Below are 111534 nucleotides of genomic sequence, written 5' to 3'. Positions count from 1 at the left end.
AAGGCTGCAGTCTGTGCCATTTAATTGTATTGTGTTGTACAGACATTTTGGTTTCTAATATTTTGTCCATAACGATCATGAAGCTGAATTAATGCCTGGCAAAATGTCATGATACCTTATTATATATGCTGATGAATTTTAAGTATTTATTTGCAGCCTTTCAGTGATGTAGTTGGTAAAGAGGTGGTTGAATTTATACAATCTTTGAACAATTTTAAACTATAACAATTTGTCATATTTTATGAGAATATACTTGTGTAAATAGTTTTACCCTGTTAAGTAACAATCAGCCCATAGCTGTCAAACAAGTCCAGTAGAGTATAAAGCACAATATTGCATGTCAAATCTAGTGATGTGCATACATAAAATTGTACTAACATACTGTTGTTGAGCTGATGGGTTTTGTATATTTTCTAATAGTATAAACCATTAGAGTTGGCCGTTGATTTTATCAGCTGATAGTGGCCTGTCACAGATGCCCCGGGGGGGAATTAGAAGTGGTTCTATATGTTTGTTTAAGTTATTTATAATTACTTAATTTCCCAGTGAAGTTTACCATTAAAGTGCAGTGATGTCAGCATGGACAGTAAACTATAAATTATCCTGCCTCCATTTCAATGCTTTGTGACAAGTATCAATATGAAGAGAATATCGGATGATATATCAATGTCAGAATTTTTTTACTCCATAATAATAATAACACTTTTGGCATCAGCCCCAGAAATCCAGTACTGGTCGGGCTATAGTGTTTTAGTTTATTTATTTAAAAAATTGGTTAGAAACTCTGAGCTGACATAGCAACTATAAGCAACTAAAGAGAAGAAATCCTGGTGCCGCCCATGTTTTAGAAATGATTTTAGCCTCAGTCCTGAGGTGTAAGGTCAAAAACCAGGTCACTTACAAAGCAATGCCCCTATGGCTGCTCATTCAGCAACTTGCTCGTGACATTTTGGGTGAATTGACTTTAACGTGAGTTCCCTTGGACCTCAGTCTAACCTGGAGCCAGCATTGCCTCATCTTCACGTTTGTTTGCCATGTTTGTATGAAATTCTCTCTTTTAGAGGTTATGTCGTGTCTTTTGAATGTATTAGTCATTCAACTTCAGTCACTGTGCCAAATTTCTGTCATTTGTCATATTCTCCTCTACATGCATCCGTGAGTCATGACAGCAAGCTGGAACGAACCCCACTACATAAGTTATTTGATGTCCATTAAGAAGGAACATCCAGGCTAAAGCTTCTCTGCTATACCACACAGACGTCATCTTAGAGGAAGAAGAACCCATTCACCTGTCTTGACTGAATAGAGCTTAGTACTACCTAAGTGCGTCAGTAATTAGATTAGAGGATAAGAATCTCTTCAATACCAATGTGTCAGCCAGCCTTTCTATCTGCATTGTGGGTGTGAGTGAGTGTGTATGTGCATGTGTGTCTTTGTGTGCATGTGAAGATGTTTGTGAAATCCTGAAATCAAACACAGGAATATTTAGTCATGGCCTTTAAAGCACGCTGGTCATTGTGTTGGAAATCAGTGATAACAACCACAGCCAGGGGTCCAGTCAACACAGATTAGGTTTATCAACACAAAGTCATCTCTTCATAACAGCTCTTGTGCGGGTATTATTACCACAACACGTTGGCCTGTGGGGATGACATTCCTGACAAGGTGAAAGAAGTTATTGCTGGATGATGGTCAAGAAAACGAATGGCTGGTTGCCAAGGATGGACACCTGCATCATATTTCACATCTATATGTTTTTTTTTTTTTTTTTTGTAGCTGTTCCTGGACTTATGAGGAGGGGCTCCCCTGCAGACATGAAAGGGTAAATATATAAATCCATTAATGGCTTGAATTGATAAAGTCCCAAAGTGAAAAACCCGATATCAGCACAACTTTGTTATTCTCAAGGCACCGTTCAGTGCTCATTGTAGGTTTTGTGTTAGTAGAAGCGTTTTCTTTTTAACATTCCCTAGACAGTATGGAAAGGTGAATGAAGATCTCTTTGGCACGCAGTCAGTCCGTCTCCTCAACACAGTGTCTGGCGCCTCCGATACAGACCATTATAGCTGATGGAGTCCAGCCAACCAATCTTATTAGTTTCTCTATGAGGTGTTTTTAGGGAGTGCCTCGGGAACTAAAAAAACCCCGGACGTAACAAAAATTTGATAGCTGTAGTGATATTGCCATATGGCATATTGCATCTACACAATGTCTAAAATATCGATGCAATACAGTAAATACTACTTTTGTGAAGATTGTAGTGTTACAATTCTGTTGAGAGTCTGTCAGAAAGGTGTGGATCAAACTCTGGTAATTTCTGAAGACGTAGTTTGTGATGTCTTATTGAGTTGCTATATTTTAAATGTACATTGTATTTTGTCTCTGCCTTTTATTGCAGTAAACAAAATACCATGAACAGTTATAACATATTTTCAAATAACCACATCAACAAAATAAATATTTTTTCCACTGAAGAAAGCAGAACTCAGAAAACATAAATGTAAACAAATGTACTTCATATTTAAGTGGTTATATCACAATTTCCACATCACACCACTGTAAAATAAATATAACAGCAGTTTCATCCTGCAGGTTGCCCTCTACTAATCTCCATATGTCATTCCCAGCTTCTCTTCTGCAGCAGTACTGGTGACAAATTGCAACTCCTCGATAGTGAGTTTTGTCTTGTGAGCCAGTAAAAAAGATAAATGATGTGCATAGTGAATATTTTAGCCCTGCAGATATATTTTATATCTGTCTTGTTATTATTAAATATTGATTTGAGTACCAAAAAAAAACTGTGTGTTGACTTCATTTAATTCCAGGACAAAGAACACAGCCTTCAGTTTGCTGAGTCATCTTGTAGACTCTGGCGCCCCCTCATTCTACAGAGATTTGTGCAGTGAGGCTGCATAAATGTGTTCTGACAAGGACGCTATGAATATTTTAGGTATCTGGGCCCAGCAGTAACACGTGGCTGATGCTGCTGTGTGGATGAGGTTGGATACAAAGCAGGAGGTTCAAGTCTTGTCAAGAAATTAGAGAGACACGGCAATAAAAACTTGGAAAATCTTCCACACACTAATTCATTTTGAAAGAAGCAATTTTGTGCCAGTTATGGTCTCAGCACCTATTTACATATTTCTAATTTAGTAAAATAGGACAGCATGAGCTTTGTTCTTTTTTGACCACATGAATTTAATGTAGCGAAAACCGTTTCCTTTTGCAGTCTATTGATATTTCTTTACATCTTATCACTTCTTTTGCACTTCAGTCTGATTCTTATGTCAGTGTGGTTAATTATAGTCGGAGCATCAAAACTGTATGTGCCTTTTAGAGTCAATAAGGTGTAGAGTTCAGTGGCTACCACCATGTTCCAACCCCTCACCCTTGGGGTACCGGAGAACAGTGCCACGTGAGTGTGGCGTTACATAGTCCTCTGATAAGATGCTGATAAACTGAAACTCATTGAGTAACCTTATGATGACATACCAGTAACACTGACAAACAAAAAGCAGTGGGCTTTCAGTGGGGTCAGCTCAAAGGTTAGTTTTTGTAGTGTGCATGTTGTGCCCTACTTGATGGCCTGTGTGTAGCTACACGTTCAGAGTAACCACACTTCGGAGAATGTGAATTATTTCTAAGTGTCCAGTAATGTTTTGTTAACAGATCTGTGCATCTCCTTTTTAATCCTGTCTCTGAAAGGAGAATATAAAGAATGTAAATGCAATGACATTAATTCAGATATAATATTTGTGTGCTTCATGACAGTTCAATCAACACCTTACTGGATGAGTATTTTGTGCAGAGCTAACACCTGATCTTGTGATGTCATTTGTAGACATTGTCTTGGATACAGGCTTTGCTTTATTGCCACAAAGATGCTTCACCTGTCATTGGTTTTAATGTTGTGGCTGACCAGTGTATGTGAGTAACCATGACTTTAACTGGATTTGGGAGGAACAAATTAAATGAAAAACTCTCACACAATGCCACAGTAGCTAGAAAGAGACACTTTTTTTCCAGCTAAATGTGGCAAAATTGATGTGTGAATTGGAGCATGCCATCACACTTTTAAAAGCTATGTCTGTCTGGTTGTAATTTGTCATTTTAAAATGTTTTTTCAGAGGTGCATTCAACTAAATGTAGTTCAAAGTAGCTGGATCTTAATTTAAATGTTGCACATATTCATAATATGCATCCTATTAAACTATTCTGCACAATCAGGTGACAATGTGGGCTATCAGATGCTATGTTACAGCTAACACCTTCTGCTGACAAAGTACCAGTGTTGTCAGATATCCTCTCTGTTCTTTCCCACAGAACTGTGCCAGGCTTTCCCTTAGTCTCCACAGGAGGAAGAGTCACAAGAGAGTCACAAGAGTCTAGCGCTCTGTCCCATGGAAGGATACAAAATCAGTCTCAGTGTGCTACTAAAAAGTGTCACATTTCAAGCCCTCCACCCTCCCCTGGTCTGTGTCCTGCACTGAGAAAGTGGGTCAGTCTAGTGGGAATAGGACACACACACACACACACACACACACACACACACACACACACACACACACACACACACACACACACACACACACACACACACACACACACACACACACACACACACACACACACACACACACACACACACACACATCTACAAGCTGGATTTTGATGGAATAAAATACTTGATTAGCCGCACACCCAGCTGCTATCTTTATTAAGTGCTGCATTGATCTCATCAGTGTGCACACTGGCTTTCGGTAAATGTACCAAGTTTTCCAATTAACAACAGTCTGCGGGTTTAACTTAAACCACTGCATTAGCTTCACTGTCTCTTTTTTTTTCCAAATTATCTTCTTTAATAGTGATTCCAAAACCAGAGGTACGTGTACCACTTTTCTTTTGCAGGATTTGAATGCAAAAGTATCATCGCTCTTCTTTTTCTGTCCATGTGGGGAAATAAATATTATTAAATAAATATTTGTATTTTAAATCTTTTGCTTTGTTTTATCTCACTATCTGCTCTATATTTTGTTTTACCAATCTTCCTTGATGTCTCTACTCTAGATAAAAAATTCATTCAAAATGTAAATACTGACAAAAACTAAGATTAGAATTCATTCTTTAACGCCCTCCACGCTGGAGGTTGCTCAACTTGGACCAGGCTGAATCTGTCATAAAAACAGCAACCAGTGCTAGTTATTGAAGGCTGCCAGATGTGGCACAATCCCTGAATAGATCAACTAGAACCACTATTGACTAAAATAGATGTAGTTGTTGTTGTGCTTCATTTGTGTTGCTGCAAATTTGGTAGAGATGCAGTTGAGAAAACAGGTTCAAAAACATCAGTGACCCTTTATTGGGCTGTTATTTACTGTCTAATTCAGTGATCCTCAAACTGTGAGGCTCCACCTGGTGGTATGAAAGTTTTCTGCTGTAAGGACTTATAATTGTAGTCTAACTGGGCCAACTCCAAAAAAAAGTAATTTCATTTTATTACAGACAACAGCAATCACAAATATAGGCTATATCACTTACCAATGGTGTAATGATGGAGCCTGATCAACAATGATTCGTTGTTAATTCAAATATTTTAGAAATATTGCCTGTTCTTTGCCACTTGTCCAATGAATCACTCCCACGGCTGAATACATTTATTTTTAAATTTTGAAACTGTAGCCCCATGCTGTTGTTTTTTAGCCCCTCTGATCCTCTGATGCTGAATTTTTGTTGGAATCTAGTGTGAGAAGTAGTTCTTGGGAAATCTGGTTCTGTACATAGCTCTATATGGTCTGAATAGTTCGGGAACCTCTGTTCTATAAACTGGAATTACAGTATGTCCAATTCTACCTAATACACCAAAATCAGTAATTTTACACACTGAATGAGCTGTGAAAGTCCTAAATGATGTTCAAAAAGTTATATTTGTTTACACACTCTTTTAAAACAACATGCCAGAAGACACTACACAGCACGTCTTTGGGCTCACTCGTCACTGCTTGTATTACAGTGGTCATAATCTTTGAACCTGACTTGCATCATGTTTTGCATTCTGACCTCTCAAGCAGTGACAGAGCATTGTTTCCACATCTGGTTGAGTTACTTCCATAAATGTAATATTAAAGCCACTTACAATAATAAGTAGAAACCCCAACAGCTTCCTCAGCCTTAACTAATGTGTTTTTGTTTGGATTCTTCAAGTTGGGACAATTTTAACAACACACATCAAGGATGACTACAACAACGCAAAATAGACATAATCAGAAAAAGTAACTTATAAGAAGTCACATGGTTCTTTAGTTTTTCTGGAAAGGTCAAGAAGTCAATCAATAAAACTTCAGTCAAGACCAAAGAATCAATAGCTGGGTTACTTCAAACTATAAGTGACTAAACAATATAACATGAAGATCTAATGATTGCTTGATAAAACTGTGGTATGAATCTGTGTGCGATGTAAGTGGGTATATTTGTATATGTGCAAATGATTGGATGTTACGTAAATGACAAAGACAACACATGATCTCCCATAATGCTCCTGTGACCGTACAAGGCACTAGTTAAAAAAAAAAATTTTTTAAATATGCAAATCTGTCGACTTACATGTGACAGTGTGTTTGAGATAATTCCAATCACTGGCTACTCTTATTTGTTCTTTCCCTATTTCTTTTTATTATTCTTTTGATTCTTCACCTCTCGGATAAGACTGATGCCTGAAATATCGGGTGCTCATTTCTTTATATCACATAAATAACATCAGTCATCCTTTTTACTTTTTATATTGCCAGCCAGTATTTTAATCTGTAGCTGTCTGTCACTGAGCTCTCTTCTTTTTTCCTCATGATTATTAAAACAGGATTATCTCAGCTGAACTCATAAAACCTCATACATATTACACAGAGCCAGAAGCAAGTGGTGCTGCGATCCAGGGAAACAAGAAATAACATTGATTTTTTTTTTTTTTTCTAAACGATCAACTAATCAAATGCTATAAAATGCTACAAAACATTTTGACAACAATAAAATCTGAGTGTATAAATTATTTATAATGAAACATAAACAAGAAGCCTCGAGTTCAGTCGGTTAATTATGTGATCATCTAAACAGGAATGGTTTGTCTTAAAATCTTCAAGAAGGATTACGAGCACAGCACAGAAACAGCACTGGTGAAAATGACCAAGGATCTTCTAATCGCTTCAGAAAATGGACCCTTGTCAATACTTGTCCTGTAAGATCTCAGTGCTGCATTTGAGACCATTGATCACAACATTTTATTATCGAGGCTGGTTTAAATCAGATAGATTTCAATTTCTTCCCGTCCCAAGCCTTTCATGCACATAAAAGTTCGTCATGGAGTTCCACAAGGCTCGGTCATAGGTCCGATACTTTTCACTTTATACATTCAAGATGACATTGCCTTGGACTCTAGCACTACTGTGAGGCATCTGTGAGTCATATTTGACGAGCAAGTGTCTGGAACTGCTATTTTTTATTCACCCAACATGAATAAAATGAGGAACATCCTGCCTGCGCAAGATGCAAAAAAGTTGCATTTGCTACTTAAAGGCTAGGCTACTGTTATTCGTGGTTGTCCCAATAACTCTTTAAAATGCCTACAGATGATCCAAAATGCTGCTGTGAGAGTACTGATGGGGTTTAGCGAAAGAGATCATCTCTTATATTAGCTTCTTTATTGGCTCCCCATAAAATCAATAATTGAATCCCAAATTTTGTGTAGTTCTGTTGAAAGTTTCTTCCTGTCAAAAAGGAGTTTTCCCTCCACCTTTCAGTCATGTGGGAACTGATAAATTGTTGTAAAATTCTCTGATATGACTTGTGTTGTGATTTGATGATATATAAATTGAATTGAATTAAAGGTTCTCAGTATTCCCACATGCAGATCAGATTAATTTGGGTTCTGGGTTTAGTAGGACAAATAGAGCGGAAAAAGGACATACAAAACAAACTTGAGAGACGGCTCCCTTCTGCATGGAGCATGAATGGAAACAACACTGTAGCTTTATTACAACTCGAGGGCTCTCAACCTCTTTGCTTAGACAATTTTTACAGTTATGTTAGCCTCACCACTTTAGTAAAAATATACCCATATAATCCTGTTCTCTAAAAGGTTCCACTCTACAAAATATCACATCACTTTAATTAATCTGGGTTTTTGATGTCACAAGCTATGAACGTCGCTGTGATGTGTATTACTCCAAGGCCCAGCCACCCTGTGTTGTTTAATTCCTCTGTGCTTTTGTTAACGCAAATTTAATATCTCGCAACTCTCCTCTTAACACACTTCACCCATGGTGACAGTGGGGTGCTGAGGAAAGCTGCCAGCAGTACCTAATTAGTTGCGTACCAATGGCCAGCTAAACCACACTCTGCTTTCCATAATGAGCTAGTTAACAGCATATCCCCTCTGAGGAATACTACAATGATACACATAAGTACACTGCTGGCAGTGATGGACTGTTTGACTGCCATGGTGAATGGAGAGCATTATCAAAACCAGTCAGCTGTTTGAACATACCTTTAAATTGTAGCTCTTCCTGTGATCAGCACTGATTATTATTAGCTTTTTTAAGTCTTACTAATCTTTCATTTCGAATCCTGTGCAGACATATCAGCCGCCTGAGCAGACAGGGATATGTCTAATTCCTGCACTAGAAAAATTACTTGAATAACTGATGATGGAGTAAACATGCTGCAAGAGAATCTGGGCTGCACCGAGTACACAGTTAATCATTATTCTGGTCACACTTGTGCAAAGGGAATTTTCCACTGTTTAAGTGAGTAGGTTAAACTCTAACAACTGGGGCTTAAAGCAGAGCTACTGATACTGACACTGTGTTAAAAAGGGGTTAACCCCATAACAGGTAGACATAAAATGTGAGCTAGATAACATCATAGGTCAAACTTCAATAGGTTGTCGTGTGGGCAAATACATGAAAATAGTGACGGCTTGGCTGTCAGTAACATTCTCTTAAAGCAGTTTAACTTTTAACCCTGAGTGCTTCCAGAGAGGAGGTCTTATCATTTTGACCCTGTTTACACGTATCCTGTTATAGCGTTATATCCTGAGTTTTTGGCAACTCATGCCACCAGTATCACAAAAGCAGCAGTGCTTTATTAATTCCAGGAAGGCAATTACTTAACAAAGAAAACATCACGAGTAGAACCGTAAAAACTCAAGCTTTGTTAATTGGATTACATTTGACAATTTAATTACATTGATAAATGTGTTGTTGAGTTTTACCCTTGTCTGTGTGAGTTGAGCTTAAGTATGAATTTATCAGGGGAACCACAATAAACTGGGACATTTTAGACTCTCTGCTGATTAAATGTTCAGCTACCATCGAAGTTAAATGTTGAGAAGTAACTTAGTACTGATTTATAGAATAAGCAGGTCTGCACATTTGCATCAATGTCCTTGTGAGGCCATTTGACCTGGTTTGTCTTTACTTTCTTGTCTTCAAGCGTAACTTGGGCTGCTGATTTAAATGAGTTTCTCAACCTTGATTCTAAAGGGGAAAGGAGTTTGGAGAAGATTATATGGAAGTATAGTCACATGGAAATTGAAACGTAAACAGTTTGCAGATTCAGTCAGGAGTGCACATGGCAAAGTGAAGTCAGAATGAAAAGATACTTCCAGTGTTATTCAAGCAGCTTCTCATTTATCTTTGTTGTATGTGATGTGTTTTGTTATGGCACCAACAGAAAATGTGAGCTGGAGTATTGTGCTGTGGCAAACCATAATATTTATATTGTATAATAACAAAACCATGGCTGTGTTGCTCTATATAGCATTGAATATCAAAATACATAAATGAACTTGGCATAAATATGCAACGATGCATTGAGGAAAATCACATATTTATGAATAATTATATAACACTCTGCAGATAGAATGAAAAATTCTTTATAAGTACATATATACTTGTGTAAACAATATGTGAACATGCATGTGATTGTCATTACAAAATTACTGACTGCTTACATTACCAGCAAATACAAATCAAAACATAAAAGAGTCACTTTTACTATTGTGACCTATTAAAAGATCAAGTGATATGATAAGAGCGACAACAAACTAAAGAGAAGACTATGTTCTTTATATATATACAAAGAAGGAAACAGTTGATAAACCACAGTGCAGTTGCAATAATAATGCAGCTGCTTCAGACAGTGGTTCAATTCCTTGTTAATTTTTCTCAATGTCACATTCCAGCAGTGAGGAGCAGTGTTGATATTTTGACCACGATCCCGTGTTTTGGCCGAAAACACAGACACTTTTTTTTAGAATCCTTTTGATGGACTTCCAAAAGGTCTCATCAGGTTGTTTTCATGTTAAATACAATAGCCAAACACTGTGAGGTTGAGGACAGGAAGCAGGTTTTGATCTGAGGTCATTCCCTTTTTTGTTTTGGTGAAAATGGTAAATATAAATTTGGTCACAGATCACACGTCAGTTATTGTAAACTGTAAAGCATGTTAAGGTTTTCTAGAGAAACAGGAAGAACCATTTGAAACCAACTGTTGGTGGCAGAGCAGCTGATAAAAACTGTCATCAAGGATGACATACATGCAAGTTCAGAAGCTTAATTCCTGCCCGTAAAGAGTAACAGATGAATTCAAGTTGGTGTGTACTTGGATAGCTGTCTTTGTGAGGCCCACTTTGCATTTTAGCCCATGTGATTCAGGACCGTTTGGACCGACCTCACTTTCTGACACACCTTCAAAAGTCTTTTAAGGCTAAGGTTAAAATTAAGTTCAGGCTAGGGGAAGAATAAGGGTTGGGATTTGGCATTTTGCTGTAATGGTTACGTTTAGGCCAAGGAGTCAAGGAAATGCATCATGTCAATTAATGTCCTGATCAAAAGCAGTGTCATTGAGGAGAAGGATATTGAGGAGAAACCTAAAATATAAACCAACATAATTTTCTTTTATTACATTTCTGTAGTCTTGTCACGTGCCCTGCAGTTGAGGACACAACACACACATTCATTGGTTTCAGAAATAAATCCTCCACTGATGACCAAGGTCACATACAGAGACTGATCCACATTACAGCCTCTGTATTGTTGCAGCGCAGTTCGCTTGCATTGTTTGCTTTTTGTACTACCTTCATTTACATCAGAATATCTTCATTTAGAAAAGCAACAACAAAACAAGACATCATAGGTCACCTACTTCACCGATATGTCAACCGTCCCATCTGTCCAAGAAACCTGCATGCACACACACAGTAAACATACACACTGGCACATGCACATGCACACTCACTCACGTACAACGGCACCCAGTCTGATTAGGAAAACCTGCAGTGACCTTGTCGATACGCCTCTCCCCACATAAATCTGCTCACAAGCCTTCATCGCTGTGTCACCATGGTGAATTATATTAGTTATCTGAAGCCCGTACATGTGAGTTTCACTGGTGTCACTGATGTAGATAGAGTTAAGATATACGTAAATGTGTCTTCAAATACAGTATGTTGTTTTAAATCTAGTGTTTTGTTAAAAATATTAATGGTTTTTTTTTGTGTGTGTGTGTCTGTATGACTTTGAGAATGATTGTGTTGAGCTTCTTGTTTATGCTTTTTCTAGAAACTGATTAAATTTCTCAGGAATCGATAGGCGAGTGATAGGACAGATTTGGAGCAAATATAAGAGAATCATCATTTACAGAATATCTGGCATTAAATAACACTCAAAGAAAGTAAATTCATTTAGCCATTATTCTTCAAAAGCACAATTCTCAAGATCCAGGTTCTGCCTTCCTGCGCAGGAATTTTATTTATGCAGCACAATTTTGACTAATGATTGTGTTACAAATTTTAGATTTTTTTTTTCTCTATCTAAGCCATGATGGTGGCAACTTGTCTAATATCAGAAAGCAGCCTTAATGACCCTCAGCCATCATTAATTGAATTGTTTACACCTGTGCTTTTCTTACTGTAATATGTTAAATGTCAAAAAGTTGACATTAAGAGCTCGAACTGTGTTAATGTCAGACTGCTAATGTTTTCATGTTTTCTTTTTTTTGTTTTTTTTGTAGATTATAAGGCCCCAAACCAGTTTCCTATTAACTTTGATGTATTTTCTGACACACGTGTCAAAGCAGGCCAGAAAAAAATATCTTTCACTAGCGCCAGGGTTAATGGTTTCCTCGGAAATTGCGAGCAGATAAGTTCATTTGAAAAAAAACTAATTCAATTGTGTGAAGCAGCTCACGTTTGTCTGAACCAGTTCAGGTGTCAACAGGAACCGTTTTGTTACCGAAAGCTGTCAGAGGTGCAGCCAGGTGAAATATTTGGCCTGTAAAGACTCTATAAAATACAATTAGACTAAGTAGAGCTAGTTTGCTCAACAGTGAAATTGCTGTTGTTGATGTTAATATTTTGTGAGTTTGAACGAATTCCTTTGGATAAAAACAAAAAAACAAATGATAGACTATCATTTTGGTTTACGTATTAGCTAAACTAAGTGGCTTCAGCTGGCATACTGACAGGTTGACCTGGTTGGCTTGATTTGCTAAATATCTCAGCCTGTGATTTTTACCTTTTTGTAGTTAATTTGGTCACGAACTCCACTCACCTCTCATTAATAATTTGGTTTTCAGCAGCTTGTTATCATCGCACTGTTTTTCAATTTGTCTAACACATTATAAATGATCAATTTAATGTTTGTTTGTCAGTAGCTGCTAAAACTCATTATGCTTTTTACTGAGCAGCTCTTTAACTGAGAAGCTGTGGGGAAAATATGTGGTGGGAACTTACATGTTTGAATTAATGGCTGTCATAGCTTCCTACAAAACTTTGGTTTCAAGGGTAGATGTTCCATGCTGGAGGTTGTTTATAGTTTAAAAAGCAAGCGTTTCAAACATGCAGACTTGGCATTTTCTTCCACGGTCTTATGTAATATAAACATCCACTAGTCAGCTTCCTCAAGGCCATGGGAAGTGAGACTTAACTTACGAAACTTGTCTATTTTTTGAGTGGTACATCTTTGTTTCAAGACATAATGTCCCTCTTCACACAAAGCACAGGATGCCTAACATATAGATTTATGCCTTCTTTCACGACATAGGTGGGTTGTGAAAAACTTTATTGTCAGGCAAGCTACTCTGGCCAAAGTAGTTCCTTCAGAAGGGTAAGGTCAGGGAAATGTTTTGAGAAAAGGGCTGTAATGGAAGAGATAAAATCTTCTTTCTCATAATATTCTGCTGCACTTGTGTGATTGTCTTATTCTTGTTTTACGTCTTGTTTGTGTGAACGAGTGGAAGCTGCTTGAATGCAGCTGCCTGGGTTCACATAAAAAGCAGAGGAAAAGACCATCTGATAGTCACCCAGGCTGAGAACGACACTGTTTCATTGCATAACACACCCATCTGCCTCTCCACCCTCCTTCGCCCCTTTTCTCTAAGCTATTACTCCTGAACTTCCATCCCTTCTCACTCTCCATCATCTCTCCATCCATCCCACTGCATTATTCATGGCACATCCCTCCACTGTTGCGCCACTGTTCTTTTGTTGCTTGACTTTCAACGAAACTCTCAATTGCACATTTATGCTCAGATGGACAAAAGGCAGGCGCGGAAGAGAGGTGCTCGTGACAGAAAGGTGAAGTGGCATCAGGGAATGGAAAAAAAAATTCAAACATGGATGTAACAAAATAAACAAAATATCTTCACTTCTCTTCTCGTCCTGCTTCTGTCCATTATGCACTGCAGACGGATTGGCAGACAGGCAATAGTAAGTTGCCACAGCTCGATTGTTGCATTTATCAGAGTAGTAAAGTGAGGAAGCTGTAATTTCCCAGAAGTCATATAACTGACCCAAAATTCCCCAACATAGACCTAAATGTTACATTAGCATTTAACACGAACTGTTTCATATCGGGGGCACAGTGCTGCGTTTGTGAAACCACATATCAAATTTTTTAAATATTTTTTTACCAAAACGATGATTTACACAAACATTTGTACGTTAGTCAAGTGGGTTAAGCCTTTGGAGAAGACCTTACATCGGTTACAAAAACACAATAGTGTGGCAAACCTCACAATTCAGAAACTGGGCAGTAAATGTTTGCATTTTTGCTTGAGCATAGAAGTGTTTATCAAAAAAGCTGCAGATTCATTTTTTTATGTGAATCAGAACTCTGATAATCAACTGGTTCAGTTTAGTTGCAGTGGCATTGATATGCACACAAAAAACCAGTATACCGCATAAAGTTGTGTCGTTTTTTTTATTAGGTTATATTCCTCTGCTCATAAACCCACTTGTCAAATATTTGGCGGGATTCACTTAAAACAATCTTGACACTAAACCATACTTAACTTACTTTGCCTGTTTGCAGTAGTCACATAATTGTGGCCATGACAACACAATAAATTGGGACAAACAGGTGCATTCTCACATGTAACTGAACCATCAGAAGTCTCTGTGGGTCACGAGCCTCGTCCTTGCCTGTTCTGCCTCTCACGTTACTCTCACCCTTGTTTTCTATACCGTTCCTTCACTTTCTGACACTCTCATACACTCACGTGCACACGTACACGTACGCGCACTGTTCTCGCAGAGTCTGTGCTCCTGCTCTGTGACAAGCCAAGCCTGAATGAGCACTTAATTATGCCATCAGCAATAACTGGTTTTTGAAGGGAGGAATGTGCCGACCAAATAGCACCAGAGGCCGGAAGAGTGTCAGGGAGGGATGGAGAGAAGTGCAAGGAGCCAAGAAATGAGAGAGCTGGGCACTAGTTCAACTAGATCCAGCTAGATCTGACTCTGACAGACAGGATCTTTCCTCATTTGTTTCTTCCTTTATTACCTGATTTCACCAGGAGAAGAATGACACACTGCAGTGCAGACTTCTCACATTTTCATGAGGTCAGATGTCCCGAGTCATCATTTGTGAGGTCTGCCGTTTTTCCTGCTTTAAAGTACTCTTAGGAGTGCAGCATTTCGGCTAAATTGAATTGTCACTTTCTTTATACTTGATGTACATGTCATCTCTCCTCTGTTGTTTTACCTTTTTCAAATTCCAGATAAAAATAGAAGAAAGAAAGAAAGACTGATGTGAGTCGGAGAGAGAGAAAGCGGGGGAATGAAGACAATTGTTTGTGCACATAAATGCTGGTATTCGCGTGGTTACCCACATCTATACTGTATAGTTTATGTTTATGAAAAGGAGAGACCCAGAGTGGGAGAAAGAGATAAAAAAAAAAGAATGGAGCGGGAATACAAAGGGTATGTTGGTGTGTATGTGCAAAACCAGTGAGCCTCATTGGCCAGATGAGTTGTGTTCACTACAAAGGAGGGTCTTTACTGAGATGAGAGGCAGTAAACCCGGGGATTAGGTCTGTTGGGCAACAGAGCACTAGGCCCCAGGGCGGGCTTTCTGGTTGGCTTACTGGAAGGATGGAGCGCATGTGTCATGTGGATCTTGTTTGGGGGACAGAGGGGCTGGTGATTGTGTGCTACAATCATGCTTGTCCTGAGAGCCTAAACTCAACAGTCAGTAATTTGAAAACTATAGAAAACTCTAACATAGGCAGAAATGAAACGCATGAACCAAAAAGAAACCCCCTTCAACTGGGTTGTAAAAATGGCATCTGCAAAAGGATTAACTCAAAAATGATCACAAACAAATGCAAAGCCACTGACGTGTGCATTAAAGCACACTCACCGACTCCAGCACCTTCTAGTCAGTTACCCATTTGAGAACATTCGAGAGAGAGTGAGGAAGGAAGAAAGATACCACTGACTGCTAGAGGCAGTGCAAGAAGGAGAAAATGATAAGTGTGAAACTGTTTTGTGTCTCAACTCTTATTGTTTGCTTCATGTCAACACTTTCCTGACAACGCATTTATTTGTCAAAATATGATTTCCACAACTTTCTCATTGGTCTCGCTTCACATCTCCTCCTCTCCGTGATAGATTCCTCTCGTTTCCGTACTAGGTATCGTATGTACCATCCACCTACCTTCATATGTTCAAATCTGTGTCATACCGTGTCATATTGTTATGCATTGAAGAAATCTCTTTCACTTTATTTCTAAAACTTGGAAGGCAGGATTTTCTAAATATTTCATTTCACAACAACACAGCAATGGTGCAGCAAGTATATGAAAACAGCAGGGCTACAACTGTGACCATTTCTTGCTGCCTTTTGTCACCTTCTCACTGCATTATCTGAAAAATACTGGAAGAGTGAAGTCTAATGCCAGTTTGTAAAAGTTAAGTCTAGATTTGTTGAGAAATTATGAAGTAAGTTACGTAATGTTAATGTTGAGTCCTTTTGAATTATTTGGTTTATGTCGGGTTCTCCAAACCTTTGGAGCAACTGCCTCAGGCTGGTGTATTCCTGCCAAGCCACCAAAACCTTTGCCAGAACCTGAAACAGACAAACTGGTTGCCAAAACTAGACCTGTAGCATTTTGGCTTTTGGTGCTAAATAGTGAAAAAAGACGGTGATGCAGTGTTTTCCATCAGGACATGCATTAACAGACAAGGGAGGGATTGTTTCTGTATAAGAAGCAATTTTGAGATCTTAAAACCCAAGCAGAAGTAGCAAGACAAGAAGGTATTACAGAAATATACACAGGACTATACTGTAGACTTCTGAATGAAAGACAAATCGGATCCAACCAGACTGTGATTTGTGATGTCACTGTGGGGAAAGATGTGGTCCCATGACAACACAAGATTCATGCCTGTTAGTTAGCAAAGTAAATCATTGATCCATTGTTTTAAGATTAGAGCTATTTAGGCTTGGTGGTTGACTTGGGACAGTCAATGTTCAAATATCCTGTTTGTATTGGCCTGTTCCACTTCTCCTGTGGTAAATCTCTTATTTATGGCCATTTCTAATTTTAAATAGAACAGTAAATTAAATGAGATAGAATCAAATGCTGTATTCAATTTGGGTATGATATTAATGAGTAAACTGAATAACTCACTATGATAATAAATCATTAATTGTCCTATCTCTTTAATCATTTACACTTTAGTTTTAATCACAAGGTCACAAAGGTTTATAAATGTTCACCTGCTAAACTGGGTTATGACGTGAAAATAAATGTTCCAGCTTTAACTGAACTCGAACAATGTTCAACTCTGTGTCCACACCTGATAGTGAATCTTTTCATTTAACAATTTAATCTGATGCTCACCTTAAAAACAAGTTGTAGCACGTGAGTGAATATGCATCTGACACAATTCTCAGATGTGTTTGACCGTGTTCTCTCTCTGTCTCAGACACATGTACCACTGCACCTTACTTCCTGTAAATTCACTGTGCCAATATATCTACTTCTGCAGATTGCTTTGAGATGACTCAATCATATTGCTGACTTGCCCGCACAGAAAAGATGTGAGATTAGTATGTGAGCATGTAAGTGTGTTCACAATCCCTTTACTATATTTTTTTTCGTGTGAGCTTGTTTGAAACAGGATGTGCCTCTGACTGCTGCTGTTTCAGCTGGGAAAAGATGTGATTTATTTATGTTGAGAAACATGTTGTGTAATCACTGCCTAGCTAGATTTGCCATGGTGCATTTTCAAAGAGCTCTTGCCTCACTATTTGTTTGCCATGCAAATTCGTTATCCACAGACGCTCTCTTCCTACATCTTTTGAACAAATCCTGGTAAATGAGGTCTGCATACTTATTTGAATGTTTCCATCTAACTTTCCATCCACGTCCGCCAGTAAAGACCTGAAATAACCCTTGAAAAAAGACAGCTCATGAATTTACGCAACTCTCTTATACACAGCCATGTATTTTGATAAATGCGTAGACAATATGCTTTCTCATATTTTTTTTTAGATCCTCTATAACTCCTCTTTACTTTCTAAATTGCACTGATCTCATTTGTTCTTTGTGTTGTGGTTGAACAAAAGCAGTTTGAAATATTGGTGGCAGACTAGCTCCCTCTAGTGCCAAAACCTGTGAATTGTTTGCTGCAGTTTACAATGATGAGAGACCAGAAGAACAAAGTGTTTGCAGAAAAACACATGCACGTGATGTACCTCATATTTCAGACAGTTATTAACTTCGATGGGTAAAATGACTCGAGATAATTCTGTTTGATTTTTGTGGCCTATTGCACATACAAACTAGAAACTACAATTAAAAAAAACTCATATGAGCATGTACTGATGACCTGCTGATGAAACTGACAAATGTAAACCTATTTAATCTTTGTCAGGATTCCCAGAAATCTTTATAATCAGATAATCATGTTGATTCCAAACAAAATGATTGGTGTGACTTGAGTTTTTGTTCTTGGCACAAAGCCAACACCATCTGAAAATCTTTAGAACATTTAGCTGTGGCAAACAAACAACATTTTATTAATGAATTAATTATTTTCACTGTGTATGCGCAGAACACCTCTTAGACCTCTCTCAATCTTTCATATGCAGAAGAACCCTGCACGCTGACATTGTATTAACATTCATCATACAGTCCGGTATCACACCAAAACGTGAAATACACTTGCTGTAGAGGATATCGTGCCACTGTCACGTTTTGCCTCACCCTGGCAAAAAAAAAAGCACACACATGACTACTGAAGAAGGAGGTCATGTGACGTATTTTAAATATTTTATCATTACAAACTTACATAATATTACATGAAATTATTATAACCAAAACCATGATCTTTTCCTAACACTAACCACGTGGTTTTGGTGCGTAAATCTAAGGCATCTTACTTTCCACAAGGCATGTGACACTGACATGGTGTTGACCATTGGACTGATGGGTGCATTGCACACTTTAGAGTGATACCGCCTCCCAGCATAACCTGCAACGTTTGACACGTCAAAACACAGGTGTAACTAATAAAATAAGTTATTGGTAAATTCTATTCAGCTGTTTTCTGTTTCGGGGTCCTGGTATGCCATGTCATCATGACAATGACATCATCATGATAATGATGTCATGGCTTACTGGGGATCTTAAATAGAACAAAGCATTTTTAAAGATTCAAAACATCTGGGCTTCCCTATTGTGGCCACTTAGGATGTGATGCGTATTACAAAATTGGAGGATGTGCCCCAGCTCTAAAACTGGGTTGGAGGTTGTAGTTTTCCCCTCTGGTTATTGTCTGTGAGTCTGCTCTCCTTCAAGAATCCTCTCCACTTAATGGCTTAAAGGCCTTTACATTGTGGAATGTCAGAACGGTGGTCAAGATTAGGTGGAGGCCAGGATTACTGAAAAGTCAACAGGAAATTACATTTGAGTCGTTTAGCCTGACAGACTGGATAATTTAAGCAGTTAAGAGTTGAAATCGTCAGTGAAAATCATCTTCAAAAATATTGTTGCCTGCATGTAATACTGCTTAGGTGTGTTGTATCCGTATCATTGCATGTCCAACTACATCCATTGCAGTTTTTAACAGTCAAAGATAAGGTGCTAAGATAAAGTACCAATATATGAAAGTAATGGTATTGCTGAACAGTATTGCATGGTATTTTATTATTACAACCAAATAAATGTCTACTATCAATACCTTTTAAAAGCAGAGCAGATCTATATTCCTGTTAAATCACTTAGTACATATCTGCACTGGACCATTTAAATTTGTGCAACTTTGGTAAGCAGTTAAGTGTGAGGTCAGGTTACAACCTCTAGATGGCACTACAGGGATCAAAATCACCGAAGAGCTGTTTTTTTTTGTTTGCCTGCCCTTTTCATATTTCAGCTTCTCTCACTAACATTTTATACTTTCATAATAGAACATTAAATTCCCTTCTAACAATTTGCATCTAATCGGTTCAGGTTCCAAATTTTTTTATTTGTGAGGCCTTTACAACTACACCAAGGGAATTATCCGTCAAACCCACTGATTTACAATCGTAGTTATTTCATAGTCTGACACTTAAAAGCGCTGCGGTTCTTTGTGTAACGTGACTGAAGTAAAGCAAATTACGCACACGGTCCCTCGAAGTCACCCTAAAACATCTCGTCCAATCACAGCCCTGTTATTGTGCATGGGACGTAGTTTGCGCCTTGGAGACGTTGTGACCAGCTGAGAGATGGTCTTTGTATGACAGAGCTGAACAATAGCTCCTGACTCTGCAGATCTGAGGGAACGGGCACTTCCACAGCTGCTGGGATCAGACGTGTAGCTCACAGAGAGGTGAGAGGCTGCAGCAAACAGCAGAAGAAGCCGCAGAGGCGCACGAAACCAGGAGCAGCATCGAGGGATTCCTCCATTCCGCTTCATTTGGCTGATGCGGTGCACTTTATAAATTGTTCTAAATAACTTTCATTCCATTTTTGAGAGTCCAATGTCTCTAGCTTCATCTCGAGACTCACCCTAAAGTTCCTACCGGCAAAAAAAAACCAACCCCAAAAACTTCCAAGAACTCTGCCAGAGAAGACTCTTGGATCTGAAATGGGCAACAGCTTGTTGTGGCTGTCGCTGGTGCTGTCAGCGGCGTTGTCCGCCGGGCAAGACGCGGGCACGGGGGCCACCATGGAGAACATCCCGGAGGGGGCATCCACCCTGGCATTCGTCTTTGATGTGACCGGCTCCATGTACGACGACTTGGTCCAGGTCATCGAGGGTGCGTCCAAGATTTTGGAAACATCCCTGAACAGACCGAAGCAAACTTTGTATAACTTTGCCCTGGTGCCCTTTCATGACCCAGGTAATGCAATGAACACACAAGCAGTGAAAGTACTTCTGTGGTGGTCAGTTTGATTCATGTCCTCACTTCGCATGTCTTTTCTCTGCTTTTTGGTCAAACGTGTTCGTGTTTCGTGATTATTTTTCAAGTTTGCACTTTGCAGTCGAAACAAAAGCAGACAGAAAAGTGAGAAATGTGATAGTTTGCTCACAATCCGCCCTTTGAATGCCTAATGTCCCTCACACCTCCAGAGGAGGGACTCTGGGGGATTTCGTCTCTGCACACAGATGTTCAGCCTGGCGGTCACTATCATTAGCATTCCGCCACGGTTAGTGTGTGTGGCTTTAGGTTTGCAATGCAGCTTGATGATTATCATCACCCTTGGGTGCTCTTTCATTCTGAACAGTAATGCTTAGACAATATATCATTGGGTTATTTAACAGTATGGCTTGTAGGTCAGAGGTTCAGACATGTACTGTAAGAGGGAACATTCCCACACAATCAGTGTTAAATTATCAGGACTGGCATATTAGTAAGAAGGATGCCCCCATGGCCAGTGGTAAGGGAATCTGGCAATAAAAAAAAAAAAAGCTACTGGATAACACATCAATACTTACAGTCACATTACTTTCAGAATAAATCTTTTTTGCAGTCACAACCACAGATAACTATTGATAACTCAAGTTATCATTGGACGTTTGAAAGTTTTGGTGATAGAGACTTTGTGTGAGGAAGGCTGTTTTAGTCTTTCACTGCTTGCAAAAAACACAGTCCCAGATTGCTTAGTTCATGACATGTGATGGGGGTTTGTGTGCTGATTTGGAGGTGAGAAGTGGAAGGTGTCAACTTGTGTAAATGCTCGTTCAACAACTTAAACAAGAGGACCTGTAGCAAATAGCTCATTGTGTGTGTGAACTTCAGAAACTTACCTGAAACAGCACAGTAGATCTTATACAGATCAACAGAAACAAGTAGACAGGAACTAGACAACAGGGAATCTGAGTTTTTGTTGTAGTCAGTCGCTGCCTTTAAGAATTAGCTTGTATTTCTTCAACGATTTTTCGCCACACTTTTGTATACTTTCTGTTGTATACTGCCAGAGACAGTGCTTCGAAGTTATTAATGTGGGCCTCCTCTTCACTACTTTATGATCTATATGTTTAAAATCTACTTAGTTTAATCTAAAAAAAAAAAAAAAAAAATACACTCAGCAGTTGCAGAGACAAACTGATCCAGGAGATGTAAGGGAGAAGAGGGGAGACGATCTGTGTGGTGAAGACAGAGATTCCTATTCCAGATGTTTTTACTCTGCTAAATTTTAGCATGTCACAAATTCTTATGATTTCCTTAATCATTGATTCAATCTGCCAGCACTGTGCCTAGAATAATAATTATATTTAAGGAGGAAATATGCTCAGCATACACACGTGGAACAAATGATGAATTAATTATAGTGTGCCTCTTGGGGAAAAGTACAACTATGATCATTAGTGGATGATAAAAGAGCTACCATGCACTGTATCTTGGACAAAGCAAAGGTAGTGAAAAAGCACTATGATTATAACCTGCATCTAACGTCAGGATTTAATTTCTAGGAAATGTTGTTTCACTATGAAGTAATTATAAGATTTCCGTCTTACAGTGAACTGCAACAGCTTGATTCAGAGCTTCAGTGTCGACTTCTCTTTAAAAAAAACCAAAAAAAACCTCACATCTTTGTGTTTGTCCCTCACCAGCAAGTGACATTTGTTTGCTTCTTAAAATGTTTACGAGGATGTCAGAATGTGTTCTCCGAACCCCCTCAGGGAAAAGAGGAATGATTAGCACAGCACACTGCAAGCAGGGGTAGCTGGACATTTTGCCAATTGTTGTTCTGACCCTGTCTTTCTGACTCACTTTTTGTTCTTCTCCAACAATATCCCAGACCCTTGGAGGGAATCAGTTTTGTTTTCACAGGGACTTTTATTAAGCGTTTGTTTCATTCTGACGCGGCTCCATTTTCTCCGCTTTTCATCCGACCCAGTGCGATAACGCAGTCCCTCCTGTTTGATTTGGCTACCTTTACATCAGAGCTTCCCTTTTTATTTACATTGCAATCTCGCACAGTAAACATTTAAGTGTGTGTTTGTAATCTGCGTTTCTGTCGGTGTCTGTGTGTGCTCGCCTGTTTGTGTGAAGCAAGAGTGTCAGGAGGATGCCTGGATATTGGGGTCAGGCCTGTGTGGGAAGATCAGTCAGGAAGCCCCCCCCCCTTTTCCTCCATCCTGCAGGGAGACAAAGAAAGAAAGAACATACTTCACAAGTCATTTTACTGAGGTACAGGGGTTATGTATTTAGCTCCACAGTCTGAGAACACTCCAATGAAACAGTCTTATGGCTGAACTTCAGATACCCTGTAGTGTTTTTATTTCAGACCCTGCTTACTTCTGTAAAGGGTGTTCACTTAATGAGAGAATTAGCTGCACAGTAGAGTCCTGGGCTGTACATGTAAGAACTGAATCTCACTCTTCTGTAGCTACAGTCATTTAAAGAATCCAGTTTTAGACAGAGAAGTCAAAGGTGTATTGCAAACGGACTCGTTGGACTCATGGAGCATTTATTTGAGAGTCTACAGCCAAATAAACTTTATTTCACAACACTTCTACCGTTCCCAAGCCAGGAAATATGGCCCCTGTCTCAGGACTAATGTCGGCTTGTCCAGTTTTCCCGTTAACAATCAGTAAAGATAATATAAGAAGAGCGCCTTGGGCCCGTGGGTGGGCCTAACACGCTCGCCATAGCCGCAAACATTCAGTGCAGGCATAAAATATTAACGCAATGATGTTATTTGGTTTCTGTTGGCTGTGAAATGAAGCGGCGAGTTTGAGGTTTAATCTCTGACTAACTGTTTTAATTTGAGGGTGTTTGCATCCACATCAGATGGAATGTGTCAGAACATTGGCCTTTTGAAATAGTATTGAGCAGTGTCCTCCAATTTTAAACTCCCTCTCCTGGAATTTATTAAACCTTTAAAACTTCGTTTGCAAATAGAATCATAGACTGACTGATCTCCACCTAACACAAACTTGCTCACATCAAGATGAGACTAGAAGATTGTGACATTTCAAAATGAAATCCTTCAACAACATCTTGCTTTGGGTTTTGCTTTGTTTTTATTGGTATCTATCGGTTGTTTCAACCATTTGCTGTGGAGATTGGTTCCACTAAGTTGACGGCCTGCCCTGCTAAACCTTTTCCTGACAGATATCTTTAGTTAGAAGGAGATGGACCAAAGCCCTGGATGTGGAGTGATGAGAGGACATGAGGGCATAGCTTCTACCTTCTCTGCAAGATCAAAGGAGCTCATGTCAGACTTCTCTTTGTTGGTGTTCAGCGTCCTTTCCTACCATCCCCTTTTCCCTTTGTTTCCTTGTTTCAAGAGCAGCAGTATTTTGTCTGAACCACCCCGCCCGTGTGAGATTACAAAGAGCCTGCATTCAGCTGGACCGAGTCAATAATGATGCTATTAGGCAGGAATGCCAAAGGAGAGAGGTGGAGGTTTTGGAGAATTAGTGGAGGAGAGAGGAGTGTGGCAGACAACAATGTGTGTCTTTGTGTTATATCTACTAATAACTCTACCCTGGAATATTAAAATGGCATTCATTTTTAGGGCTGTGCGTGCCTCTTCTGACTTGGCCCTGGGTACTCTTTGTGTTACAGTTTCAACTTCATTTAGCTTTGTAATTATTGCTCAAGCTTATCTGTCATCTTGGAAGGTAGCGCATACCTGAAGACTGCTACAAAAACACTTCAAACACATAGACATGGTCTCTTCTGCTCCAGTTTTCTAGTTAATGAGAATAAGATGTTTAGATAGGGACCATGTTGAGGACGTGAATATTTTAGGAATGACTTACCCATTCAAAAGCCATTTGCCAAATACTTTTTACTCTCCATCATGTTCGATTTGTTTTCCTTCCGGCTTCGTTCTTGCTTCTCAACCTCTGTTGAATTCCGAGCCTCGTCCTGAGGCCCTGAGGCCCTTAGGCTTCATGTACTCTGGTCGTGACCCTTCAGGTCTCTTTGACATCACTGTCTGGGCCCTCGACGATATCCTTTTGACCATTTGCGGCTGGGTATTGTTTGTGTCTTCTGGGTAACTGTTTGAGCATGGAGACATGAACCTAGGACAGACAGCAGTGGTTAAAAAAACAACCCAGAGAAACAGATTGGGAACTTTACATGAGATATTTGCCACATCTGGGAAGGTGCTGTGTTCGCCAGTCAAATATGTGCAAGCTTACAAGCTGGTTAATTACGTTTTTATGTTGATTGTTTACCTTGTTATTGTTATTATAAATCCAGCGAAGTGTAACACCCAGTGTCAAAGTGTGTAATACATCTGTCAGTCCACATGAGGATATGGTGTCAGTGTAGCGTTTGGTTCCGAACCCTAAATAAACAGTCTTTTCCAAAACCTAACCACATGTTTTTTTTTTGTGGCTAAAAATATTGCACCTTACTTTTCACGCCTTGGGGAGGAAAAATGTGACCCCGACATGGTATCCTGTAGTGGACTGATGGGTGTAAACGCATATGTGATACCAACAGGGTTATAGTAAGACGTCTTTAAACTCCCTATGTGGTGTAGTGTTCAACTTTGAACTATAAATTGTTAGATATCTGCATCAAAAGAGTTGTATCAGCGTTGAACTTGCTACGACAGGTTCAACTTTGTTTTTCAGACAGTTCACTTCACGGAGGAATCTGAGCATCACCTTCTGTATGTTTCTGGAATTTGTGTTGTGTGTCAGAGACAAATTTTTTGCTGCACATCAAAGATGGGTTTTTCCTGTTCTGTGGGAGACGTGTTTCCCTGACCCATCCTTAACTATTACCATGTGTCCTCAGCGTAGTCAGCAAGTTACTCCAAGTCCATTTACTTCGGGGAGCTGAGCACCCGAGACAACTCAGGTGATTTTGATAAGTGGCTGCATTTTGTTGGTAGGAAGCGGCTGTTAAATGCTCTTCTTGCAGTTTTGTGTGTTCATTGCTGTAATTATGTTGTGACTGCAGAAGTCCTGAGCTACATTACACATTCAGAATTTTCAAATATAATCATGAAGAACATACAGACTTTTTTTTTTTCACTCTGCAACAAAAGTTTGGCTCTTTCAAATTCACTGCCCTAAAATCCAAGTGGATAGTTTCCAGCTGTTTCTTACCAGCTATGCCAGCTGCTGACATATGTGCACTATGTTTTATATTAATATTTACCACTCAGCATTTGACTGCTTTACTACCCATAATACTTAGCAGTAACCTCAGCACTTTTACAGTTGCCCCTTTCAATAAGGGCTTCCCTCAAAGCATTTTCAGATTGAAGTCTAGACATCAATATTGAGGAAACATTTTTCCTTAAGGACTTTTTTTTTCTAGCACAGATTAGTTTGATTTCATTGTTTGACATCATACTTTTAGCATCTGGAGGACTCATTTGGAACACAGATTTATGTCCAGATAGACCCGATGCCAAATTTGAAAATTCTCATGGTTTTGTATGGCATGACCTCATTTTGGCTGTAATTTCGAAGTCTGCGTGTTTTTACTGTGCTTTACTGTGTAAGCTGTTCGTGTACAATTGAATTGAAACGTATGCAGGGCTTCAACAGCATGGCCGGTGTGGGCAAAGTGACATATTCCCAGAGTGATGAGCATCTTCTCACAGACATAGATAGATGCAGGCATTTACTACTACCACTACTAGCACTAAATAGTACAAAGACCAAGTTGGCAGCCAGCTGGTGTGGAAATGGAGCATTTAGCCGATAAAGTCTCCCTTAGCAGCTCGTGGAGACCCAAACAGGTCAAAGGAGGTGAAAACCTGTCTTACATAGGTTATTTGGCCCGAGATTGATGATTCCAAATGAATGATAACGTTGTTCTGCATCTGCGGATTGTGTAAACAGGAAATTATTCGCTAACACCTTCACTTAAACAGCTTTATAAGGTGATAATATGTCAGTGTTATGTTTACGGCCCATTACTATACCTCAGAGCAGCCAAAAACGAATTATTGCAGTTTTAGTTCAATTCTGTCTACTTCGCCAGCTTTAGTTCTCTGAAAAAGACCAAGTAAGGCATTACATCCTTGTAAAAGACATTATTACAACAGGATCGCAGGTTTACAGCTATACCTGAGCAAGTTTTCAATGACCGTACTCTGACAGGAGAATGCCTGCATTGTTTATAAAAACAATGAAGCTCATGGGCCACAGTGGAAGAAGGAGCTTCTTAATTTTAACAGTTCTGTAGGAAAGAGACGTAATTTAATTCAGACCATTGGTCGGTGGTACTGTTGGCAGGGAGCCAAATTTCAGCAATTTGTTCTGTAATTATAATCAAAATTGTTGTCTCGGTCTGGGAGATAACACTTCACCTGTGTGCAGTGCGTTCTGCTTTGCTGCACCAGCACTGCCTTTTGCATGTACATTTTTTTTTTTTTTTTGATACATCAGCCTGTGTGGGTTTTAACTGTGGCAAATGTTTCTGAACCAGACAAGTGTTTAGGGAATCTGAATTACAAGCCGCAAGGCTGAAGGTCAGACTTTCAGTGCCCTCTGCCCCCTGCCTCGACCAAGTATGTGTTGGGGGAAGTCATGTATCATGGAGACCACCTTAGACCAACATTTGCTATGCTATACCACAATTTTTTTATATTTTATATATATATATATATATATATATAAACATACATAAACACATACATATTAAAATGTCTTTATTCCATACAAATGTGGGATAATTCAGTGTGAAACCTGAGCTTGATTTGATAAACCTGGTGTCCTGTGTCAAACTGATGAGGAGCACATGTCATGCTGAGCTCATGGTCAACTGTCTAAAATCATGACAGACATAAATAATCTCCTGTCACATACTTCTAAGTTTAAGAATTACATTTACCCGGCACACCTGGTAAAACCTGATGACACTTTTGTCTGTTATGGCACACTGTTTTAAAATCACTGCCTCAGACATGTGAGAAGGCATCTGTGTGTGGTCGACAGTGCTGATCTGTTGCATCTGAGGTTTCTCTGTCTGCATGCACAATTAGAATTTCCTCAGTAAAACAAAAGAGGCACACTGAACAGAAAACACCACCCAGTCTCCTCTGAGCAGACTTTGATTACACCATCAGTCATAAAAGACTCAGGCAGCAGCTATGCAGTCTTGTGGTTGTTATAGTGAGGTTGTTGCCATTTATTTCAAAGCCTTCTATTTCACTTTTAAAGAAAATGTATGCAATTACTGCAATTAAAAGGCCACATTTATTTCAAAAACTAAATTATAGAATCCGGCCAAAACAAGTCTCAGAGTTTTGGCCTTTATTTCTACAAGCAACATGACAGACAGCTGACTTTTCAATGTGTTCATTGCCTGCGCAGATGTTCACCCTTTCGGCCCTACTTGAACCCTCTCTAAGCCACGGCTTTGTCTTTTTCATCCTTTTACTTCTTCTCAATATGTTGTCAAGGCAATTCTGTGATGCATTGTGGGTAGGGTACGCAGTTTTGTAAGCAGTGGGATTTTGTAAGATGCTGTTATGACTATGCAAAGGTGTCACCAAGGCTTATGACCATGATTTGTTCTTTTTTTTATTTTTTTTTACACTTTTCACAGCTAAGGTTAACAGAAGGAAGAGTCATGACAGCTTGACCCAGAGGCCCCACGATCAATCACTATTGATAGAAACAGAAAAAACATTTCAGTCACGAGGTTTAGAGAGCTGGGCGCCTGAATGTACAAAGTGTGGGGCGCAGAGCCGAGAATTGATAACTGTGACACCATTTGATCATAAATCAGACCGGCGCGCCTCCAGGATACATCGACACAGAGTTCCCCTCAGACGCATTCATTTGAATTTTACGTGTCAATATTTGTGTGTATACCATTTGCCTCGACATGTAGATCAATGTTACTTCCAAAAGTTCAAGTTTGAAATCCGAACCAGATTCTGACATGTTGTTTCTATAGACGTGACAATTCAAATTCTAACTTATCTACAGCAAGCACCCTTTTGATTGCTTACATTCTGTAAATGTGCATGCAAATATAACCTGGCATGAGTTTTAAAGCGCTGTAAACATGAAAAATCAAAAAGTTGTGCTTCGATGACGCTTTTATAGTCAGAAAATCAGCAGACTGTAGAGAAGCGGTAAAGTTATTTGTTGAATTGGGGAAGTCTATTATGTGAAACATATGCTTTCAGAAAGTGCTGTGTCATACTTGGCTCAAAATTGAAAACCCTCCGTGTGGTGTTTTATATCATACAGTGTGCTACAACTGAAACTAAACTTTAAATGAATACGATAGAAGAAAAAAAAAAGTCAGGAACAATTAAACTTAAACCAAAAAGAAATTCTTAAAATAGTGTTGAAAGGTAAACTAATGCGCTCCAAATGGATTTATCTGTTGTTTACACTGTCCAGACCTTTTCCAGATCACAGAGTTCAAGAGCACAGTTGTTGAACTGTAAAGGTCAAAAGTCAGTCTAAGAAAATTATAACTCATTCCTGTCTGTGTCCATTTTTCTTTTAATCAGGTATGGGAGCACATTCATCTCATCTTTAGCCAAGTCACCCAAGTTAAAAGTTGATTCATGTAACCTTTATTCATGTAACCTGGACAGAATCGTTCTTTTGTTGCGTGCAAATAAAATGTATCTGAATACTGTCTTCATGAAGGCAATGAAAAGGAGATGATGCTCATACTTCTTGCCACATCGTACGATCTTTTTTTGAACACTAAATTATGTATTCACTTTTTTCTTCTTCCTCCTTTTATATTCTTCTGCACTCTTCTCTTGTGACTGTCACACAACCACAGAGACAGATCCCATTTAACTCTTTTTTTCTGTTTTTCTTTGTACAAAGTCATTAATCCACGTCACATTCAGTCACATTTCAATTGTGGTAAAAATGAAACTAAGGGATCCGACTGCACACGTGACAATGTTTATATAGATCCTTAATAAAAAAAAAAGACATTCTGCAGAGTTCAACTCTGATCATTTCTGACCTCCATTTTTACCAGACCAGATAGTAGCGGTGCATCAAGTATGCAGCGACAAGTTGAATTATGCATTTATAACTTTTAGATGTTTATGAAGAGCGCTATGTGATAATAGGCCGCAGATGGCTCATAAATATTTTGCATCTTTCTTAAATCTTTGGTCAACCACATACAGTTATATCCTAACATAATTTCAGCACGTTAGAGCTCGTAAAGATACCGGATTTTACATGTACAGGCCAAAAGCTTTACAGTTGACAGTAAAATATTCTTCAACAAAGTAATAAAATGTTAGTTTCAATATAAAAGTGGAGCTCATTAGAACATATGAAATGAATAACATGATGTTGAATTTATTTAAAAATCTGAAACAGTGATAGCAACAGAGCCGGAGAAACTGGGACTACATTTGTTATTGTTGATAGCTACAGCAGCATTTTTTACTTCCAACATGTCTACAGATACATAAACACACGTAATATCTCCATTTACTTGAACAGGCTTCTTTCACTGCATGAATGGCCACACCACAGAACCACACATCCCCATAAATGACAATCATAAAATTGACATACACACTCTTAATTAAGACTCCCCCTCAGGTTGCTTCGTCCTCTGTGTTGCGTCTCCGGCACCAGTTATCCAGTCCGACGAAGGACTGGCGGAGGGTTCAGACCTGTCCTCTGTCGCTGTATCATGCTCCACATCAGGCTGTGCATCTGGGAGGGATTACATACCCATGTGTGCTGTGTGCATCAGTGGGGTCTTCTGCCTAATTATTTGCCACGAGTGCCATGAATAGAGATCTGTGGTTTTGTGGCTCATTGTCCCAAGACACATCCAATTGCATGGAGTGAAGTGAAATAGGAGAGGTAGAGTTTAAACTGCCTGGTGGTCCCTCTCTCTCTCTCTGTTAGTTGTGGTGAGAACTTTCCATCACAAGTTCGTTTTGTGGTGGTTTGAAATCAAGCCTGTTGACAGCTGCTCCGGGCTAAACCTCAGTCATTAGATGGCAGCTTGTGAAGTCATGCAGGGTAAAAAGATGCAGTTTAATAGAGCAAGGGTAAGAAGGAAGAAAAGAGGGGAAAGAAAAGAAAAGAAGGAGACTCATAGGAAGGTTCTCTACAAAGGAACAGAAAGAACATATTGTGAAGAAACGGAACAGAAAAAGCAGAGGGAGTCCGCATTTTACAGCATGCTGATGTCCCTTTAATCTAGAAGTCGGTGTAAAAAGAAATATGATTAAAACTGCAAGCAGTGATATGTGGCTCCCCGACGTGCAGCACGCCATGGTCCGCATATTCCCACTTGCAGTTTTAATTTTTTTCTCGATCTCCTTCCTTATTCTTCTTCTTCTTCAAAAAAAAAACAACAAAAAAAAAAAACCTTTTTTTTGGCGGCTTTAACATCTTCAAAAACTCATGAAAGTTGGTGCCTGATGCAAGTTTAATGAGGTTTGGAGCATTGTTTGACCTCAAACATCAACTTCCTGTGTCACGGCAAAACATCAAATTTAGCCTCATCGCCCTGGCTATACTATATATTCTATATAGTCTCTTTTGGACTTTTTTTTGGTTTGAGTTTTGTTGTTGACCTTTGGTATGGCTTTTTGGCCGCCACGCCACGGGCACATCAATCGACGAAAACAAATTATTTTGATAACTTTTAATTCCAAAAATGTTATGAGTGCAAAGAGTTAGAGTTATAGGTTGCAGTGAGCCAAAGATTTGTCATAATACAGGCCAACACCTGGGAAGACTGATAGGGCAGTGGTTAGCACTGTTGCTTCTCAGCTAGAAGGTCTGGGGTTTGATTTCCCCCTTTGTTATGACTTAAAAAAAAAAAAAAAAGTCATACTACAGTAAAAAGTGACCTAAAATTCATTTTTGGGTCACGTTTTGGACGACGTGTTATAGTATGACTTTTGGGTCACTTTTTGGCCGCCACGCCACGGGCACACCGATTGACGAAAACAAATTCTATGATAACTTTTAATTCCAAACATGTTAAAAGGGCACAGACTAAATTTCAAGTCGGTCCGACAAAATCTGAAGGAGGAGTTTGTTAAAGTACAACGTGTGAATTGCCAAAAATGGCGACTAAATTCAAAATGGTGGACTTCCTGTTAAGTTCACGTAATGGTGCGTTGGAACTTTTTTGTACATCTCGGTGTAATACACATGTCCACCGAATTTCGTGCATGTAGGTAAATGTAGCCGCCGGGGCATCTGTTTAGGGGGCGCTAGCGAGCCATTTGGCCACGCCCACTTGCTACTCCAATAAAATAAGACATTTTATTTAAAATACGTCAGGAGAGACGGGTGTACCAACTTTCATGAGTTTTTGAATATGATAAAGCCTCCAAAAATGCAGTTGTTTACAGAGAATCATAATAATTGCTTGGATAACAATAGGGCTTTCGCACCATTGGTGCTCGGGCCCTAAATATAGACAGTTTACATCAACCGAATATATGATCCTGCTGGTCCTTGATGCTTTAATGAGAATGTACCAGAGAGTGGGCCTGATAAAATATAGAAATATGTAGTTTTCTCTCCTCAAATGACTTTTCTGCTGTTACATTTGAAAGCTTTATTTGGTAAATTATTCTTGAACTACGTAATTCCCCATGAAGAGTATACATGCATGAATAAACCCTAATTTATAATGCAATAAAATAGACTATGTGGTATAATTTGATGCCATGACAAAAATCTCATCAAGTCACACACTTTTGTGGTTTAGTTTGTTGGAAGAACACATTTCTAAGTATGCTGCAAGTGTGGCTATTGCTCTGCAGCAGGGAGGACATGCTTGTATCACAGTCAACACCAGAGATAATGAGACTTTGTATGAAATATATGGAGATTATTATCCCATCAGAGGGGCTAACCACTTCCTCTCCACAATGCTTTCCTTATTTAAATGAGTCAGCACATATGAGCTGAGGAAAAAGCAGGAATTAATCTTTCACGAGGCTGCAATTTCCTGTTTTGGACAATCTTTTAGGCTAATTTCACCACTGGTGTCTCAGAAAAGCTGGCCAGTTTTAGCAGATGTAACTAGGGGTTTCAATCTGTATAAAAAAGGCAAGAAAAAAAAAAAGAAACAAAAAGAGGAAACAAAAATAATATCAAATGGTTAAAATAAAAAGTTATCATTGAATAATTAAGTAAAATATAGCATATTGTTTTTGGATGTACTCAGCCCTATATTTTTGTTAGTTTTGTTGCTTATTCCCAATTGAGACCAAACGTGCATGCATTATGTGTTAGTTGTGATTGCTGCACAAACTGGGGTAATTAGAGGCCACAATGTTGTTGCCCTTTAATCCACACTATGTTTGCTTGTGCACTTGCATGCCGTACCTCAGATCTGCGAACATGTTTGCTCCTATGTTCTGTGTTGTACGTTTATTACTGGACACTTTCCTCACTGATGCACAGTAATTGCCTAAATGTGCTTTTTCATGTGTTTTCTCAGCGGGGCTGATTAAGTGAATTATGCCCCATAGCTGACTGTCACTCTTGTTCTGGCAGAGTTTAGCCTGAGTCAGCAGAAGGACAGAAAGCAGTGTTTGTTTACAGCCTCTGGTGTTGTTAAGTGCTGTAACAGCTACATGTTGTGTAACCTGTTGGATTTAGTTAGATAGGGAAAGCCATAAAAACTCCTTTATCTGACCATTATTCGAGTAGATAACTGATACTGTAGCATACAGGAGCTCATTGAATCGATTTGAAAAATCTTTTTTGGAAAATTTTGTTCATGATAATGTTAAAACAATTTATCAACTAGTGACTGTAAATAGGAAAGAGAACATATCCCTTTGTGACTACGCTGCTGCTGCTGGTATTGATGAACAGAAGATACAGTTCAAGGGACTCTTCAAGTCAGCATCGTGCTTCTGGAGCTCTGTGATTAGCCTCTTATAAACCAGAATAATTGGGAGGTAACAGCGATGTCTTGCCTTCAGGGATGAAAACATGAAACAAATGTTGACTGTAAATGTGATCGCTGCCACTGCTGTGTAAACTCTCCCCACTGCGGCTGAAGTGAGCAGAAAGCATATAAGGAGCATAAAATATCCCTCAGACACTCATTACATCATGGTCACAACTGTGTAGAAATGTACAGTTATGTTTTTTTTTTTGTCAATTTCCTGTCATGTAGCAGCTTGTGAGACTCTTAATTTATTGCTGGCAAAATGTAGAATTTATTTGGTCAGAGGACACTAAAGGGTGTGAACTTTCCATGCATTGGTCTTGGAATTCCTCACTGCTAATGTTGTCAGAAAAGAAAAGCTCACTGCACAGTAAATGTTTAAATGATTCCCAGAAAATTACTTCAAGCCAGAATGTCAGAGGAGGTGAAACGGAGTTTGCCTTTGGACAATTGCCCATCCCATTAGATATTCTGTTAGTGTTTAAGCTAGCAAGTGATTTATAGATGCATGCTGTACAGCAGGCTTTACAGATAAATGCTTTAAAATGCCAAAATAAACACTGGAGTCATTAATTTTAATTATTTACTTCTAGCTCTCTTTACCTCTGGTTTTTGAGTCAACAACCACATTATATAAACAGGATGTAATATGATCCTAATTTTTTTTTTTTTTTTATTTGTGGTGGTAATTTTTTCAATTTTGTTCTTTGAGTTAATTCAGTTGATTATATTCACAGTTTATAACCTACATAAGGAAGCATTCCGGGTTACGTTGCTTGATCAACATCAGCACCTGAGTTATGTTGTGACACCTGGTTGGCAACATCAGTGTTTTTTCTAATGCATCTAAAACTTGAGCAGAAAGCGCCCATCAAAGTTTGTGTCAAATTTTTGGGGAACAGAAAGAAGTCACAGGGAGCCATATCTGGCTTTCCCGTTTCCAAAACGCTGTGATTGGGCATGTTGCCAATATTTTTCCTGAGAGGCCTCAGAACATCACAGTCGAACTCTGTGTTGACAGTCTCACTGTGGGGGATGAATTCACGACGCAAAACCTACCTGGATGCTCCTGACCTTTTTCACCTTTTTTGGTCTTGGACAGTGATGTTCTGCCCCTCTTAAAAAAAAAAAAATGTCCCTCAAAATCCCTCACCAAGCTCATTGCTTCATTACTGTAGATTTTTTTGAAACAATTTAAAGGATCGCTGAATTCTCAAGTTTGACAAAAATAAATGGGAGGTGTGCCCTCTGCTCATGTCCATGGAGAAATCCCCAATGTGTTGGACCAGTGGTCACAAAAACGTGTGTAACCCCAGTGCTGATGTTGCTCAAGAGACGTAACTTGGTACACTTACTCATGAAGCTTATAGTTTCCCCCTGCACACCGTTCACGTACAACAGTGGCATTAATAAGGTGCCCTTGGGCAAGACACTTAAACCCCCCCCTCCCTCCCCTCTAATGTTTAGTGGACCTTTGGCTGCTTGCTGAATGTTTGTATCTATTTGGCTGGTGTGATGTTATTGGAAAAGCGCACACATTCTCTTGGACTTCAAATTCTAGATAAACACACATGTAAAGAGAGAAGTAATGACAAACAGCAGTGCTCGCTTTATCTTATTATGTCAAAGTCAGAGATCATTACACCAGAGGAGTTTGTAAATGTATTTAATTTCATCTTGTTCATAAGTATTAGCTCCACTTTTCCACACTGCATGTGCAAAGAGGGTAGGTTTGGTCAGGGGCACCACATCCAAAACAGTTGAAAGAATACTTACAACAGCCATGGGAACTTCTCCCATAAGGAAAGAGATGTCAACTTTTCCATCTCTGAAAAGTTTTGGCTTGTGGTCCATGCTCCGTTCAGAGCAGCCAGACACATTTCCATGTTAGTTTTAAAGAGCGTCTCTGATCGGCACAAATGTTCCTTCGCTCCACCTTGAGGATTTACACTGATGCCAAAATCTGGGTCATTTGGAAAAAGACGTCTTGCTTCTTTGTAAATGCTATTATAGAAATTGAAAGTTACTGTGGAGTGCTTTTCAAGAAGAAACACAAAGTGTTGACAGCTGCAGATAGAAAGTAGGTAATAATTCTGCATGTCATGCGGTGTTTGAATGTTTAACAGAAAAGATGGATTCAAAAAAAAAAATGATGAGATTGAAAAACAAATGAAAGGTATGTTTCACAAGTTGCAACACTCCACTAAACAGCTAACTTTCTTATTTGGCTCCCGACCTCCTGACAAAGTTGAAGACTGTTGTAAAACAGTTCAAACTATCCTTTTTCAAAAGTCAAGGATCCTTTGTAATTGCCCTCTCTTCAACAAGGGAACCCTTGTTTTCTAACCTGCTTGCATGTGCAAAACTGCAGCGTGCGTGTGCGTGTGTGTGTGTGTGTGTGTGTGTGTGTGTGTGTGTGTGTATTTTTTTTGCAGCCCCTCATCAGTCTCGTTCCACAGCACAGCTGCAGTGGCTAAAGTCACAAAATTTGACTGAAGAAGGGGCTTAGCAGCTCATTAACGGATAGAACAAAGTAAGCTGAGAAACCACCAGCAGCGACTACCAACATTGGCAGAGGTACAGGGAACAGGCAGTATTGTCACTATATGGCCGTGCTGTATTTTTTATTACACAGTGGAAGATGAATTACAATTGGTTTCCTGAAAAGTCTTTCCTCTGCTACAGAGCAGGCAATATGACGACAAATGTCAGGGAGGATTGTTACATCACCGTTGTCGATATACAGTAAGCTACTAAAGTCGTTTGATCAGTCTGTAAATCGACAGGAATTAAATTTGCAACTCTTTTGCTAATCGATTTATTTTTGTGAATAATTTCACAAATTGCAAACATTCCCTGGTTGCAACTTCTCAAATGTGAGAATCGGATGCTCTTGTCTTCACTGATGCAAAAAGTGTCTGAGTTTTGGATTGTTGGTGGGACAAAAGAAGACATTTTGAGACATTTAGGATTCGTGCATCCTGGGATATGTTGCTGTCAAGTTAGCGTCATGTCTTTTTAATACGAGCATTATTGACTTGTTTGCAATCCAGATACATTTTTTTTCTCCAGTTCATGTTTTTACCTACAACATTGATTTCTGATTGTAAGTACGAGAAACTTTAAAAACTGCTTTTTTTCTTGCATTAAAAAGACACAAAACTACCTTCATAGTTCCACCCCCTTTTTCTTCATCCAAGGATTATAATGTTTGTTTTCCCAGTTGCAGTGTAAAGATAGGGGTTGTTGGATGTTATTGACATTAAAAGTCCATCTAAGGTCAGCTATATATTCATTGTGTATTTTGCTTTATTGTGTTTGTTTACAAAGATCTCAGTTGTACAGCAAATAGTAGAATGAGAAATTCAACGGAAACAGTAACAGTATCAGCGTTAAGTTTATCCCTCCACTGAGCTCGGCAGAACTGCTTTAATAATTTAGGATAAATAATCCTCTTTCTCCAAAACTAACAATATTATACAATGTGTATTTTAGTTGCTGCGTGTTTGAATAACTTTTGACTCGTATGTAGTCAGTCTACATGTGATCTGTCTTTGGAAAAATTTTAAGACGATAATTCTGATCTTCCTTTATCATTCCCATTATCAGTACACATCTTCCTCACGTTTCCTTCTTTTCCTTTCTCTGTTAGTTAAATATATCTTCTTTCCTGAGGTTTTCAAATTGTGACATTTTAATCTGAACATCTGTGAGTGGTTGCCAAAACTAATATTTGGCTTAAGAGCAGAATTTAGAAAACAAAAATGTTTTCAGTTATTCATTAGATGCAGACTTGAGCCGGTGGCCTTATTAATCACACAGCCTCTTTTGTGTTGTTTCTTTGCAGAGATTGGACCCGTAACAATCACAACAGACCCGAAGAAGTTCCAGTATGAGCTGAGAGAGCTCTACGTTCAGGTGGGTTCAGAGATGACATTCATCAAACGAGGGAAACTGCAGCGGTAGCCTGGATGCTCAGGTCATCTGGTCTTGATAAAAGCAGCAGACAGTGGACCTGCCAGACGTCTGAGTAGGAACATTTGTGAGCTGATTAAGAAGTTTCATCAGTCATTGAACATTGGATGATGAAAGAAGCCTCAAAGGAAATTGTAATTTTCCTTACTTTAACAGGAAACTTCCAATCGGTATTCCCATTTTAAATGGATATTCATCTTTCATCATATAATTAGACTGGGTTCATCATTCCAGGCTTTGGTCTTGTAAATGAAAAGCCTTCATCACATGTTTTTCTTCCTGCACTGTTACAAACAAATGTATAAACAAAAACATACAATAGCTGGAGAGCTAAACAGAGAACTGCCAAGTCCAAATTCTTCTCGAATTACTTGAAGAGAAAAGGAAGTTGTGCAGAAAAGCTACAAGACTTCTTGCATTTAAAGCTGAGGATGACGGTAAGACGGACAAACACGCTGACAAGTACCATTCAGATATCCTTTGAAGAAAGACTTTGGCAAGTTTTTGTGCATCTTTGGCACGTCGCTTTGTTAATCTGGTATGCGGGCATGTTGTGTGTAGCATGGAAGAAATCCAGTTTCCTCTCACTTGCTGCTTCATTCCTGAGTCTGTTTTTCCTCCCCTCGCCTCTTCACCTGTACAACTACTGAAGAGTTTTTGGCCACAAAGAGTGGAAAATATACTCTCTGGAATTGGCATTTTTCTTAAAAATGTAAAAATGAAAAATTTCTATCTTGAATGTGTTCAGGACTAAAGGGAGAGGAAGTTAGGCAATGCTTCAAGAACAAAAGTGCAAAGGGGGAGTTATTGTGTTTAGTGTTGGGGGTAACATGGGGTGGGTGGGGGTTGGGGGGGTTGGCCAGACAGGAGATGTTGGGGTTCAGGCGAGAACGAGGAGTCCTGTCTCTTCACCTTCCACCCTACACCCGACCTAAAATCACGTGTCACTCCATTCCAGCTGTTACTCTTGGGGGTGATGCATCCTGTCTATCTACTGAATCCCTCAGACAGACAAAAATGTGTCTACTGGAATGCAGCAGAGAACATTTATCTTTGACCCCACCAACGAGACCGCGACTGAGAGGACAGTGGACAATGAAGACAGATTGAACACTCACACATGCCTGTTACGCATGTCAGTATGGAAAAATAGGAATTGGAAAAATATTCAAATTTATCCCCACTTGTCTGTTTTGTTGGTTGGATATCTTTAGAAGCCACAAGTTTATTAGATGTTGACAGCCTGCTGAATGTATTTCCACTACTGGACATTAAATCATTTTTGAGACCTAATGTTGGTGCTCCTAATGTATTTCTTATTGTAAAGTCCACCATAGGGGACGTTTGATGGTGCTGAAATCTCTCAAATCTAATTATATATTAAAATTTAAACTGGAAAAAAAGTTTTGAAAAGTATTAAAGTACACATAATTATATTTTACATATTCGCTGTGGGCGCTTCAGTAGGTACAATCTCATTCAATAGAATGATATAATATACAATTTACTTTTACATAATGTTCCCTTACAGAAGAAAATGAGTTTGGGACATATGTGAACACATGTATGACACATGTTTACCACATGTGATATCATGGGAAAAATATGAGGACAAGTTTTCACATGGGAATCTACATGGGCTTCACACATTAGACCATGAAAATGTTCCAAAACCATGTTTCCCATGTTTTACATGTGCAAAATCACTTGTGTATGTGGTCACATGTAATCACTGTAATCAATGAGTTTTTGCACGTGTAATTCATCCATTTCTTTTGTAAGGGTTGAGTTTTGTTAGCACTCTCATAGGGTTGTTAATTGAATCACATGTTTGGCATTGCAGTCACAGTTATTGATATATTTGCCCTTTAACGTAATGTAGATAAGAAGAACCAAAAGCCATCTCAACATATTGTAGTCCAGAACAACGCCACCTTCAAGTCTGACCTCAGTAATAAACATATGATTTTACACATGTCTGACATACACACAACATTATGCATCCGTCAAAGATAAATATAATGGTAGGGCTGTATTTGGTCACATAAGATTGTACAGGTGTACCTAATAAAGTGGCAACCTATTACTTTAGCTAGCCTACTATCGCAAATGTATTTTCTTGACAAACCAGACGACTGTGTTCACATTTACTCACACATTACAAATGCACATGAACACTGTTTACTGATGGCACTCTTTTCTCCCTCAGGGAGGTGGGGACTGTCCGGAGATGAGCATTGGTGCCATCAAGATTGCACTGGAAATCTCGTTGCCGGGATCATTCATTTACGTCTTCACAGATGCCCGTTCAAAAGACTACAAGCTGACGCATGAAGTCCTGCAACTCATTCAGCAGAAACAGTCGCAGGTCTGGAGATCACTTTCTATAATCCATATTAGTTCAGGCTCACAGGAGGCCACATTTTCATATCCGTTTCTGCACGTATGCAGGTGGTGTTTGTGTTGACGGGAGACTGTGATGATAGGACTCACATCGGTTACAAGGTTTACGAGGAGATTGCCTCTACAAGCTCCGGGCAGGTCTTCCATCTAGACAAGAAACAGGTCAATGAGGTAAGAGCGTCATGAAACTAAATTTCTTTTCTCTTTACTTCTTTGCTGGTTTTCAGGTTTCAGAGTCCAAAGCAAAACATTCCTGGTTTCAAAAGACATGATTTGGTCACGGTGATCAAATCATTTGAGCTTAGCCTGGCTTTTCCTCCTAAGCGGTGTAAATAAAACGGCAGTAGAAAGTTTTATGGCTTCTACCATGTCTTTGGCTGTGCCCACTTTCAAGTCTGGACTCCAGATCAAATGTGCAGGAAACATGTAATTGATTGATGCGTAGCGGAGCTCTTTTTAACCTTTCCAAGAAATGTAAATCAACAGTCAACCTGGAAATGAGTCAAAGCCTGAAGTTTGAATTGTATTGCTGTTTTTCATTGTAAGATAAGATTCCTTGCTTGGGAGGGAGGGTATCGAGATTTGAAACAAATTTGTATTAAGACTGACTGCATGTGCTCTTTGCAATAATACTCAAACGTCTCTGTCTTGGCTTATGAGCAGCATCTGTTTAAAAAAAAAGAAGAAAAAAAGCTAAGATTAAATGCCAAGACTTCTTTTACAGCCTTTTACAGCCACCATGGACTATGAAAGAAGCAGGAAAATAAATTTGGTTTTGAGAAACGGTAGCATTATATATTTTTACCATTTGTTTGTTAATATTTTGAAGAATCAGTTTTGAATTGATAATGACATGTTTATTTGCACAAATTGCAGGTAACTTAAAGAAAAGATTTGGTCCAAGTCATTTATTTTTCTACCTGCACCCAGCTTTTTCTTTGGACTTTCTGAGATGAATGGACTGTATTATATTACTCTCTTGTCACCAATGCCTGTTCCTTCACATGTTGTGGGTAGAATACCATCTGGGTCTCACACAGATAGCGGTTAGGTTGTCCACAGGGATAGGGAGGAAATAGGGGGGCAGAAAACGTAAGTTAGAAACTTCCTGATAAAAGGATGACCTTGTATGCAGCTGGGGGACATACGATGTGTGTGTGTTAGCTGGCATAGGATTTAAGTTTCCATTTGTTTTAATACAGATTACGTTCATACCAATTTTAAGACAAATTATGTCTAATTATGTGTAATTCCTGCATTCTTCACATTTCTCTCCCATTGCTGTAGGTTCTTAAATGGGTTGAGGAGGCGGTGCAGTCCTCAAAGGTCCACCTGCTGTCCACTGATCATTTCAGTGGGGTCAGCAACACTTGGCAGATGCCCTTTGACCCCAGCCTTAAAGAAGTCACCGTGGCCCTCAGCGGCCCAGCACCTGACATCGAGATCAAAAACCCCCACGGTACGATAAATGTTACTATATATCAACAGAAATGTCAGTGAGATTCCTTAAACACATATATTATAAGTTTGTAGCATTCATACAGTAATCAAGCTCACAGAATTAATCAAAATATAGATTTGTGGACATTTGGACTAAATTAAATCTTCAATACTACCAGTTGCTTTTTTTCTAGTACGATCAAGAAATTTCACTAAATCTTGGGACATAACTGATATGAATCAGCTGCTGCTCACATTTAAGTTTGTCAAGATTATTGGTGGCTCAAATTGTTTGGTATTTTAATGGTTATGTTTTATGCATATTCGCTCATATATTCACCACATGGTAAACAATGAGACAGCATCAGAGGCGGAAGAGGCTGCTGGTATTATTTAATGCAGCTGCCACCGCTGATATGACTGTCCAGCGAGGAGTGTGGTCCAGACAGACCAGCTGTGACTGATTCCCTCGGCCCCTAAGCTACACATTTCCTGTTTGTGTGACGTCAAAAGTCACATTAAAGGAAAGACCTGAAACCTGATCAGAGCAGTCAGTCCTGGCTGGAGTTGCAAAAATGTGATTGGAATCATATTTCAAACCTCGTACGCATGTGTTTGGAAACAGATTCCGATCTCATGTGATTTGGACGGTTCAGACTTGATACATATGATCAGATTTCAATCAGGGGTGCACATAAATTGAATTCTTGGCTGACAGTCTGAATGTATTCTTTAGAAATTTTACCCCAGAACACGTTGAAACAAATAACGAGTTTTCCTGGATCTGTTTTATTAATAACTGGAAAAATGATGCATCAGGATACTTCCAGTGCAGCAACAACAGAGTTCAAAAGTAGATACGCTTTTACTACTCACCAACTGTTATTCAGATTTTTTTTTTGTCAGTGCCTGAAAGAGCAAACACTTTTTCTGCACTGTTTTGAATCAAGCTCTATAGTGATGAGCATAATTTGATAAAGAGGAAATTAGGTTGTTTCGAGATCATGTTGCAAAAACTGACACACCAGTAAGTGTTGCATCTGCATACTGTACAGAAGACAGTTTGAGGTGAAGTGCGTACATCAAACGCCTGAATTCTTTCTCTATCATAGTACAGATTCCAACAACATCTGGGATCCATATATTGTGCACATGTTGTTTCACTTAGTGTCTCAGCTAATGCATAGAACACAACTTGCATCTTTAGTTTTCCCATTTCATCTTGATATTTAATCTGTTACATGCAGCTATGCAACAACACGTGTTAAGAATGCATTTGTATCAGTCAAAGCTGCAGAAAAGGTCAATAATTGTCTCAGTGTCCGTGTTTGGCCTCCAGGGAAGCTCGTGGGGAAGAGTGACGGCCTGACCGAGCTCTTGCACATTCCCAACTCCGCAAAAGTTTTCAACATCAAGGACCCACAGCCTGGGATGTGGTCTATCAAGGTAAACAATTCATTCTTTACCTGGAGATGTGTGTGAAATTACAGGCTACGAACAATTGCCAGAGCTGACCTGCCTTTTAAAAAGACTTACAGCAAATAGTTCAGTAGTATAACCTCGGAATGAGGTCACAACTCACACCCCAGGAGGGAGCTGTGCCTCTGAGGAAGGTTCTTAAGATGAATTACTGCAGCAATAATACAGCATGCTGAGATACAGTGATATGTAATCAATTTAACATGCGTGTTGTCTGGTGAAGGCATCTCCCAGCGAACAAAATCATGATCACAAAGACACATTTCAGTTCTGAGATGATTTTGAAGGCAGCCCTGGTAGATGAAGATAAAGTATGTTCAAGGCCACCGCTGTCAACACAACCTGCTACATTTTTGTTTGGGCATTCCTGTGCTGCAGAGCTGAAACCGCTGGCGCCCTGCTGTCAGTGTAATGCTAAAAGGGTCCCCCATTTGACTGCCCGCCCTGTCAAAGACAGATGTTTGGAAATGACGAGCATTTTTACCTGAGTGATTTGTTGACAGGGCCTCGATGGCCCCAGTATTCTCTGTAGACTCCTGCTGGGACACTTTCCCTCATCTCTGCATAGCTATGTTATGAGTTAGCACCCAAATGATTTACAGGGAGAGATTGGATGAAAAATATGTATCATTTCCATGCTTCCCCTTAAAACAAAGTGCTCCTGTGAGCACTTAAGAATGCATGTACAGTAGGGGGGTCATTTTGTTCATATTTGCTATAGATTTGTCTGCAGTTTCACATGTTATTACATTATATCACATGCTCTTTTTATCCTTATATTTGTTTTTTGGGCCGTGAAATGCATACGGCATCCTTGCATACTATACTTGCTCTTTCTTCTCCTTCCATTCACTCCAAATAAGCTGTTCAGATTTTGTGTAACGCGGTTGTGGAACCATTAATATGTTTTATGCACAGTTTAAGATACAACAAGGCCATTCCAGCTGTGTCTGCACTTAACCCACAGGTTAATCTCACGCTATGGTCCTCTCAATGTAAGGAGCTCTTTTCCTTTTCACACTGAAGAACTGGCAGAAGCTGCAGAAACATTGGCGTCGTTTCCCTCCTGTGTGACAGAGAATAGAAAACCCTCCCTGATACCTTTGGCAGACCTTTTTTTAAAACTTTTGATTGATTGTCTACATTAGATTTCTTGGGGCTATATAACACTCTTTTTTCTCCAGTGGGGGTCCCGCTGAGAGAAACTTTAGGATTTAAAGATGCTTACAGGTGAATAGAGAGTGTTCTGTTTAATGTCTGCTTACACACCATGTCAGAGAGCTTTGAGAAGTCTGTGCTTTCAGACACCAGACAGTATGGGGAGCTGTTCCATAGCCAGTGATTATAAAAGTGATGAGGGATATTAAAAAGACATTAAAAAAGAGAAAAGCTTGTATTCTACTGTCTTATTTTTGTGCATTGGTCGTCTCTGTCTTTGCTCCCTCTCAGTCTGTGTTCTTTAATCCCTTTCTGTCACTTACTTTATCTTCTTTTCTCCTTCGTCATGCATATTCCTCTCAACATATTTAGCTCTCTGATTTTCTACTCAGAGATGCAGAGGAAGATCTGCAGTTCTCCATTTATTGCCCAAACATCTTGTTTTTCCTCTTGGACTCTGCCTTTTCCAGCCTCAGCACTCTGTCTGGCTCACAGATTTGATTATCTCCTCCTCATCTGTGGCCGTGTTTCCCAGGGCATCCAAAGAAATGTGGATAAATACTTGAGGGGGATTTAGCTGTTCTGCCATGCTGGGTTTCAGTAACACTAATGGCCTATGACACTACGGTGTAAGGACCCAGCCATAGATTATGTGTGAGAAGGAATTTGATCTTTTTTAATCTCCCTTTAATTGGATATTGTAGTGATGTGTCGAGGGCAGTTTCACCCCATTATCAACCTCGCTTTGCACATAGTTCCTGTTACCTGCCCTTCATTCTATATTCTACTATTATCACTAAATTTAATCCAAGTCCAAATACTGTATTGGCAATTAATATGGAAGAAATACTGTACATTTTAATAATAGATAGTAAGAGATGATAATACCAGGTGTGTGTCCATAGATGGGAATTAAACTGTGAACCTGCTGTCAGTTTCAAACCTAAACACTTTCTAAACTGTTAACTACTTTACCAAAAGTTTATTATTGTTTTATTTTGCTCGAGATGTCACTGAAGCTGTCACACCGCTGTCGTATAATTTTACATTTTCTTTCATCCGAGAGCAGCTCCTGCATTTTTGCTTTGTGGGACAGTAGAGTCTGTGGATATTCAGAAATCTTGTGGTTTTTTTTTTTTTTTTTTCATATTGGCATCACTTGATCGTACATCGTGTTTCAATTTCTATAATGTGAACATCGGCAGCGGTGAAAGTGGGTCACAGTGCAACTCATAATCGGTCATGTGTGTGTGTTTCTGTGTAAGTATGTGCTTTACTGAATCAGACTATATTGTTTTGTTTTCTTTTGTTTGTTTGTTTCTCTTTCTTTCTTGCCGTTTATTGATTTCAGTGAAGTAATTTAAATGAACTCATCAGGTAACTGAATAATGTCTTTCTTTGATGTAACAGAGAAAACTCCTCGGTCTTTTACTTTTAAAAGTGCATCTTTTATTTAACAATTAAAAAGTTTGAAAAGTAAATTATATCATTACAGTTATTTAGAGGAATCACATCAACGACTCTATAAAGTAAAGATCTGTAGATGTCACAATCTCATCGCAGCTACTACAGATTCGATTCATTTTTAGTGATGATGTATTTAAGGCCTGCGGGTCCTTCTGTCTGGGTAGGCGTAAAATTAGGAAATGAGTGGCTTTAATAATAGCTTTGCTAAGAGCATGACCTTTAAAGAACCTCTCCCCTAATTATGACCTCATTTACAACCAGCTAAAGTCCCAGGATAATTCTATGGCAGCCATTAGGGCAGGTTTGATGGCCATGACGGGTATTGTGTTTCATGATTGCAGGCAATACCATTTAAGGCTGTGCTGAATCCCCTTTGTCCTGGTGCTCCCTCATTGTGTGAGCAATTTCACCTTTAGCTCAGCAGTTGTTATCCGTTTGCCTGAATGCACTGCTCTATCCTGTCTGGTAGTTCTCTCTTCACTTAAGTTAATGTCAGGTAGACCTTAGTCATTGTAAAATACAGCAAATATGCGCACTCTCTTTCATTTCAGGCAATTGCAAATGACAGTTTAGGTTTGCGTGCCTTACTCAGTATTGTGAGTCAATGTCTGTGACTCCACCAAAGTGTTACCCAAGATGAGGAGTTTCCCCCTCTCACCAACATATACTTCATTGCAATTACTCTGTCTCGAGTTCTGCAAAGCTTCAAAAGACCGCCACGTGATGATGACCACATGAGCCATTACCCATTCTCTGATTATAGTGGTCATGTTTGTTTAATTAAAGTATGAGCGTCACACTGAAAGGGTCATCTCTGAATTTTACAAGCTCAGGTGTAAGATATTCATCAGTAGTGACTCACTCAGAGTGGCATGTCTGTACGTGTGGGGGTTGTTGGCATACAAAAGGCCATTACGCAACGATCCCAAAGCTGTGTCTGTCATTTAGACCACTCAGTGCCGCCTTTGATGCAGCAACTCCTCTTTGTTTTGTTCTACAAAACTTATCACCACCACATGTCAAGCCAGGGTTTTGCCCAAGATTAATTTTGACCAGAAATCTAATACTTTAAATTCACTAGCTAGGATCCCACCTCGGCTGGGGGCGAACCTTCATTGATTGGGGGAGATTAATCCAGGGTGAGAGTTTCGCGGTTTGGGGGAAGGCTTAGTCGAGGATCCACTGCAGCTCCCGGGCCTTGCAGATCCCCGAGATCTCCATGTGGGACGGAAGGATAAAGGCTATGCAACATGATAACCATAAGTGAAACGGTTTAACAAGAGGGAGGGAGGGCGGGATGCAGAAAACGTGAACAGGCCGAGGTCTAGAGTGGGTGGATATTTATAGGAGTGTGGCCGGAAGTGGGGGAGTGGTTGAGGTGTGGTCCTGCTCCTGAAATTCAGCTAAACCTTTATCTCCAATAATAAATATTTGTTCATAAAGACTAATTTTTTCTCCCACTGAATTTTAGGCAATACCTGATATTAAAGGTAAAACTAAAGGAAAGTAAACATGAGCAAATTTGGCACGAGCAGCTTTTAATGAATTCTGGATCCAGATTGTCACTCAGGGCCAACTACACTTTTTCAATCGTTGCTTTTTAACTTTGGAAAAGGCCCCCCTCACTTTGTCAACTTCACTACCAGTATTCAAATTGCAATATAAAACAACATTTGTTCTAATTGGCAATTCCAGATTAGGCCCAATTCTTTTTACTATTAATTTCTGCTCAGCTATATATCCCTGTGTGTTGTTGTAATTTATTAAAACTTTGTTTTTAACACTTCATTTTTTCTTTAATTGTTTCAAGTCTATCTGATCGGTCTTAATTGTGCCTGTTATGTAGCACTTTGGTCAACTTATGTTGGGTGTAAATCAGCTATATAAATAAACTGGCTTGACTTGACTTGAATGAATTACTGACCCATTACCAGACATATAACCCAAGACATGGGCATACACATTTGTAAAACGGTTTGTCTTTTTTTTTTTGTAACAGACCTCCAGTGAAGGAAGACACTCAGTCCGTATCTCAGGTCTCAGCAATATCGATTTCCGAGCTGGATTTTCCAGGAAACCCACCATGGACTTCAAAAAGACCTCCAGTAGGCCAGTTCAAGGTAAATGAGGTCAAACTCTCCAAATTGTACAAAAAAAGGACACAATGTTTGTTTTGTTTTGTTTCACTTGGTGTATTTGTAATATCATCTTCGCAGGTAATCCCACACACATCCTTCTGAACACCACTGGACTTTCTCCTCCTGCGCGGGCTGACAGGCTCGAGCTCCTCTCAATCACGGGCGAGGTGATGAAAACTCTGCCAATCCGGTACTACCCTGAGCGCCAGCCGTATGGCCTCTGGAACATCACTGAGTTCGTTCCACCCAACGAGGCCTTCTTCCTGAGGGTGACAGGATACGATCGGGATGGTTTCCTGTTCCAGAGAGTCTCCAGTGTTTCCTTCTCCAGCATTATACCTTGTGAGTGATGTACATTGTCAACCACATTCAGATGAAGAAGGGAGAAATTGCTTATTAATTTACTCATTAAACTGCTTCAATGTGTGACTTTTATTTGCTGTTTTACAATGTGTCCCTGTTAGATGCCCCTAAGGTGCTGATGCCAGCCACAACTCATGGTTACTACCTCCAGAGAGGGGCTGTCAGATGCCAGGTGGAGAGCTTGATCCCCTTCACTCTGCGCTTCAGCAGGGATGGAAGACGACTTGGGATGGACCAACTCTTCAGGTTAGCAGGACTGTGGAGGAGTGGGTGCTTCAGTTCAGGGACTTATTTTTCCATAAAAGTTAAAGTCCCAAAATGGTCAAGCAGTACGGAGCAGCTGTAAAAATATGCCAAGTCCATATTATGTACTAGCTTGAGTTAATCAGTTTAAAGTCAAGATTAGTAAATTTTTAGGACTGTATGTGACTTGGGATATACTTTAAAGACGTTGACAAATCATTTCACAAATGCATGGCCAGCTAGTATTTGTTAATGGGTTGCTGTATTACGACAGTACCAGGTTTTAGAAGAAAAATGTGCATGTGCAAATGTCCTACGCAGATGCATGTGGTTTTATTGGACCGATAAACACACAAACTTGACGATGTGTTGATAGTCTGTTCAGTCATTCCGTGCTAAGAAACCAGACCAAGCACCCCTCTTCTATATTACATGCAAATCTGTTAACACCTCTAAAGAGATACTGTAACGCTCCAGCAGGTGAAATGTGAAACAACATGGATCGTAAATATGTTGGCCGAGGTAAAACTGCTGTATTATATTTCTATCTCAGCATGTGACGAAATCTGATTGGATTTTTGCCCGATTAAGGAATGAGATTGCAGCAGACTGAATTAGTCTTCCTCCTTCTCCTTCCCTGTAACTCTTTTCATTCTAGTGAGTCGGATAGTGCATCATGGGTAATACCTGAGGTGACTCTGAAGGACGAGGGCCACTACGAGTGCATTGCCATCAGCAGTGCCGGGACAGGACGAGCTCGCACCTTTCTCGATGTATCAGGTAAGCAGACATCCCAAAACTGTCACGTTGACAGTTCTACCGGCCTATTTAGACATTCATTTGGATAACCAGAGTTGCAGACTATGTGACAAGTAATGTATTAAGACGTTGTTATATGTCAGAAAGACACAAAGCTACACAAACAGCAGTCTTGTCAGTGGGCCGTAGGACTATAGTTTGTTAATTAATAGTCCGTAGTGAGCTACTCTCCATCACTGCATTTAATGAGCCAGGGCTGTTAGACAGGAATGCTTACGGGCTGGCAAGCATTAGACTGTCAACAAGTGTAATTGACGTGTGATGGATCTACAGGCAGGGCAGTGAGCAATTTAAAGTATGACTATATTTAATGTGCTGTATCATGTTTGCAAAATAACACTTAAAGGATGCATAGAGACAAATAGACAAAATGCCATGAGTGAAACAGTGCAGCAAATGAAGTTTATGTCATACTTAGAAGGTTCACACACACACACACACACACACACACACACACACACACACACACACACACACACACACACACACACACACACACACACACACACACACACACACACACACACACACACACACACACACACACTACTTATAGACATATGGTTGGAAACCAAGTGGCAGCCAATGTGGGTTGAATGTTATAGGGTTTGACGTCTCTTGGTGTCGATCCCATGCAGAGACACTGTACAATGGCAGAATGAATGTAACGTGATGGAACATTTGACCCCGTCTTACAGCATGATGTTGTAATCCATGCTTCACAGCGATTGTGTCAGGGGGTCTATGGTATGGTTTTTATGCCTACGGCGTAAAATGAGAACACATAAAGCTGTAAATAAGTCCCAGGCTGCACACCAGTAAAGACCAGTACAGGAATAGTTTATGTGAATATACGGTGCCTCAGGTGAATAGTTTTATTAAAACAAAGGGCTTGAATACAGATACTCACTGGTGTATAGTCTGAAAGCATAACAATTTATAATCTCACACAGAAATTAATTTCCCAGGTAATAAATTAACTTGGATGATGACTTTGTTATCATCATGATGTCAAAGATTTATGTAAAATCTGAGGGATCATATAATGATTTATAGCTTTAGTCACACCACTGGGCAAAAGAAAACATTTAATTTTTCCTATTTCAAAATCCTCTGTAGTGCATTTTCTTTTTCAGTCAGAACCATTTCCGTTTTGTGACACCACATGAGTCTAAATACCGTCGGCCTTTTTGTCCAGTCCTTACGCTCCAAAAAACTCTCTGCTTCGTGGAATTCACTGGAGCTTCATCAACATGATGAATGCCAAGTGGCAGGAAGTAAGGTGGAGAAAAAGAGAGTGAAAGGGATTTCAAAGACATTTTGTGAATCACAAGAAGGAAATAAGGAGCCAGGGAAAGATCTCAATAATATGAGTGTAACTCATTACTGTAGCTCACCTGCTGTGTTTACAGTCCAAAGGTGCAGTGGTGCCTTGGTTAGTACAACTGTTACTGTTTTGACAGCTCTAAAATTAGGTGAACTTAATCCCCCTCCTCAACCAAACGTCCAACCTTTGTTAGTGGGCCAGTTATAGTCTCAACAAGATGACAAGCCACTGCAGTTTATACACACAGAAACACACATAATACCTAATCAGCTGCCAAATTTATGTCATCCTAATCCCAAGGAGCTATGCTGATATCCCCATCATCCTCCCTTTATCAGAGCCAAAGCCTCTGCTGTTTCTTCTCTCCCTCATCTTCCTTTTCTTTTCCATTCCTCTTTCCCCTCCTTAGCTCTGGTTCAGATGGCACACTGTCAATCATTTTCAAGGTTCAAGGAGTGTTTTCGGCATTGTGACAGGAGGAAATACAGACATAGAGGAAGAGAGAGAGAAACAAGATTTTAGGTTAAAAAAAAATAACTACAGCATGCTGCTTCTTATGTAAGTGTCAGCAAAAAAGTAAACACTTGCTCTGATTTCTTTAGGTTTTTTTTGTGATAAGTTTCTGACAGATGCCAACAACGTTCACTCATCTGTCACCCCACAGAGCCGCCTCCAGCCATCACAGTCGAGGGTAACGTAACGGTCTCCCCCGGCTCCCGTGCTGTCCTCACCTGCCACGTTGTTAGCACTGTCAACTTCAACCTCACCTGGCTGAGAGGAGGCCACGATGCCCGCCTGGACCCGCGGGTTAACGTCCTAACCAACCTTTCAGTGCAGGTCTCCGATGTGACCCCAGATCACGCGGGCTGGTACGAGTGCACGGCTATAAATGAAGGAGGGGTGACTGCAGAGCGAATCTACCTCACTGTGCAAGGTGAGGAGTGTGTGATTGTAACTTCATGTGTTTAATATGAGTGTGGAGTATAAGCTCCGATGTGTGTGAGAGGTGGCATTGGGCCTCCAGAACCAGAGGCTACTAAGCTGTAGCTGAACACGTATTTTGTTTAAGTGAGTTTGATTTTGTTGATGGTGTGTGCTGTATGTTCTTGCATGAGTGTGTGACTTTTTCTTTGGTATGTGTATCTGTTTCTTCTGTGTGATTTAAACTGTGGCTGAAACAAGACTCTTGGCAAACACAACCACATTTCCAAACACACGATTGTCTTCCAAGTGCCCCTGCCCCTTTTCTCTTCCCATTTGCTCCCTATAATTCACTCTCATGCTTTATGAGACGTGTGAAAATTATTTACGCTGGACTCTCAGGCAGCACTGAAGGAGAGTTTTCCGTCGCTGGACAGCTCTTATAGTCCTATCTCTAACACTTCACTGACACTGACTCAGGAACACTCTGTTGTACGGATGAAAGAGTATCACTTGCTATCTGGCTTGCTCAACGGAGCAGAGCCTAGGAAGTGGCGGTGCATTACAGTATTAGCAGATGATGTCAGCCAGAACGGGTTAAGGAGAATTCAGGAGGTATAAAGAAGCAAAGATCTTTGTTTCACATAATCCAATCTGTCCTGAAGAACATCCTTTATTTACGTAACTACACAAGCATCAGCCCCAGAAGAAGTTAATTCAAACTCCATATGCTGCTTACTGTAGCCTAAATTCCTCCCTGTGTGCGTCTCTCTAGGTCTTGAAGATTTTAATAAAAAAACAAAAAACAATTTCTCCACTTCATCACTTGACCTGGCATTTTTTTTATGAAATAACATTGAAAAGTTTCTTGTGATCTTACCTCTGAGAAAACTGTTGTCTCTTCAAGGTAAACCTCGGTGACGCACTTGAAAAGTTAAACATTTAACACCAGTCCTGCAGACATGTTTTGAAGAGAACGCTGTCATTTGGCTTGTCTCGCTGAGTGATAAGTTGTTGAGCTGACCCTTAAACATGTTCCCTGATTTACCTGAACAATGTTTTTGTATCTCCTCAAATGTATGTTTTTGTACAATGCTCTCACAACTTTCTTTGTTATTCTTTTTTTTTGCAACTGTTTCTTACTGCGCCTTTGGTTCTTTTTTTGTTTTGTTTCGCCTCTTCTCTTTTTCAGTCTAAAACAGCTGTTAGCGAGCCCTGGGGATTTCCTAATTACCCCCTGGTCAGTCTCATTCTAGTGATTAGTCTGGCTTTGAAGTAGGTCAAGTCTGCTGATATCTTACAACACAGTGGAACTGAGAGCATTGTCACACTAAATTTAGAAATGCATTTATCTCCACCAATTACTTTTTAAAAATGGCAAAAAAAATCAGCCAATACTGGTAATGTCATTAAGCTGTATTTATGTGGATTTTGTCAGCCAACTTTAAAATCATTTAAAAAGGATTTTATTGAAATCTCACCACAGCAGTGTAGCAGTGTGTGATTCAGCATTTATAACTGCTATAATTTTATTTTCTGCTTTTTAATTTGTTGGAGAACAGAAATAGAGAAATTTGTCGAAAAGAGAAAATTAACTGAGTTCAGGAAGGGACATAAAGGAGGTTTTGCCAGCTTAGCTTTAGGAATTTAGATTGATATCAAAATATGATGAAGAAGCAGAGATTTATAGCTGTTTTGTAACATTTTATTATTTTTAAAAAAAACATAAAAACACTGTGAATATAAATTATTTTCATACATGAACAGCGATGAAAGAAATCAGTCAGCCTTATGTGGATGTAATCTGAGAATGAAATGGAGAGAAGATGAGGGGTAGAGAAATTAGAAGGTATGTTGAGATAAGAGGAAGATGCAATGTGAGAGGGACTGAAGGCTGATGAGTGAAGGAAGGGAAAAAAAAAGGAAAGATGGAGCAGGTGACGAAGTAAGTGCTAAAGATAAGCGTCTCCCTGACATTAAAGCTGCTGCTGAGTCAGAATAGAAGAATGCATCTCTTAGAGACCTCCTTGTTTCTAAACTCAGAGGTGTCTCTGCCCCCCTCAGGGCAGGGTGAACTTGCGAGAAAGAGAAGCAATTGAGGAGAGAGCCTGGTTTAGTTGTAAACACAGAGAAAGGGGCTTGTGTTGTGTAAGCCGCACTGCACAGCCTCAGGTGCCACAACATTTAGGATCCATAAAATTAAAAGCTGAGGCATTTCAATTTGTTTTTAGGTTTTAATAAATCAGAAGTATTGACAGTATTTATAGGCAGCATCTGGGAAATGTGCTGTATATCTTTCAAAATGTGGCGTCTCCGACGATTGAAGTTGACTGAGCAGTACAAAATTCCACACATTCCTTCACACCTACTGTACTTGTGTGTGTGTCTTGAACTTTTTGAACTTGTAACTACTGGAGCTCGATCACCCCGGCACATTCCACCAGTTCACCTAAAGAGACTTTCATACAGTAGTTTATAGAGGGCACACAAGGAAGGACAAGTTCCCTTAGTGTCCTGCCTCTGGCCAAAGGAAAAACTAAATCCATCAATAAATTCCTCTCTGGCATCACAGATGGACCCTAATTGTGAATGTGTTGTTTCTGAAGAGTCTCTCTATTGAGAAGCCTCTCACGTTGATTTTTCTACAAGTTGGAAAGGTCAGAGATGCTTGAGACGTTTCTAGCTGTTGGAATAAAATCGAGAAAACACACCCTTTAAAAAGACGAGTTACACATCATGAATCAGTTGGAAAATCTCTCCGGATTCAACAGCTTCTCGGGGTCTGGATTCAATGTTCCTTCCTGTTTTACCAATAAAGAGGACATGAGGGTGAAAGATATGCTGTGAAACATGATTAGCTGTCGTAACAGCCATCAATCTTCCTGCTACAGTGACAGTACAAGTTTATGCACTGTTACATCTTGTGACCGAACCTAAATTAATTTAGGGTTATTGGAGAACATTCACCTTAGGTGTGTTTGAATGATGTATTTGTGTCAAGAGAGTTTCCTGATCTGTCTCAAAGCCCAAAGCTTCATGTAACTTGGGTAATTAATCTTTTTCTGAGTCCAATCTCTAGTGAAATAAGTGAATTAATTACATGTTGACTGATTTGGTGGATAATCAGCAGATTTATTGTTACTGTAATGACTCCTGTTCTCCTCTAGAGATGCCCAGGGTGTCAGTGGAGCCGCGGAATCAGACCTTCATGACTGGAGATGATGTAAGCATCAGGTGCTCGGCCAGCGGCTACCCTCCGCCCCGCCTGGTCTGGACCCACAACGGCATGTTTATCATGGGATCCAGCAGGTGAATTTATCTCTTTTTACAAGGACCAATTTGATCACTTCTCTTTGTATTAATTCTACAATTCAGACTTTTTACAGGTTGGAAATTTTTAGCATAGAGTAATGGCCTCTTCAGCTGGTGGCATGTGCTATCTTGTGATATATATAGTACCTAAAGCCTCATGTTTTCAGACTGTGAATATTCTGATGTTTGTTTTTTAGTCTCTCTCCAATCTCTCTGGTCGCCCTCAAATTTTCACTTTTTTATCTACATAAGTTCCACAAAAATACAGAATTGTTTATCTTTGTGTATTTTGTGTATTTTGTGTTCAGACACAGGATGACTCCTGATGGCTCTTTGGTTTTAAGAAACATGGAGAAAAAGTTTGGAGGAGTGTATGGCTGCCTGGCCAGCAACCAGGCTGGGACAGACACAATGATCTCCATCCTCATGTACATCGGTGAGTTCAACACTCACACAGCTCACACACAGACAGTGGAAATAAACTGAACATTTACTTTTAAAGCAATATTTTAGGTGCCTAAAACAGGTAGTGCATTAACATTTGCTTTGTTTTTCTAACTTTCAACAACTCTCCTCTGCTAGAATTTCCCGTGGTGACAGTGGCATTACGTGAGATTCTCATTGCCATTGGAGACACCACTGTGATGGCCTGTTCAGCATCTGGAGTCCCTCAGGCTGAGATCTTGTGGTACAAAGGTAACACCATTGAAGCTTATAAAAAGCCTTTAAGGTTCAACACTGTTTTAGAAAACAAAGAAAGAATGAATGGCAGTTCACAAACCAACAGATGCACTCACGGTGGGTTGACATTTGGGTTGAACACAGTCAATCTGAATAAAAAAAAAATTAAAAAAAAGTATTGCCTTGAAAGTAGATTTGAGTAGATTTTAGGTTTTCCCATCATTTGTTGGCACAGCACACCTGACCAAACTCCATTGTTGTATTTGCTCTAATTACAAGGTGATGTCCAGCTGCATTCGTCATCCCTCATGGAGGTGGACACATTGGGAGGGACACTAACCATCAGGGAAACCCAGAATGTTGACGCTGGAGATTATACCTGTGTAGCTGTCAACACAGCCGGCACCTCATCAGGAAAGATCTCTCTCGATGTCGGAGGTGAGAGCAGCCCCAAGTTTAGTTATCTTTGTGAAAACATTACTTGTTTTTTGTGCTTCAAGGTTGCAGAAGACTGTTTTTGCAGTTTGATGATCATCAGTCCCACCAGCATGTCCTGAGACTTTGCTTCTGTCTTTGCTTTTGTTCTGGACCATACAACCTGTTTTAAGTGACGGGTTGCTTATATTTTACCATCCAGTCTAGCAGTAGACACTTATCTATAGGGTTAGAATAGGGACAAAACAGAGTATACAGTGTTAGATTTTCAGAAAGAGTGACAAAACATCCTCTTGAGATTTGAGCCCAGAGTTGTTAAACAGAAGCTCACTGAGAAGTACAGTGGGATTTCACCTCCCCTGTAGCAGCCTCTGGTAGTGACATTATCCCCTCAGTGAACTCATGCGTAGCTGTGAAATCTAGTTCTGGGCCAGACGTATAAACGATACAAGCACATGTTCCCTGAAGAAGGTGTCGTTGGAATATTTGTACCTTCACACATCCTTTACACCATGCACACACTTTAGGTCGATGAACTGACCATGATATATCTTTATGGCAAAGAGAAAGATGGAAGAAAGGAATACATCTTGACAACACTTTATCTGAAGGCTTAAAATATCAAGGAATTTATCATCTCTGAACCTGACCCCTCTAGCGCCACCCAAGTTCACTCGAGAGCCGTCAGATGTGGCGGTGGACATCAGCCTCAACGTGACCCTAACGTGTCATGCCCAAGGTTACCCAGAGCCTCAGGTCAGCTGGCGGAGAGAGGACGGCGTCCCACTTTTCAACAGGCCCCGTCTACATGGCACTATCTCAAAGAGCAAAGGAGAGCTACAGATTATTAGTAAGTTTATCAGTTAGATATTTTTAAATGTATTAAACACATAAATAGGCTTGGTTTACACCTTATTGTCCTTGTTTCTGACAGACTTATGGGTGGAGGACGAGGCGGTGTATATCTGCGAGGCCCAAAACCACTTTGGCAGGATCCAAACCCAGGCCAGTGTCACTGTGACGGGATTGGGTAAGAACAGCATATGGAAAGTCTTGTTTCTCTGACTGCATGCTTTTGTAACGTAGTAAAGTAACTATTTCAAATGTCAAATAAAAGCTGGTTTTGATTACGCAGGCATTATCATTTGCAGTAAGTTTATTGTAGGTACAGTATACTGAAATGTAGCAGAACAAAAGAAGTACTTGGATCGCCTTGTCTCCTCTAAAATACTTTTTCACTTTAAAGACAAAACCACATGAATCATTGTCAAATGCCCAATGCTTTTTCTAAGACAACATACATTACCCTTGAGTGTTTACACCTGTCTGTATATTTGTGTGTGTGTGTGCGTGCGTGTGTGCGTGCGTGCGTGTGTGTGTGTGTGGGGGGGGGGGGGGGTTTGAACACGTGCCATGTTAACCGCTATTTCTGTCTCACTGTTTCTGGACGGTGGAAACACACTGAGCTCTTGTATGTGGGCCAAAGGTTAGAGAGCAGAGACCCACCCAGATGACATGTATTACTGCTCCACTGCTCCACTTCCCTCAGAGGATACACACACCCAGTGCAGAAGCACATGCACAGTATTGTAGTGTGTGTGCATGTGTGTGTGTGTGTGTGTGTGTGTGTGTGTGTGTGTGTGTGTGTGTGTGTGTGTGTGTGTGTGTGTGTGTGTGTGTGTGTGTGTGTGTGTGTGTGTGTACCAAGTCAGTCATGGTGGTCGTTAAATTCTCTTCGTCGACACCCTGTTGCCTTTCACAGTCTTGACAGATGACACACCACTGTCTGTGTGGTGAACACCCCGAACCATTGAGACAAAAGTGATGTTATAAGTCTTTAAGTGTGTGTTTATGTATGTTATGTGAGGGAAGAAAAAGAGTGTCCATAGGTTAAGCAGCTGTAGAAAATGTATAGAGTTTACACTGTATTGTTAGTGTTAGCTCTCCCTATCCATCATACTGTGCACACACAAACACTTGAGCTTTCTTTGAATTTGCTGGTGGTAAAGACCATTTTTCCGATAATTTATTATTTTTGTCCAAAGATATTTAAGTATATGAAAACAATATTTTTTTTAAGGATGAGCTATAATTTGTTGTTTAATTTATGTGTGCTTTAAGAGACGCAAAAGCACTTCACTTGTGTCTATATGCTTTTAGTTTCCATGCAAAGAGGCTGTTTTCAACAACCTGTAGATCTCAGCAGTATCAAATGGCAGCAGATGGAGGAGTTTCTGTATGCTGATATGAATCTGCTTAATCATTTTTTAATACTTTCTTTTCCTCCTCTCAGTTTCACCTGTCATTGCAATGAGTCCGGCTGTGCTCAGTGTGATTGAGGACCAGCAAGTGACTCTTCCTTGCGTGCTGCTGGCTGGGAATCCACTGCCTGAAAGGCAGTGGCTGCACAACTATGGCCTGGTGAGAACAGAGTGGAAATTTATAGTTTTTAAAAAAAAAAATATATGTCAGACATGCTCCTTTTTTAATTTTTTTAAATTTTTTAATTTTTTAAATCTGTGTTAAATAACCAGGATTTCACTCAGAGCTGTTTCACCTATAACCTGTTAGGTGACCTCAGACCAATATGTGACAGTGAGGAGGGATGGCAGTCTACATATTGAGCGAGTTCGGCTGGATGATGCGGGTGACTACACCTGCTTGGCTGAGAACGTTGTTGGAGCCACCAACCATACAACCGCTGTCAACGTTTACGGTAGTATTCACCAGCACACAGATGTGCACATGTTCCAAAAATGTGAAGAAAAACTCGGGTATTTAGTCTGTGATTTTTCATTTCCAAGAAGATGCTGCATGCCTCCAAGTGCTGATCTTTTCTGTAGACTCCTTGGGTCGTAACAAAACAAAAACAAAACAGATTGTTAAGGAGGGAAAAGAAGAGAAAAAATGAGAAGAGAACAACAAGGGGAATATCTGTTCTGAATACTGTATGATCTGCAAGCTACAGTCTTTCTCCAGATGTTCTTGAGACACACAACAAATTACTCGTGGCACAATTGCAGAGAAAACTGTAGACCCACAGTAAAAAAAAAATGCCTAAACATTTTTTGTCTGTATGCACACAAAAAAACAGACTTAACCGTGCCATACTTTGTTCTTGTGTTAACAGTTATTCCTACTATTCAGTATGGCCCTCAAGTCTTCAGCACAGTTGAAGGAATACCCCTCTCTCTACCCTGCCGTGCTAGGGGAGTACCAGCTCCCAACATCACCTGGACCAAGGTCAGTATCCACATTGTTTCTTCTTTTATAAAGTCCAGTGAGAAGCTCTGTACTCTCTTGGTGTTGTCATTAAAGAAGACTGCCCTCCTCAAAACGATCCCATTGGTCTTTTGTGCAAGCAGCTTATTACGATCTACAGTTACGTTCTTCAGTTAAGCGACCTCCAGCTGTGGTATAAATAACAACAATCTGGTGTCCTCCAAAAGTTAAGCAGTTCAGATGACATCTATATATTGAAACATTTTCTTTGGCAGTAGGCAGTAGGTTGTAGGTGGATGGGTCGATAAAACAGTTGATTTGGTTGCAGTAGACTGGAGGTCGCAGTGTGCGTGTGTTTACTGTTGCCATGATGGCTTTTAGGAAGTTGTAAATTTACCGCATGACGCTACTAAGTACAGTAGTTTTTGTGAAGAAACCAAACTGGGGGAAATCATTTAGGAAAAAACTCATGTGGGTCATATTTGAGGGTTGAAACAAACGACCTACATATATGGTCATATGGGTTAAAGGAGTCATTGCAGATAACTTAATTTCCTTAATTGCAACCAGAAATTATGAAATGAAATGCAGGTCTGTGATATAACAGCTATGGTTGTTGTGGCTGCATCGCATTTTGACCAAATCTCACCTAATGAGACTACACATGCTGTATCAGGATAGCTCTATTGCCAAAATAAGATATTACATTCCACCCCAGAGTTATTTTTCCTCTGATAAATCATAGATGAAAGCTGTTATGCAGCTCATTTGCAGTATTTGTAGAAATGCAGCGTGTTGTGGAGTTTTGATGAATTCCACTTGAAAGTATTTCAGCTGTGGATGCATCATTTCCAACTACAAGGCAGCAGGTTTGTGTCAAACGTCAGGATTGCTATATATGTTTAGCACAGTGCTTACACCATTGACGGGCTCTAACATGCCAACAGCACTTGAATGGAAAATGCCTGTGTGTCTGTGTGAGGATAAATGTGTGTGCCTGATGTGTTGCACCATGAAATCACCTCTGCGCAAAGTAATGAGCACAGGTAGTGTGTTCCTCCTTTAAATATAAATATACATAGCACTTTTGTGTGTTTAGTGTGAACTATAAGCCAGTGCATGTGTGTAGAGAGTCCCTCCCTCTTTTCCGTCTCTTACACTAGTTTCTCTGAGTTGTAAAAGCCGCGCTATTAAAGTGAACAGGGCTGCAGGGACACATGAAACTAGAACCTGCTAAGTCCAGCACCAGCTGTTAAAATGTGATTCCTTCTGATTCCTTTGCTGTTCTCTATAACATCAATCAAGTTAAGTCCGGTTAGACACGTAGAGCTAAAAGGACAGTCCAGATATGACAGAATCCTGACGCTCAGACATCATGTTTGCTCTGTGTTTTGGTTCATTTGATTGTGTAACTATTCACATTTTATTCACAGCCTCTTTATTTTAAAGCAGGGGAGAGAATCAAATCATAAATTTAAGCACGTTGTGGGCTAAACCACACATCTCTCTCTTAGACTAACTCAATGAAATAAACTCTGGGCCTTGCCCTTTTCCTGCTGTGATTTGTTTTGTAGGGTGGGGAGCTGCTGAACTTGGGTGGTCCAGCCTTCTCCTTGGATTCTGACGGCAGCCTCCTCATCACTTCCCCTTCTGGAAATGAGACAGGAGAGTTCATCTGCACAGCTACCAATGCTGCCGGCTATGCCTCCAGGAAGGTCCAGCTCACCGTCTATGGTAAACCCGATCAACAGCTAATGGCTAGAGGAAGTCTGTTTGAATATAAAGGAGCTAAATGCAGCATTTAGCTAAATACACATTACCGCCTCTTATCAGCTGGCACCCCACTTTTCAACTGCTCCAATTGCCAACAACGTTGGTGTGTTTAAAAAAGATAAACGTCAGATGTATCCTAAAGCAGCTTGTATTGTAAACGTTTTTTTACACAGAACCATCTGGGAAGTGATCCTTGAAAACTTTTCTGCAAAAGGGCAGGCACTTTGAAAAACATACTTTTCAGGTGATTGATGAACCATCTTTCTTTCCCCGCTATCATGGGCTAATCAGTCAGATCATATTCAAATGCGCAGTTGCCTTTATATGGCCTGGCTCTGGCATGTATGGACACCCTGTTTGCATTAACATTCACCCAGCCACTCTGAACGGCAGACCAATCAGCGACCGGTGTGATGGTATTGAAATTGAGTGGTTTTTTTTGTCTAAATGTAGTTGCAGCAGTAGTGGTGTTTCGTCTGGTTTCTCCACATACCAATTGGATAAAGCTCCTCCAATAGTTTTAAAGTTAACCCAAAGTCTTCGCCCAGTAGGATGCAATGAGTGCAAATGATTTCCTGTGGCGTGTATCCAGACCAATATATTTGCACAGTGAGTTTGGGCCTGGGAACACCAGGCTACACCTATAGCTGCATGTTGGATGCTGGTTGGTCTGAACCACTGCTGTTTGTGACAAAAACACATAACTTGAAGTCTGACAAGATGGATTGTGTGGTCTAATATATCTCATGATCCCACGAATCAAGCGACCTAGCAAGATTATTTTTCATCACATTTCACAGCAATTTATTCTGCTTGAAAATCCATACATCTATCTCTATGACAACCAGCTTCAATGGTTAATTGTTGCAGTGTAATGGACAACACCTTGTGTGAGTTTGTTCTTTTGGAGTATATGTTGGAATTTGTTCATCATCTCGCATCTCAAAACAAATTAATATGATGTAATGGCAGATGGCAAGAAGGTTGGATGAGTACATGGAATCAATTAAACCTGTCTGTGTTTGCTTGCCCAGTCCGACCTCGGTCCAATGTTGGTGGAACCGGAGGCTCAGCAGAGCCAATGAGGATGTCAGTGATTGAGGGTGACGATGCTGTTTTGCCATGTGAGGTCCACAGTGTCCCACCTCCCTCCATCAGCTGGGCCAAAGAGAGGCAGCTCATCTCTCCTTTCTCTCCCAGGTAAAACACACACTGTACACACACTGTACACACACACACACACACACTGTACACACACACACACAGACAGACACACACACACACACACACACACAAACACACAATACTGAGATCCAACAAGCTCTTGTACACTGCCTGGATACAGTATTCTGCCATTTACACTAAAATCCAATCACATATATTTTCATATACAAACAAAACCACCTCGCTGCTTTAAAATACACCCCTATGAATACATTTTACCCCATGTAAATAAAATATGGTTTGGAAACATATCTTGGCTGTAACCTCAAAGCAAGAGTGAGATTTGTAGCTCTAAGAGAACCTTTGTGCTGTCTACATCACAGTACTTTGTCTCTGTCCTCCATTCATGACCTCAAGGTAAAGTTTGTGGTTTTTTGAGATGAGTGAGTAATCATTCTTCTCCCTATGATCTGTTGTACTTACTGTGCTCCTGCCACTGCAGCTGTAATTATGTTTGATGGTGGATCAGTAAGAATTACTGGAGTATACGTTTACAGTAATAACTGAATAAGTCACAGAGTGGAAACAATTAGTGTGTGAGTGCTTCTTTCTGGTATATGGAGGCTTTGCCAGCAAGACTGTCAACCAGTCTCTCCCTTTTAATTTATGGCCGTTTGTTTTTGTGCATGTGAGGTAATGAGTTCTCGTTCTTTCCAGGCATACACAGCTTCCTTCTGGGTCTATGAAGATCTTGGAGACCAGAGTGTCAGACAGTGGACTTTATGTGTGTGTTGCTTCCAATATTGCTGGTAACCTGACACAATCCATTGAGCTGAGTATTTTGGGTAAGTTTAAAAGAACACAATGTGTGTCTGTGTTAAATTCAATGTACTATTAAATTGATAAAACATGCAATCATCTCGATCAACTTAGATGACTGATATGAAGTTTGGAGAGTACATTTTTTACATTCCAGACAGTCAAACCAGTACTTTAATACTCTATTACGTAAATAAAAGGTGCAGCTCAGACATCCTGGGATTACATAGTTCTCAGCAGCATACACTCTATAGAAGCTTCCCAGTTTAAATTCCTGTTTGACAAATAACACCCAGGTCCAAATGAGGGATGAAAAAGGCTCAGTAACTCTTGTCCTCTGCCCTCTGTCCTGCAGTCCCCCCCAGTATTCAGCCTGGCCCTAGGGTAATGAAGGTACAGGTGGGTCACCCTGTAGAGCTGCCCTGCGTGGTGAGAGGAGTCCCAGAGCCGACACTCACCTGGACTAAGGATGATAAAAGGTACCCGGTGTCACCTGATGGCAGCCTGGCTTTCAAAAATGTGGGACTGGATGATGAAGGAACCTACACCTGCACAGCCACCAACACTGCAGGCAGAGACGAAGCTCGAGTTCAGCTTCGAGTTCAAGGTGCGTTTTAGACTTCTAAAATGTTCATTACATTTATGTGTGTTAAAATGTTCATGAGTTGTATGTAATAATCAATCTGTTTGACTGTTCATTTGTGTTTGAAAGAAAAGGATCAAATAATAAACAGCAGCCTTCTTTGGCTTCCTTGTCACAGCAGTTTTAGAAAGAAACTCAGATTTTGAGGAAACAGGTTCCTGTGGGGTTTTTTTAAATAGTATTTTGGCACTTTTTGCTTTTATTTGATTGTGATAGTAAAGACAGACAGGAAATGTGCGAAAAGTAGTCAAATGCTGTGAAGTGAAGGTTTAGGGACTCAGCTTCTCCTGTCAGGCTTTCCAACTGAGCTTGAGTGCTAGGCCACAGGGAGTCCATTACCTGGTAAGACGGCTCACGAGAGAATTTTCTCCCATTTGGTATGCAAAATAACCGCTCGGCTATCAGGTCGCCAGGAGTGAATTTAAATAATAAAAAACTTATACTGTATGGATGAAGCACCAATCATTTAAACATGCAAAAGCAACTGATACAATACAGAACCGTTTTTTAAGAGATGCGTTCAACGTGTTCACAAGTGTATTTTATTGTGTGTATTATCATTGATTTTGTGTGTTTGCATCCTTTCAGTGGCCCCTGTTGTTGAGGTACTGGAGCCCCCCTTCAACAGTCCTCTGCAGGAGAGAGTTGCAAACCAGCGTATCGCCTTCCCTTGCCCTGCCAAAGGTACTGGACTATTTCCTACCTTTCAGTTTTATGAAAAAGTAACCGATCGTATCCTTACTTCATTTTATTGCAATTTGATCAAATGTGACATTTAGTAAGAGTGAGTACAATGCTAATGTTCTGCCATCTGTGCACATGTACAATTCAGCTTTTTGTTATTACTGATGGTTTGGGTTTTCTTGACTTGTGTCTCTGTCTACGTCTGTACTTCAGGTCTTCCTAAGCCAGTGATTCGTTGGCTTCGTAATGGCCAGGAGCTGACGGGTAATGAGCCCGGTGTGTCCATCCTGGAGGACGGTACACTGCTGATTCTGGCCTCTATCTCACCGCTGGACAATGGAGAGTATGTCTGTGCTGCTGTCAATGACGCTGGATCCACTGAGAGAAAGTACCAGCTCAAAGTCAATGGTGATTGACCTGTTCATTAAGTAGTTTGCTGACACATAAGTGAACCTCTAGTAAAACATTACTCTTCTTCATTAAATAGTATATTCATGACCTTTGAAACCCCCACAGTGCCCCCAGATTTCCGTGACAGAGAAACGCCTGGCAACCTGTCAGTGGTCCTGAGCCAGCCCACCAGCTTGATGTGTGACGTCACAGGAAGCCCGACCCCTGTCATCACCTGGTACAAGGACGGGTCTCTTGTAGGTGAAATTTCACTGAACATGCTGTTAATACATATTTATATTACATTTTTAGCTTTAGCTTACTTAAAAACGTTTTTAAAAGATGAATACAATGCCATGCAGCCTTATAATCTGCATAACCTGCACTTAAGCTGTGGTCTAGTGAATCCTCTAATCTGACTTTTTGTTTTTTTTATGCAGGAAAGTAATGAGAAATCATACTGTCCTTCAATAATGAATGCACTCATAAAGACTTTATGGGCTCTGATCACAGGGTGCGCTGTCCAAGAGAGCCGACTTTAAACCGGTGTGGATCCTGTGTGTGCAACAAAGACCATCCAGACCAGCCTCAGTTACAGCATCAAATGATAGAATAATTATGATAAATTGATGCAAGAACAGAGTATTAGCACACAATTTGCTGTAACATCCCAGTTGGTTGCCTGCTCTCCATTCCCCTTGCTGCCTTATTCATTTTTCCTGCCAGGCACAGAGGGGAAAGTCGCAGCATGTACTTTAATCTACTAATTATGAGTAATCCAAAATTAGACGTTCTGCTCTCTGAATGCTTTTGGCCCTGAGGAACAATTTAATGCTTTTTGTGTTTTGTACACTTTGTAAATTATATTTCTTAGCTGAGTAAATCTTGGTCTCTGTAGGCCACAGTTGTTTTTCAATTTTCCTGCAATCCTCTTATCACCATGTCTTACAGACAGACAGCATTTTCTAAACTTTTCTAAATAGCCTTGCTTTTGGGTTTGACTTATTTATTTACGTTGATCGACAGGTAGTTGCTGGTAGCAGTGTCCAGATTCTCGATATGGGAAGAACCCTGAGACTACTGAAGACAGAAACAGCAGATGCAGGCAGCTACAGCTGTAAAGCCATCAACATCGCAGGCAGCACAGAAAAAGACTTCTTCTTGGATGTACTGGGTGAGTAAACCGCAACACAGAGACTAATGCACGCTTTTATATCCAGTAGGCCAGACTATTGTAATGCTCTTTGATCTGATCTATCAACAAATGTATAAATTAGTTACAGTAGATTTAGAGCACAAATTCTGACCATGACCAAATGGAGAGAACACTTTACAGAAAAGATGTATAAATGTCTGAGTGTTCATATTATTTTATTGCCACAATTTTATCATTTATTTTAATTATATTATTGTTTTCAAAATGCCCAATTCTCTCGTTTTGTTTTCGGTTATTATTTTCTACTTACACCATCTAGTTTGAGTTATTTTTCAATTAATACACATTTTCAAAAGCTTTTGCATGTGCATCTATCTCAAATGGTTTTAACAGTTTACATTTGAAGTGTCCTATAATCAGCTGGTTAGACACATGTAAAATACACTGAATTGCACTAAAGGTGCTTTTCAAATGAAATTTGATTTGTGGCTTGATATATGGCAACTCTAATCAATGAAGTGAAAGATAAGTGTACCAATTTGGGAACATGTTAAATGTGTTTGTATTGTAATTCTTAATGGGATGTCTAATATTGTGATTCTCTCCCTCTGTGCCACAGTCCCCCCTACGATTGCAGAGTCAGATTCTCCTCGAGATGTTTCAGCGGTTCTAAAACAACACGTCACTTTGGAGTGCAAGGTGCAAGGAATGCCCTTTCCCACAATCCAGTGGTACAAAGACAGGAAGTGAGTGGTCTCTGAAACTGAAGAAATAAAATGGAAATACTGTATTCCTTTCCTACTTCTCACTTTTATTCCTTTCTAGGCTGGTGTTTCTTGGTGATCCCAATCTGGAGGTCACCAACAGGGGTCAGGTTCTGAGGATAAAAAGTGCCCGTCTTGGAGACCAGGCCCGCTACCAGTGTAGTGTCACGAATACTGCTGGAAAACAGTCCAAGGACTTCAACCTTAGTGTCTATGGTGAGTGTGTATTTTGGCAAATCCTAAGCAGTCAAGTTACTGCAAGCGAGACCTACTCTTTTCTGTAGGTATACGAGTACCCTGGCCAAATACAGGTGAATTAAAATTACAGCTGCCAGATGTTTTTACTTTACTGTTGTTTTAGTGCCCCCCTCCATCAAAGGAGGTAACTCAACTACAGAGGTGACAGCACTGCTGGACACGGTGGTAACACTGGAGTGTGAAGCACGAGGGGTGCCGCTTCCCACCATCACCTGGTACAGAAAAGGAGAGGCCCTCCTGTCCAACAGACAGGCTCAGTACGTAGAGCGAGGCCACTACCTAAAGATCCCTCGGGCGCAGGCGTCTGATGCCGGTCAGTACACCTGCAAGGTGACCAGTGTGGCCGGGAGCGCTGAGAAGAGCTATGAGCTGGACGTCTACTGTAAGAGCCTGACGTCTAACATTTGATATGTTTACACGAGCTTTTGTGTTTAATGTTCTGTGTCAGCTTGAAACAAAAACAAGAAACTCATCTTAACCGTGTGATTTAGAAAATCTGGAGCACACTTTGACACTAAATCGTAGGAAATGAAAAAAATCTTGATACTTAGTCCCCCATTGTGTCTGTGTTGGCATCCCCACTAATGTCTGTTGTTAAACTCCGAAGCTTATTATTGTTTTAATCCGAGCTTCAAAGCATTTGGGTTCACTCACAAATCATGAAGACTTTTGTAGCAGTCAGGAATAATTCCAAGCAGCTGTGGATGTTTGGCAAACACTTTAATAGAGAAATACCTGGATCCTTGAAGAGGACAAAACACAGTTGGATATAAATAAGATGTTGGTTAATCAGAAAAGTCCACAAATCTTGAACTGTTTTGTTCTGTTCTTTTTTTCAATTTTTTTTTTATGGCTCTCTTCCCCCAGTGCCTCCTACCATTACAGGGGGGGATGATGGGCTCACTGAGAGGAAAGTAGTCCTCAGTAAACCTCTGATCCTGGATTGTGAGGCGGGGGGACACCCTCCACCCTCCCTCACCTGGCTGAAGGATGGAGTGCCCGTGCGTGACGGGGAAAGTGTCCGTGTGCTGGAGCAGGGGAGGAAAATAGAAATCCTCTCAGCCACTGTCTCAGACTCGGGACGTTACATCTGCGTGGCGACGAGCATCGCTGGGGAGAAGGAGGTCAAATACGACGTCAAAGTTTTAGGTATAGAAACACACAAAATACGGATATAGTTCGGTTTACCCATTTACTGAGCTGACCATAATTTGCAGAACGCATACACACAGTCACGTTTCCTTGTTTTATTGTTGCACTGATATCACTGTTAGAAACATCCAAACAAAACTTGACGGGAAAGCAAGCTTTCTTTGTTCAAGCCTTTTTGTTCTTTCTTTGCAGGACCTTGTTAGGGTCTTTGTTAACCTTGTTAGTTGTTTTGGACTCAAAAAGAATATAACCATCAGTCCAGCATTTAGATTATCACCATTGCTCACAACGACATCAAGTTTAAAGGTAATCAAAGCCAGACATTTGTTTCAGCCAAGTAAAAACACATCGGAGAGAAAAGGAACTATCTTTAAGTACTCTCATTTAGTGTAACGGTGCTTTCTTCTGGGCATGAAACATGCAGAATTGTCAGACTTCGTCTTCATTTGAACAGTACTGCTTCAAACACGTTGTACACAGGAAGCATATTTGATTGTCTAACAAACTCAGCAGTCATGTTTCATCTGTCTGTGAAAAGTCTGACAGCTGGAAAAACAGTGTGCCATTGTCAGCAGGATTCAAACCCGCCGTGGGAGACCCCAATGGATTTCTAGTCCATCGCCTTAACCACTCGGCCACAACAACTCATTTATCATGGACTGGTGCTGTTTTGTTTTTTTTCTTCCGGAGCTGCTGCTATCTGCAGCATGTTTGCATTCCACATGGGAAACAAACACATGCCGCAGCGCTGTAGCTTTACATATCCAGTTTCACAGAGGCTCCTCTCAGAGGATTTTGCCATGACACCGTTTAGTCAATCCAGTACTTTGTAATATGACTTCAACTTTTCAGAGATATTTTTTTTTTTTTTTACTCCTAGTTCCTCCTTTCATTGATGGGGCTGACGATGTGACAGACAGCACTGTTATAATCAACAGCCCTCTGGAGCTAGAGTGTCACGCCACTGGAACACCGGCACCTGTCATCACGTAAGACCTCCGTCTAATGCGTCCACATAAACAAATATAAACAAACGTGTGTGTGCACACACAAAGTCACAGTGTTACATTTTCCTTTCCAGGTGGTATAAGGATGGAAAGCCAGTCAGACAGGGTGAAGGGTTGCGAGTTGCAGCCAGCGGGCGACGTCTGGTTGTTTCCCGCGCTCAGGTTTCTGACACAGCTCGTTTTCAGTGTGTGGCCACCAACGAGGCAGGAGACCATGAGAGGGACTTCAATGTGGTTGTCCAAGGTAAAAATAATCGAAATGCTCGGAAGCAAAATCAATCAATCAATAGTTTTGGACGTGCTCTAAATGTAATTTGCCGTATGTTAGTGCAAGCTGCAGCAAAGCTCCCTCTTTGGGTACATATCTATCTCTTGTCTTTTTTGTAATTTCCTTTTTTTTCCCTCATTTGTAGTTGTGAAGTATTTTTACCTTTTGCACCTCTCCAGTTCCTCCATCCATCCGTACCACCGGGCCTGCTGAACGTTCAGTGGTTCTCCACAAGCCCACCAGTCTGGAGTGCATCTCCAGTGGCATCCCCCTTCCCAGTATCACCTGGCTGAAAGATGGCCGACCTGTTGACACGACAAAGGAACACATTAAGGTCGGTTCCCCAATAGACTGACTTTTAATTTATTAATAAGTTGACATGTCACTGAAGTATGCACATCTTCTTTTATGCTCCCATTTAAACAAGCAAAGTAATTACCAGTCTGAATTCTTTGTGTCTTCGGTGTGTCTGTTCTCTTATTTACCACAGCTGGATTCAGCAGGCAGAACATTAAAGATCACAGAGGCAAGGCTGGAGGATTCTGGGAGATACACCTGCCTGGCCACTAACGCAGCTGGTGAAGCTCAGCAGCACATACGACTCAGTGTCCATGGTAACTTACAGATATACAAAGCCTTTTCCGTGCATGTTTTTGTGTCCCTTGTCTCCCTCATCTCCTGGTTTCTGTCATGCATTCTCCTTCTCTTTTCCCTCTATTATCAAGAGACTGGGTGGAGACGTGAGAATATCTTCTAAGAAATTGTTGTTCCTGTGTGTAATACTGTGTGTGTCCCTCAGAGCCTCCCAGCATCCTCTACTCTGGAGAGATCATCAATCAGACCATCCTGTCAGGCTTTCCCACTGAGCTTGAGTGCAAGGCCACAGGGAGTCCATTACCTGGTAAGACGGCTCACAAACTTCCTCCCCAGCCCTGCTGCGATCATTCATAGCCTGCCGGGCGTAGTTTCCTCTGACCGTTGAGTTTTCCTTATCTGTAACCATTAAAGGAAGAGCAGAAAATTGATCTCAGATGACTCCCTACAGGCAGCTTCTCTTTCTTTCCACTCCCTGTCTTTGTAGTTACATGATCTGTGCAGTGTACAAGTTCAGTACAGATAAGCTATTTTAGTGACAAAAACACATGTTGTTTTTTGCTGTCTTTTTTATTTTCTTTACATGGATTAATAAAGGCTAATTAGATGGAAAAATAATTTTGATTTCTGTGTCTTTGTGCCATTATATTTACTAAATCAGACAGTATGTATGTAGAAGAAAAAGTTGTCCAGGCAAATACTTCTAAAAAGGTTACAGATGTGAGTGTCTCAAATCCCTGTTGTGTATCAAAGACAAAGAGTAAATATTATTGTTTATTTCAGAAGAACTAAACTAGAACTTAGGAATGGTGGGTTTACTCTCCTGAGGGTTGAAACAAACCGCAGATTTTTGTTTCTACACATCAGATATCTGGTAAAAAGCTCCGAATTACTTTAGAAAAAGGTAAAAAAAAAAACAAACAAACAAAACAAAAAAACTCCTTGGTGTTGTTTCTTCACTATAACTGCACTACAACCTTTTTTTTTTTCCTTTATTGGCCATTATCTTTATTTTTATTTAATTTAAACTTGTTTAAATTGTGATTATTTTGACTTTCTTTTCTGATGTTTTTAAAGTTCATTTTAATGCTTTTATTTTTTTGCCTTTTATCTTTGTGCCTCAGCTATCACTTGGTACAAAGATGGCCGTCCTCTGACCAGTGCGGCTGGTGTGACGATGCTGAAGCGTGGCCAGGTGCTGGAAATCGAACGGGCACAACTGTCTGATGCTGGAATATACAGATGTGTAGCTTTCAACCTGGCTGGAGTTGCTGAGATATCTCACAGCCTGCAGGTGTTTGGTGGGTGACTCTTTTTTATGTCATTAAACAGACGTTCACTAATGCTATGTGTATATCCTGTAGGATAACTAGACACCCCAACAGTACTTCCATATAATCAAGAGATGAGTCAATGACACACAGTAAAAAAAATATGCTTCCTTTATCCACCTCATCCAGCTTCTAACATCTCTACCAGCATTATAAAATTCCACTTTGTCTGACTGATACCATGCCCTCATGAAATTATTCTTGATTTTTATTCTTGTGCCACACAGTGCCTCCAGTCATCTCCAGCCGAGGTGGTACAGCAACAGTTGTGGTGAATGAAGCTGCCAGGCTGGAGTGTGAGGCGACTGGTGTTCCTCTGCCCAGTCTCACATGGCTTAAAGATGGCAGCCCTGTGGCAAGTGTTTCACATGGAATACAGGTACCCATGAAGTCATTAAATAAACTACTCAATTTATTTTTAAATTAAGTTGTGAGATATTTTTGCTTTGATGTACATAAGACCAAAAACAAGATTATAGATACAAACATGTTATTTACGTCAGCCTGTGATATGTTGAACATTTAAATTCCTGCTGGTGTTTGGAACATGTGTTTGGATCCCTGTGTGTTGTGTGTATTTATGTGTGCAGAGCTCAGATCTGGTCTCTGATCTGTGTCTGTCTCCCTCTCAGGTGTTGTCTGGTGGCAGAGTGTTGTCTCTGAACAGCGCACAGGTTAGTGACACTGGCAGATACACCTGTGTGGCCATCAACGCTGGAGGAGAACAACAAAGAGAGTACGACTTGAGGGTTTATGGTGAGAACGTAACTATTTCAGTTGTTCCAGACATGTACTGCACATAAGGAACCATACTGTGCATAAATAATACATACATTGTAAAAAAAAAAAAAATAGGCCATCAGAGTTTATTTGTGTATTTTTAGCAAAACTGAATCTCTTACTCATGTTGGCAGGCTTTTATTTCCACTACGTTAAAGCCACAATTATCAGTATTTGACCATATAAGTATAATAAAACAATGAAGGAGTTTGGATTATGTGTAAAGAATGTATATACATAAACTATTGACAGCATCAAAGACAATACGAATTTGTCTAGTGTTAATCTAAGTATTACACAGAGTAAGTGTATAATAGCAGGTTTAAATCCTACTTTTCCTTTTTGTTTACTTTTGGATAACAGATGCAGCCTTTTTTTAAGCCAACAATGACATAGCTTTTATTAGCATCATGACCCAGACTTTAAAAAAATGCTGCTCTATCGTGCAATGATGTCAGACCCTTGATGAAAAGTATTATTATTATTATTATATGAATTCTTTGAACTGAGCTTGACTTTGGTATTAAAAACTATTATAGAATATCTAATTTTGCATGTGGTTGGCAGGCAGTGATTCTTATCCTTAGGACAAAAACTTCATGTTCTTGCTTCTAATGTCTTTTCCTTCCTCTCCTCTTTGTTTTACTAGCTAATGATTATGTCCGACTGTAGTATATCTTTCAGCAGACCACCAGATTTAGAACGAAACATGAATTAAAATAGCGAAACATTATCTGACAAAAGCCCTGAGCGAAACATCTGCGTGTAGAGGAAGTATGGTTTGACTGAGTTTAGCATTTCAATAAACCTTGTCAGTTTTCTACATAGAGCTGAGCTTGATGGCAAACCAGTTGTTGTACCGGTACAAACAAAGCTAATGTCACTAAGGTTAACAGGAGACACGTAGTTTACATATACGGAATTGAAAAGGCTGTGCTTATGTGGCTTTTTGAACATATGCATGCAGAATACAAACATCCACATGACGTGTGTTTCCTCAGAGAGATCAAAAAGAGCTTGTCCACAGAAATGAAGGCAGATTTGTTGTGGTAATTGCTACCATTCTTCAGCAGCTTCCTGTGTTCCTGGACAAACGCAGAGCTGAGGGCCAGTTTCTGTCCTTCCCTGATGACTCAGGCTCTGTCTGTCCACTAACCATAATGCACGGGAAATTGGTCTGCTGTAATTTTGTAAACCGGGCCTGATGCACCAAAAAAGGGAAATTGTCACATGAAAAGCTGATGAACAGAAGTTTAAGCAAAATGCCACTTGAACTAGATAATGTATTTAAGGATTGCTGTCTGCTTTTAGAAATTAGATGTCGTCATTCACAAAGTGGAGATTTCCTAAATTGTTGCTCCAAAGTTGTCCGTTTATTGTTTCCCATGGTTTGCCTGTTTTAGGTTAATAGGTGTGAACTTCAGTCCCACAAATGTTCAGTGCCAAATGCACGTCATGTCCAGCACTGATTCAGATTGTGAGAAAAGGCATCAACACCCATCTTTGGTTGAAGAAAGTTCTTTTCTTTTTTTTAAATCGGTAGTTATCAGTAGTTATACAATAATATACAATAACTCACCTATGGCAAAATCCATCACACAACAATAACAACGTTGTTTGTTGTCTGTTTTGCTTGGTTGTTTAAATATTTTAAAAAAAACTTTGCACTATTGTTTAGTTAGTTTTAATTTAATTATTATATTTTATTTTATTCTATTTTATTGTATATACTGTGCATTTTTATATTTAATATTTTTTACTGTTATTTTATTTCCTTCCTGTATCTATAAATGCTGCTGTAGCGAAAGAATTTCCCCTTGGGGATTAATAAAGTAACTATCTATCTATCTTATGCATCTCAGTGCGTGTTAGCAATTTCCATGGATAATAAGTTTCATTCACTCATTCATTAAGTTATGAACATTTTTGCGACTCGTTTAATGGTGCTGTCATAGTCCGAGCTCAATTAATACTTAAAGAGCACCAGATGCCCAATTTAGACACAGCTTGTGTATCTCAGGAAGCAATTATTCTGTTCACTCATGAGGTAATCTGAACAGTTTACATCATAGCATGCAGGATAACTTTCACATAAACTGACCATTAGTGTTAAAGAGCATCAAAATACCCACTTAGAATCAGATTTAATTTGTTCACAGTATTTACGTTGTTGATGATTTTCTCCCAGAAAGTATTCGCTGTTATCGAAACATTTTCATATTTGCCACAGTGCCACCAAACATCAAAGGCGAAGAGGTGAATGCTACAGTGATGCTCGGTCGTCCGGTGGAGCTGCAGTGTCAGAGCGACGCAATCCCTCCACCTACCCTCTCCTGGCGCAAAGATGGCCGCCCGCTCTTTAGGAAACCTGGTCGGACTGTCTCGGTGGATGGCAGTCTGCTTAAGGTACAGCTTGTCAGAAATTATCTACCATCTAATATACCTACGATCAATTATAATTTGTTGGCTCTGTTAACCAAAATTCAGTTATCTATCCGTGAATGTGTTTGGTAGGTCACTCGTGCCCAGGTGCAGGATTCAGGCAGGTACACCTGTGAAGCCACCAATGTAGCTGGCAAAACAGAGAAGAACTACAACCTCAATGTCTGGGGTGAGTTTTATCTTAATTTATAGCTGTAATTTTTTTGTATGTCATTCTGTTAATAAAAAGAAGTTCTTTTTTGAAAACATTTAAACGTGCGGTGGATTTTTAGTTCCAAGTTGTATGCGGACTATTAAAGCCGAGCCAACTCTCAAAAGGTCATAGTTTCCTGTGTTTGTCCTGACCTGAAATCAGTGTTGTTGATCTGAAGTCACATTTAGTTTTACATCCACTCTTTCTTTAACAGGGTCAATGTGGAAAAAATGTATATAAACAGCTTTTGTCTGGGGAAGCTGGGCCTATTTAGTTTTCATTCTTATTTTAGATTTTAATAAACAGACAGTCTCAGGAGCGTTTTTGCTGCAGCAGCCCATCAGCATTCATCTTCTTCACTCTTATGATAACCCACTGAAAATGTACAATGTTTTTTGAATGTGATACAAGCGCCTCCCTTTGGTCTCCTGTTGCTATTACAGTTTCTCCCAGTATCCGTGGCTCAGAGGAGGTGTCTGCTCTGACCGTGATTGAAGGAAGTGTCATCACTCTGGTGTGTGAGTCCAGCGGCATACCGCCCCCCAGCCTTACTTGGAGGAAGGATGGTGAGTGTATGTGTGTGTTTAGACATGGGGATACAGGGTGAAAACAAGGGCAAAAGAAACTGTGTGGGTGGCATCGCTGAAAACTTTACCTAACCAATATTTTGTGCACGTTCCAGGTTCTGAGCTGAAGTCGGACCAGCGGCTCAGGATTTTGTCAGGAGGTCGTCAAATGCAGATCTCCAGCGCTGAGAAGACAGATACAGCCTCTTACACCTGCACAGCCTCGAGTGCAGCTGGAACCACCTCCAAGGAGTACAGCCTGCAGGTTTACGGTACGTACACACAACCAAATCATCTACTCATACAAGTGTTTCCAGTTGCTGTTTTGTCTTCTATTCCTGGAAAGTAAAGCAAACAGGCTGAGAACTACACTGTCAGAGGAATTTACTGTTGGTTAAATCACCAACATAATGCTTTTAATACAAAGGGACTCCTCTCCTGCTCAGAAAGTGATTTGTTTTACATGGATAGTACATAAATGTGAGGAAGACAGTAAAAGATAAAGCAACAGTCCAGAAAAAGGCGAGAGCACTGGAGACTTTAAACGGAAAAGCCAAGAGAAGCATTACATTTTTAGTAAAAATGACTAAAACATCATGCAAATACCTGGATCCTCTTATTGTGACCGGCAGTTAGAAGTCATACCGTATGAAATAATGAAGATACATTTACAGTATATATTTTTACACAATGTGGCTGTACATCTCTTGAATGACAAACAACTCACCCACTTCTTCGCCCTTCAGTCCGCCCTTCCATCAGACGCACTGAAGGCGACACAGAGGACATTACTATGACAAAGGGAGGTGATGTGACCCTGCAGTGTGCTGCGGAGGGCGTGCCACGACCTGCGGTCACATGGCTGAAAGATGGACGGCCCATCACAGGCCAGCATGGTGCTAAGGTGCTGAATGAGGGGAGGCTGTTGCAGATCAAAGATGCTAAGGTGTCAGACACGGGACGCTACACCTGCATCGCTGTTAATGTGGCAGGACAGGCCGACAGCAAGCATGACATCAGTGTACATGGTATGAGTTAGTGATTGTTTTTAGTTGTTTGTTATTGTTGAAATCATCGATCGTTAGTTTTGGAGTGTTAAATAATCTTTCTGTCTCTTTTTCTCATTCCTTGTTCAGTCCCCCCGACTATAATTGGTCAGGTACAGTTTCCAGAAAATGTGAGTGTGGTAGTGAAGAACCCGGTTGCTCTGAGCTGCGAAGCTTCTGGCATCCCTCTTCCTGCCATCTCCTGGCTGAAGGATGGTCGACCAATTAAAGCAACAAGTTCAGTGCGCGTCCTCTCAGGTCAGTTCCTCTTTGGCTTTCTCTGATGTTTTGAAGAAGTTGTTGCTAATTGAATATTATTCAATAGTTGTATGTCATCTAAGATATCTCTTAAAGATCTTTGTAAATGTTTTCTCAAAGAGCTGCAGACTCAATTGAAGGAAGACAACAAGAGTATGAATGATAGTCAGAGGAGCAATTTGAGCTATTTTGCCCCCCAGCCCAGTTGCAAAAGGAGTTGCAATTCATCACCAGTAATAAGATGATTTATGCTCCCTAAATTGCCTTTTCAGAACTAAAAGAACCATGTATCATTATTTGGGACCCAAACAAATGTTATTATTTCAGAAAAACTTGACAAAATAAGGTATGTATGACATTACTGTCACCAAAGGCTCACATTAATAATGCAGTAGACATTGTCTCAGTGTTTTTCAGTTGTTTTCTTGGGAGGTTTTCTCCTGAGTCAAAACTGTTTTTCAACAGATGCTATTAATCTTAAACCTTATTAACGTGGTTTATAAATGTTTTAACAGCTGCGAGCCAAAAGATTTGAATTCTTTGTGTTAATTAATCCCGGTGTTCTAAGAGGTGTGATGTACTTTCACCAGACTTGAAATGTTGTTCTTGATGTTGTTTGTGTTTTCTGGAAAATTGACAGGTTTTTGCCGACCTAGCCTTTAAAAACATTCCATTGTGGCAATAGATAAATGATAATAATTGATCTGTTCAACCTCAAGGAGGGCGCAGCCTGCGTCTAATGCACGCAGCAGTGGAGGATGCTGGGAGGTACACTTGTATTGTTTCTAACAGCGCTGGAGAGGAGAGGAAGAACTTTGACCTCGACATTCTCGGTAATGACACAGTACACATGTAATAGAATTTCATTTTATGACTTAATACTGTTTGAAAATCTTCAGATTAAAGTCACTGCACAGATTAAAAAATGTTGTATTATTAAGACGTTTGTTTTTAGGTTCAACTTGAACAGTGAGAACCATTTAACTGATTTGATTGACAGTTCCGTCAAGCATTGTGGAGGAGGGAACTGTGATGGATACTAAAGTGAAGGAGAAACACAACATCACTCTCACCTGTGAGGCATCTGGTAAATGACATAATCTGCTAATGAAAAATGCCTTGATCAATCCTTAATGTCGGTTACAGTAAAGATAATCTCTACACTTTACAATGCAGTTAACTTCCTTTTATTAAATTCTCAGGCAATCCTGTACCAGAGATTAAATGGCTGAAGGATGGACAGCTGTTGGTGCCTGACGGGCGCCACCAAGTTTTGTCTCACGGCCGCTTTCTCCAAATCTCTGAGGCCCAGGTTGCAGACACCGGCAGGTACAGCTGCCTGGCAACGAACAGCGCAGGAGACCGCAGCAGGCATTTTAACCTCAATGTCCTGGGTACAAAGTCGGCTCTTTTTAATCGATTTAAGAATGTTTCATAATTAAATCATGTGGTTTGAGCTGGAATACAGGCGTGTTCTTAATTTGATTGGTTTGTGTCCTCTTTTTGTCCAGTTTCTCCCACCATTGCGGGATCAGGCCCTGACATGTCCGCAGAAGAGGTTACGGTCACCCTGAGCAGCCCCACCTCACTGGTGTGTGAAGTTCAGTCTTACCCTCCTGCTCTGATCACGTGGCTCAAGGATGGCTCTCGATTTGAATCCAGTCGTAATGTCCGGGTGCTTCCAGGTTTGAGAGCACTTTTGCAGACAAGAGACTATAAAGATGACATCAGAATAGAGTGGTACATTTCTGACCTTTGCTTTTACAGGTGGGAGAACGCTGCAGATTCTCAATGCTAAAGAAGAGGATGCTGGGAGGTACACCTGTGTGGCCACTAATGAGGCTGGAGAGACACTGAAGCACTACGAGGTCAAGGTTTATGGTGAGATTCTTACATCTTTGAAAACATGCTATGCCTTTCTTTACAAGAAAATAAAAGCTAAAATCACAGATGATAATTAGCAGTGATCCAGTTTTTAACAATCTGTAAATTCTTGAAACAGTATGCGAAGAAAAACATACATAAATATGTCTCTGTGTTAACTCTAAGTCTGTTTTTCGACCCCAGTTCCTCCACAGATCAATAAGAATGGTATCCCTGGAGAAGGACTGGTCCCTAAAGAGGTCAAGATCAAAGTCAACAGCACCCTGACGCTGGAGTGCATAGCTCAGGCCTTTCCTACCCCAGCTCTGCTGTGGTATAAGGATGGACAGGTAGCAGCTCAGTATACTTGATATCTGTAACATATTTTATTCACACAAAGTTTTTAAAAAGGTTTATCTCTTGTGCATCTTCTCCACAGATCCTGCGGACGGATGACCATGTGTCCATCACAGCTAATGGTCGCATTGTTCAGATCAAGCATGCTCAGGTGTCAGACACTGGCCGCTACACCTGTGTAGCCACTAATATAGCTGGAGAGGATGAGAAGGACTTTGATGTAAATATACAAGGTGAACTGGGTTGACTGATGTGTTAACTGAGACTATTGTTAATAACTACAGACACAACATCCTTTGAGATAAATGCAAGAAACATACCATACACTTGATCTTGTTTCTGACCTCATCATGAAATAAAGTTACAAAAATGCTCAAAGTAAGGCTAAATCTTTTTTATATTTTTTTCCCCTCTCTTCAGTTCCACCTAATTTCAACAGGCCTGGTGGAGTCGGTGATTCCACATCTCCTCCAGGCTTCGGAGGTGATGCTCGAGATGTGATACTTAACAATCCTATCTCTCTGTACTGTGAAACCAACGCCGTCCCCCCTCCGACACTCACGTGGTACAAAGATGGACACCTGCTAACCTCTAATGACAAAGTTCTGATCCTGCCAGGTGAGACACAAAAAGAAAACAGTAAGAAAAAGACGAAAACAGACAGAGAATCAATTCGTACCAGTCTTACACTGTTTTATTCTCAGGTGGGAGAGTGTTACAGATTCCCAGGGCCCAGGTTGATGACTCAGGCAGGTACACATGTGTAGCTGTCAACGAAGCAGGAGAGGACTCCATCCAGTATGATGTTAGAGTGTTATGTGAGTGTGGTATAAATATCAGTCAGTTTAACAGAGCTGGGAGAAAGTCATTTTAAAATAAAAAACACTATTCATGGCGCATATCTGTCCTGCACCAGTACCTCCGACCATACGGGGAGCTGACAGCGACTTGCCTGATGAAGTCACAGTCCTGGTCAACAAAACTACTCAACTAGACTGTCAGGTGGATGGAAACCCCGCCCCCAAGATCACCTGGTTTAAGGACAACCAGCCAATCAGCTCTAACGGTCCACATAGAATTCTGTCCAATGGGCGAGCACTTCAGGTAATGACCAGGAAACACAAGCACATTACCAGAGGCTACAACATTAAATGTGCATTAAAACCAAATTCTAGGTTGATTTAATCCAACATACCATCATCCAGAAACCTCAAAGCTTGCAGCTGCAGGTAGAATAAACATAATTCAAACAGGGACAGAAAATATGACAAATTAGGAAGTAGTAATTTTGAGGTAAATTGTATGATTGATATTAAGATATAACATTTGTTTGAGGCACACTCATGTCATAGTTCGCATACCTATTTATCTACTCACTCAGTCTATATTCTTTCCACAAAATAGAAGCCTGTACCTAATAAAAAGGCAACCTACAGTGTTGGATTTTTTTTTCCAGTGCAATTTTCACAATGTTATGTATTTATATTGTATGTTTCAAGTATTTACCTTTCTAACTTAGCTGCGAACATTACATCTAATTTCAAGATTGCTAAACTGTTGCTTAATCTCTTACAGGTGTAATATGTACTTTTGACCATTAAATGCAGTATTTTCTCCATCAGGTGTTGACTGCTCAGGTTTCTGACACAGGGCGCTACGTGTGTGTGGCTGACAATGTGGCTGGAAGTGCAGAAAAAACCTTTAATCTTAATGTCCATGGTGAGTTACAGGAGGATATTTTGAACTGCATTTCAGTGTTAAATGTGTGAAAAACAAGCAAAACTAAAAGATGGAATAGATTTCCTCTGCATTTTCTGTCATGTAGATGACTGTAAAAATTCAGTTTGCTGTATTAAATGTTGTCTCTCTTATTCCTTTCAGTGCCTCCCACCATTATCGGCATGAGTACTGAGAACGTGACAGTGGTGGTGAACAACTTTGTGTCTCTCTCTTGTGAAGCTACTGGCTTCCCTCCTCCTACACTAAGCTGGCTAAATGACAGGGGCCCCATTCAGGCCAACTCCAATGCACTCATCATGCCAGGTACTGAAATGAGTTATCTACACCTATAAACTCACATTAAAATAATAATAATAATAATAATAATAATTGGAATACCTAAATATTGGCATGCTTTTAAAAATTGTCAAGATAAAGAACAAACGTCACATTAGATTCTGAATGTGTCTGTGTCTCCATTTGTCCCCTCAGGTGGTCGGACTTTACAGATTCTGAAAGCAAAACTCTCTGATGGAGGGAAGTACACCTGTGTGGCCATGAATGCAGCAGGAGAGGCTTACAAACACATCTATCTCACTGTTTTTGGTCAGTCCACATCTACCCTGGATTCTTCACTGTTGCCTTGTTTTGCATCATAAACTGACAGTAAACATGTTTCCTCTCTCCTCTGCCTTGCAGTTCCTCCCAGTATCCGGGACAATAGCGGGGACTCTCCTGTGGTGGTGAATGTGCTTGTTGGGAAATCTGTGACTCTGGAGTGTGAGTCCAATGCTGTTCCTCCTCCCACCACCAGCTGGTACAAGAATGGCAGAGTGGTGACAGAATCAGCCAACCTGCACTTTCTAGCAGACGGACAGATCCTTGAGATCAAAGGCTCAGAGGTGAGAGATGAACGGACACCATGTCATCTGTTCCTTGTTCTCTGTAAGTTTTCAGTCATCAAGTGTTTTTTTTGTTCTTTATGTCTTTTGATTGAAGTTTTTGTGAGAGTCCTCTGGGTCCTTTGCAATAATATTTGCCACTGCTCAAATGAATTAAAAGAATATATTACATCCCCTTGCAAAGATAAAAAAAAAAAATTAAAAAAAATCCCTAGTAGCTGCAGGCAACAGATTATTTAGTGGCAATGGGATAGGACATATTGTTTGTAATGTTTTTGTTTGCATCAGGTTTTTTGCATCTATGTCTCTTCTTCAGGTATCTGATACAGGACAATATGTTTGCATGGCCACCAATGTCGCTGGACAAGTGGACAAGAACTTCCACTTAAACATCTATGGTAGGATATTCTAAATGTTAATTTATGAGATACTTACAATGCACAAAGTTTAAACAATAATTAATGCTCGCAGGACAATATCATGGAGATATCACTCTCTCTCTCTCTCTCTCTGCAGTACCTCCCAGTATCGATGGCCCAGCAGAGGGGAGTGTTGTGGAAACCATCAGTAACCCAGTCACTTTTGCCTGCGATGCTACTGGAATCCCTCCACCCAGTCTCACGTGGCTGAAAAATGGACGCCCCATAGGTAAGCCTATGTACAGGTTTGAGTGAGCTGCACTTAAAGTTTGTTGTCTAACTCAAAAACCAAAGAAAAGACAGTTTTATCATCTGTTTGAAGACATCCAAACAGATCCATTCAATCTAATTAGCAGTGGTTTCTCAACAAATTTACACAGGATTAAAAAATATAATTAAGAAAGAACAGGTCTTGTGTGCATAGTTAAGGAAAGACAACATTTCACAAGAGTGGCTTTGCCAGTATCAATGTATTTTTCAGAAACACATGAACTTCATTATTTCCTTTAGAGAACTCACAGTCTCTGGAGATGCACATCTTCTCAGCGGGCAGCAAACTGCAGATTGCACGGTCGCAGCTTTCTGACAGCGGCACGTACACGTGTGTGGCCTCCAACGTGGAGGGCAACGCACGCAAGAGCTACCACCTCACCATACAAGGTACATGCATGTCTTTCAGTCTCAACCCACTATGTAAAAATGCTAACCCTTTTTGAGAAAATACTAGACAGGGAGTCATTTTGTTGCAACACATTGCTCGTGCTTATTTTGACAAGTTCTCATCATACAGCTTTTGTATCCATGTTTATTTTCAATTTATACAGTATGGTAATTTGTTAACTTACTGGTTGATCCTATATTCTATGTTAATTTCTAAAGTTATTGACTGAATTGCATCTAACACCAGTAATTCTCTCTTCAGTTCCTCCCAGTATCTCTGGATCAGAGATGCCCAGTGAGCTGGGAGTCCTGCTGAATGAAAGCATCCAGCTGCTCTGTCGAGCCCAGGGAAGCCCGACTCCAACCACCCAGTGGCTGAAGGATGGGGAAGCAATCAACACTTCAGGAGGCAATGGGCTCAGGTAGGTACAGTAATGCCTGGCACCAAAAAACTGTTGAGAAAAACAGAAATCTTACAGTATGCCGGTCCAGACACAAGTATTTCGCTAATAGCTGATTTAAGATACTGTATATTGATTATAAAAAAATAAAGGACTGAGCACGTTATTCGAGAAAAAAAAAAAGAAGGTAATTTGTCTAACATTAATGAGATACCTACTACCTACATGAGATTCATCATGGAAGAGAGCCTGTCAAAAAGGTTGCTTGCAGTGCATTCTTGACGACGGATGTCTGCTGTCTTTATGTTCAGGATCAGTCCAGATGGCAGCACGCTCACTCTGACCCGAGCTCACACCACAGACAGTGGCAAGTACACCTGTGTGGCCACCAACGCTGCAGGAGAGGAGGACAGGATATTTAATCTCAACGTGTATGGTGGGTCTTTTTCAAATACACACTTCATGTATTATCCAGTGTAAACAGTCACCGGTTTGTTTTTTTATGATGACAAGAGGATTTTTCTCACATCAGTGACCTTACTCTGTTTTTCCTCCCAGTGCCTCCTGTGATAGATGGAAACAGAGAGACTGTCGAGGAGCTCACCACAGTTCTGGACAGTTCTGTCAATATTGAGTGTGTTGCTACAGGCTCTCCTCTTCCTCAGCTCAACTGGCTGAGAAATGGCCTGCCTCTGCCGGTCTCCTCCCACATACGACTCCTCTCTGCCGGACAGGTGCTTCGGTAGGTCAGTGGACAGGGCACATGAAGTGGATGATCATATTGTTGCCTCACTTTTGCTGTCAGTGACATTCTTCTTTGTTATGTAAGCTAAGGGTGAGATATAGATAACCCCTTTGGCTTTAAACTCTACCAAGAGATATTAGTAAATGTTATTTTAGTATTCTTGTTTATTTAAATTATTTATTTCTAATAGGTAACTTTTTTTTGTTGATTATCCCACTTTGACAACCATAAAAGCATTTTAAAAAGGAGTGGGATAAAATTCTCACATTTAGAGATGAATGTTTTTTTTTATAAAATATCACTCATCCATAATGCCTTTTTTTTTTTTTTTTTTATCAATAATGTTATCTACAACAATAAAATAGCTTTTCTCCACTGGTTGGATATTGACAGTTCATGTGATATTTACACGTCGCATCTTTTGAATCTGTCAGGATTACACGAATCCAGGTGTCTGACGGTGGAAGCTACACCTGTGTCGCTTCAAACAGGGCGGGAGTCGATAACAGACGCTACAACCTACAGGTGCACGGTGAGTCTGATAACTTTCTACTTCAGCAAGAAATAACAATCAGCTGCGTGTTTTAGTGTTGTGTAGTTCATGTAGCAGTAGTTTGGATATGAGAAACTGAGAAACAAAAGCTGATGAGTTGTTAACTTGCCCTCTTCAGTCCCTCCTGGTCTGGACGGAGCAGGGAGCACAGAGGATGTGACTATAGTCAGAGGAAACCTGGCTACTCTGCAGTGTATTGCCGATGGGACCCCGACCCCCACGGTTTCCTGGCTCAAAGACGGAGCGACTCTCGTCCCTGGACGCCACCTCGTCCTCCTCGACCTGAATACCACCTTACAGATTGGCCAGACCCAGGTCAACGACACAGGACACTACACCTGCATGGCTAACAACAGTGCTGGTCAAGCTAGCCGTCACTTCAACCTGAAAGTTCTGAGTGAGTGAAAGCAGATTTATAGCTCTTATTCTTCAGCTTTCGATTTCAGGATAAGAAAATACATTTTGTTTTGTTTACATTTTCTTTGTCAGACCCTCCACACATCGAGGGGTCTGGTGTACCAGCAGAAGTATCTGTGGTTGTTAATAATGTCCTGGAGCTCCAGTGTGAGGCCACAGGCATCCCTGCACCCTCTCTAACCTGGTTGAAGGACGGACGCCCGCTACCACAGACGGACAGCCTCCGCCTCCTCCGGGGAGGAGAGGTGCTCCGTGTGGCCTCGGCACAGGTCGGTGACCAGGGATTGTCGCATACTTCCATTGCATGCTTAAATTATGTCTGCGTATTTTTCCACTGTTTTTCCGCTTTCTCACACTCAGTTGGAGGACACAGGCAGATACAGCTGCTTAGCAAACAGTCCAGCAGGAGATGATGACAAGGAGTTCCTGGTTCGAGTGCATGGTGGGTAACAGATGTGTAACAAACATTAGCAGTGTGAAAGCTATATAATTCAGGGGAAACAATCTCTGCCTTGCACGAAATTTACTTATATCAAAAGTACAAAATAGGAAGATTCAGTCATATGGTCACTCAATTGATAAACATAACAATTTATAACCTTTTTCTTTTCAATGCCTCTCTCAGTTCCCCCTAACATCGCGGGAGAGAGCACCCCTCAGGATGTGTCAGTGCTGCAGAACAGACAGGTGACTCTGGAGTGCAAGTCTGATGCTGTTCCGCCTCCAACTCTTACCTGGCTCAAAGATGGCCTATCGCTGCAGGTCAGAAAACAAGCAGTCGACTACCAACACAATACTATGATCATACTTGGCACATATTTGTAAAAGATTTTTCCTTTCTTTGTGTAGGCCTCCGCTCGTGTGCGGATTCTGTCTGGTGGTCGCTACTTACAGATCAACATGGCAGAGCTCAGCGACAGAGCTCAGTACACCTGCGTGGCGAGTAACATTGCTGGAAACACCACACGACAGTTTAACCTGACTGTCAACGGTACAGTTACATAACTTAACTCTACAATTGCTGTACTGCATATATATATATATCCTCTCAATAATTCCCTTCTTAATTAGTTGATTTCATCATCCAAATATCTGTCAATATTGAACATGTGTCCCCTCAGTGGCCCCGACTATCAAGGAAGGCTCCCAGACAGTGTCCGTGCACATCGACCAGCCAGCAGTGCTCGAATGTATAGTGAGTGGAGTGCCACCGCCTCGGGTCACCTGGAGGAAACACGGTGCAGTACTGGGAGGAAACAACCGCAGGTAAGGCACATGACGTACAGTCATGATGTCCTTGTTTTATCATTATTTTATATCATTTCATATAGGCAGTCTGTATTTAACTCTGCTTGTGATGGGGTGTGCAGGTACACTTTTGCAGAGGATGGGTCTTTACACATCCACACAGCTCAGGTGACCGACACTGGGCGCTACCTGTGTATGGCAACAAATCAGGCTGGAACTCAACGCAAGAGAGTGGATCTGCAAGTATATGGTGGGTTATAAATATGTATGTACATGCAACTGTGTTAGTCATGGAAAAAAACACTATTACTAAATTACCTTATCATCGCCGCTTCTCATCTTTTAGTGCCTCCTTCCATCGCTGACAGTCGCACCAATGTGACGGTTATAGTGAACATTCAGACCACTCTGTCTTGTGAGGCCACCGGCATACCCAAACCCACTGTCAGCTGGACGAAAAATGGTCGAACTATCAATACTGACCAGAACCAGAATATGTACAGGTTGATCCAGGTTTCCTACCTCTCTTTCCTACTTTTAAGATTTTCAGAACTTATGTTATCTCTGGAACTTTAACGCCATTTCATAGCGTACTTATTCTACCTAGTTCAAATTCATTTCTATATTACATGAGCATATATTAGTAGGATGATTTTTCACAAATATATAGTCCTATCCATCTCCTATATGTTTGTAGGCAGTAGAATACATCGGAAAACTGCTTCCAAATACTAACATCACCTCTTTTAATCATTTCCAGATTATTATCATCAGGTTCTCTGGTAGTTATAGCACCCACGGTGGAGGACACAGCGGTCTACAAGTGTGTGGTCTCTAATGAGGCAGGGGAAGACTCCAGATCCATCAACCTCACTGTCAACGGTGAGTTATTCATTGGTTGATTACAGAATGGTCATCCTGGTTATAAATATTTTGCTTCATGAAATGACTAAACTTTATTTCTAAACAGTTCATCCGTTAATGTCAAGTTCAATATGATCTAACTGTTCTGTGTCTGTCCTCTATAGTTCCTCCGTCTATTGCAGATGAGCCCACAGAGCTAGTTGTGACCCGACTGTCCCCGGTGGTCATCGCTTGTACTGCGTCTGGCGTCCCAGAGCCCACAATCCACTGGAACAAAGATGGCATGAAGCTCCCTAAACAGGGCCAAGGATACAGCATCCTGCCAACAGGTCAGAATCATATCTGTGCAAATAACATCTGTTCTTCTCAAAATTTAAAATTTTAGATGGTATTAAATTTCCAATACCACAAATAAGACAAGATCAAATTCAAGATTTATATCTGCTTTCTGAGTTTATAAAAATGTCAGTTGTGAGTATGGATATGGACGTGTCAGTGAGGACTTTGGTAATTACCTTTAATCATATTGACTTGTGTATAATTTGTGTGTTGATTTGCACTCAGGTCCAGTAGAGATCACCTCAGCTGAGCTCAATCACTCTGGACGCTACTCATGCATGGCAAAGAATGCTGCAGGCTCCACCCACCGCCACGTGCAGCTCACAGTGCAGGGTAAAAACATCCTGACAAACAATAAACACATAGACACACCGCTGTTTGAAGGCTGTGTAGACTCCAACAAGCCAAATAAAAATATAACTTCTTATTTTATGCTTGACATCTTTCTGTGCTTCTCTTTTTTTCCCATCCCTCTCCTCAGAGCTCCCAGTGATCCAGTCCCATCCTCCCACACTGGATGTGATCCTCAACAACCCCATCACTTTGCCCTGCAGGGCCACAGGCTCGCCCAGGCCTACCATTACCTGGCAGAAGGAGGGCATCAACATACCCACCACAGGTAAATGAACCTGTCTATGTGTGTGTGTCAGTAATCATAATTAATAATCAATGACATTGTGTCTCTTGCCTCATGCTAGGTGGCAGTTTCACAATACTCCCTAATGGAAGTCTGCAGATCTCCAAGGCCTCTTTGTCAGACGCTGGGACGTACATATGTGTGGCTCAAAACCCTGCAGGCACAGCGCTGGGCAAGACCAAACTCAGAGTACAAGGTAGGTGACACATTCAGGTCATGGCATATCATGCACCTTACAATCTAATTTATTCTAGTACGGTAGCCCTGCAAAAATGTTACTTTTGAAAACAGGGCGAGATACATTTTTTGTGTTGCAACATCAAAATGATCACATGTCTCTGGCAACTTCAGAGCTGGCTTGATTATACTCTCTTTAACCTGAAAGGTAATAGTTATGTCACAACTTTACTCCCTTCAGTCATCTAAATTCATCTTTTCCAATGATGTCAGTAAATCAATTAACTCCACATGATATTTTGTGTTTTCAATGTGACCTGCAGTCCCTCCAGTGATTAGCTCAGAAACTCAGACATACCTGGCACCTGTGGACTCCTCTGTGACGCTGCAGTGCCAGGCTGAAGGGTCCCCTCCACCCTCTGTCACGTGGCATAAAGACAGTCAGCTGCTGAGTGAATCTGTACGCCAGCGGGTGCTCAGTTCGGGATCCCTGCACATCGCCTTCATTCAGCCGAGCGATGCTGGACGATACACTTGCACTGCTGCCAACGCAGCGGGCACCGTCAGCTTGGAGATGAGCCTCACTGTGCAGAGTAGGTTTAAGGCCATACAGTAATTTAAACCACATGATTCAACACATCACACGACATTTGTGACATGAAAAATGAAGTCAAAGCAAAGCAGTTAATTTCATAATGACTTTAAACTTTGTTTTCATCCTCCATTATCTCTTCAGTTCCTCCCTCCATTCGTGGTGGAGAGCAGGAGGTGTCAGTGGTGGAGAACAGTCAGGCCCAGCTGGTGTGTGTTGCAGAAGGCATCCCTCAGCCCACGCTCTCCTGGGAAAAAGATGGTAATCCTATCAGTGAAAGTACTGGCGAGTACACGATCCTGCCCTCTGGGGAGCTGGTTATTGACATCGCCCAGGTAAAGAATAAAATTGACAGACACCAAATTGTATTCTGGTTTGCTGACGTTTGTAGTGGTTTTGACCTTTCTTAGCTGTGTTTAGTATCAGTTCCATCCAAAAGACTGTTTATGAACGAATTTGTCTTGCATTTGAAATTTCTTTTGTAAATGCTCCTTCTCTCCTGCTCCCTTCACCCCTCACTGCACCAGCCTGATGACGCAGGCACTTATACGTGTGCTGCCACCAATTCAGTCGGGCAAGACAGTTGGACGGTGACGCTTTCGGTTCATACTCACCCTGTCTTCACTGAGCTGCTTGGAGATGTGGCCCTCAACAAAGGAGACCGCCTCGTGCTGGGCTGTGCGGTCAGTGGCATCCCCCTACCCAGAATCACATGGGCCTTCAACAACAACATTGTCCCAGGTGTGATTGATGAAGAGAGAAACTGGTTTATTTTGGAGGAATATTTTAGTCAACTCCTTTGTGTTTTTTAAATGTATAACAGGGGTCTTGTTCTTTGGGTTTGTCCCTTTCTAACTGTGTTTTTCTATCTGTTGTAGTTCACTATGATCATATGAACGGTCACAGTGAGCTGGTGATGGAGAGAGTGAGCAAAGACGACTCCGGCACCTACACCTGTGTGGCAGAGAACAACGTAGGAACCATCAAGTCACTGGGCTTCGTCTATGTTAAAGGTAAAACCAAACTCCCATGTAAGTGATTTATACATAATGCTTGGCCAAATGTTCTGATTTCATTCCCACCTGTGTTCTCCAGAGCCTCCCATCATTGATGGGGACCCTCACTCCAATCGTATCGAACCTCTGGGCGGTAATGCCATCCTGAACTGTGAGGTTCGAGGAGACCCACTGCCAACCATCCAGTGGAGCAAAAACGGAATAAACATCCAGATCAGTAACCGAATCCGTCAACTTGACAACGGCTCCCTGGCCATCTATGGCACAGTGGTAAGATAACGCATGAGACTAAGACTTGGTTTGTGTAATACTAAGTTGCAGATCAAAAGTTTGATTGTTCGCATGGTTATCTGGTTTCAGTTGCACATCATGCAAACACAAGGATCTTTTTCCTTGTCACATTTTTTTTGCCATTCAACGTGCATGACAGGGTGAAGATGCAGGTAACTACATGTGTGTGGCAACAAACGATGCTGGCTTGGTGGAAAGAAGCGTCACACTTACCTTGCAGAGTAAGTGTTTACCTGTGTCAGTCTGCCATACCATTTTCTATGCGAGTTATTTTCAGTGAGGGTTCAAGCTAACAGAAGCACAATGTTGTTCCAGGTGCACCTGCCATCATTGTGGAGCCAGTGGAGACCGTAGCGGACGCTGGCACCACAGCTGTACTCAACTGTCAGGCGGACGGTGAGCCGACCCCGATGATAGAGTGGTCCCGTCAGGGGCGCCCTCTACTGGGCAACGACCGCTTCTCCACCTTGTCCAATAGTTCCCTCAGGATCAGCAGTGCCCAGAAGGAGGACACGTCTGAATATGAATGTGTGGCCAGAAACCTGCTTGGATCAGTGCTGGTCAAGGTCACTCTTACTGTACGAGGTCAGTGTGAGACTGTGCAGTTTTTCATTGTAAACGCATTTCCAGATGAACTAGATGCCACATAAATTTGTTAATTTGCTTTGCAGTCCATGGGGGTTACTCAGAGTGGGCAGGGTGGGGTCCTTGCAGTGTGTCCTGCGGTGTCGGGGCCCAGAAGAGGCTGAGACAGTGTAAAAGTCCTCTACCTGCCAATGGAGGCCGTCACTGTGCAGGATCAGACGCAGACACACGCAGCTGTCAGGGAAAACCCTGTCCAGGTGAGAGTGCTTTGAAAAACCAGAGGCAGTAGACTCAACCTGCTCACTGTACATATAAAAGACAGATCAAAATCTGTACCTGTGCTCCTCTCCAGTGGATGGTAACTGGTCAGAGTGGTCTCTCTGGGAGGAGTGTTCACGTACCTGTGGTCAGGGCAACAGAACCAGGGTCCGGACCTGCAGTAACCCTCCGGCTCAGCATGGAGGCAGGCCGTGTGAGGGGAAGGCAGTGGAGGTCATCATGTGCAGTGTCAGACGGTGTCCAGGTGAGAACATACATCTTCTATAAATGCAGCAGAAGGCTTTCTAATGTAGAGAGACACATGCCTAGATGTGACTGTCAGTGGTCCAATGTTCAGAGGTTGCTTTATGTAGACTGCTGCTGTTTACAAATGTAATTGCATATGAATCACTGTAGTACTTTTGCAACTGCACTCTGCTGTGAAAGGATTTACTCTGCTGTAAACATGCATGCATATAATAGCCTGCAGACCTCTGAATGTTTTATTCATGCTCTCACAGTGGCAGGTAACTGGGGGTCTTGGCAACCATGGAGCCCCTGCAGTGAGACCTGTGGTAAGGGCATGCAGTCCAGAATCCGGCTGTGCAACAACCCCCCTCCAGCATTTGATGGGCCGCAGTGTGAGGGCACCGACACCCAAACACAAGTGTGCAAGGAGAGACCTTGTCCTGGTAAGGAAACTCTCAACTCCTGCCTTCTCTCCAGTGGAAGTAAGAAACATTGCTAAAGGAAACCAACTGATTCTTCTCTTCTTGTGTCCTGCAGTGGATGGAAAGTGGTCATCTTGGGTGAGCTGGGGAGCCTGCAGTGTTTCCTGTGGGGGTGGGACCAAACAGAGGACACGCCTCTGTGCCAGCCCCGCCCCTCAGTATGGCGGCCGGCAGTGTGAGGGTAACGATGTGCACATTGACTTCTGTAACAGCGACCCCTGCCCCAGTGAGTTATTTCAACTTTTATTTGCTCTTAGATCTCGCAAATGCAGCGTTTGTACTTGACAGAACGTCACACATGTCCTCTGTATCTCTTTTTTTACTGCTTTGTGTCAGTCAGCGGTAACTGGGGTCCGTGGAGCAGCTGGGGCAGCTGCAGCAAGACATGTAACGGAGGTCAGATGAGGCGCTACAGGACCTGTGACAACCCCAGACCTGCCAACGGTGGGAGAGCTTGTGCAGGTGCTGACACACAGATTCAGAGATGCAGCACAGCCATCTGTCCTGGTGAGTCAGCGTGTTTACGACTGTGTCAGGGTCAGGGGTCATTGATGCTCGAACAAATGCTCAAAAATGCTTTTGAAGTGTCTGTAAAGTATACTTGTTAAAAGAACAAACCTGTTTTTTATATTTTATAAGTATTTTGGGTGGTAAAAATGACAATTCTAAGAGACTAAAATAAAACACACGAAATGTCTTTATTTTATTATTCAAGCCTCATTGCTACAAACTGTGTATATTCATTTTTAAGGGATCCCAAAAAGACAAAGTGCCAATACAAGTACACTTGTACTACTTACATATATGTTACACATGTATTATTGCAGTTGAAGGTAACTGGGGTCCATGGCAACCGTGGGGAGAATGTTCCACTTCCTGTGGAGGCGGTGAGAGGACGCGTGTCCGACTCTGCAACAGTCCGTCTCCTAGTAACGGGGGCCGGCCGTGTCCAGGAGACTCCTCCCAGCTGTCCAGGTGTAACACTCAGGCCTGCCCAGGTAAGGCATGTAATAAGAGTGCTGCATGTGTGCGTGTGGTTATGTGTACATTCGCAGCATTCACACTTAAATCCCTTCTCTTGTTGTCAGGTGGGCCGCAGAAGGCTCGAGGAAGCATCATAGGCAACATCAATGATATTGAGTTTGGCATCGCCATCCTCAATGCCACCATCACAGACGGCAAGTCTGGCAGCAGAATCATCAAAGCCACTATTTCTAATGTACCAAGGACGTTAGGTCAGTTTTACATCAGTTTCATATTTATGTATTTTGTGATTTAGATATTATATACACTGAATCATACAGCCCTCCCTCCAAAAGGAAGTTCTTCTCTTTAACTTTCATAGTAAGATTTAATTCACAACCTTTAAATTCAAGGTCCTGCTATGAGGAAGCTCATTTCCATCCTGAATCCGGTCTACTGGACCACTGCGCAGGAGGTGGGAGAGGCCGTCAACGGCTACACGCTAACAGGAGGCATCTTCAGGCGAGAGACGCAGGTGGAGTTCGCTACCGGTAGGAGGGCCTGTGGGCTGCCTATGCTGTAAAATCTTTTACACAACCGTGTCAGGTCGGTCAGCGGGTTGACTAACATGAGTGACGTGATCGCCAGGTGAGATCCTGAGGATGACTCACATTGTCAGGGGACTGGACTCTGATGGCGCGTTGCTACTGGACATTGTAGTGAATGGACACATCCTACAGCTGCCTTCACATGCCGACATCACCATCAAGGTACACAATTAAGCAATGTGTATAATTTGGTTGTTTTTTTTTACCCCTGTTTTAGATATATTTAATTCTACATAGAAACTTATAAAATGTACATGGAAAACAAAACATTAGGAATTTTCATAAGAAAAAAAAACAGGAAGTACACCAAAATACATGCTCATATATTTACTTCCTTTTTTTTAAGTTTAGATATTTCAACAAAGAGTGTTTACCTATTTAGCCTGTGTATACAAAAGCAATATATATTTTACAGTACTGCTAACAGTTTTACCAAAGGTTTTTCCGACACATCAGCCACCTTTGGGTTTGTATGGAGTATGGAAATCAATATGGACACATTTGAACCATGCAAGAGATTAGTAAGACTTCTATTTTGAAAAATGTTCTGTTATGTTGTCATTCTGTCTGTCTACTCTTTTTCGGCCAAATCTCTCTGCTCTGCTTTCCGCACGAGCAAATTAAAGTAGCAATCTGGAATAATTTGCCACTTTGCAACTGACAAACCAATAAAAGCAATTGATCAGTGTTGCCCATCACAAGAGAGTGGATTGGAACTAAAATCAAAGTGTGTCTGACGGATAGTAAACCACTGTACTGTATACTGTAATAATGTCTGTCTCCCTGACATGTACGCCGTGCTCTTTCAGGACTACACAGAGGACTACATCCAGACGGGTCCAGGCCAGCTCTACGCTCTCTCCACCCGCATGTTCAGCATCGACAAGGAGAGCGTGCCGTACTCCTGGAACCACACCATCACTTATGACCCGTCCAAAGGGAAGATGCCCTACCTGGTCGAGAAGCTGCAGGCCACAGCCATTAGTGCTCACTACCACCCTCTGGAGGAGGTTTTGGAGTACAGCATTAAAGCCAGTATTACCAAGGGTAAGTGTAAAATATCTTGAAATATTTAAGATATTTAGCTTTTGGTGAGACACTTGTTATTCTGCTATTGCTCAGTAGCAGCTTCAGTCCATCTTGCGTGTGTGTCAAAAGTAATCTAAACATAATGTTCACATGTATGTAGGTGATCGGAGCAACCAGTGTCCTCACGGCTTCACTTTGGTTTCTGCCGGGCCGTACTGTGCAGGTGATGCTAATCACAACTCATTATACTGTTATAATTACAGTTAACGCTACTCAGAAATGTGTCTGTTCTGCTTGTTTCCTTATTGTTTTATATTTATATTTCATTTATGTTCTGCAGATGAGAATGAATGTGAGGTTGGGAACCCGTGTTCTCACGCCTGCCACAACGCCATGGGCACCTACTACTGCTCCTGTCCCCGAGGCCTCACCATCTCAGCTGACGGCAGGACCTGTCAGGGTAGAAAACACACAGCCACCTACTGTACCTTAGACTAACAACTGCTCATACATAGCCTTATTAATCCCCTGCTCTCCTCTGTCTTAGACATTGATGAGTGTTCACTGGGGGGGAACGTGTGTCACGACGGACAAGACTGTGAGAATACCATCGGCTCTTACAGGTGCGTCATGCGCTGTGGGCGGGGCTTCCGGAGAACACCTGATGGTCTCAGCTGCACAGGTACGTCAACCGATGGAACTGGGCTTTTTTTTTTTCTTTTTTTTTTTTTAAATTGATTTGTTTCTTTCCAGGTTTCCCAAGAATAATGTGCAACGTTTTGTTTGTTGCTCAGATGTGAATGAGTGTCAGGAGTCCAATCCATGTAATCAACACTGTTTGAATACCATCGGTAGTTACCGCTGCGCTTGTGAGCCGGGCTTTCAACTCAGGAACAGACGCTGCATAGGTGAGACGGTTGAATCTGGAACACCAAACACCAAATAACCAACAACATGTTGGCTGCTGTAATTTTATATCTAAAAAAAAATATAAATAAATCATTATGTTAATATTATAAAAATGTAATTCATTCTAATGTTATTTTTGATTTGAATGTCTTTTCTCTCTGCTCACCGCAGATATAAACGAGTGCAGACAGAGGGTTTGCCGTTCAGATCAGCAGTGTAAAAACACCCGGGGGGGTTACACCTGTATTGACCTGTGCCCCAATGGGATGACCAAAGGCAGGAATGGAACATGTGTAGGTGAGTGTCCGGACAACCTTCAGCAAGAGAGCATGTGCAGAATAACTACCAGCAGTGGTTTACGAAGGCTGGATTTCTGATCGACACAGTGAGTTCATCTGTGTTGGTCTCGTGTGGCCTGTTGTAGACATCGACGAGTGCAGAGACGGCACCCATCAGTGCAGGTACAACCAGATCTGTGAGAACACCAAAGGCAGCTACCACTGCACCTGTCCACGTGGCTTCAGGTCCCAGGGAGTCGGACGGCCCTGCGTCGGTACGTACGCCTGTTGCGTCTTCTCTCTTGTCAGCTCCTCATCAGGAATGTTCAAAACACGAGTATTTTATAAGATACAAAGAGCTTCGTTTGCAGTGTTTAGGCAGGTGATCGCTCCTTTCTCCGCAGCATCATCCTGTTTCGCTGAAGATATTTGCCTACGCATACATTGTGTGAAGCTATTAAAAACTTCTGCGCTGCTCTTTGCTTACATTTTCCAGCCGCTTTCTTGCTTCTAACAGCAAATCTTTTTTTCTTTTTAGTGACTCACCCTCATGTAAAGTCTAAAATAACTGCTGTCGTCTACGGTGTAGACGTCATATCCTGCCGCTGCTTGCTTACGTTACTAAATGCCGCAATGAAAACTGCTGATTAACTCTTTGCATTAAATGCAAGCGACCTGTTTTTCTTGCAGGGATGTACTGCATGGTATCAGATCCTTTAAAACTCTTAGCTGATGCTACATGTTCTGCACTTGTGTACGCTGTTTGATAACGGTTCGAGGAAAAAGTTAGGAGGGAAGGCAAACTGAAAATGACTAGTTCCTCCTTTGGAACTTTGATGTTAAAAAGACCAGCACCATCTCCTCACACCTCTGTCTGTCACTCTGTTTCCTTTCATTTTCTTCCAGCTTTGACATATCAGACTCTTTTCAACACCTTCATGTTTGAATCTGGCTATTTCCCGGTGTTGCTTTGTGATGGCATACGTTCCCTGTTCCCCCTGTGACATTAACAATGGATGTCGATGTCTGTTTTCACCTATTACTTTATGTATACATATCTGCCATTAACTTTGGTTTTGTACCGGATATCAATTGTAATCCATATCTGATATCATTCTTCAGATAAGATGTGAAATAGACTCAGATTCTTCTTCAAATCAGCTCTTTTCTGATATGAGAGGTAACACTTCTCTCATTCAAATTAAATATACATGTGTATAGTCGAAATACATTTCTGTCTCAGGGACATGATAATGTATTATTATACAGTGGGGTAATTGACATATCCCCTTTTTTCCCCTCATCCTCATCTTTCTCCTCTCTATCATGGCCCGCACCACCTCATTTGTTCCTTTCATTTAAATATCATCTTTTTTCTTGACATTTTTCTTGCACCTTTCTCTTCTTCCAACCTTCCTCTCTGTCACTCTGTCCTTCGTTTTTTCCTGGTGCTGGTCTTTCTTTGTACTGAGGGCAGACATAAATGAGTGTGAGCGGCTCCCGCAGCCTTGTGCCCACCAGTGCATCAACACTCCCGGCAGCTTCAAGTGCACCTGCCCACCGGGGCGCCACCTGCTGGGGGACGGCAAGTCCTGCGCCGGGCTCGAGCGGCTGTCCAGCTATGAGAGTTACTCATACGGCTACCGCACGTCTGAGTCCTCTCCTGAGCGCAGCCCCAACCAGCGGCTCTACCACAACTTGGCCTCTCACAGCTACCACTCCTACGCAGCCACCGCAAGGGGGCGCTACAGGAGCCGTAGCCGCAGAGAGACTCGCAAACACGCCACACAACAGGGCCGCCTCCTCGCTTGTCAGCAGGGGTTTGAGCCCAAGGGTGGCCACTGCTTAGGTAACTATGGAGGACAGGCAGGGTTGAGATGAGGGAGATGAAGGAATTTAACAGAGAAGCTGGACTGATTTCACTCCAGCAGCAGTGAGTCAACAGCAATTCACTGCTGCTCGAGGATTTACTGTGAAAACTGTATCATAAGGATGCATCCTTTTTGTTTTCTGGTGTTTTCTCTATCATTTAATGGCTATTTGTGTTTGTGTGACACCAACAGACATCAATGAGTGCGAAGTGAGAGACACCTGTCAGCACGAGTGCATGAACACACCAGGAAGTCACAGGTGTCTCTGTCCTGCTGGTTACCGCCTCATGACCAACGGCAAGACGTGTCAAGGTGAGAACCTCGGCCGGCTGCGGCTAGTTTTGAATCCACTTTGAAATTCCGTGAGTGCATAAAGAACTTTGCGTGACACAGCTGCGTCCTGCCGTCATCACCTACATGGATTTGATTGGTTTGTAGACGGGCGCTCGTCTGATGCCACCGTGTTCTCAATTTGGCCGGCAGCCTTTTCTGTCTGAATTGAGCAAAAGAACTTCTGTTGTGGTTCTTTTTCTTATTCTATTGCTCAATGGGTGACGATAACCTACCTCAACTTCCTGTAATTTGTCCAAACGTCCGAACCATCCAAAAAGTGATTTCACACTGCAAACAAACCAAACCATTGTTCAGTTTGATCTGGACCACGACCACCTGTTTTGGTCCAATTAAATCTTGATCCTCTCTGGTCCGTGACGTCTTTCACACCTGCTGTTCTGGTTCAGACCGAACCGAAAAGTCCGAAGGTCCGAACCAAACAAGGTAGGCGTGAAAGCACCCTTCCACCTGTACGGCGTCCATTATTTTGTTGACTCTCAACTATTTAATTCCATAAACAATGAGCAGAGTCTCTGCACTAAACCGTCCACCTGTGCTCACTCTAGCATGCGAGAACTCCTTTTGTGACGAGCTGTTTGCTTTATCTACAGACATCGACGAGTGTCTCGAACAGAACATCCAGTGCGGAGCGAACCGGATGTGCTTCAACATGAGAGGAAGTTACCAGTGTATTGACACACCCTGTCCACCAAACTACCAGAGGGATCCGGCCACGGGGTAAATCCACAGAAATCCACTTTCAGCACTCGATCAGGATTAAAGAAAAAAAAAACACGTCTGCAAACTAAAAAAAAAAAAAAAAAATGTGTTCATTCTCAGGGATTTACTTTATGGAACCGTTTTTATTTTTGGATCATTTGAAGCTTAAAAGGCTCAGTTAAATGAAGGAGAAAAATAAACCTGCACAAAGCCATTGTTGTATCGTATTATGCAGATCGTTTCGGTTTTATTTACAGAATGGAAAATGATGAGTTTCTTTGGTTAAACTGACCATTTAATCAACATGAATCACTGAAGCTGTCACAGTGCAGCGTCCTCCTCCCCCGCACACTCAGCATATTCAACTAAAGTCCACTTTGTTGCAGGTTCTGTCTGAAGAACTGCCCCCCGAACGACCTGGAGTGTGCGCTGAGTCCTTACGCCCTGGAGTACAAGCTGCTGTCTCTTCCCTTTGGCATCGCGGCCAACCAGGACCTCATCAGGTTAGTGGCCTACACGCAAGACGGAGTGATGCACCCCAGAACCACCTTCCTGGTGGTGGACGAGAACCTCTCGTTACCTTTCGCCTTGCGAGACGAGAACCTGAAGGGGGTGCTGTTCACCACGCGGGCGCTGCGAGAGCCCCACACCTACCGCATGAAGGTCCGAGCCCTCTCCTACAGCGAAGACGGAGGCATCGAGTACCAGACGACCTTCATCGTCTACATCGCCGTGTCCGCCTACCCCTACTGAGAGCACTTTAAATGACGCGAGAGAAAGAAGAAAAAAAAAAAAAAGGTGCGGCGATGAAGTGCGTCCTCCACGTGCAGCACCACTGAGAATGACGTGGCGCGAGAGAGCGGGTGTGGTTTTGGAGAAGAAACCACGTCAGACTGAAGAAAAAAAAGAAAAAGAAAAAAAAAAAGACTTGTATCGAGTGTGTGGGAGAGGCCAGTGGCACCATATGTATGCATATGTATGCACCATACAGCCCTGAAGATGTAAGGAAGTAGTGAATAGAAAGTGAATATAAAACAGCCCGCTGGAGTTTTAACAGGAAGAAACTTGGATAAAACTGGCCAATTAATGGCTCCGATCGCTGGAAACTTCCCTTCGGTCTGTCAGGACTCGGTTATTCAAATGCTTGATATTTTGTCTTGTTAATTTCCCCGCCCCTTTAAATTTATTTATAAGATTGATTCGATTTGACTCCTTAAAGCCTGAAACGTCCACCACTGGCTCAGAAAGTAGGTTCCAGCCCTTTTTAAGCTGGTTTTTATTTACATCTACCTATTATTAACTTATTGGAATGTGCTTGAACATGAAAGAAGGGCAGTTCTGACCTTTTTAGTTTAGTCCTCCTATCATCAATCACCAAAGTGGAGGCGTGACTGTTCAGATGTGGTGCTCAAATTAGCGATAGGAAACGTCACATGTCTACATCCTCAGGTAGTGGCCCGTCATACACACAAGTGCCTCAGATAGAAAGCCCGTCCGTTGTTACTGATTACATCATCAATGTAATGCTATAACGCTCCATCCGGTAGCTGATACCAAGATGTATTTTATTTTTTATGACTTGTACATAGGTGTTGTTTTCCTCATAATGTAATGCTATACTTGTACTTATTTTATCCATTTTGTAATAAAAAAAAAAAAAAATTATAATAAATGAATACACACATAAAACAGCCCTGATCATCACCGAGTCACGTCTGAAGAGCTAATTTAGGAATTACAAAAAAAACAATTTATTTACAGGATTAAGACAAATTTATCAGAATGCTCAGTGAAGTGTAAGAGTAACTGTCAAGTGGTCACATGATGCATTGCATGTATGCTCTGAGCAGGATTAGCCAATCAGAGGCAACGATTTACTCTCCAGCTGCCATAATCTTCTTTAAAATAATCTTAAAACTTTTACACAATTAGACAATTTCAGTTCTATGATGTTCTTTATCTCCAACAACAATTGTCACATATTAATAAGACATACAAATGTCTAAATGAGAATGAAATAACAGCAAACTGTCTGAAATAGAAATAAGACATTTTGCTGCTGATAGACGGAGAGAAATTTTAAGAATTTATAGATAATTTGGACTCAAAATAAAATTGATGTCTGAATTATTATTTAACTAAAACAAGGTTAATATATCTGGAGTTAGTTGCTAAATAGGAAAATAATCTGCAGCCATTTTTGTTCGATAAAATAAAAATACATCATCAAAGAAAACGCAGTGAAGAAAATGCTAAATATTCTCTATTCGCATCTTTTGTCATTAAACTGTAACCTTTTAAGAATAAAGTTTGTAAGTTTGACTGCAGGAATAAAAGTGCACGTATTACTGATATTTTGTTATTGCATGTGAAACAATCCAAAGTCATGACAAAGTTATGATCAGCATTCATACCTTTTATTTTTATTTTATTTTTTTCAAAAAAGCACAAACATAAAAAAGGAATATTCGAGTAAGGCAGTTTGTACATCAGTTTGGTACGTTCCCTCGTCTTCTCGCCAAAGGCTAGAAGAGCATCACTGACCAGAAATACATGAAGCAGAAGAAGAAGTCGTCAGACCCTTTTTCCTGTTTGCTCTCATGTGAATCCAGTCTTTACTGCATTAGAAAAAGGTTTCTAATGTCTGGATGCATCATCACTGATGACGGTATTCAAACATGACAAACCCATGTTCAAATATTAACTGGTGAAAACTCTTTTGAGTGAAACGCAACCGTGATGGGTTTGTGTTTTGTAAAAAGCAACATCCATTGAGAAAATCCACGAGCGAGCGTCACTCTGTTTGGAAATAAGAGCGGGAACAAAACAAAAATGCTGGAGCCGAGTTTCCCGTGTCACTACGTCTACGTGAGGAGCAAAGCTGAGGTTGCGCATTTTCAAAACTGCAACACACTTTGCTTTCATGTTCATTTACACTGCGTATAGTCGGAAATCCACCGCTTTGTCTTCTCTAATACACTCAATCTTTTCAATGTACGTTACATTATTCCCATGAAAGCAAAAGAAATCATTTGGCAACAGACGTAATCTGCCTGATAAGGCAGATAAAACATTGAACATTTCCAGTTGTCCTCCTTGTGATAGAAAATGTACGGGTATGCAACTTTTGAGTAAATTCGTGTGGTCCTTCCTTCTGTAAGACGCGTCTCTGGTGTGGAGGATTTGTTTTCAAAATCTTACAGCATGAATTTAAACTCAGAATTAATACAAAGATCAGTGACGTTTTCCAGAAGAGACCAAACGAGTACAAAAGACGGGTATGAAATGCTCGACTCAAAGTCTCAAAAATGGGATCATGCAAACCATATATTTTTTGTTTGGTTTTTTAAATCAATTAAATTCTCTCTCCGTTTACAGAAAGACAAAAAATATGTATTATCTTACTCACAAGCACGTCGATATTGTAATTTTGATTGAGCGGGGATTTGGCCGTGAGGCAGAAATCATCATTACTCAAAGCAATAACAAAACCAAGAGGATAATGTTTAATCCTAGATTATTTTTTTCCTGTTAAATAGTTAAAAAAAAAAAAAAAAAAAAAAATCTGAGTAGATATTGCCGGGGTGTTTTTCCTGAAAGTGCAGCTCCTATGAAGAGTACCAGCGGAGCCGCATGATGCCCTGTTCAGTAGCAGAGGGAGCATGAGAAGGTCAGACGTACACAGGAAGTGAGTAACACCAAAGTGGGATTAATAAGGGTGGTGGCGGAGATGCATCGCGAGTAATAATCCTTAACTGGGGCAGCAGGCAGCGTGAAAGGGTGGATGATGACACCGACGCCCTCCTCCTCCTCCTCCTCCTCCCCCCGTCCTGTCCCGCCCCTCCCCGAGGTGAACGGCGACACCCCTCCGCCCATCAGGACCAAATCCACCACCCTCCATCTGTGACTGTGCATTTCAGGAGCCTCCCGCTGCTGAAGTGTTGCAGTGAGAGGCTTTACTGACACAGAATCAGGCTTTTATTCCATCAGGAAGTCTCGAATGTAGAAATAACACCGGAGACGGGTGGGAAACAAAACACAGCGCCAGATTTCCTGAGAGAAGCAAAGCTGGAACCGTCTGTGTGGAAGTCAGCGGAGGATACATTACGAGAAGTTACATCTGCGTTTTTGCACTAGTGTGTGTGTGTGTGTGTGTGTGTGTGTGCGTGTGTGTGTGTGTGTGTGTGTGTGTGTGTGCGCGTCACTGTGTGCAGCAGTGGTACCCAACGCTTTGACCAAAGAGGGTCGACTTATGTCCACTGGTTTTGACCAGTTCTCTGGTTTGATGTCAGTAAATTTTAGTAGAAAAAAAAAAGGAAAAGCAAAGGTTACAGGACAATTTAAAAAAAAAAAAAAACCAGAATATGACTGTTTTATTCTAGGATTCATCTTCCCTGATTGGGAACCACTGATGCAGACCGAGCACATACTGTAGAGGAATGACGAGGACAGGAGGGTTAATAGATTAGGGAATCTGCAGTAGCACCCTGTGAGGAGTACCGGTGAGGCGATGATCATGCACAGGAAGAAAGAAGAAAATCTGTTTTTAACCCGACGTGACCCAGATCGTGTGTTTTCTCTATTTATTTATTTTTTTTGGTCTTGCCTTGAGCACATCAGGATCCGACTGGGTTAAAAACGTTTTTCTTTTCACTCCCTGTTGCCATCTGTTACATGAACAGCGCAGTACAGTGCACTCCTCTCTATCTGTCAGTGACGTGGAGTGAACTGCTCCTCTGCTCCTCTTTTAGACCGTCTTCCTCGCCGTTAGTACCCTGACGATGCTGCCAACTCCTCCAGCTGCCAGAGCCTGACAACACAGCAAGAGATAAAGTGGTCAGGATTTTTTTTTTCACAGCACTGAAACGGTTAACACCTGATCCCGTGTTCAGAGTTTCATTTTACGGCCACGTTACGTCTTCCTCAAACCGGCTCTCACAGTCTCTGTATGAAAGACAATATCGATTTTTAAAAAAAAAAAAATTTTTAAACTGGTGATGAAGCGCAATCTCGTCAAATAAACATCATGTTTGAACCACTGAACTTTGATTGGCCGACCATACAAAAAGATCTTAGTCTTGAACCATCGTGGGTGCGATTTCACTTAAATCTCCATCGCCACCACCATCATCTGGAATATCAGCTCTACCTCGAGTCGAGCCAATTCGATCTACTCAGCCAGTGAGGGAGGCACTGGTCTGCTTGCTTTTAGACAAGATATTAAAATACTTTTGGTTCAAGTTGAAAACATAATGTCTGAGCTCATGTCCCGATATGGTAAAAAACAACAACAACAACAGAAACAGCGGCAGGAATATAACAACACAATTCCTAAAACTCTTAATACATTTTAACAAGCCTGCTTCAATCAGTTGGTTTGTCCGTGTTATGGTGTGACTTTGGTGTCAGTTTGGATCCAAACGATCGCGTTAAAACCACCAAAGTCACACGATAACACAAACCAGCCAATCAAACCAATCAAAGCGGCAGTAGAAAAGAAACTCGCACGCTCTGTGGGGAGGAAATCTGTATCAGTGCAGAAAATGTGACATGATCCTTTTCGGAAATACTGCGACACTGTGAAATGCTTTCTCCCCGTCGCGTCATGATTGCGTGAGCGAATGACGTGGAAACATTTACCTTTTCGTGCCACTGCAGCAGGACGGCGCTGCTGTTTTCCGACGGCCTCTCGAAGCCTTTGTAGATGTACTTCATCAGCAGGTCCACGCCGTTCTTGTCGAGCGACTGCACCCCTTTCTCGATATCACTGCTCTTAAAGGCACTGAGCACCTTCAGCACCAGACCCTCCGCTCGATCCTGGTCGGGAGAGGGAAGACGGTTAAAGACCGGAGTTTCTACACAGTTCACTTCATTTCTATCCTGATCTGTGGCCTTTTAGTGTGATTACCAGGGAGGTTAATTACTAAACTCCAAACTTATTTTTGACCCCAAATATAAGAAATTGGCAAATTGTTCCGAGTTGGAAAAGGAACTGAAGTCGTTACTAGTTTCATCCTTCATCAGTCTACAGGCCCCCCAAAGTGCCACATTAAAATGCAGTGATGGTCTAAGTGTCACTGGCAATAAAAAACAAAGCTCACCTTGACGCTCTGGTTCTTTGTGTTGATTGGTGGGTTCTTCAGAACTGCTTGTAAAGCCTCCATGAGATTTCCTGTGCAGAGATGGTTAAGGATGCAACACGGCACACAGCAGGGGCCACTTTGTAAAAGGTAACTACTGTATCTACAAGCACCGATATATATGGAAAATACTGCAAAAAGAAAAGCTTCTGACTAGAATCCAGTCAAACCTGTCAGATCATCAGCAGGTGTTGTTTTCTTTTGTTTTTTTAACTCTACCTGAAACAACATCCAGATCTGGTGGAAGTGTTTTTCTGTTTTTTCAAAGGTTAATAAAAGAGCCTCCACTTTCAAACAGGCTCCTCTGTGTCGCAGGGTGTTTACACATTCATTTCCATCTAGCACCCATCAAGTTTAATTAAGATATGATGTGGCACATATATCAAATCTCCTGCCTTTATACAGGCCTACAAAAAAGTTGTCCTGCAAGAATATTCACACGTCTATATAAAGGGAATATATACCTACTGACGTAACTGCTGTATTGCTTCCTGCTCTTAATAATGAGGAAATACTTCATGGGTGGCCAACTCTACAATCCTCATCTGAAATTTGTTTTATTTCTGCAACTTTAACGAAGCTTCAGGACTCTTATGTTAGATAAAAATCAAGTATCTTCCACAGATCCAGTTGTTTTAGTGTAAACATTTCTGACCTACATCAATGGAGTTAATTGCAGTAACTTTGGAAAGACACTGATAAAGCCTCAGATTAGATTGAACTAGAGCTGCAACGATGAACTATTTATGTAATAAAACAAATGTTTTGAGCCATTTCTTAAATAGAAAACAATAGATATTCTCATGATTCTGATTCCAGTTTCTTAAATGAGAATATGTTCTGCTTCCTTCAGTCCTTCATTACACAAAATGAAGAAGACATTTGAGGCTGCACCCTTTGGGCTTTGAGAAACAGGTGGACGTTTTTTCACCACTTCATGACCAGCCAGCCGATCGATTCGTCGAGCTGCAGCTGCAACTTCAACCGAGCATTTTTGCACACAATACTCTTGCGGATTTTGTCTCCCGTAACATACACAAAAGCAGAAGAGACTTCTTGAGAGGAAAAAAAAAAAAAAGAGGAAAGGCACCAATAATTCCTTCAAGATATAATGCTGAAATGTGACATATTCCAGATGTTTTCCAGCTCCTGTGTGTTGGATGCAGTCTCTCATGCAGGACTAAAAGGTGAGGATATGTTGTAATGCTTCACTCTTGTAACATGAGGTGGGAGGACTTCTTCAATGAGGAAGTGCTGCACTTTCAAGCCTTATAAGGCCTACAAGACAGAAACTAATGGTTGCTGTCTGCTGACTCCACTGCATCACTTCTGTTGTGGCAAAATGCATCCGTTATAGACATTATATCCCCCCCCCAAAAAAAATAAAAAAATAAAAAATTAAACAGCAGCATCAAAGAGGAAATGTTTTTTTTTGTGTGTGTGTGTGTTTTTTTTAAGCAGGTGAGCTAAGCTAACTTAGCAGCAACGCGATAAAGTTACGCGTATTTATACTTCGTGAGTATAAACAGAGAAGTCGTAGTAGACGAATGCAATAACAACCGGCGGTGATGAGACATTACGGACGACCTGTTCCGTCTTGGGAGCGGAAATCCCTTGAATGTGGCTGTCAGACAAGTCCGGACAGCGACTGGCCTGCAAGCTACACGTCCGTGAACACACCACACACACACACACACACACACACACAGCGAGAAGCAGATCAAAATCGCGGCGGGTTTTTCCTTTAAATCGTTGCAGGCTAAACAGGCCGGCGAGATAATCGCGTAAAGGATATTGTCTGATGAGGGAGTCCACCTCTGCTTCGTCAGGACCCAGCTGGTTTTCTCCTCCGTCCTCCTCGTCCACAAATTTGTTCTCGTCGTACTCGTCCACGTCCACTCGCCGGAAGCGGGCGGACACCGTGTTCTTCGACATGTCGGCGGCGGTTCGGGCGTCTTATTCTAAACCGAGAAGGGACAAGAGTTCAAGCTCAAGTCCTTTTCTTTTTTAATATATTTTTTTTAGCAGCGCTTTTCTTTGAAACGGCTGTCACAGACAGACAGGCAGGCGGGCGGCTTCCTGGCTCCCTCCTCTTTCCGTCTCGGTTTGACTTCCGCTTACTCACCACAGTCGCCTAGTGGACACGATGTGCAACTGCAGGTGGCTGGCTGTAATTCGTATATTGGCCACCGGGGGGCGATCAAACCTAAGAAATAATAAAAAATAAAAAAAACCATATTCAGCGAGCAGCGCACTGACCGTATCTAATTTGTTGTGTTTTACCTTTTCTATTCAGTGTCACGAATGTACTCTATCCACGCAAGAAATATTTGACTAACCACCAAATAAACTATGCATAACAAACTCACAAAGTCTCCCATTATTATTTATTCGAACTATAGGTGTTGAATTATATTGCCTGTGATTTGCAGAAAATAAATAAATAATATAACTTATCTCCCTCTGTTTAATGTATGGCAACCAATCAGAGCAAAAACTTTTGTTAATTTGAAAAAGTTGTTGAAAAACAAACAAGCCATATTTTTTCAACTATGGAGTTTACGTTTTCCAGATTTAGATCTTACATTTTTTTTGTTTTGAAATTAATTTTTTCATTTTCAGATATTTTTTCATTTTCAAATCTTTGTTTCAATTTCAGATCTTATCTTTCAGTTTCAGACTTTTTGCCATGATTTGGCTCCACATGGAATTCAGGAGGAGTATAGATAGAGATAATGAGTCTGGTTCAAGCACAATGTTTGCGTCACAGATTAAAAAGTGCACACCGTGGACCGTCAGTGTGTGATACTCCTGCATGCAGTCCACTCCTGTGATTGTATGGCAATTTAGTCTGATAAAATCCAGATACATTTTCTCCAGTGATGAATCAGGGAATCTGCGAGAGTGTGCATGTGTGGGGTGGAAGTATTTCTTCAGCTGGATCTTTGCTTGATGACCTGTGTTGACTCCACAGACCACCAAGCCAACTCCGTGATGTCAGGGTTTCCTGCGTCACACGAAAGTGGATTTTTGTTTTTGCAGGAAGTAGGTTAGGTTAGGTAGTTACTTTATTAATCCCCGAGGGGATTTTTTTTTTCCGCTACAGCAGCATACAGAAGCAATCAAAAGTAAGACAGACTCTTCGTGTCACTGATATACACACTCATCTTAAATGCAGAGGAGGAATAATTTAGAAGAAACACAAACTGACATATCTAGCTGCCAAACTGCAAGACAAATGGGAAAAAGTTTTGGTGCCTTCCAATCTTTCATGCTCAAACTCAGATGAGCTCATAATAGATGTTAGCTGGGAGTATGGTGATTTCGCCAGAAGTAACTGTCAGACAGTTCATCCATATAAAATATGGAATAAAAACTATCTCACAGTACACAAGCCTTTTCTGGGAAGTCAAGAAAGTGGGACAGACCTATGTTTCTTTCATGCCTTTTTTTTTTTTAAATATTAGAAATGGAATTTCTGATTTCCTTATCTGCCCCGTCTAGACTGCTGGACCCTCGCCTCAGGAGGCAAAAGGATAACACTGGCTTAATGTTTTTTCCTCTCTTTCCTCCATCACCGAGAGGTACGAGAAAGTGTTGCTCACTGCAACTGGACATGTCTACGTAAGCATGAAGCTGAATACCTCAACTTTAATGGACGGTATTCAACTCCCCACAGACTTCCCACACACAAACACACTTCCTTTCTGCGACTCAATGAACACTCATACATAATACCATGCGTCCAGTTTTTTTCCTTCTCTCTCTTACTGTCTTCCTTCCACTCCCTCTCTCTCGCTATCACTCTCTCTCTCTCTCTCTCTCGCACACACACACACACACACACACACACACACACACACACACACACACACACACACACACACACACACACACACACACACACACACACACACACACACACACACACACACACACACACACACACACACACATCCTTGCGTGCATTGGTCATGAGTGTCCTCTTTGCAGGCTTTGTGGAGTGCCCCAACCTGTCTGCGCTATGTGAATGACTCAGCACATCAAAAGGTGAGGATGCAGGCACACACATGAGCTTCAAGTGAATGTGCAAATTAAGAAGCGCTGGAAAATTTCAACATGGAGGCCATTTCTTCCTCTTCAAGTGCTGTGCACACAGAGGCAGTGAGGCAGTGCAGAAGAGGTGAAAAAGCCTCAGAAAAAACACCTGCATTCTCCAGCAAATCTGCAGGGCGTCGAGCCAAGTGCTTCCGTGCCTGAGAAAAAGCCTAACAGAATAGCAAAGTATCTTAAATACATAATTAGCACTCTCACATGAGGGGAATATTGCTCTTGGATGATGATTCAATTGGGGAATGTAATGATTTAGAGGGTGCTGCGTTGGAGCAGGTCTTCAGAGTGGGAGAGACTGTGTGTGGCTTTCTGGAGTCTGGAGGTGAAAGTGATTCTGATGTGTTGTTTTGTCATATCAAACTGAGGTTAAAGTTACCAATTTAGACTCATACCAGTGATAAACATGTTTTTGGTTTTGAGGTTTAATTATTAGACTCCTGTCTGATTATAAGGCAAACTAGAAATCCTTTCAACATAACCGCTGAAGAAAAAGACATGAAAAATATTCATTTGAGTGTATAAAATACACCTTATAACAGAAACAGGTGATTATCTATTAGTGAAGATAGTTCCGGTTTAATATGCACAGATTTTGAAATATAACATTTTGAGATTTCGGTCTGTAATGCACATGTGAGATGTTTCTTTATAGCACATAAAATGCACCCTGATGTGAATTTCAAAGGCTCAAATTGAACATATTGTCTCACATACTTCTTGGTTTCTATAATTTGGCTTTAATTGTCCTGGTTTGGAGGTAATGTCTCTGAGATTTCTGTGAAAGTGAATTAAATCGCTCGCAGTACCGAGAAAATATCTAAAAATAGATAAACAGAGAGAAGAAAACAATAGAGAGCTTTCATTTTATTTGCCCAAATTTGATAGAAGCTGAATAAACTAATTGGAAAATTCCATTAAACATTATGCAAATTGTGCGATTCTGTGCTAGGCTATGTTTACAATAATACTATATATGTATGCCATATTATATTCCTTATATACAATCTCGTATTAATCAACTGTTAATCCTTAGGCTATGCAACAGGCTGTTTCTGTAGAGGTCAGCGATACTGCCAACAGGATCGCTGACTCCGATACTGCTGAGGTCAGCGATCCTGTTGGGGTCAGCGATACTGCTGAGGTCAGCGATCCTGTTAGGGTCAGCGATACTGCTGAGGTCAGCGATCCTGTTAGGGTCAGCGATACTGCTGAGGTCAGCGATCCTGTTAGGGTCAGCGATACTGCTGTGCATAACAACAAGGCCACAGGCTGTTACGGTTGATGGCACAACCATTAGTTTCACCTCCTGTCTTTCTTATTTCTTCCGAGTCATAAAACAGGAATAAGTTACTGACCTGAGCAACACGTCCCCACAAGGCAAGACCCCCACCTCGACTAATCAACAAAGGACACATCACCATGCATGACTTTTTGGTTCCTGTACTATAAGAAGACTGGGTCAGGGAGGGTCAGGAGGTCAGACTTCGTGAACTGACACATACTTTGTTGTGGTCAGGGAAGCATAGTCTGGAACCAGAGCTCTGTAAACTGATTATTCTGCGGCTGTTAAATAAATATCTTGAAGCCTCACATCTTCTCCTATTGCCTCATTAAAAGAACATGCAGGACTGGGGGCTTACACATATTGGCTTTGTACTAGCATGAGCCCGAGTCCAACAAAGTCTAAAGTGAATAGAGTTTTTAAAGTGGATAGAATGCACTGTTTTGTGTGGTTGGATGACCGAAATAAAACAAACGGATATTCTCTGTTACCTGAGAAACACGTGGATAGTTCTGGTTTTATTTGTCCAGGTTGAGAGATATTCGTCTCTGGGATTTATCAAGCACCCTACAGCTCTGATGCCATCGGTGTGGGAATGTGTGTGTGTGTCAGAGGGTGAATGGGAAATGGTGTAAAGCGCTTTGAGTCTGCTAAGGTCATAAAGTGCTGTATAAGCCACATCATTTACCATTTACTTTCTCCAGCACAATACAGTGGAGATTATGGACATTTTGGGGGGGCTGTCATGTTTTAAAATTTGATTAAAAAAAAAAAAAAAAAAAAAAAAATTATCTTCCTGCAATCAATTCTCGGTAATTCTCTCAGGGGCAGTTTTCCTTCAGTTAAGGGAAGTTGGAACTATTCAAGGAAGTGAACCTTAAAACGTACTTGACAGTGACCATAAATACATTTTAAAACGTACTTGACAGTGACCATAAATACATTTTCATCTCTTGGGGAGTACTCAGAAATGTCAGAAACTGATGTATTATTATTGAAAACAAAACTAGAGCTCACTGGACCACTTCCTTTTTATATAATTTGGGTCAAGCAAACCTTGGTTTCATGTTAAATGGTAACTTTTATACACTACAATGACTAATAGTCAGTAAGGAATCTAAAAAATAGTCGTGATTTGCACATTATTAAAGTTGGGGGAGTCATAAGAGACAGATGAAAAAAGAATGATAAAAAAAAAAAAATCAAAGAAAAATTCAATCTCACAATGCAACCAACTGCTTTCATGTGAACACCCCTTTTGCAAATCAACATAACCTTATTGACATAATCAGTTTTATGCACTCAGGTGTCAGAAGGCTCCCTCCACAGCCACAGGGGACGGTTTACAATCATTTTTGAAGGCTGAGAACTGACGCTTATGTGTAAAATGATGCAAAAGCACCGTTTAATATTTAAAATATTTCACACATGCATCAATGTTGAAATGATCTCATCACACTTTAAATGGGTCACTTCAATCATTTTACAGTGTTACAAAGAGTAGGGGAAAAAGTTTGCACTTTTTTTTTTTTTTTTTTTCTAATTCCTGTTATTTAAGATTTGTTCGATTAGTGGAATATCAGCAGAGATGAATCCTTTCTCCCAGAGTCTTAAAAACATATGAGTCAATCAAAAGGAAACAGAACACGGTGGAGCTGCAACTCGGCACTTTTTCCTCAGTTGCTGTATTATTTCAGGAGGGGGCTCACGGACGTGGGAAAGATGTCAAATATTTGAACAGAAAACATTACGCTTGGCATAAATTTTGTCTTTTTTTTTATTGTCTCTTACCGATGCACATAAACATTACTCATGTCATGTTTTGCCAGTTATTATACAGGTGACGATCTCAATGATTTCCTAGAACTGGCGGTTTAGCATCTCGTGACGTGTAAACATCATCAAAGTTTATAATGTATGGAAAAAAAAATTCAAATTGCTACAGCTCATTGTTGTTTTCTAAAAGAATTAACCTTCTGCTATAAAGAAAAAAAAAAGTAGGATTGCTCAGAAGTTGACAGGATGTTTTCATAAAAATGATCGATGCTTGTTTTGTACACAGCCCATACATCTTTATGACACTCATATATATCTGTTATACATGTACAGCCAGCAGGTGGCTAGCTTAGCTTAGCGCCACTACAATAATCGCTTCTTTTAGCCTACAGCAGGTGTCTGTTTTTGTCAAAAAAGCTCTAAAAACCCGTT

At 40.9% G+C, this 111534-nt stretch overlaps 2 protein-coding genes and 1 non-coding gene across 3 annotated transcripts; 1 reads left to right on the top strand and 2 right to left on the bottom strand.

Annotated features, from left to right (window-relative positions):
* The first annotated feature begins 20407 nt into the window (after window positions 1–20407).
* Window positions 20408–98750, top strand: hmcn1 (hemicentin 1). Its single transcript, XM_069718110.1, has 107 exons — window positions 20408–20663; window positions 37483–37553; window positions 39820–39978; window positions 40062–40184; window positions 41301–41472; window positions 42793–42899; window positions 47557–47677; window positions 47774–48037; window positions 48160–48304; window positions 48960–49081; window positions 51112–51381; window positions 54536–54677; window positions 54989–55116; window positions 55263–55376; window positions 55641–55799; window positions 56455–56646; window positions 56731–56826; window positions 58090–58217; window positions 58368–58512; window positions 58927–59039; window positions 60593–60752; window positions 61826–61991; window positions 62673–62800; window positions 63130–63381; window positions 64006–64101; window positions 64315–64509; window positions 64618–64748; window positions 65518–65665; window positions 66267–66393; window positions 66473–66627; window positions 66773–67051; window positions 67537–67818; window positions 68702–68810; window positions 68903–69072; window positions 69276–69430; window positions 69587–69710; window positions 69896–69997; window positions 70815–70991; window positions 71249–71400; window positions 71654–71777; window positions 74032–74207; window positions 74316–74412; window positions 74880–75002; window positions 75119–75274; window positions 75749–76030; window positions 76139–76306; window positions 77026–77139; window positions 77307–77393; window positions 77509–77700; window positions 77818–77991; window positions 78074–78187; window positions 78374–78519; window positions 78609–78759; window positions 78947–79144; window positions 79231–79344; window positions 79443–79630; window positions 80149–80245; window positions 80408–80569; window positions 80738–80851; window positions 80945–81147; window positions 81464–81545; window positions 81664–81795; window positions 82077–82226; window positions 82489–82648; window positions 82939–83063; window positions 83186–83369; window positions 83807–83904; window positions 84044–84322; window positions 84415–84611; window positions 84703–84784; window positions 84968–85104; window positions 85192–85333; window positions 85464–85608; window positions 85713–85840; window positions 85937–86093; window positions 86351–86472; window positions 86619–86783; window positions 87019–87126; window positions 87275–87412; window positions 87492–87626; window positions 87931–88200; window positions 88344–88534; window positions 88727–88940; window positions 89078–89212; window positions 89295–89485; window positions 89646–89727; window positions 89822–90091; window positions 90178–90348; window positions 90444–90614; window positions 90871–91041; window positions 91136–91306; window positions 91417–91587; window positions 91908–92078; window positions 92169–92315; window positions 92457–92594; window positions 92692–92813; window positions 93461–93698; window positions 93841–93903; window positions 94021–94140; window positions 94228–94362; window positions 94475–94588; window positions 94761–94886; window positions 95014–95142; window positions 96345–96716; window positions 96931–97050; window positions 97683–97809; window positions 98178–98750. Exons 1-107 carry the CDS (start codon window positions 20408–20410, stop codon window positions 98542–98544), a joined length of 16878 nt encoding a protein of 5625 aa, XP_069574211.1. The 3' UTR covers window positions 98545–98750.
* On the bottom strand, window positions 68385–68466 carry trnas-aga (transfer RNA serine (anticodon AGA)). Its single transcript has one exon. It is a non-coding gene; the product is annotated as a tRNA-Ser (tRNA).
* A 1442-nt stretch (window positions 98751–100192) lies between the features above and the next one.
* arpc5b (actin related protein 2/3 complex, subunit 5B) lies at window positions 100193–106034 on the bottom strand. Its single transcript, XM_069718109.1, has 4 exons — window positions 105727–106034; window positions 103893–103965; window positions 103432–103608; window positions 100193–102601 (listed from the first exon to the last, which is right to left on the bottom strand). Exons 1-4 carry the CDS (start codon window positions 105864–105866, stop codon window positions 102539–102541), a joined length of 453 nt encoding a protein of 150 aa, XP_069574210.1. The 5' UTR covers window positions 105867–106034; the 3' UTR covers window positions 100193–102538.
* Window positions 106035–111534: the final 5500 nt, after the last annotated feature.

Source organism: Brachyistius frenatus, unplaced genomic scaffold, assembly GCF_029030835.1.
Source record: "Brachyistius frenatus isolate BFR_SWC_R1_liver_20210118 unplaced genomic scaffold, ASM2903083v1 Contig_186, whole genome shotgun sequence".
Classification (NCBI taxonomy): Eukaryota; Metazoa; Chordata; class Actinopteri; family Embiotocidae; genus Brachyistius; species Brachyistius frenatus.
Note: the sequence above shows the minus strand (reverse complement) of the source record. Positions and strands in the feature narration are given on the sequence as shown.

What these genes read in the sequence shown, in the direction of transcription:
- arpc5b (XM_069718109.1), bottom strand. Translation starts at nt 105,866, where the DNA reads ATGTCGAAGAACACGGTGTCCGCCCGCTTCCGGCGAGTGGACGTGGAC. An exon ending in GTGGACTCCCTCATCAGACA is followed by an intron (nt 103,966 to 105,726) that starts ATATCCTTTACG and finishes CCATCTCTGCAC; the next exon opens with AGGAAATCTCATGGAGGCTT. An exon ending in TGCTGCAGTGGCACGAAAAG is followed by an intron (nt 102,602 to 103,431) that starts GTAAATGTTTCC and finishes CTGTGTTGTCAG; the next exon opens with GCTCTGGCAGCTGGAGGAGT.
- hmcn1 (XM_069718110.1), top strand. Translation starts at nt 20,408, where the DNA reads ATGGGCAACAGCTTGTTGTGGCTGTCGCTGGTGCTGTCAGCGGCGTTG. An exon ending in CTGGGATGTGGTCTATCAAG is followed by an intron (nt 42,900 to 47,556) that starts GTAAACAATTCA and finishes TTTTTGTAACAG; the next exon opens with ACCTCCAGTGAAGGAAGACA. An exon ending in CATCTATCTCACTGTTTTTG is followed by an intron (nt 80,852 to 80,944) that starts GTCAGTCCACAT and finishes TCTGCCTTGCAG; the next exon opens with TTCCTCCCAGTATCCGGGAC.